Source organism: Mixophyes fleayi, chromosome 1 (assembly GCF_038048845.1).
Source record: "Mixophyes fleayi isolate aMixFle1 chromosome 1, aMixFle1.hap1, whole genome shotgun sequence".
NCBI lineage: Eukaryota > Metazoa > Chordata > Amphibia > Anura > Limnodynastidae > Mixophyes > Mixophyes fleayi.
Window position 1 is genome coordinate 83,167,629 of NC_134402.1, and position 144,179 is coordinate 83,311,807.

At 40.2% G+C, this 144,179-nt stretch overlaps 1 protein-coding gene and 1 long non-coding RNA gene across 2 annotated transcripts; one reads left to right on the top strand and one right to left on the bottom strand.

Annotated features, from left to right (window-relative positions):
- The first annotated feature begins 773 nt into the window (after window positions 1-773).
- Window positions 774-66,677, top strand: HPGD (15-hydroxyprostaglandin dehydrogenase). The gene is made up of 7 exons (XM_075197588.1): window positions 774-1,153; window positions 13,812-13,935; window positions 15,119-15,225; window positions 29,772-29,868; window positions 52,593-52,669; window positions 57,288-57,451; window positions 63,954-66,677. Exons 1-7 carry the CDS (start codon window positions 1,061-1,063, stop codon window positions 64,084-64,086), a joined length of 795 nt encoding a protein of 264 aa, XP_075053689.1. The 5' UTR covers window positions 774-1,060; the 3' UTR covers window positions 64,087-66,677.
- Window positions 55,637-62,122, bottom strand: LOC142139726 (uncharacterized). Its single transcript, XR_012688254.1, has 3 exons — window positions 61,132-62,122; window positions 59,263-59,346; window positions 55,637-56,328 (listed from the first exon to the last, which is right to left on the bottom strand). It is a non-coding gene; the product is annotated as an uncharacterized LOC142139726 (long non-coding RNA).
- Window positions 66,678-144,179: the final 77,502 nt, after the last annotated feature.

Genomic DNA, 144,179 nt, shown 5'->3' on the forward strand with positions numbered 1-144,179 from the left:
AAATAATTTATGACTAGGGCACTGCAGGAGATATCTCCGATATTTATGACAGATAAATTAGGATATTTATGACAGATAAATTAGGAAGTTCTTTGTTAATCTTCTACATGGAAACAAAACACCAGCTTTAGTATTGATAGCAGCAATGTCTCTCTTTTTTATCTGACAGAAAAACATGGGGGCAATGCTGGGGGGTTAGAGGAAACAGATACTGATTAGACAACAATACTAATGGTTAAAGACAGTGAATGCAAACAGACAAGTTTCGCTACCACTAGAGAAGTGCACGTACTGACAGATCTCTGGTACACATAGATGATCATAGTAAAGGTTCACAGAGTTCAGTAGACTACCAGGAGTCCAGGACAAAGCAAAGGATTTTGTATAAGAATATTAATAGATGTATTTTAGTTATTTTTGTTCACATTGACTTCACAAATGCTTGTTCTGAGAAAGAGCGAATGTGTGACTGTTGCTGGCTTTTTCTTTTAGCTGTAGCACTGATGTGGATAGAAAACTTGGCATAATTCAGGTCTTAGCTGTCATCAATAAGATAACAAAAGCCAGAGGAACATTGTGCAGTAGTTAAGGGGGGAATAAATAGGAGATAGGGGAAAAGTTTTAAAAAAAGAGAAGTGAATGTGTGCAAAAGAAAATAAAATGTATGTAAAGCAACGTGAGTGTGAGAGAAGGAGAGATTAACATTTAAACGCCTCCTGTCATGTGTCTTAATAGCCGACAGCTTGGTAAGGAAATCATTAGAGGGCAGGTAGTAAGATAGTGACAAGGGAAGCAAGTTACCTATAAACTGCATTCAGAAGTTATTCCCGCCCACTTCTAGGGAGATTGAAGGAAGGGAAAACAGAGAGATAACACACAGTAGATTCCGGAGAAGGGGAAGCACTTCAGCTCTGAGAAAAGCCTAATCACACACATCCAGACTGGGAGGTGGTGACAACAAAACGCAGAACTGCAGCTACCAACAGAGTGAGACTGGAAGTGTGACTGGGACAAGCAGCTGAACGCATCTGTAAGCATCAGAAGGCACAGGATACCCATCATGTATGCCAATGGAAAGGTGGCACTGATCACTGGGGCTGCACAGGGAATAGGAAGAGCTATGGTGGAAGAACTTCTGCACAATGGAGCTGCGGTAAGTTTGCGAATTGCTCTTACTGTATGTGCTTATGCTATTGCTATATAGACACCTATATAGATCCTACCTCTCAGTCTCCACGGACAGGGAGCTGTCATCGCTATAGTGATGAGCAGCACCATGGACTATTACTAAGGATTTTGGAACACTCACTGGATCCTATCTCTACAATGCGTACTTAAGTCCCATAATACAGTTATTTAATTCTGCATTGTTTATGGAGTATATATGTGAAAACATTTTTTTAAAATGTACATACAAAATACCATGCCCCAACAGTTTTAGGACCACAAATCCTAGGATGCCATTCAGGGTATGCTGAGACTTGTAGTTCCATGGCAGCTGGAGAGCCACCTACTTCCTAGCCGACTAGAACAACAAGATATCATCTGCAATGTAAAAAAATAGTGTTATATAACGTAGTGTTGTGTTCAGCATTATTTTGTTCTTTTTTGCTGTTTACAAATAGCTTACTAAAGAAATAACATTTTCTTAGTTTCAGAATATGCACAGTAACCAAGTAGACAATGTTTAGTCATAAACAGTGTAGCCCATACAATATAGTAAAATCATTACTTATTTTAAATTGACCTATTTTAGTCATACATACAGTATTGGTAGCTATGTATTAGATTTCAAAATGCATTAATTTAACTACATTTACTAAACTTAAATTTGCTGCTGTGTATTAAAGTTATCTATGTGACATACAACTTTGTGTAATAGTGGCAAAATAATATTATTTAAAGGGAAAGTTTCACTACACAAAAAAATATATATATTAAGGCATTTCCTTTAGTGACAGTTGACTTACTATAATAAGTCTTACTTAGAATAAGTCAACCAATCTATCAACATCTGTCTGTCTGTGGACTGCAGGATGTTATTGCCCCAAGTGAACACTTGATAAAGGGGTCAGGTCCCAAAACTTTGTGTTCCCAGTCAACATGGAAAAAACTGCTCCTTACTGGCAATGAGAGGCAACCAGTGTCCCTCTGAGACTGCATCTGCACCCCCTCCCTGCTTATCAAGACCCCTCCATTTAGAAGTTTTTCTTTCGCTGTTTATCACAGAGATAGAAAATTGTCTATGAGTCAGTTTATAAAACAGATATCACTGGGGCAGCTGAGTGATGCTTAGCTTCCCGGCGACACTGGCCAGCAGCGGTGAGAGGACTCTTACCGCTAGTAAGTCTGGTGTCAATCTGCACATACATGAGCCAAACTTGGGCTTCCAGTTTCAGATTTGGCAAAATAAGAAAGAATAAATAGTTAAATAAAAAAATGTGAAAAGGGAAAAAAAAAAAAAAACACCTTTTAAATTAAATAATAACAAAAATGCTTTATTGTAATAATAAAGCATTTTTTTCTGTCCCCTGACTATCAATGCCCAATAATGCCTAGTGATACTCAATATTTCAGCTAATTTGAATAATCTGGAATGAGAAGTACTGAAAAGATTATTCTGTTGAGAATTCTACCCTGTATGCTGCATGGAGAATCTGCTGTTCAGCACAACTCCGTATATTAGATTGTGACTTGTTTTACCAGTATAAATACCAGATTGCTCAACTTAAACAGTAATGGTTTTATGGACTAATAAAATCCTAAACGAACAAGTTAGTGCTGGATAACTGGTTCATGCATTTTGTAAACAAATGTTTTATTGATTTTGTATGTAGGATTGAATTGATTTAAAAAAATAAGAACATCACATACCCCAATATATTTGTTAAAGGTGATTTCTGACTAAAAACCTAAAGCTAAATGATAATCTATACATTTTGGCACTGAAAACTCAAATATCTCAAATGTCTTCAGTTCCAAATATGACTTCATATATAATGCTGGCCATACACCGTGCAACATAAGAGCTAATATTGGGCATTTGTTTGGATAAGGACTGAAAACGACTTAGATGCTTGATACAGTTAGGAACAAAGAGTTGTAATTAGACATGTGTGTGTGGTCATCTTGCTACTGCATAACAAGCCTCAATATTGCCATGCTGGATATTTATCGTGCTGTGTGGCCCGTGTGGTGGGCTTAATTGTGAATAGTATTAGGGGTCTACTTATGACCCATGGCAAGTTGCTCACGTTAATGAGCTTTTCTTATCGCTATGAATTCACTTGGCAATTTATCAGAATTGAGTAGCCAGGACAGTGGCTCTGATAGGAGCGTGTCCAAGCGAATAATCTATAGTAAAGTAGTCGCAACCGCAAACACTTTACTTTCAGGTTCTTATGGTATTACGATGCAGAGGAGCTCAAAGTCTGCCAGGGAAGGATCCGAAGATCCTCTCCTGCGATTATCTCTCCATCGAAGAGAACAGCTTACGCCATCTCCATGTGGCGTTAGGTGTCACGGTCAGGCTAAGAATTTCAGATTTCGACAAATAGAGCATTTTCACAATTTCCATAGATACCTAAGGGGACTCCATTTGCATTTGAAGAGGCTGGGACCACAGTAGATATCTCCGATCCTCTAACAATAAATAGCCTTATAAACTGCTGTTTTTGTTGAAGGATTTACCGTGACTAAAAGCTCTTCTGAGTAACTTATGTCCATTGTTACCGAGCAGTGTATCACCTTCCAAATCAATGATAATAATAATTATAATATGTATTTTAACATCTACTTTCCTTTTGAGAGGACACTTATTTCTAAAATGCAAGTTCTTTAATATAAAAGAACTACAAACACCATATGAAAGGTTCTCAAGCTTATCAGAAATGAACATATTTGATATAATAGTTCAAACATGTATAGATGTCTTGTTCCCTAAGCATAGTCTTATACTGGCCATAGTCTTCTACTGGGTAAATCTACTCCAGCTTCACTGGGGGCTGTACCTGATGACAGACGATGACTGCAGATAAATATCAGACACTGTTCCTATTTAGAGGCTCCTCCCACTGTTATATTGGATTATTAGATTATTAAAATTATTAAAATGTAATGCTAAGCATGTTAAGACACATAGGGGGGTATTCAATGCTCCGGACCGCAAAAAAATGAGCGCGTTAAAACTATTACCGTTTATATGGTAAACTTGCGCGTAAAAACCGTTAATACGGTAGTTTACTCGCTGAAATTCAGCGAGTAATTTACCGTATAAATGGTAATAGTTTTAACGCGCTCGTTCTTCCGGCGGCCGGAGCAACAATTGAATACTCACCATAACATTTTATATGGTTATTTAGCCACTAGGTGGCACTGGTGGGTTGTATGGGCAATTTTTACAGATTGGGAATGCAAAACGGGAAAACTACGGGGGGGATAGCAGGAGGGATAGCATAGGATGTTATTGTGGTAACATCTTATAGTCCATGTGCACAGCATATTCATGGAATAGAGAGCCACAAACCTTCACCCTCCTCCTTTTGTGAGTCAACATGAAATGTATAATGACTGGCAATTTCGCTCCTCCTTTTCATCATCAATATTTATTGGTAAAGTGACACAACACTCTGCAGTGCTGGACAACCAGTATAACATATTATACCTGTAACAGATCATACATATAAACAAGTCACACAAGGGAAACTGGACAAGTACATATGAGGTTGAAGTAGAAATGCAGATGTTAGACAGGTTAGATGGTACCCTGCTCATGTAGTGTGTAGTGACCTCAACAACTCTCTTTGCTACCTATTGTACTGTGTTATGAGTTCATCATTGTACTGTGACCTGTGCAAAGCTTCTGCCCTCAGGTATATGGTTTAATTACCTCAAGAACCATGTGTATTGTCTAACTCTGCCTCCTAACCTGTGTATTCATTTCCCTGGGCAAATATGAGTATAGCACATTGAAAATTGGATTTTGGTATTTGTGGGTCTATTTATCATGAGTCAGCTATAGAAGGAGTGAGTACATTATACAGGATGTGTCAGTTTACTCTGGACTGTAATACCTGCTCTGACATCCTGAGCCCATGAGCAGTGTCATCTTCACTCCTATCACTTCCATCCTGCCATACACTTCTCTGATGATAGCATTCATCTATTCATCAGTTCAACACACTTCCCAAACATCAGTCACCACAAGCACAGCAGGTATGTCAGGTCACTTGGAGCTGCTATGACATTCCCCGGCCAGCACAAGCACAGCAGGTATGTCAGGTCACTTGGAGCTGCTATGACATTCCCCGGCCAGCACAAGCACAGCAGGTATGTCAGGTCACTTGGAGCTGCTATGACATTCCCCGGCCAGCACAAGCACAGCAGGTATGTCAGGTCACTTGGAACTGCTATGACATTCCCCGGCCAGCACAAGCACAGCAGGTATGTCAGGTCACTTGGAGCTGCTATGACATTCCCCGGCCAGCACAAGCACAGCAGGTATGTCAGGTCACTTGGAGCTGCTATGACATTCCCCTGCCAGCACAAGCACAGCAGGTATGTCAGGTCACTTGGAGCTGCTATGACATTCCCCTGCCAGCACAAGCACAGCAGGTATGTCAGGTCACTTGGAGCTGCTATGACATTCCCCGGCCAGCGCAAGCACAGCAGGTATGTCAGGTCACTTGGAGCTGCTATGACATTCCCCGGCCAGCACAAGCACAGCAGGTATGTCAGGTCACTTGGAGCTGCTATGACATTCCCCTGCCAGCACAAGCTGTTAAGATCCTCAGCTATTGCCACCCATAGATGGTGGTAACAAAAGCAGCAGAGTAGCAGTACTGTCAGTAATGCCACTGTCCTTGTTTAATAGGCCGCTGGAGAAAAACCTTTTGAAGGATAGAGAGAAACCCTAACTCCAGCGAACACGTCTGTTTTCCCCGGAGAAAGGACTTTTCTCCCTTTTTTAAATAGGCCCTTTAGTGTTAATACATCTTTCTCCACAACCGAGCTCTGATTATTTACAATAAAAAAAAACTATAAAGAAACAAAATAAAAGGATGTTAATTATGCCTACGTCCGCCGTGTGTCTCTTCTAGTCATTGTATTCCTAGTTTCGTTCTCCTATCCTCTGTATGTCCTCAGCCAAAAATGTCCACATCATTATTGTCAGAATCTCTACTGTACCTGTGGGCTCAGTGAGATGTGCGTGCACCACATCGCCGGCAAGTGAATCTCACCCAAAGGATGCAAAAAAATGGCAAGTTGCTCAATAGACTTCTAGTGCACAACTAAGAGCAGGAGAAAATGGCTACAAGTAACCTGACAACCCCCCAACCCCACCCCCCATCTTCACCTTCCAGGCAGCGATAAAGATCTAACTTGTAACCTGCAATTAAGGAAGTAATAAAAGCAGATGTTACATGTATTGTATTAATTTCTTAGATGCAGTGATAATCACACAGTCATGGGTTGTCTGCACCTCTGAGCTTGTGTTCCCTGACCTAAGAGACTCCATATTTATGTTGTCCAATGCTGAGTATTTGAATTACAAGATTCAGTATAAAAGTAAGTTGCCTATTTTAACTTACTGAAAATAGATGTCATCTTGTTGTTGACACATCTGGAAAGATGAAAGAAGTAAAGTTTAGTGCTCAAGATAAGAATATTCTGCAGGATGGAAAGTGAGAGACTCTGATAGTTATGCGGAAACACAGAAACAAACCACAAGAAACTGGATAAAAAAACAACACAAATTACATCAACACAAGTAGAAAATACCACTAAACCATTTTACAGTCTAGCGTTAGACTAACATAACTTCCCAACAGTCTTGTCTCTATTGACGGGACCGTCCTGATTTGCGGACTCAGGGGAGTGACCTTTGAGAACGTGGATGTGATCGCTTCATTCTTGGTGTGGTTTTGCCAGATTTTGGCATGTTTTGGGCAGAAGGAGTGTGATTTGGGTGGATCAAAGGAGAGGTTGTTGTGTCCAGATTTTACATTTTAAAATGATAGGAGGAATAGATTCATCCTCTATCCCTTACTGTAGTTTCTACTGCAGGACATAATTATTGGTTATGCATACCAAACTTTTTGAGTTCACAACCTTTTTTTGTTTGTTTGTTTTTAAAAAAATCAAAATAAGATTACATTTATTTTAAGCAGTATACAGTGCATCCTCCATTTGACCAGTACACAGTGCTAGCCCCATTTGATTAGTATTTCTATTCCATGGAGCAATTCAGTGCATTTAATCAGCAATAATGTTCATCATTGCTGTTCAAATGCTAATGTATGTATTAGTATGCAGGACACTACCATATGAAGCAGAAAGAAAAACACACTTCACACAATTACATCTCCACCATGACTCTATATAGTTATATAAATATATATTCACACCCAACAGGGAAGATGCATGGACCTGGGTTTTGTTGTACGCACAAACATTAAATAATTAAATCAACATTTCAATAGGGCAAATTAAGATTGAATAAACTAACAAACGTCCTCAGCCTTTCCTGGTCAAAATTGGACAAATAAACATGAGATGCAGATTACTATACATATCTAAGAAACACAAGGAATCATCAAAATTGCACACAAACAAAATCCCAGAGTGGAAGTTGAAGTATGTTTTACCTTATCTGATAAAGCTTAAGTATTTATCAGACATGCCTGAACAATCCAAAGTCCCTGATGAAAAAACCTAAATACTTTTAGAACTAATCCTAAATTCCTTTTAGGGATCCAGCATGCCTGATGATTGATTCCCTTGTGTCTGAGAAGAAAAGTCAAAGTTTGCTCTTAAACCCGCTTAGTTAGCCAATAAAAGCTTTATGTATCACAATTAGTTTTCTGCTTTGTCAGTGTAACCTTTGCTTGCCGGGATGAAAGCTGGTAGTGTGTTGGTCCTTTCTTGCAAGTACCCTTAGGTCACACATTCAGCTGTATCCCAGTCTCTTGTATCTCAAGATCAGCAAATGGCAGGTTTGATAACAGTGATAAAGGTATTGCAGATGCAGCTGGTGGATGGTATGTGGTTATCTATAATGAAATGAATGGGCACTCAGTCATCTTATTAGGATAAGATAAATGAGCCAAAATTTATTTTATTTACAGTCACTTATTTATAGCTTTCCAACTCCCATCTCCAGAAGAAATCAATTAGTTGCAATAAGTTACAGTGGATAAATAAAGTCTACACACCGTTACTGAAATTGCACATGTTTGTGATGTAAAGTGCGAAATCAACATAAATTATGTCACACCTTTTCCCACCTTTGAAGTGAACGTACAACCAACATAATTCAGATAAAAAATAAATAGACAATATTTAGAGAAAAAATGTCTTAAGGTCTGATGAGACCAAGGTTGACATTTTTGGCCTTAATTCTAAAAAATTCATTTGGCGTAAAGACAACACTGCTCATCAAGCAAAGAACAATATTTCCACTGGGAAGCCTGATGAAATAGCTCAAATATCAAAATATTTTGGGCAGAAAACTTGCTGGCATCTTTCAGAAGTTGAAAATGAAAACCTGTGGAAATACCTAAAAAGGGTTGTTCAGACTAGATCCCCTAACAATTTTATGGGCCTTGAAATTTTTTGTAAAAGAGAGTGAGATAGGATTGCAAAGTCCAGGGGGTAAATGTATCATACTCCGGTTTCTTCAACTCGCGGGAGTTCGGCGAGATGACAGCTAAAATTTAAAGCGGCGCTGCCTTGTAAAGGCAAGTTTCCCTTTACAAGGCAGCGCCGCTTTAAATTTTAGCTGTCATCTCGCCGAACTCACGCGAGTTGAAGAAACCGGAGTATGATACATTTACCCCCTGGTGTGCAAAATCGATAGAGACTTATTCAAAAAGATTCACTGCTGTAATAACAGGAAAAGGTGCCTCCATATAGTATTAGTGCACACTTATTCAAATTGTAGCTTTGTTTTGATCACTTCTCTTTCCTAACAATTGTATATTTGGTTTGCACTTGAATTTTGCTGGTTGCAAGGTCACATTACAGATTGAAAAAGATCTGACATGATTTATCTTGATATCAGGATTTATATAACTAACACCTACAATTTCAATAAGGGTGTTTAGACTTTTTATATCCATTATATTTGACACTATGAGTTACATTACTCACCTCATTACATGGCAATAATAATCACATTATCCCATTAGTTGGTAAAACTTACTTGGCTAAAGAGCTGACATTCATTTGCTATGGAATGTCTCACTGTAACTCACTGTCCAGCTGCAGTCACATTAGCCTGCTGACACACTCCAGGTCTCGGGTCTCCTGATTTTTCTTGACTACCCTCAAGAAACCTCTCGTTGCCTCTCAAAGTGAGCAACCAATTCTTAACACTTAACTCACATGTGGGTCAGGCTCGTGACATCACGCTTCAACCTTACACTCTGACTTATCACCTTGGCATCTCGATCTTCGCAATTTCATTGACCTTCCTCTCTCTGTTCCGGAGCATCGCTTTTGGAATTTGGGAACACTTGAGTATTAGCAGTATAAGTTCATACAGTAACATGAACAGACCAGACTCTGACCCATAAGAACAGATGGGCTGCCTTAGATGTAAACTGGAGTGTCCCAGAAAGATTAGAAAGAGACTCTTGGGACCTAAAAGTATTTGTAAACATTCAGGCCCTGCAAATACTCTCATCACTGCTGTAAGGGTGTTACTATATATTCACGCTTCTGGGTGGTTATGGGCCCAAGTCATTAAGAAGAGCAAAACAGAAAAAAGGAGTAAATTTACACCTTGGCAAAACCACGTTGCATTGGAGGGGGAGGGACAGATTAAAATGTGGAGACAGATTTATAGTTGGTATAGGGCATGTCCTAGATCAACTTTAAATTTTAAAGCTATCAAGCAATTGTGCGCTACATGAAAAAACAGCCAATATTTAACTTATTTGCAAAATAATATCTAATTTGTACCCCTTACCATTGTAACATGGTTTGTCCAAGAGCAAACGTACTCCTTTTTTTTAAAGCTTTGCCTTCGTTAATGACTCAGGCCCTATATCTGTAACAAGCTTGGTAACATATTGCAATCCTTATTTTTTGCTATGATATCTTTCTGTTCATTTGTATAACAAATATCCTGTGTAAACAGTCGTATCAACATATTTTACTACACTATAAATAGACATGGTGTTGTGGCTCAGGAATCTTACTTGCACTGCCAGTTATCTTAATTAGAATTATGTACACTCGTCTGTACTAATAAATTCTTAGCATCAATATTTGTAAGGAGCTGCAGCTGTGGTAGTGGAGTTTTTCCAAGCATGAAACCCCCGTTTTCTATTGCTACAATTCCAAGAGAGTGCTGCAGACAGATGTGTCAGGAATAAACAATCTGTGTCTATGCAACACAATAAAAATAAAACAGCTTAAAATGAAGGAACATGTATTAATTTAAGTAGGAATTTAAACTGGTCAACATAAAGTGGTACCACACCAGCATTGCCAATCCTTGAAAACACTTTTGCTGTCAATTTTTTTTGTGTTTTACTGATAGCTAGTATGCTGATATAAAATTTGTGCAGGACTAAAAGTAAAAGCCTTATCTTAATTAAAATGGGCTAGGAGATTACAGATAGGACTTTACAGCTTCACTTTTTCGTTATCTTCCTGTAAGCTCTCACAAGGAGCGCCCACCCATCTTCTGTATCAGGTCTGCATCTGCTTCGTCAACCTCCGTCATCCAAGCTCTGATTTTATATTTGAGTTGTTTTTTTTATGCATGATTTGTTATAACCACTGTACAGCACTATAGAGGTGTGGCGTCTCACAAATACAACATTACTGCATTGTAGTGAAAATGGGTTGTTCATTTTATTGACCAGTCCCTATTTTCAACAAAATGAAAGGGGCATGATCTCCCCATAAATGAGCATGGCTTATGTGGATCTGGGTATAGTTTGGTAGTCGGCCTATTTTTCCCACATTTTGGGAAAGTTGCAAGTATGTGGTGTATCTAAATTAGACTTTAGTTTTACTGACCGTTGGTAAATTTAGCGACAGTTGGTGATCCTGTATTGAACTGAAATAGTTGTTTTGCATACAATAATGTTTAAGTCTTGGTACGGGCCACCTTTACTGATTGTTAATCATTTCATTATGGAATACTTTCAAAATCAGTCACTAGTAGCTCAAGTGGGTGAAGCATGCTTGTTGCGTACAGAAGAGAGGCAATGAAACAAAAGCGAGAGGTGTACAATAAATGCAAAAATGTAATGGCTGGAATGGTGTACTTATCTGGATGCTCAATATTGTGACCCATTCATGTTCTCTGATAGGTGCTTAATGTCTATTTAATAGGCCTTTTACAGTTACTCTTTGCCCTTTATAGGTTTAAGTTGTTGTTACCTCAGTGTTTGTATCCCCTTTAGTCATCTGTATACCAACCTTGGCTGATCTCTGAAAGCCCTGATCTTTGCATCTTCTGATCCTGCCTTTGCCTGCTGATTTTGTACCTTTATGTCTGATCTGATTCTGTACCCTGGTTTGTTAGGCCTTGTCTTCCTCCTCCATTTGTCATTTCTCTTAACCAGATTGGTAAACACCAATAACTCTATGCAGAAGTCCTAGGGCAAAAGAGGCATGGTGGTCATAAGAGGAAATGGGCTTTTGTAAATGAAGAGCATGTGTAACATGGTTATTAGTAGAGAAGCTCGAATCAACTACTGCGGCCAGCCTGTCCTGAATAGTTTGAGTTTGCAGCTAAAAGACATGAAAATAAACAATTTCTGTTGGAGCTTAAATGGTTACATGCGGCCCAGCACGCCTGTCAATGTGGCCCAGAAGGAGTTTTGGTTGTGGCAAGGGGGCAGCACTGCTAATGGAAAAAAAAAATCCTGCAAAAAAAAAAGAAAAGAAAATACTTACCTTGCTGTCACGCGGTCACGTCAGCTGGTACTCCGGCTCCCTCCCTTGTCTCCTCCTCCGTGCGGTGCTCGCAGTGAATGTTGGGGCGTGATGTCATCACGCCCAACATCCATTGCGGAGTGCAGCACAGAGGAGTCACCCACGCAAGAAGAACAATCAGCAGCACAGAATTAGAGAAAAAAAGAAAAGAGGACAGGAGAACAAGCCGATTAAAAGGTAAGTTAAGGGGGAATTTTTTTTATTATTTCAAGGGACGCTGACCAGTGAATAAAAGTCACCTGATCCTGGAGCATCATGGACCTTATCTCCCTGCTACATACTTCTACTTGTAATACTAATGGGGAATTATATATTATTCTCTTTGGCCCATTATAAGTTGTTATCCCTTACTTAACATAGTGGTGTATTTACCAAAACAGGTCACAATTTGGGGTCACAGTGGTGTATATGTCAGGTACCGCAGGCCTGGTCAGGACACCCTGATATACAATGCCTGGCTTAAATGATATTGCATCGAAACAATACAAAAAGTGATTGTAGTATAATAACTAGAGAGGATTTTTGAACAGGGCGATTGAAAGGTAAGTATAGGGGGATTTGAAAAAAAAATAAAAATATATATATATATATATATTTTTATATATATATATATATATATATATATATATATATATATATATATAAAATCACTTTTTTTTCTCATATATATATATATATATATATATATATATATGTCAACTTTGTTTTCTATGGTTTTTTGGATGATCAGCTATCGTTATTGTTAGTGTATCTTATGTGCGGCCCAAACAAACTCGTCGTCTTCCAATGTGGCCCAGGGAAGCTAAAAGGTTGGACTCCCCTGGTGTAAAGCATATGTGGTGGCATCATAATTCTCACTTTACCTTATTTTGCTTGACCTTTCATATCGTCTTTTCTTAAACCTAAATGTAAATAAGTTTGTCCTGCTGTCACTAAAGCTGGGTACATACTACAGGTATTTCACCCGACTATCGTGTCAATCACACGATAAATGACTGTTAGAATGCATCTGTTCACACCATGTCAACCTTTGTCCCCTTTCAGCTGAATTCTGAAGAATTGGGCCCACTTATTAACCCCTCTAAAATATAAGTATATTGTATTGCTTATTTGATCAAGTATTAACCAGAAACAGTCAATATTGTGTCAGTTAGGTTGGCTTCCACATCACACCTCAGATACAAAGGTTTATGGCAGTCTGTATTAGGAATGACAACGGTACAGACCTTTAGTAATGACAGATGTAATAAAATAACAAAGACTGTACTACCTACTTCCAAATCTATCTTCTTAACCACTAAAGAACACTTCCATAACAACATTTAGGCTTGTCTATCAAATAAATCTGTTTTTGCAAGACTAATTTATAAGGTATTGTAGTGTAAGGTATTTATAATTTATTGTATATAAAAATATGTTTAGCTAGCTGACTGTGTGTTGGAAATAGTAGCTCATTTTTGTAATCGATCTTTCCAAAGCTACAGTCATCTATTTTTAAACTAATGCAATGTCTAAGGAATCTGTTTCATGCATCAACTTTGTATACAAGCGACAAAGGGAAATAAGTCAGCAATATTAACTAATTAAAAGAAATGAACACATATAAAATACAAATCTGTATCTCCTATTTAATGAAAATAAGTTACATCATTGTGACTCTAAAACCATTCAACCTTTTACTGCCCTTTTGAAATAGTGTTTGCACAGCTCCAAGCCACATAGATGTATTTGGTATTTTAGTGTTTCCTTCAAGGGTAATTGAGACTGAAGAGACGTGTAAATGTTAGGGAGCAGCCTTTCACCATTGATGAGCTCCTATGTATTGTGTTTTGACCACATCTGTCAATCTTGTGCAGCTGGCAATGGTGGACCAAAACCGCATAGCAGGCGAGCAGTGCAAAGCCTCTTTGGATGAGCAATTTGGAAGCCACAGGACACTGTTCATCCAGTGTGACGTCACAGACCGGGAACAGTTGAAAGGTACATATACGTGAGTGGAGGGGTAATGACGCAAACATCAATTCTGTCATTTTGTTTCAAAAATAGCATTTCAAAGTTTAATAAGTAGCAAAATAACAACTCATAGTTAGAAATGATTAAGTTCAATAATTATTAAATGTAAACATGTAATGTAGCAATGGTAAACAGCTCAAATGTTTGCCATTGGAAAATGTACATTTGTATAGTATGTTGTGCATTTTACATAATTAGTGCACATAGATCTATATGTCAGATGCCACTTAGTTACTGGTGTTGAGAAAACGACTGGCACCGCAGTGAGGCCATGATTGGGCCATTATGGTGCAGCCCTGTTTCCAGGGCCGGTGTTAGGGTCCACGGCGCCCTAGGCATTTTTAAAAAAGAGGCCCCCTCCTCCCTCCTCCCTCCTCTCCTTACCTTGTCTCACCACCGCCGCCTCTCTGCTCCGTCTCCTCCCCTCCACTCACTGACACTAGTAAGTGGAGGGGAGGAGACGGAGCAGAGAGGCGGCGGTGGTGACAAAATAGCCTCTTCCCCCCCTCCCCGTCCATCTGAATGCTGTGCGGCGGCCGTGACAGGTATGGTCAGCGGTCGCCGCACAGTTTTAAAGTATTTTAGAATTCTGTGGCGCCCTCCAGGCGCCCTCCAGAGCCCGGCGCCCTAGGCAAGTGCCTAACCTTGCCTAATGGGAGCGCCGGGCCTGCCTGTTTCTTTTATTAACAGATGATTGAGGTAGTTTGAAAGGAGTTTAGATTCATGCATTCTCTACCCAAATGTCCTGTAACATTCATTATAGATTACATTACTGAAGCATCCTGTAAAGTATAGCACCCAATGAATGAATAAGTACTCCTTTTGTAAACTGTTTTTTCTCCAGATTAATTTGTTTCATAACCCAGCTGTCAAAAACTGGAAACAAAAACATTATTACTCCCTAGAACTGTCTCTGAAGTGGTTGAAAAAAATGAAATTCTTTTTCTTGATGGCGTTTTATTCAAAATGGACTTATGTCAAAATCATACATGATTTAATTATCACTACATGCAAATGCAGGCAGCATTTTGCCTGCATCCAGAAAAAAATAGCAGTTATATGTATATTTGTATGCAATTTAAACCATGTCCGAATTATTATATTTAAGCAAATCTAAGGGAACACCTTTTTGTGAACTTTTATATTTTAGATGCATTTCAAAAGACAGTGGTACATTTCGGAAGGTTGGACATACTGGTAAACAATGCTGGAGTAAATAATGAAAAAGACTGGGAGAAAACTATTGAAGTTAACTTGGTGAGTTGTTAATTTTGTGTTTATTTATTTAGTAGAGCAGAGCTATCTAGCTGCAGGATGCTTTTGTGCCCCCACTCTTTCCTTGACAATCTCAATGGACAATGGACTTTATATATTTACTTTTCTAACAAAATTCGGACCAAAAATAATTAACTAGAATCTAAGTGTTAATGAACATTCTTGGGTGACTCTACAATAACTATAAAGTCCAGCCTAATGATATTTTAATACATATATATATATATATATATATATATATATATATATATATATATATTTATATATATATATATATATGTATATATATCACAGATTTGATACAAAAGGCGCTAAGATACTACACCAGTATGTGAATATTATAGTCCAAAATCTTGTAATTGTTCCTTCTTATGTAACACTTCCCCCGTGCGGGCGGCTGCCAATCCTCCGTAGCAAGCGGTGTAGCAGGAAAAAATCTAAAAGTAAATGAGAGGAGGCGCACAATAGTGTAGTATGGCAAGTCAATGGAGCTAGGTCACCCAACCAGTAAAGGAACTAGACCACCAGAAATGAGTGAGCCAGAGCTTCCCACCAAGTGGGTATCACCAATATCTAAGATGGATAAATAAAGCTCATAGACTAGAAAGTCACACACAGCCAAATGGCATTCGTAAAGGTAGAAAAACAGGTCACACCAATAAAGATGTATGCGTACCAGAAGCCAATAGTTTAATGGCTTATCTGCAGGATGTCACGTAGGCTGTGAGGATGTATTCAATCTTCAGCCACCCTTGGCTATCCCATAGGTTACCTCAATATACAGAAGTACACAGATGTAGTATCCAAAAAAATTCAAGTTTATTAAAACAGTAGTAACTTACACATCCAGAAGCAGATGACAAGCCTATCTGATCAGAGATGGTAGTAGTAGCAGTAACTCAACGCGTTTCGTCTGTACAACAGACTTCATCAGGAGCAAACACAGTATATGTATGTATATATATATATATATATATATATATATATATATATATATATATATATATATTGTATATATTTATAAAAGTACATGTATTGCTACATTTACAAGAATATCCCATCCATGCAATTAGGTCTGCATACATGAAAAAGAATCACAACAACTTGAATAAAAGTTGAGATGCTTCAGGGTAAGGAAGGCAGGCCGTAACCAGCATGTAAACACTGGGGGGGGGAGAGGCAACCTATTTGAAGGTAAAAACCGTAAATAACCATGAGGCCCTTCATCTGAGGAAAAATTAGGTAACTACTTTCATACCCTCAACTTTAAAGGCAATGCGCAAAGAAGTTGGGTTGACAAAATTGGGAGCATGGTTCTACAATTAAGTGTATATTTTAGAGTTGGAGGATTTGATGCTCTCCACGGATGACCCTGCTACTGCAGTGGAGGTGGCTACATTTATTCTAAAAAAATAGGTGCCATAATCATCTGTGTTCAGCCCTATGATTTTAACACATTTCATAAAGATAAAACCAAATTGTTATTTGGTAAGAGGCGTAGAATCAAGGTGAAGTAGCCAAACATGCCGTTCAATAGGTCTAACTAACACATAAGCCCTAGCCCGTGCTACCAGGCAGATGGCGGGTTCAAGATGTGCCTCCATTGTGACCCAATGCCTCCTGCTAAATTGATCTGTTTTGATCTGCCTAATTGCAGAGGAAGAAGTGGCGCTTCGCTTATTGATGGATTGGACAACCTCTAAATTGTTATAACAGAAAATGATATCACAGACCCGTAAGCGAGGAGGCCAGAGCTCCATATCTATCACGATGGGGAAAAGCTCCAGCACTAACAATTTAGCAACTATGCCTGATGAAACCCACTTTGAGGCCCACGTTGGCGGAAACCATTGTCTGTCAAAGTAGGCCCCAAAATCCCTAGAACTCACTAAGTCCATGTACAGCTGGAGCTCACAGATGGACATGTCAGGTCTCGGCTATATGTGAACCCCGTTAAATTCATCAAGGAAAAGCATCCAAATCGACAATTCCTCCTTAATTTCTTGATAGCCGAATAAAAGCATGGGTTTTAGTTACAACCGCTGCAATTTGTGACAAAATACTTTACCCATAGCGATAATGCGGCAAGCTAAATTAAGTGACTATAAAACTGTTTGGATCTGCCTAAGGGATACTTTATCTGAATGCCTGACTGACAAAATCAGCTCCCTCAACTTTGCCACCATGTTCATAAGAAGGCTGCAACAACCTGCTATGGTGTCAGTTTTGAATCCCAGGAATGACAGACTTGTAGATGGGCCTTCAGTCTTATCATCTGCAATTGGCACGCCAAGGACCAAAAACAGGGCCTGGGAATCAGATTAAACTTTGCCACATTGCAGGGAGTCATGAGGACCAATGATAAGAATATATAAGCCACTCTCAGATTACCTGTGCCCGTTTTAATGCACCAGTGTTAAAATGTACTGAAATGCTCAATGTAGGCCCACGATATAGAGCACCACATGAGAAGGCAACTATCTATGAAAAACCCCTCCGAGGTTTGAAAACCCATGAATCCGAAAGATTCAGGGTGCAATGGGAGGAGGCGGAAAGCCAATTCAGTTTCGGCATTCAGCAATAATGCCCAAACTGAATTCCCTCACTAAACCCATGGCATCATTTTTGGTACAGCGTCAATGGGTGAAACAATCAGACCCTCTTAAGGGGAGGAATGGAACGGGCCACACATGAGTCCTAAATCAATCACTTTCCGTATTTTATCTGCTAGGATTTGGTGCTGAGCGTAAGTCGATTAAAGGGTCTAAGTAGCCACCGTACACAAATATCCTGCTATGGGCAACTTAAAAACCTCCTAAAAACCTTGCAACAGGAAAAATGCAAGTTCCTGATCAAGGTATAGCAGAAGCGAATAAGACATCTTCAACCAAGATAGGGGAAGAGTCTTTACCTAGGAGGAGCTCTCTTTGCACATCTACTGATGGTGGAGGGCCCCCTCCTTGGCAGTGTGTTGACCTCCGCAGCGGAAGCAAGCGTGTTTGTATTTGCAAATCTTGCCCTTATCACAATGGGAATTGTTAAAAGTGAAACATTTGTTTCTGTGAAGAAACGACAAGCCTGGTACAAAGGGTTATCTAGACACAGCCGATGCATGCTCCGACATGTTAGCTTGCTGCAATGGCCTCCAAATTTCAACTTCGTACCTGAACAGAGTGCTAGCCACCCCGCTCATTTTTCTACAAAAATCCTCATCGTAAATCCTCCATATTGTCACCAGTAGTGTACATGTCATGGATCATGTGCAAATATTTCATCACATCCTGGTACTCACTGGGCCTAGTCTCTAGTTAGGGCATTGCAGAGGTCAAAGGTTGATCTCTAGTTATTGTAGTGTCGTGAATCACCATACGACTTAAGTTACCAGAACCTGTTGTTGATGAAAGCTTCCCCTTTAGCAACCCCCTTCCGATAGAACTAATTATGTTTGCTGTTACTTGGTTGTCACCAGGACTTAATCTCGAGTAGTGGTAACTTAACTCAGTAGATGGGCACCACAGAGGACTAGGCAGTGGGACATTGAGCTGAGATCTCTATGACAACCAGGATACAGGATGCAGTACTAACCTCCACCAGTATAACAGATTGGCACTGAAGAGTAGAGGATGATGTAGCCTGTGTAGAGATGGTGCTAGAGAGCAGCACAGTGCAAGGAAAGTACCGAAGCAAGATCGAGCTGTAAATCTGTACTGTGAAACACTGCTGACACAGATGAGTCAGATGGAGCGGACAGCAGGCACCACGATCCTGCGGCTGGGAGGTGTTCTCACAGATGAGAAAGCAGAGTCATATAACAGGCAATTGATCGGTCCAGGCAGCATTATTCAAAGTCAGGGTCACAAGCAAAAGGTCTATACAGACAGCAGTCAGGAATGGTCATGTAACAAGCAGAGGTCAAAACCGAGTATCAAACAGGAGCAGACAATTCACAGAGACAAAAGCACGGAAAAGCAAGCGTGTGAACACTATAACTGGCAAAGGTTCAGTAAAACTGACAGGTATTTAAAGAAGGAGTAGCCAATCAGGGCAGGTGTCAGATTGAGCTGCAGGTGAGAGGAGTTCAAGTGATCACACCCAGAAACCTGAAAACAACACTGCAGCAGACAGAATGAAAACAGCAATTACCTTCTGTTCCTAACATGTAGGACCACACCACTTCCTCTCTAAAGCCATCTGTTGCCCTGGCCTGCGCTAACTTCTTCTTACCGACCTCAGCAAATGCAAACAAGTCCACATAGAGATCCCGGTCAATCTTTTGCTGAGAACTAGCCCGCATACCTCAGAGAATAGCCAGGTTTGAGCAGCACACCCTGTTGCCCCCTCGCTGTGGTATATTTACCATATAACCTAACCGTCTACTAGCCTTGCAGTTACCTCTTCTCATGCGAGACTGCAGCAACCGCATCAATTTATTGTGGCTCTGCTCCGAGTCAAAGTAACCGTCCCCGGTACTCAGAATATCTGGTTGCGCAACCAACCTCCAGTCCACAGCCCATACATGTCTCTCATTCTCATCAGAAACTAGCATGCCGGATACACCTACGCTGTGAGTGGGCACATGACCGCTGAGCGGCATTTGGGTTCTGAGATCCCTTCACCGCCGGTCTGCTTAAACCAGACTGGTGGGAGGGGGGTGATAGATGGGCTGCGGTTATGCAGGGGGGATGGCAACACATCGCTGACGAGTCATGATGGGAGGACTGGAAGGGAAATAGATTATGAAAGAAATATACAGAGGGGGTGAGCAATGCTACTGAAAGGGGGGAGAAAGAGGATAGCAGAGGAAGGAAAGAAAAGAGGTAAAAAGCAGACAAAAAAAGAATAAAAAGCACAGAACAAAGAGCGACAGAGGGTAAGAGAGGAATAAGGACAAGGTGATAGAAAGCTATGCCAGGAAAGAACAGCTGAAGGAAAACCATTATTAAATACAATAATTAGCACTGGACATATACTTATCCTGGGATTTCCTGAAGCAAAATAAAGGAGAACTTCCTGCTCTTGGATCTTGTAAGGGCTTGTTTTGTCTTGGAAATTGCTTGACACTGAGCTTGCTGTAAATCATGAATAGCAGCTTCAATCACAGCTGCTGCATGTTGAAGAAACACTCCTCATTTTTAGAGGGTATTGTAGCTTTAAGTAAACCACTAGAAACATGTGAACCACAATTAAATACAGTTATTGACAATTTAAGGGCTTTATATTCACCCGCATTTTACAGTGCAGTCAGGGATATTTTGTTTCATGTAGTCATTGTCCGTGTTCATACTATAGTGGATGCAAAAGACAACTGTGCTAGAAATATTTCAAAAAACATTCCCTGTGGTGTTGAGTGCAGTGTGAGCAGATAATGTGATCAGGCCAAGCAGGGCCGCCATCAGGGGGGTACGGGGGGGTACTGTTGTAACGGGCCCGGGCTCACCAGGGGGCCCGGTACAACAGCTCAGCAAAGACTTACCTGGGGCCCGCCGCTGGTCTCCGCTATTCTGTCTTCAGCCTGGCTGTCACCATGACAGCCAGGCACCAGGATCCGATCGCAGGGGTGGAGGAATCATTCCCCCTGCAATCATGTGATCTGTCACAGGCAGAGCACATGATCGCAGGGGGAATGGATCCTCCACCCCTGCGATCGGATCCTGGTGCCTGGCTGTCACGGTGACAGCCAGGCTGAACACAGAATAGCGGAGACCAGCGGCGGGCCCCAGGTAAGTATGTGTTGCTCATGGGGGGGCGCTCATGGGGGGGGGGGGGGGGCCGGGTGGCACGGGGGCCCGTACTGGGCCCGATTTTTTCTGAAGGCGGCCCTGAGGCCAAGAGACCAGTAATTCCTAATCACTATGTGGCAGATACGCAGTCATCATGTGCTACCTATTGCACAGGTAAAATCCTAGTGTGAATGAGTCAGAATAATTAATATATCGACCAGCAAAGTAGAAACAACAAATTGACACTACCATTTTTAAATTATTATTTATATGTTGCTGCTGCTAAATCCTACGCCTGGTACAACGGCCTCAGTTTGCCTAATTATGGTCCTACCACTATGTGTAACTAGCTTCCAGTCCTCTGATAGAAATAGTTTGAATTTAACATAAAGAGACGCGGAAATTCCAGATGGTTATTCGGGCATATTGCTCAGAAAATCCACCACATGCCACTCAGACCCCCCACTTGTTCCTAAATACCCCCCATGCCCTCAGACACTGTTATTCTCTGCTATATAAGAAAGCAGATATTAAGTCATCAGGAGCAGCTGGCTGGGGCCAGAGGTGAAGGCTGGTGGTAAATGTATTATGGTCCGATTTTTACAAGCCAGCGCCGCTTTAAATTTTAGCTGTAAACTCGCTGATTTCCGGCGAGTTGCAAAAATCGGACCATCTAACATCTAACCTCTGGTCTAAAGGGTTAGTTATAGAGAATACATTGCACGTATATGTATTCATATTTGCTTTCCTTGCTAACAATGTCGCCTACCGTAAACTTGTTCTGAACATAGTTTTTCTTGGTATGATTTATTTGATTATTGATAGCTTTTGTTAAATATATATATATATATATATATATATATATATATATATATATTGATTTTGCTTTACAATTCGTCACTACTTCATTTTCATTTACTTCATGTTAGGGAAAGAAAACATTTTCTTAGAATTTGCACTATGTATGCAGAGTATCTATCAATGTCTACCTGTCCATATTTTAGAGACTTTTAGCAGTGCGTCGTTACTGTAAATATTCCACTCTCTAAAAATAAACAGAATACATTCCTGCCTGTTCAGGTTCCTCCCTGTGGAACAGCAGTAATAAATCATATTTGTAGCTACTAATCCAAGGTATCATTGTTGTTTTAGTGTAAGACACTCCAAAATGGTTGCACTGTGTATGTCAATTAGTCAGGCTTAAAGCAGTGTTTAAATACTGAAATTTGCATTGTACAGACAGTTATACAGCAATTAGAAGGATTAGTCATACAGGATTATTTTAATAACACATTAAGTGTTCATAATTATGAATAATTATAATGAAATATATCTTACTATTCTCTACACATTTTCCATCCCTCATCAGAGGGTAGCAATGTATTGTACAATGGTACCATAGTTAGCATTGCTGCCTTACAATGTTGGGTTATGGGTTAAATTCTGACCATAACACTAACGGGGAGATTCAATTCCCTACGTTGTTCTTTAGAACAACACGGAGCACGCATCATTGCCGTTTATACGGTAATTGATGCGCTTTATTACCATTAGTACAGTAATTTCAACACTGATTTTTGCTCGCAGCTCCCTGAGCCACAAGCAAAATTCTGTGTTAAAATTACTGTACTAACAGTAATGATTGCGCGCACAACGTGGGGAATTGAATCTCCTAACTGTGTGATTTCTTCCTGTATATGCATGAGTTTCTCTGGCTGCTCTTGTTTCTACCCACAATCCAAACAACATCCTCGTATTATTTACTCACTGTCAAGGCACGTCTCAGCTAGGCATTTGAGTGTAAGGGGCATATTCAATTCTCTGCGTTTTCCGCCGCGGAAAAACTATTACCGTTATTACGGTAAATACAGCCGGATTTCAGCTTGCCACTTCCTGAGCCGCGAGATGAAGTCCAGCGAGAAAAGTACCGTAATAACGGTATTTATGCGCACTATTACCGTAATGACGGGGCGAGTTACTTTTGGCTGTAATGCCAACAATTGAATATGCCCCTAAAAGTGTTAATCCAACCACCCAGTTGTATAACTACTAAGATTTAGCTCAAGATCTGACCCTCTAAGGAAGTCTTCAGTTACTATCTCACCTATTCCAAAATATAATCAGAACTTATTTTAATCAGAGTTACTGTAAACCCAAACAATAACCTGCCTAAAAACAGTGGCATGGCTACCTGACACATCTGTTTGTTAAGAACACAGAGACAGAATGCTATTAAATTGAGGAGTCTAATATGTAATATGACAAAGAAAGTCACAATGCTTATTTTATAAAAAAAATATAACAAATTTACATACAGAAATTCTTTAAAATAAAATAGTAATAAAAACAAAAGCAGAAAACACTTTTTCATGGGGTAAGGCTAGAATGTGGACAGCTCCCAGTAGCAGACAGACCCACAAAAGCTGACAATTTCTCACAATTTTCATTACATTTCTTTCCATCTCCTCCCCTATTACTCACTAATTAACTCAATAAATCACTGAAAGAGGTGTGCTGGAATGCTGATCTGTTTTACAACATGTTTTATGGTTCTTTGGTCAAACACAAATCTAATAATAAATTATATACAGAGTTTTGCGCTCTTCTAACACACAAGAGAAATATGCATATTCAAACAAGTGTGATTTTCTGCACAGATACATAGGAGCCATGATTATATTAGGTGGATCCCTTGGGTTGTTATGTCATTTCTTTATCTTCCTTGTGATAATATTTATTGATGAGATGTTTTATGGAGCTTGTTAACCTGATTACAAATACACAGTGATTTTCTCCAATATATATAATGTTATTGTTTTGCTATATGTCATTTTCCTATATAAATATATAATGCCCTTTGAGTGACCCCTTCCTCAATTTGCCCTTCTTGTCAAATGAGTTTCAGCAAGTGGGGGTGCACCATATTTGACTAACTGGTCCTCTGGACACAGCCATTCATTCCAAGCTAGGTGACAAGAACCAGATCTCCGAAGTGCATATCAATATTGATTAACCTCTCATTTACTTACAATGACTTCACAATTACTCATATCTCATATTGTGTGTGTATTTTAGGCAATTTAGACTGTAAGCACCAATGGGACAGGGACTGACGTGAGTGAGTTCTCTGTACAGCGCTGCGGAATTAATGGCTCTATATAAATAGCTAATGATGATATCTTTGTGAGTAACTACATTATATATTATTTCCTGAACTCCTGATTATGCCATAAACATGACACTCACATTCAACAATATTAGAAGGCAGCCACTTGAAGAAGGAAAATAGGTCAATTGCCATGGCCCCAACCCCCTTGGGGGCTTCCAAGCGCTTTGTTGATTTTAAGAGGTGGAGCCTAGAGCTGCCATTAACAACTGGCACGAGTGCAACTTGTTAATAGAGCCAGGGAGGTCCTTATATGTTAGATTCTGGCACCCAGTCAGAGTCCACTGTACAAACAGCCTATCAACAATAACTAATTACTGTGCTTGGTGCTGTTTCTAGTAATTATGACAGCTTTGTATTGTATACTAGACACCAAAATGTAATATGCATTGTATACTGTATACTATTCAGAATGTGGCTCTATATTGTATTATTGCTAAAAGAATGGGTCCCAATTTGTATATTAGCCATCAGGGGCCTGATTCATTAAGGATCTTAACTTGAGAAAAATCCTATTTTAGTCTCCTGGACAAAACCATATTACAATGCAAGGGGTGCAAATTAGTATTCTGTTTTGCACATAAGTTAAATACTGACTGTTTTTTCATGTAGCACACAAATATCAACTTTAAATTTCAGTGTACAAATAAGCTATCAAGTATTTGTGTGCTACATGAAAGACATTAAAATGCTTAGAGGCTGATATCTCTTACTTCACTTAACATCTTATCAACCTTTAACCACTTAAATTAAACAACACAAGACGTAAGTGTGGCAAATCCAATAACTTTTATTTAAATAGGGGTGGAGAAAATAGCAGCGCACTACTTCCGCCTGGCAACCAGGAAGTCCACGCATCAACCAAGGAATAACCACAAAAAATGGGGACTCTAACCCCGGGCGCAGATATCTACCTCCAGGACACCCGTCTTGGGCAATACTGAACCGCAACCCTTCTGGGTTAAAGGAACGTACCCATAAGTCTGCCCATTGGGGCGGTAATTGGACTAAGACTATAAACAACTGAGAGAGCGGGATCAGTGTGCCCATTACCGTACTGTGCGCCCGACTACTGGGCATCGCTACCACTGCATTTTCCGACCACTCTCCATCCACTGTTTTCACTGGCACTGCCGTGAATGCCAGGCATAGTATATCGATCCTGGAACAGCTTGCCTCTGACTGCAGGCATCAGTGTAACAACCAGGGAGGGTGGGTGGGCAACACCAGAAACTCAAGAGACTGATTCTATCTCTGTCCATCCTATTTAAAGACTATCTCCCTACTCCTGTGACATCAGATGGGCGTACCCCTTTTGATCCCGAGGACTAACTAAAGCCTAGTGACACAGCCTCAGAATTTTATTATCCTTCGTGCTTAGTTCAGCCCTCAGTTCTTATTATGTATATTTTTTACCCTAAATACGTTAGCCCCAATATATCTAATTTTTGGCTTATTTTATCTTTTGAAAGAAAAACATTTGCAATACACTTTATCGTATGTTATTGTGCGATCTTCCTTTCTGCAGATTTGCCTCATCTACCTTATTTGTTATTTTAATAGTGACTCTATGTAGTGCTGCATCTGGAGTTGCTGGAATTATTTCATTATGTGGATTATGCATCAGTACATTCAAGGATTGAAGACTGACACTTATGATTGTTTTTTTGCAATGTGATTACATACAAAAAGTTCAGGGACCCCAGATGTTTGTACTTAGTATTCACTTCTCCAACCGTTTGGCTTTATCTGCCTTGTTTGCTTTATCCACATATTGTTTCAAGAAAGTTTCCTCTATTGACCTTTTCAGTGTTTAATTTTTTCCATGTTTTCGAAAGAAAGGAATTCAAAATACAGACTAAGCGTAAGATCAAGAGAAATAGATTATTAGTTATAGCTTTTACTATAGCTTTTGACGGTCCCACATGTTTCATGTTGGTCTGTCATTATCTCTTTAACTGGTAGCAAATTTATAAATCTAACAGTTGTTATTTGCTGTTATTGCTGAGGTTAGAAGCAGCAATGTGAGGACAGTGAGGCTGACTCTGAGCCGGACGTACACCCGTATACAAAGTGTAAATTAAGAAATTTTGCACTGCTTATGCCCACAATACCTATATGCACTAATGCAGAGCTGGGCACATTTCACACTTGCGCCTCTTTATGACTGAGAGGCTGGACCGGGGTTGGGAAGGGGTGGTTTAACGTAGTACAGTAAGGACATGTTCACACAAAGGTACATGCACCTTCTAGAAGGTAGGTGTAAATACCCACTGATGATGATGCCAGCACTAGTTAGCCGCTCCTGATTGGCTGATTGCGAATTCATCTCTGAAACTAATAGGTGCTTTCTGCATGGATCGTGCATATATTATAGGATTTTGTGTGCATAATTTTAAACATAATTTTTGAGTGTGTTAGTAGGAGCATGTTTTAGGCAGATTGTTGATGGAGCATAATTTGTCTTGATTTCAGGAATGATGGGAGGAATGTATAAATATTAGATATTAATGTATACTGCTTTTGGACATAATACATAGAGAAGTAGTTGTACTCGTCTCTGCTACCATGCAGCCTGGTGAAAAACTGGTGTCCTCTCCCAAAAGATATTCAAGGACTGAAAAAAGGGCTTAGTAATTGTATTGCTGGGACTTTGCAGATTTGACAAGCGGTTTGCTCAGCCACAAAACTCTGTTCTTGTGAAATGACTCCACAATTGCACTCATCAATGCTTCTCATGCTCCAACTAATATAAATGCAGGGAAGTACTTACTTTGGTTCCATACTTTGTTAGAACATGTATTAGAAGCCTTTTCTCCCCTGAACATGACTTGGATTGCATTATTCTGGACTGCAGGGGGTCAGTGGGGTGAGTATTACTTCTTCACTATGTGCTGCCCAGAAAAAGTACTTATTAATTTTAAGTCTAGGTGAAAAAACCCTTTGAGCTGATGACTATAAAAGTAGTAGATAGCACAAATGCTTTACTATGGTTACCCAACATATTGTTTTATTTTGTAATTGGTAATGTACAACATGGAATGCTTTTTTTAACGACTCCTCATGGATTATGTTAAAAGGATTAGTGGGAATAGATTTGTATATTTGGAGTTTGGAAAACAGAATTGTGTGTATATTTTAAACTGAGTACATGATAAAGAAGTGTCTCAGTTTTCCATATTAAAAATGTATGCCGTATCTTATCATATAGATATACCTTGGACAGCTCAAGCTTGCCTCCTATATATTCCTGAGAGGCCTGTTATACTTCCCTATTTCACATAACCATTTGACCCTTCTTCAGTCAGGCTTTCATTCCCTGCACTTCACAGAGACTGCACGGACTAAAGTGGTGAATGATTTCATAACTGAAAAATCCAAAGGCCACTACTCACTTCTAATACTCAGGGAGCTCTCTGCTGCATTTAATACCATTGACCACTCACTTCTAATACTCAGGGAGCTCTCTGCTGCATGTAATACCATTGACCACTCACTTCTAATACTCAGGGACCTCTCTGCTGCATTTAATATCATTGACCACTCACTGCTAATACTCATGGAGCTCTCTGCTGCATTTAATACCATTGACCACTCACTTCTAATACAAATACTGCATTCCCTAGATTTTTTTTAGGCAATGGTTATATCCTGGATTTCATCTTAATTATCAAAATGCTCCTTCAGTGTTCTTTTAATTTAATTCATACTTCCTCACATCCAATCTGTATCAAAAATCCTGTTATATACATCTAAGAAACATCTTCAGAATGTGGATTTTAATTCATGGAATTATAATCTCCCACATTGAGAGAATTGTAAATAAATAAATATTAATAATATTTTTTCTAACTCTAGAATAAGGATATTTTGGGGTGGACATCCTTTTTAAAAACACACAACGGGTGTTGTGGATAGCTCTTCTACTTGCGTGAGTGAAATATAAATGAAGATTACAAAAAAATGACAAACAAAAACATTACGTTATTCTGTGGTTGCAATACTTAAATCACTATATTAACAAAGATACTACACCAAAACACATTCTGTTCAGACTTGTAGGGAGTTACCAATTCTGGGCAAACTTTGACAGGCTCTGACAGACATTAATGATTTGCAATAACAAATGGTATGCAATATTGTTTTGGAGAAATAATACCGTATGTTCATAAGTCATTCACTCTAGACATAGCATTTAATCTGTGTTAGGCTGTTAGAAAATCAAGTTGGTGGTTGCATTTGGTATAGTGGGCTTTACAGGACAGTGTGCCAATTGTATTATTATAATGCATCTTTATTTATATATTGCCAACATACCTCACAGTTGTTTACTTTTGGAAATAAACACAATAACAAAATAACACTGGGTATTAGCAAACAGACAAAAGGGAAACAGGGCACTACTCACTAGCTTAAACATCTTTGGAATAATGCTATAAAATGACTTTATATAAAGCAATATGTATATATTTTTAACAATATTTTTTTTTTATTCTATCACACTAATTCCAACATCAAAAGTGGAAAATGTAAACAAACCATACATAGGACTAAATTCCTCTTAATTATTGCCAATATTCCTACTCTAATTAGCATTTTTTTAAATAGAGAGCACATGTCAGCTACACTGGAGGGCAGGGCCAGGGGCAGATCTAGGCAACTGCTCTACCCGGGGCGATTTTAGGGGGGGCGATTTAGGCCCCGCCCCCTATCTAATTTCTAAGGCTGCTGACGGCTGCACAGTATGTGCAGGTCCGTTCAGCATTGGCAGTGTGCTGTCCCGCTGCTCTGATTGTGTTTAAAACACAATCAGAGCAGCCGGGCAGCACACTGTCAATGCTGAACGGACCTGCACAGTGTGCAGCCGTCAGCAGCAAGCCCCTGCTAGGGGGGGCAGGGCTACACATTGCAAATAACACAAAGTACCAATATTAGTTTTTTCCCTGGTAAAAGATATATCCGCACGACTCTATAGCCAAAATGGCAACACTTTATTTATAAATTGGAATTGAGTGCAATTTTGTACATTTATTCTGACCACACAAGCTACAATTTCTCCAAAATGACTGCAAACATCAACAATGAGCCAATCAAAAATGATCGGATCATTGTTGGACTTATTAGTAAGTTTAACCTGAATATTTTTACTGTTGACCTCTGCTTGATCTTGTCCAGTTTGACCACTCACATTGGATATCGATCATGTTGGATGTGGCCAGTGTCACAGCAGCATCACAGTTCCCAATAAATACAATGTATTATACTCTTTTGTTCCACCATATCAGAGATGAATGCTCATGGGGGCTTAGTTTGAAGAGTAGCGGCCTCAAATAGTTTGTTTTGCTCTTCATTTTATTCCAATACTTCTACAAACATAATGCAATGATATTCTGCTGTCCAAGGAGGCTGGAACAAAACCTTTAGGTATGGTTTGTGTCCTATATTTTCATTTGCACATATTCTGCCTGTACAAGCATCTTATTTAAGTGTATTACATTTCATGGTGTTTTTATTATTTTAACCACAAGCCTTTATTTCATCTGTGGATGTTGGTTTCTGAAATGCAGAAGGTATTAAACTTGAAAACTAATCTGTGATGGATGTAATAGAAGCATTTCTTATCCCCATGCTTTCTATTTCAGAATTCAGTTATTAGAGGAACCTATATTGGCTTAGAACTTATGAGCAAAAAGAATGGAGGTCAAGGAGGTGTCATAATCAACATATCATCTCTGGCAGGTAAGATATTGCTTTTCTTAACTAGTATTGGGAGTTATCAGCATTTTCACTTGGCTTTGAGTGCTCACAAGGCAGGGGAGCTGTGACATATGGAGGAAGCCACCAGGGTAGCAATGTCAAGTTGCCTTCACCTAACATGCTCTCTCCCGCAGGTAAAGGACAGAGACACTTATTTGTTTTCTACTTACATAGTGCACAAGGCACTATGTAAAAAGGGCATATTCAAAAAGCAGACAGGTTCTCTTTAAAGGATAACAAGATAAAATTACAGCTAACACTTACCAATTACTGGATCCAATGGTCCCGTGCTGCACTCATCATCATCGTCATGGTTTATTTATAGGGATCCACATATTTCGTTGCACCGGCCGATCATCTTACAGATATGACATACATGAATATAATAAGCATGGTAGCAGATACATGTGAGTGAACAAACAGTGTAAGATTCAGCTAAAGACATTACACCAGTGCCATATGAGATAGACAGACATAGATATCATAGGGATGAGAGGCCCCTGCCTATAAGAGCTTACATTCTGGAGGGAGGGGGTAATGAGAGCTAGTGGGCATGATTCATGTTTAAACTTACATGTTGTGTATCTTGTGTGCAATAGTCTTGGGCATGTCCAGAAGCGAACATTCCACCAATGACCACTATTCCATGCATTTCATATGTGAACACAAATATCACATACAACTCCCTACGACTTAGAGGGATAATATTACTCGTTATCTAAACCAATTTTATTTCCATGTACACAACACCGTGTAGCTCCCTTTCAGGTCATCAAAGGAGCTCCATCCAATCAGAAAAGGAAATCATGTACAACTTATTTAATTTTATACAGAAATATACAACATTGGAAATGTATTATGTTTAGTAAAACATCAGAATTGCTTTTACTGTTGTGGAGCTGATGCTAGTTCCAATTTAATGGAACATAAAAATAATATAATGCCAAATGTATCCATGGTTTAGCTTTGAATTGCTAACATTTAATAAAGGAGATTTATAATGTGCACCTTTGCTTCCAATTCTGTTTATGATTGTGTTTAAAGGAATTGCAATGAGAATAGGCATGGATCTGTTCATCTGTTTTGTGTCTACTTTTTAATTGTGGCTAAATTTATTGCTTCACATAGTTGTATAAATAATTCCTCTTTTTTAGAAACATAGCATTCATTAATCTTTCAACCACAATTTATAGTCAGCTATTACTTATTCATGCCTATTCCTTTTTCCCTTACTCTGACATGCCTGTAAATATCACATACAGTATTTGTAAGTAACAGATATAAATATATACTTACAGATACTGTATATATATATATATAAAAAAACAAACAAACAGATATATAAAATGGCGCTCACAACCACAACGTAATCACAGTACGGTAATATAGTAAGCAGCAGAAAAGTTCCAGATGTAGAATAGCTCAAGTATGAGCGGCAGCCACGATATCCTGTAGCCAGATGGTTAATCCGGAATAAAGACACTGTAACAGAAGACAGGCAGGGCGCCTCAATGTGTATTACCACTTGTATAGTATAAATGGATGTAATATCATGCGTACCATTAGGTATTGATAGGTCGTCTAGTCAGATAAGGAGGATCCTCTTCATAAATTGTTCCTCCCAGTTGGTAAAATAGTGGACAATGCAAGAAACAGAATACAACATAGAGTAGTATTGTCAGGATGTGTAATCACACCACCTGTGAGATATATACCACCTATGGGACTTCCTTATCGTGCAAAAACACTTATGCCCAGAGATCAACAGTTATACTGTATAGGACACCCATGTGTACCAGCCCAAAAACAGGTATAGAAATATATAAACTGCGTACCAGATGGTCTCTTCAAGTTGGCATATAATCAATCCTTTGAAGGATCAGTTGTATAGTCCCCCTCTTCAAATCTCAGTCATTGGCAGCAATAATGACAAGAAAGGAGGTGTAAAAAGTACAATACCGCTTTATTAAAAAATAAATAAATATAAGCACTTACATCAAGGAGTGCAGATATATGTTAGGATAGTAGGCTCAACGCGTTTCGTCCCAGTAAAAACGGGACTTCATCAGGAGCAGGAGAACAGCAGATACCTATACCGCTACATTACCGGCTTTAAATAGAGCCCGGACGCCATCTTGGCGCATGCGCAGATGCCGCCACTAGCTGCGCATGCGTCAGAACAACTTTATTCATATTTACAAAAACGGAACAATAGTCCCTCATGTGCAGAGTAAACAGACAGAATATCGAGATATCTATTCTCATTAGTCATGCCATACAATAAAAGGATATGGTTACACATGTTCCATAATCCCCATAGCGCCAGCAATATCAATAATAAAACATCCAAATATGCATACTATGATGCACAATTATAAAACATATATAGAAAACACATATATATACATGCAAATACACAATCACATATAGCCTAATCAGATCTGTCAAACATTGGGTAATCAATATCCATATACCTAACCTCAAATTTGGTGACAATATATCGGATATAGATACCAATCTTTGTAACTTAGTGCATATCATCAGTCTGACCAAGTATTGATATTTTAATATTATGGGATACCACCCACTAATTATATCTCTATATCTTGACTATAGTGATCAATGAGAGCAATAAAATTGATAAAACCATCCAAAAATTACCATCCTGATAATAAACCCAATATCGTGGCTGTACCTTCTAAGATAATATATGTTTACCAATATGTAAACCATGATGCCTATGATAGGGGGGATGGGGGGGGGGGGGGGAGTAGGAAATAGAAACAGTGAAAACCCACTTATGTTGCCTATTGTATATTGTGGCTATATAGTGAAAAATAATTCCTAGGACTCATTATATTGCAATGTGTAACCCTGGAAAAAGTAGCGAACTGCACCACAATAAACATCGGTATGGAAAAATGTTTAGAACTACAGCAAATATCAAAGAACCCCAACTACCAGACTACAAGAAGGGGGCCAGCTCATAATTCTCATTGAGTCCAGCTGGAGTCATAGTGCCTAGTTGAAAAATCCAAAACATTTCTCGCTGAGAAAGTTTACGCTGTAGATCTCCTCCCCTTGGATTGAGAACTACTCTTTCCAGAGCCATAAATTTGAGGTATTTTGGATCCCTATTATGGTTTAATGCAAAATGTCTGGAAACTGAATGACTTTGAACTCCATTCTTGATGTTCCGGATGTGCTCCTGGATACGTAATTTTAGAAGTCGTTTGGTCTTACCAACATACTTCAATTTACAAGGACATTCCAACATATAAATAACGGAGGTTGTTAGACAATCCATCCGTTGTTTCACATTGAATTTTTTACTGTTGTCATAATTGTAAAAAAAGTTTACCGCTGGATTCATGTACTGACATACATTACAATGAGTGCATTTGACTGATCCTATCCTATCAGGTATAAAGGTAGAGGATCTCATAGTGGGTTTCTTATTAGAAAGTAAACTTGGAGCTACCAATTCCTTCAAACTACGATTTTTCCGAAATATTAAAAGTGGTTTGTCCGGAAGTATTGTGGAAAGAATAGGATCTCTTTGCAAGATACCCCAATGTTTATTTATAGTTGACCTAACCAGATGTTCTCCACTATTAAATTCCGTGATAAACGGTATGATTTCCTCTTTCTCTGATTTAGTAGTATATCTTAAAGTTTCAGTCCTATCCTTTTTATTAATTTTATCAGTAGCCTCATTGAGAACTTTTTGTGGGTATCCCCGTTCTTTAAAACGATCGACATAAATGCTGAGTTGTTGCTCAAAATCAGTATTGTGACTGCAATTCCTTTTTATTCTATTAAACTGGGAATACAGAATATTATCCTTCCATCGTCTCTGATGACAGCTATTATAGTGTAAATAGCTGTTTGTGTCAACAGGCTTGATATAATTTTTAGTAATCACTTGTGTATCGTTAGATGTTAACACAAGGTCAAGATATTCCACTTGTATATTACTTATGTTGGCTGTAAATTTAAGGTTATACTCATTCCTACCAATATACTCAAGGAATTCCTCAAATTCATCACAAGTACCATTCCAAATGAGTAAAATATCGTCTATATAGCGTTTGTATAGCTTAATTTTATCTGAAAAAGGATTGAGTTGATATATATACTTAGCTTCCCAGCTTCCCATATGGAGATTGGCGAAGCTGGGTGCAAAAGTGGTACCCATGGCTGTACCCCATGTTTGAAGATAGAACGTGTCCAGGAAATTAAAATAATTATGAGAAAGTATAAATTGAATAAGATCACATAGAAAATCTCTGTGTTCTACTGAAATAGAGCTGTCCTGACTTAAAAACTCTCTACAGGATTCAATACCCTTTTCATGTTCTATAGAAGTATAGAGAGATTGTACGTCAATCGTAACCCAATGGTAGCTATTGTCCCACATAAAGTCTTGTAGTATCTGTAAGATACTCGTCGTGTCCTTAAGATATGAATTCAGAGAAGTAACATATTTTCTGAGAAAAAAATCTATATATTTAGATGAATTGCAGGTAAGGGAATCAATACCCGAAATTATCGGTCTCCCTGGTGGCTTCAACAAATCCTTATGTATTTTAGGGAGGTAATAAAAAGTTGGAGTAACCGGACAAGATGTAAATAAGAACTGAAACTCCTCTTTGGTTAAGATGTTATCGTGGAGCCCTTTTGATAGTAGCTCCCTTATATCAGAGATATAATCAGTGGTTGGATCTCTATCTAATTTTTTATAAGACAGATGATCCCCCAATAATCTATTGGCCTCCGCCACATAGTCTGATTTATTTAAAATAACAGTGCCCCCTCCCTTATCGGCCTGCTTAATGACAATGTTACTGTTGGATTGTAGTTTTTCCAAAGCCTGTTTTTCATACTGGGTCAGATTCCCGTGTCTCTTTTTCTTATGATTAGTGCGACATAGATCTTGTATGACTAAATCCTGAAAAATATGTATATAGTTACTCTTAGATTCTAAGGGATAAAACTTAGAAGTCAATCTCATGCCTGATTTGGATGATGAGTTATGGTTTTCCTCATAGTTTTTGAGGCTAGTCATGTCCTTCCTTGCAAAGTGTCTTTTTAAAGTCAATTTACGAACAAATTTATGTACATCTATATATGCCTGGAACTTGTTAAGATGACTAGTAGGAGCAAAAGAGAGACCCTTATTTAATACAGATATTTCAGACTTCGACAATTGATGTTCAGATAAATTAAAAATACCTTTTTTCCTTAGCTCATTGTTGGAGGTTACAGGAATCTTTTTTTGTGAATTCTGGATTCCCCCTCTTCTACCTCGTCGTCTATGTACATAAGGATTTGTTGAAGCCACCAGGGAGACCGATAATTTCGGGTATTGATTCCCTTACCTGCAATTCATCTAAATATATAGATTTTTTTCTCAGAAAATATGTTACTTCTCTGAATTCATATCTTAAGGACACGACGAGTATCTTACAGATACTACAAGACTTTATGTGGGACAATAGCTACCATTGGGTTACGATTGACGTACAATCTCTCTATACTTCTATAGAACATGAAAAGGGTATTGAATCCTGTAGAGAGTTTTTAAGTCAGGACAGCTCTATTTCAGTAGAACACAGAGATTTTCTATGTGATCTTATTCAATTTATACTTTCTCATAATTATTTTAATTTCCTGGACACGTTCTATCTTCAAACATGGGGTACAGCCATGGGTACCACTTTTGCACCCAGCTTCGCCAATCTCCATATGGGAAGCTGGGAAGCTAAGTATATATATCAACTCAATCCTTTTTCAGATAAAATTAAGCTATACAAACGCTATATAGACGATATTTTACTCATTTGGAATGGTACTTGTGATGAATTTGAGGAATTCCTTGAGTATATTGGTAGGAATGAGTATAACCTTAAATTTACAGCCAACATAAGTAATATACAAGTGGAATATCTTGACCTTGTGTTAACATCTAACGATACACAAGTGATTACTAAAAATTATATCAAGCCTGTTGACACAAACAGCTATTTACACTATAATAGCTGTCATCAGAGACGATGGAAGGATAATATTCCGTATTCCCAGTTTAATAGAATAAAAAGGAATTGCAGTCACAATACTGATTTTGAGCAACAACTCAGCATTTATGTCGATCGTTTTAAAGAACGGGGATACCCACAAAAAGTTCTCAATGAGGCTACTGATAAAATTAATAAAAAGGATAGGACTGAAACTTTAAGATATACTACTAAATCAGAGAAAGAGGAAATCATACCGTTTATCACGGAATTTAATAGTGGAGAACATCTGGTTAGGTCAACTATAAATAAACATTGGGGTATCTTGCAAAGAGATCCTATTCTTTCCACAATACTTCCGGACAAACCACTTTTAATATTTCGGAAAAATCGTAGTTTGAAGGAATTGGTAGCTCCAAGTTTACTTTCTAATAAGAAACCCACTATGAGATCCTCTACCTTTATACCTGATAGGATAGGATCAGTCAAATGCACTCATTGTAATGTATGTCAGTACATGAATCCAGCGGTAAACTTTTTTTACAATTATGACAACAGTAAAAAATTCAATGTGAAACAACGGATGGATTGTCTAACAACCTCCGTTATTTATATGTTGGAATGTCCTTGTAAATTGAAGTATGTTGGTAAGACCAAACGACTTCTAAAATTACGTATCCAGGAGCACATCCGGAACATCAAGAATGGAGTTCAAAGTCATTCAGTTTCCAGACATTTTGCATTAAACCATAATAGGGATCCAAAATACCTCAAATTTATGGCTCTGGAAAGAGTAGTTCTCAATCCAAGGGGAGGAGATCTACAGCGTAAACTTTCTCAGCGAGAAATGTTTTGGATTTTTCAACTAGGCACTATGACTCCAGCTGGACTCAATGAGAATTATGAGCTGGCCCCCTTCTTGTAGTCTGGTAGTTGGGGTTCTTTGATATTTGCTGTAGTTCTAAACATTTTTCCATACCGATGTTTATTGTGGTGCAGTTCGCTACTTTTTCCAGGGTTACACATTGCAATATAATGAGTCCTAGGAATTATTTTTCACTATATAGCCACAATATACAACAGGCAACATAAGTGGGTTTTCACTGTTTCTATTTCCTACTCCCCCCCCCCCCCCCATCCCCCCTATCATAGGCATCATGGTTTACATATTGGTAAACATATATTATCTTAGAAGGTACAGCCACGATATTGGGTTTATTATCAGGATGGTAATTTTTGGATGGTTTTATCAATTTTATTGCTCTCATTGATCACTATAGTCAAGATATAGAGATATAATTAGTGGGTGGTATCCCATAATATTAAAATATCAATACTTGGTCAGACTGATGATATGCACTAAGTTACAAAGATTGGTATCTATATCCGATATATTGTCACCAAATTTGAGGTTAGGTATATGGATATTGATTACCCAATGTTTGACAGATCTGATTAGGCTATATGTGATTGTGTATTTGCATGTATATATATGTGTTTTCTATATATGTTTTATAATTGTGCATCATAGTATGCATATTTGGATGTTTTATTATTGATATTGCTGGCGCTATGGGGATTATGGAACATGTGTAACCATATCCTTTTATTGTATGGCATGACTAATGAGAATAGATATCTCGATATTCTGTCTGTTTACTCTGCACATGAGGGACTATTGTTCCGTTTTTGTAAATATGAATAAAGTTGTTCTGACGCATGCGCAGCTAGTGGCGGCATCTGCGCATGCGCCAAGATGGCGTCCGGGCTCTATTTAAAGCCGGTAATGTAGCGGTATAGGTATCTGCTGTTCTCCTGCTCCTGATGAAGTCCCGTTTTTACTGGGACGAAACGCGTTGAGCCTACTATCCTAACATATATCTGCACTCCTTGATGTAAGTGCTTATATTTATTTATTTTTTAATAAAGCGGTATTGTACTTTTTACACCTCCTTTCTTGTCATTATTGCTGCCAATGACTGAGATTTGAAGAGGGGGACTATACAACTGATCCTTCAAAGGATTGATTATATGCCAACTTGAAGAGACCATCTGGTACGCAGTTTATATATTTCTATACCTGTTTTTGGGCTGGTACACATGGGTGTCCTATACAGTATAACTGTTGATCTCTGGGCATAAGTGTTTTTGCACGATAAGGAAGTCCCATAGGTGGTATATATCTCACAGGTGGTGTGATTACACATCCTGACAATACTACTCTATGTTGTATTCTGTTTCTTGCATTGTCCACTATTTTACCAACTGGGAGGAACAATTTATGAAGAGGATCCTCCTTATCTGACTAGACGACCTATCAATACCTAATGGTACGCATGATATTACATCCATTTATACTATACAAGTGGTAATACACATTGAGGCGCCCTGCCTGTCTTCTGTTACAATATATATATATATATATATATATATATATATATATATATATATATATAGCAATACAACAAATACAGTGCGCTCAAACACAAATCTGTTAGATCACCTTAAACAAGGTATAAAATATTATATATATATATATATATATATATATATATATATATATATACAATGACGCTAGGTGACTAATACTATGTGATTAGTGAAATAAGAAATAACAAACCAGAAACAATTATAATATAATATACAGTAGGCTGCTTCTTTAGCAAATGCTAACCTAATACCCCATTCATACTGCACCAAATCCCGGGTTTTTGCCGGGGCGAGCTCAAACGACCCGGGTCTTGGTGCAGTATGAATGGTACAAGTCAAAAATCCCGGGTCTAAAAACCCTCTGGCGTCATGGGAACGTCCAGGCCAGCCGAAGAAAACATCTGTGAAACTGACATAAAAAAATACATATAGCAATGTTTTACAATACGCATTACACATGGCACAGTCACATAAAAAAACCCATAAAAAATGCTTACCAATAGTTGTGGTCAACCACAGCCTGCAGAATGATGGAATGCCAGCCTTTGCGGTTGTAGTAATCCGCATGGTTGTCTGTGGGGGCAATGATGGGGATGTGTGTCCCGTCTATGGCTCCAGCACACTGTGGAAACCCACGCTTCAGGAATCCTGCAATTGTATCATCCAGGCGCTGACCTTGCGGTAAGGAGATGAAGCGATGATACAGGGCTTCCAGCAATGCCGTGGATATCCCCACTCCAAACAAGCAGAAGATTGTCCGGTATTCTCCAGGGGTAGCATACCACCACAACACAATAGAAAGGCGCCTACATGGTGGAATAGGTTTCCCAAAGTTAGTGGCCTTCATTTGCTGCATAAAACAGCAAAAACACACTAGTAAACATGAACTCTGGGCTACACAAAAGTGAGTCGTCAACCATGATGAAAAGTAATGTGGTAAACAATAACCACCCACTTTTGCATCATCTTTATGCGTCAAAAAACCAGTCACCTTTCAATGACATCACCATTTTTCAGCCAATGAAAACTGCTCTGGTGATGACTCCCACAAATTGCCAGGGCACAGACTTGTGCAGTATGAATGGGGTCAACCCGGGAAATTCCCGGGTCCGAGGTGCAGTATGAATGGTGTTTCTGAGCTGGGACGCTCCGAGCCCCGGCAAAAACCCGACTTGAAAAACCTGGGATATTGCTGGGGTGGCAGTATGAAAGGGGTATCACATGCAAAACAAAAAACGAGAAGCCACGCATATTGTATTATAGCTTAATACCAATAATGATATATAAATGTGATAGATAACTGCGTACCAAAATACAAATTCTTAATGATGCATGAACAGAAAGACTCTGCCTCTTCAATTTTCCATGTCATGAGAATGAATGGATTCAAGTTAGGAATTAGAACTTAAAAAGGAAAAATATAGTGTAATACGTTCTTTTCTCTTTCATCCAGTCTGGGGGACACTGCTTACCATGGGGGTGTGAAGGGGAGCATGGGAGTTGGCACCTAGCTAGTTAATTTCTAGCACTGCTGACAGACCCCTACCCCCTATAACTCCCCCCCTGCCTCTTCCTCCTCAGTTTTTTCTAGGTGCCCATGGAGTTAGGCACTGTTTTAGTTGCTGCTAAATTTTATTTTATTTTCTTTTTTTTTAGGGAGAATATCTTGGGCAGACCTGGGAGTGTGTTCTATTATAGAGAGCACACTCCCAGAACAGCAGCGCAGGCACTGCTCTGTCAGCTGAGAGCCAGAGGCTCTCACTGGCAGAGCAAATTAGGGTGCTTGAATATAGAGGGACTAGCGGTCTCTCCGGATTGCTGTCACTCTTGGGGCCTCACCGATAACCGCGCTGCCATTGGGCATGGAGGGCCGGTTATCGGAATGAAAGAAAAATGCCGGCGGGCATTTTAAAATCCGCGGAAGAGAGGAAACGGAAGGGGGCCATACCAAGATCCCCCTCATACAAAGAAGGGGCATCGGGGTGAAAATTCGCTGCGGAGACCTCAATTGAGGTCTCCACTACTCTGCCATATATTATTTGTTTTCTTTCTCCTCCCCGCTAATGGTGGCAGGAAAAGCACTACAGAGAGACAGCATTATCAGAGGGGGGGGAGCTAAGATATAGAGCTCCCCTGCTCTCCAGGGAAAATTGGACTAGCCTGGCCTGTAGGCGCCAAATAGAAGCCCGGGAAAGGACGCAGAGCAGAGGGAGCAGGCACCAGGCACTGCTGTTGGACTTCTCCCCTGTTTGGCCTGTGGCTAAGTATCTGATTTATTTAAACATATATTATTGTATTGCTGACTGCAAAGTGGGCTAGTTGGAGTTATATTATAGTTCTCTCACTTGCCAAGTTATTTTATTTTGGTTTATTAATTTACAAGTATAACTTTTATGTTCGATTACTTGTTTCTTTTTTCTTTTTCATATTATTTTCTCTGCTGTCTCTCGCTCTCTAAAAGCTAAATTTAAGTCTGTATGTTTGGTGTGCCTTCCTTTGTAAAATGACAGATAAAGGAAAGGGCCCTAAAGTAAAGTGTTTCACATGTTCAAAATGTAATGCAAAATTACCTAGTGGGCAGAAGGACCCGTTGGCACTATGTTCTGTCTGCGATGCAGGGGGTCCCCCTACGCAATCCCAGCTTGTTACAGCCCCACTGATGGAGGAACCGGCCTGGGTGGCCTCCCTGACACAGTCGGTTTCCTCTTTAGCACAGATGGTGTCACAGTCCAATCAGCTGATGTCTACTGTGGCAGCCGCGGTGGCTAATAGTGCTAGTACGCCTTTGGGCCTCCCTGCTGCCACAGGTTCTTTTGAAGAGTCTATGCCAGGACCTTCCTCATTGCTTACAGACCAGGCCCCTGCTCCCACAGAACCGGCATGGTCCGCAACATTAATTAAGGGTTTGGATAAACTAAACCAGTTACTTGAATCCCCAAACATCCCGCCTGCTAAAAGGAAGAGGCCTAGATCCACTAATACCCTTATGGTCCTTTCAGACCCGGAGGGGGTTTCAGAGGAGGAGGGGGAATATATTCTGATCCTGACCAGGGGCAACCTTTGGAGCAGGAAGAAGACCCTAAAAGCCATTTTATTAATGATTTGGTTTTAGCAGTAAGAGAGGCGTTGGACCTCCCAGAATCGGAGGATCCTACTCCTAGAGACAGAAGTCTCTTTAAGAAGGCCAAAAGGAAGGCTATTCGTTTTCCCCCTTCGGTAGAACTCAGAGATATCGCAGAGGGAGCCTGGAAACAGCCTGATAAAAGGTTCTCTGTTCCCAGAAAGTTCCCTTCCCTGTATCCATTACAGGAGGAAGATGTGGCCCGATGGGAGAGTATTCCTAAGGTAGATATTCCAGTAGCCTGTTTGGCTAGACACACTTTACTACCAGTCCCAGGTTCAGCAACTTTGCAGGATGTCAATGATCGCAGGGTGGAATCCCAGCTAAAATCTATATTTGTAGCTGCGGGTTCTTCCTTTAGACCCACATTTGCTTCAGCTTGGGTTGCTAGAGCCATGGAAACATGGGCAGACCAACTGGCAGAGGCCTTACAGGACTCAGATTTACTTCCCCTGGCTTTGCATCTGAAAGAGGCATCAGGGTACCTTTATGAGGCGGCTCAGAACTCAGCGTCTGTGTCCTCCTCTATTCAGGCTGCATCCATTTCAGCAAGAAGAACGTTATGGCTGAAATCCTGGGAAGGAGATTCGGAATCAAAGAAGTCCGTTGAATCCATTCCTTTTTCAGCAGCAGGTTTGTTCGGGCCGGAATTGGATACTATGATTTCTCAGGCAACAGGGGGCAAAAGCACTTCTTTGCCGGTATTCTCAGGTAGGGGCAGGACTTCTCGGGTCAGCTCCTTTCGTCAGCCCTTTAGAGGGAAGTCCTGGCCTAGAGGACAGTCATTTAGAGGTAGACAACCAAATGATCGAGGCTCCTCCGTCAGGGGTAGATCCCCGTTTGCAGCTAGGCGCCAGGCCTCTAGTACACAGGAGAAGCCTGCACCCTGATGACCACTCTGCTCTGCCAGAGGTGGCGCCGTGGGGGGAGACGTCTGTCTCTGTTCGGGAACAGTGGGCAGCGTCATCCCAAGGCACTTGGATTCGGGGTATTATAGCAAGGGGGTACATGATAGACCTGCTGGGTCTGGTACCACATTGTTTTTTTGTAACACCTCTACCCCGAGAGCGATTAAGAAGTCAGGCAATACAAGTTTGTGTCGCCTCTGTTCTTTTTCAAAGAGTCATCTGCAGCCTAAGATTCACAGTGGGGTCCTCCCATTACCAGAGATGTTGGGGGCGGTAATCTTGCACCTCCGGCTCCATGGACCTTGGTCGGTTCAGGAATCAGCCTTACCAATAAATGTGTTACAGTTGTAGGCAATTCTTTTAGGCCTTTAGGGGGGTCCAGTCCCTCCTTTAGGGCCACCCTGTCAGAATTCAATCCGACAATGCCACGGCTGTGGCATATGTCAACGGGCAGGGAAGAACCAGGAGTGCAGCCGCAACGAAGATTGCAGCTCAGATTTTTTTGTTGGACAGAACAGTAGGTCCGGCAATTTCGGCAGTATTCATTCCAAGAATAAGGAATTAGGAGGCCGACTATCGAAGTCGAAATCAAATGATGCCGGGGGAGTGGTCACTCCCTCCGGATGTATTTCAGTCTCTAGTTCAGAGGTGGGGTCTTCCGGATATAGATATCATGGCCTCCAGACACAGCAAGAGGGTTCACAGGTTTTTCACAAGGGCAAGAGACCCCTTAGCGGTGGCAGTGGACGAAATGACGATGTCATGGGAACTCAGGTTGGGATACCTGGTTCCTTCGATTCCCATGGTTCCTCGTGTGCTCAGACGAGTAAGGCAAGGGAGTCTTCCGATAGTACTAATAGCTCACTCATGGCCACGCCGTGTGTGGTACGCAGACATAATCTTCATGGCGATAGGATAAGGATTTCGTCTTCCGCCACGAGACAACCTCCTTCTTCAAGGTCCCTTCCGTCACCAGAATTTTCCTCAGCTCAGTTTAACGGCATGGCTGTTGAAGCCAGCCTCTGGAGGGCTAGGGGTTTTTCCTCTAGTGTAGTTAACACTATGATGCAAGCTCGAAAACCAGTTTCGGCTTGCATCTATTAGCGGATTTGGAGAGCCTATATCAGATGGTGTGAAAATAGGTCATATCACACGTCTTCCTTCCGTCTCCCTCGCTTATTGGCTTTTCTTCAGCATGGGTTGGAAGCAGGTCTTCGTTTAGGTTCCCTAAAGGTTCAGGTATCGACACTGTCAGTCTTTTTTCATCTGAAATTAGCGGATTTGCCAGATATCAAGACTTTTCTTCAGGGAGTCTTACATATTCAACCTCCCTATGTTCCTCCTACAGCACCGTGGGATCTTAACCTGTTACTGGACATGCTTAAAGGGCCTCCCTTTGAACCTTTACCTGAGGCAGATTTTAGGTGTTTGACCTGGAAGGTTGTTTTTCTTTTAGCAATTGCATCGGCACGTAGGGTATCGGAACTGGGAGCCCTGTCTTGCCGGGAGCCATATCTGGTTTTTCATGAGGACAGAGCGGTTTTGAGAACACTCCCCTCTTTTGTTCCAAAAGTGGTGTCCGCCTTCCATTTGAACCAGGAGGTTCCCCCCCCCCCCGTGATCGGAGCTGCCCGCGCCCCCCCACCCCCGTGATCAGAGCTGCCCACGCCCCCCCGGCACTTACCTCCTTCTCTGGCGCGCTGTACTCTCTTTACTGAGAAGATCTCGTGAGAGTGAGACTCACGAGATCTCCTCAGTAAGGAGACTACAGAGCGCTGGAGAAGGACTGCAGTGAAAGTGCTCAGCAGCACTGATCGCGCCGGGGGCGCCCCCACCCCCGACCGATCAATACTGCTGCTGAGCACTTTCAAGGGCCCCCTGGATGCCATAGGCCCCTGGGCTGTAGCCCAGTTAGCCCTATGGTTAATCCGGCCCCTGGTGGTCAGGGCTCTCCGTATTTATGTCAAAAGAACATCTCAGATTAGACAAACCGATTCTCTGTTTGTCCTATATGATTCTAACAAAAGAGGATGGCCAGCCTCTAAACAGTCCATTGCAAGATGGATTACGGCAACTATTAGGCAGGCTTACACAACAGCTAACCGGCCTGTGCCAGAGAGACTTACGGCCCATTCCACCAGATCGGTAGGGGCGTCGTGGGCAGCGAGAAATGGGGCTTCTGCTGACCAGCTTTGCAGGGCAGCCACCTGGTCTTCTGTCCACACATTTACCAAATTCTATCAATTTAATGTATTCGCATCCGCAGATGCAGATTTCGCTCATAGTGCTCTGTGAGCGGGGTTTTCCGAGCGGTCCCACCCTTAGGGGGCTGCTTTAGAACGTCCCCATGGTAAGTAGTGTCCCCCAGACTGGATGAAAGAGAAAAGAGGATTTATATACCTACGTTAAATCCGTTTCTCTGATTCCGTCTGGGGGACACTGCGATCCCTCCCTTCTGTTTTTCCTGTGTGTACTCTTGTTTGATTGACCCTTCTCCTTAGGGCTTTTTAAATTAACTGAGGAGGAAGAGGCAGGGGGGGAGTTATAGAGGGGAGGGGTCTGTCAGCAGTGCTAGAAATTAACTAGCTAGGTGCCAACTCCCATGCTCCCCTTCACACCCCCATAGTAAGCAGTGTCCCCCAGACGGAATCAGAGAAACGGATTTAACGTAAGTATATAAATCCTCTTTTTTAAGATATCCAGATAAATAGAGACTTATAAGTGTATGCGTACCATATCAAACTTTCTTTGGAACATATAATCAAATCAATAAGGCTGCCAATAAAAATTACAAACGCTTTAATAAACATAAAAAATGCACAAAAGCAGAATTCCAAATGCCTGTACATAAAAACCATAAAAATGAAGGTCCTCTGCACTCCTCAAACAGCAACAATGTTAAAGTAATTCCGACGAATCGTAAAGGTTATACCTATTGGTCTTCATCTTCCTCACAGCTAAGATTAGGGTTTTCTTTCAGACCAAAAGTGTGTCCTATACCGGAACATTGTTCCTGGAGTTCTTTTTGGAGTTCTAGGGCCTGATTCATTAAGGAACTTAAATTAAGAAGTTTCTTATTTAAGTGTCCTGGACAAAACCATGTTACAATGCAAGGGGTGAAAATTAGTTTTCTGTTTTGCACATAAGTTAAAAACTGACTGATTTTTCATGTAGCACACAAATATCATCTTTAAATTTAAGTGTACAAATAAGCTATCAAGTATTTGTGTGATACATGAAAAAACAGTCAGTATTTAACTTATGTGCAAAACAGAAAACTCATTTTCACCCCTTGCATTGTAACATGGTTTTGTCCAGGAGACTTAAATAAGAAACTTCTTAATTTAAGTTCCTTAATGAATCAGGCCCCTAGTTCCTAACTTGATTGCATTCTCATGACATGGAAAATTGAAGAGGAAGAGTCTTTCTGTTCATGCATCAGTTAAGCCATTAAGAATTTGGGTTTTGGTACGCAGTTACCGATCACATTAATATATCACTACCTTTGAGAAGAGTCATGATTACGGTAAAAGGACTGATTTGCACGACAACTAAAACTAATACAATTAGCAATACATTTGTTTTTACTGCACTAGGTATAACTAATTTAATGTTTGGGTGATATGTTTTAGTTTAGATTTACACTGTTGGATGTATTTACTAATATTTGGATTAATTTATTGCTTTGCGAGGCCAGTCTGAGGGAATATGCACATGCGTGACCCAGCTAGCTGGTTGGCAGTGGTCCACTTTGTTGACAAAAAAGTTGCAAATAGATTAAGAATATTAAAAAAAAAAAAAAATATTTAAAAACCATTGAAGACGGAAGGAATGCTTTATTCAAAGAAGACTCCTCTTACTGAAGCCAGCCAGTATCACCGTGGGAGCTGAGCATCGTTAGTATTAATGATACTAATCACAGACCACAAGTTGATGAACCTGTTTTATTAATTATATAGTTGCATTCAAACATGAGTCACAGACTAATACTTTTAACATTTATTTAATAAACAGGATTCTACATTAAGTTATGACTTTATTGCATATAATGTTTCATATGCATATAATGTTTCCAGATCTATCCTCAGTTCACCTTTTAACTAGGAGCTACACTTGTAGTTAAGAAGTTAACATATTATTTACAGCTTTGGAACAATTTCAACTGCCATTTGTAAACACTAGATGTTCTTAGATTTCACCATTGTGCACATTTCAAAGGTCAGTCTAAGTCAAATATTATGGCAATGAGTTTACCAGTCAACCTAATAACTTGATTATGTGATTATATCAGATCCTATTAGAGTCAACACAAGAAAATAATATAGGGATACTGATGTTGGCCCTCAGAGAGTTGAAATCCATGTGCGTGTAACCTGTATTTCTATGTCTGGCTTACAAATTTGTATAGTTACAGGGGCACACTGAGGATTTTTAAGGGGGGGTTTTCCCCTCCACCCCGGAAAAAAAAAGCCAGAGAGTGCATGCGCAGCAGCTCCGTTTCGGCAGCACTGTACTATACAGCAGCTGCGGCGCTATCAAAGAAGCATCCACGGCGGTGCTGTATACAATACAGCACCGCTGCAGACGCTTCTTTGACAGTGCCGTGGCTGCTGTATAGTACAATTCCGCTATGTAGGGCACTTTTTTAGAATAGGGGAGGGGTTTCTGGAGACCCAGAAACCCCCCCTGCATGCACCCCTGAGTTACACCCAATGATAGTGCACAGATGCAGCTTAACAGTGTTATAAATAAATGTGAAAGTGGATTTTTCGATATAAAGTGAAATACCAACACCCCCACGTCTGTTGTGTAATGTTTTTTTTAATCCAGTGGGAATCTTCTTACCTGCAGTAGTCCAAATGGAATTGATAAATCAGGAAACCAAAATGACAGCTGGATTAGTCAAAACCTGCTGGTGTCATTATCATCGTCAACACATATCTCTACACCAGGCCTACTGTACCTGCAAAAGATACAACTCCTAAGAAGCATATCTGGGGATGTGTCCAAGGCTAGGTACACACTACAGGCTTTTCAGAATCACACAATACTTCACTGTTCGGCCCGATATTGCATTAGTGTGTACACTGCAACGATGAGCGATTATTAAGTGTGTACCCAGCCCAAGTCTTACTGTACTGAACTTATGTTTGCTAGTCTACTCTCAAATCTAAATGCAAAAGCATTTTGATATGCTTATATATATATATATACACTACAAATCAACATATGTTGAACCCTAAAGCTAGGTACACACTACAGGCTTTTCACCCGAGTATTGTGCCAATCACAAGAAAAACAACTGTTATGTCCGATACTGCATTAGTGTGTACTCTACCACGATCATATTTATCATACCAAATCCCATTGTATCGTTTCATTTGATTTGATAACTGGACGAAAAATTTCTATATATGATGGAACTATGTTGGGCAAATTCTCAGGTGTGTATGCACTCACGGCCAGCAGCGTAGGTAGATGTCCATAGAGTTTACAGAGTGACAATCTTTTCAGCAGATGGTTATGATAGATAAAAAGCACAGATCTGAAGGTAAATTGTGTAAAATTGTATAAGTGTGTACGCATGAATCGGCATGCTGATCGGGACTTTCATTCATTGGTAAAATCATTAAAGATGTTGCATTGGAAGAAATTTTCTGTTGTGTGTACCTAGCTTAAATGAGAACAATAGTGTGATCTGTCTCACCATCGGAGAGACCATCTTCAGCCACTTGGTTCAAATTGAGTTACAATGTGAAATAGTCATTGAATTAAATACCATTCGTGTACTATAATTGTTGATAATAGAGGTCACCTTGCTTCTCTTAAAAACGTCCATGAGGCCTCAGGCACCAAGCTTCCACCAGTTGCTATTACAGTTGTGTCCAAAACTATTGACACAATGGTATTTGGTCTAGACAATTTTTTCTCTGTTAACATACAGAACCTTTGTTTTTGATTCTGAATTGAATATTGTATATTGCTTAACAATCAGAAAATGAAAGATTGACAAAATTATTGTCACCTATTCCAATAGCCATGGATAAGCTTCCTACACCTCTCTACTGGCAGTTTGGTGCACTCTTCTTGTGGAAACTGCTACACTTCACTCAGATTTGAAGGTTCCTTCTTTCAACTGCAGTGTTCAGATGTCTCCACAGGTGTTCTACAGGTCTTAGATCTGGACTCATGGCTAGCCACTTCAGAACGGAAACCTTGTGTCTGAAGGACAGCTTAAATCTGTTTAGCAGGTGATCAAGGTGCTTTCTCCACCCTTCGAACAAACCTGTGCTGCAATCTTTAATCAAGGTTCCCATTTTCAGGGAGGTTTGTTACAGTGCCATTGGGCTTGAACTTCCTAATAACTTTATGTACAGTGGACACAGGAACATCAAGGTCTCTGAAGTTTGACTTGTTGCTTTGAGATTGTCCATGCTTGGCTATAATAATAAGTCTGACCTCCGCAGACAATTCTCTGTCTTTCTTTCTTTCTCCATGCTCAATGCAGAACACACATTGACACAAATCAGGAGAATGGGTCATTTTCTATATTCAAGCTTGTTTACTGAGTGTTTTTTTTATATTGCAGACAGCCTCTGCTTTCCACAGGTGAGTTCCATTCCAAAATAAGGAGACTCACCTGTTTGAAATCTAATTATTTCTAACTACTTTTAAAAGGTATCACATTTTTTGTCCAGCCCACTTAAGGATTTCTGTGTGGATCAAGAAACAATTTCTTTCTATTTTTGTATGTGTTCCACTGCAAGCAAAGAAATATGTTGATACTAACATGTTTTTTTTAGTTTTAACAATTTTCTGTAAGAAATGGTGCATTATTAGAAAACACTGCAAGGGTGCTAATATTTTTGGCCACAGCTGTATAAACAAACCTATTTTACTGTACAATGCAACATTTCCCGTGATAAATGGAGAAAAAAATTTGATTTAAAAAAAAAAAACCTCTTAAATCAAGGCAGTATATAACTGTCTAGCTTCAAGGTTTACAGTATAAAATCCAGTTCAGTACAAACATCCTCAAAGCCTTTTGAAAGTTAGTTAGTTTATAGATATCTTGTTTTATTCTTGGCTTTGTTTGTACTTAACTCTTTACACTGCTACATGTCCATGTTAAAATTGCACCTAAAGAGATGCGTCTTGTGTTCTCATCATAAAGTTGTTTTTTTCTACCCAAGTTAATTTTCAGGACAAATAGCACTTTATATTGACAGCAAAGTAACTATATTTAATAAAAAATATTTTTGATCATTCTATGTTAAGGAAAGGGGGAAAAAATATAATTTAATTTTGTGGGTCTGTGATGTCCTTCGTTTCATACAATTGTATCCAAAGCATAACTTTATGTTGTATATAGGACAATGAAAATAATCAGCTCTGCATAATGATATAAAAAAATGTACATGGTATAAATAAACAGAAGGACGCTATAAAGAAAAAACAGTGTATTTAGTAAAAGTTGCCAGAAGGCATGTACACATCAATAAATTAGGCATCTAAAAGGCGAAAGCCTAACTATCAAATTGAAATGTGAAATAGAATGCACTAATAAAAATGCCCCAATATATCAACAGCTGTCATCTCTTGGGATATTTATTTCTCAGTTGTGGTGACCCCACAGTGCATCCTCAGCGAAGGAATGCAGGACATAGCTAAACGAAAGCATTTGAACAATTTATAACACAAGAGATTCTGCAAAACTATTACTATCTTCATTGTAAGAACAGCTGGCTTGTGGAGCTCTCTCAGTAAATATACACTGTCATTTATTGTTGACTGTCACATAAGACATACATTCATGTTCAATGCCTGAATAAAACATACCCAGAGATTTAAATTTATATACAGATAGCAAATGTAAGGCTTGCTCACACCGTTAATTCTGTTTTCAGCTGCTAACCAACACTTTAAAAGTGTATTAAAAAGAGAGTGGTTTGTTATGGACTCGTTCCCACCATCGCATTCTAAAATCTTAAGATCGCATTTAACATTGTAGAATGTGCCACAACCTATTTCTCATGTGTCAATACATAGATTGTATTGGTGAAGGACAAAAGATCAAAAGAGCTTGGAAAGGACTTTTAAAATCAATAAAAACACATCTAAGGCGTACATTATCTTTCCAATTGACCAGTGCATATGTGTGAACAAGCCATTAAAAATACAGATGACTGCCAGCATATTCCTTCCTTCTTTGTTTGCAAATGTTGCCTCATGTTGTTGTAATTGTTATTTAGTCAACCTAAGGGCATGTATTCACAGGCAGTTTGATCATCTGCCGACTAATATATTGCCATATTCTATGTTTATCCGGAGGTTCCTGCAGTGTAGGCTGACTTCAAAATAATAATAACTTAATCACTATGAGGAAGATACACTAACTGCCCAGTTGAGATGAAATGAGGGGTCAAAACCTGCCCCTACCTTTGAAGTACCTCATTTCCCATAGTTTTTAAGACTGTGGTTGGAGTAATTTGTAACCTTTGTTCCCAGTTGTCCCTAAAGGTTAAAGGTTAAGCCCACCTGGAATCCCCTCTCTCAGCAGTAGCCTGAGATCTGATCTCCATAGTGTGTAAAATATAATTGTTAATTGTTTTACTATGTAAGTGTAAATGTGGGCAAAAAGAGATGCTGCCACTCTGGAGTAAACCTACTAGTGGTTCCCAAACTGTGCGCTGTGGCTACCTGGGGTGCCGCGGCGATCTCACAGGGGTGCCGCGGTCAAAACCAGTGGTAAGCAAGGCGGGGGACTACTGGGGAATTATTTTGGCTTAGGGGTGCCTTGAAAAATTTATGGAGACCCAAAGGGTGCCGTGAACCAAGAAAGTTTGGGATCCACTGCCCTATACAAAAACTGCCTCGAGTGCTTAACTTTTACCTGGTGTCCTATCACTTATCAATGTCTTATCACTACAGGCCCCGGGACTGTACCTTCAAATGGCTGGCTAGCATACACAGTCAGGTGGAACCAGGCTTCCCTCACTCTTACTACACAAAATCCTACACTTTCTCCTTCTGGGATACACTTTAGTATTTACCACCAGTTACTGCTGTGTTAAAATCAATCTCTATCTATTTAAAAAAGATTTATTTGACTGATTTAAAGTGAATCTCTCTCTTACAGATAAGTTATTTACCTTACTAGAAACAAACAGTAGTGATTACCTAAACTTTATTTTTCGTAATTTTTTGAGAGAGAGAGGAATATTAATTACACTGCCTGTTTGCATTATTATTATTATTATTGTTGTTTGATGATAATATATGTATACATTTCTGCATAAACAGTGAGTTCTGATATCATCACTTAAGTGCTTATTAGGAAAACATGTTTTATAAGTAATACTGCACCCGCTACTGTACATATTAGGGATATTAGAAGTCACCTTGGATATCCTTGACCCATATGAAAGTATTGTTCTGCAGCTTTCTGCTTTTACCTGGACAAATAACTCCTCAGTGATTTAAAAACCTATAATTTATAGTAGGAAGTACATTGCCCCATATATTATTTGTGTTTGTTACATTCTTATATACGGACAAAATAGTGTTGTACACATTGCTTCTATTATGTTATATTTATCACAAATTAATGGGTGTTGCTTAATAAGCACCACTATCAGCCTGGCACACCCTATGCAGACATATTGCTGATAAATGCATTTTAAATGACTGAAACAAATAGTGACTTCCCTGTTATTCTATTGACTTGTAATGTAACACGATACAAGTCTAAAGACTAAAGAGCAGCTTGTGAAAAGCTACAATTTTCAAACCTTGAATAAGTGGCTTATGTGTGTTATCAGCTGGAAACAACACTTCCTAAGCCAAGCCTTCAGTGCACGTTTAGAACGCAATAGCCTTTCCTTCCTCACAAATGTTGTAGTCTGGAAAATTACATCTTATCTTCACCCATTCCTAGAATGTATTTTAATGATACTATTACAGCATAAGCGCAAATGAAAGTTGTATGCATTATTTTTCAACACAATGCATTTAACCAAAACTATATTGAATTTCTATTCAATGAACATTATTTAAGATTGCCTTTTATGATCGTCTGTTATAATGGTGTACTCTAGAGTGGGCTGCAAAGATTCAAGGTTATCTACAACGATCAGCCCATGCCAGTAATGCAGTTGTATCACTGTGACCGAAAAGCATATCTTGGTAACATGTTATTGATCGAAATTATATTTATTATCTTTATCAAAGGGCTCACACCTGCTGCCTACCAACCTGTGTACTCTGCTTCAAAGCATGGGGTAATTGGATTCACAAGATCAATAGCTGTGAGTATAATGTGGTATATAAATTCATCATTCGTGACAGTGTGCTCTCACTTGAATCTGTTTTATTTACTAATGTTTTTCTGTATTTTATGTTAGTGTTTTGTAGTGTTTATGTTTATGGGTAAAGTTGGATACTGAGAACATCAGCTTTATCCAGAAAATCTCAGCCATGCATGTTGACAATGTCAATATGAATCCTAATAACATGGAATACAGTACTGGTGTCTTACACTGTAATTTGTTTCATTGTTTGCTTGCTGGTTTTACAAGTATATATGTATATGCTATAACTCACCTAGTAAGACAACCATATACATCCCCAAAGGTAGCTCCATAATATTAACATTATTCCATAGATGTATATGCAGCTCTACCATTTTTGTACAAAGAAAATGACCCCTTGTCATTTTTTTCACTCATTCTTTCTTCACTTTGGGTGGCAAGTGCAGTTGAAGGAATATCCCATCTTTATACCATGTTACTTTATCGGGTGGTACATGCCCTCATGTAACTTATTCTTAAAACATTGCTTGTTCTTTCGATAATTCCTTCCTTGTTTTGGGCATATATTTATATAATAAGACATAGTTGTTTTTATTGCCCTAAGATATGACACCTCTCCTTATATCAAATATATCTAAAGAGCAGTTTATGCAATATCCTATAACAGTGATAATGTGATACACTTCAGGGGCCACATGTCATGAATCATGCTACCAGTTAAGTTATCAGAACCTGTTGTAGAAGAGAGCTTCACCTTTAGCAGCCCCCTGTTCCCATGTTAACATAAATTTGCCGATACTTGGTTGCCCCGGGGACTTAATCTCGAATTATGTTAATTTAACTAAGGTAGGTGGTCACCAAAGAGGACTTAGTAGGGGGATGTAGAACAGAGATCTCTATGACAACAGGGATTCAGAATGCACCTGGACCAGATTAGGCGGATATACTGAGATGCAATAGGATGTAGTACCACCTTTCACGAGGATTAGATGTAATGTTAATTGTGGTCGGTGTGGAAATAGTGCTGGAGAGCAGCTTACAGTGCAATGGAAAGTGCAGAAACACAGGAAAGTTTGATGGAGCGGATAGCAGACACCACAATTCTGAGGCTGGGAAGTGGTATCAAAGGCAATAAGGTAGAGAGAGTCAAACACCAGACAAAGGGTCAGTCCAGGCTGCAAACAGAGTATCAGACAAGAGCAGAATAAGCACATAAGAGTAGCACAGAGAAGCCAGTGTGTGATCGCTATAACTGGCAACAGTTCAGTGATACTGACAAGTATTTAAAGCAGCAGTTACCAATCAGGGCAGGTGTCAGATTAAACTCCAGATGAGTGGTGATCAAGTGATCACACCCAGGCAGACATACAAAAAAATGCAACTCTGCAGCAGCCAAAACAAAAACAGCAATTACCTGCTGTTTCGAACGCCACATGGGTGAGCCACTAACCTTCAAAAGGGCCGCACATTATCCTTAAGCTCAGCAATTGGCTAAAGCAATGCATTTAATCAAATAAATAGGCATCTTTCTGTAAAAACACATTTACAGACATTTTAATGTAAGACAAACAAGTGTTACAAGCTATAACAAAGAAATCTGTCAATTCAGTGTTATGGAGCGTACAACTAAGAACATGACTGACAGGGCATAAAGAGGTTATGAGCTGGGGCCACAGGTGAAGGGTGGAGTGCTTCATGTGGTCCTAGGTCCACCTGTTGCCCATCTCTGACCTAAAACAATAAAACATAAACAACTCTTCTGGATGCAAAAAATGGCACATTAAAGGCATCTTGTGGTGGGAAAAACCTTTAAACAGAGGTGGCCAGTCCCACTAAACCTATTAATCCAGATTCATTTCAGTTTGTGTTAAATAAGCATTTTCAGTTATTAGAAGATATTTTCAATGATAAAACAGAGGTTGTCTTGGAATAACTGGGACACATATAAGTCCTGTGTTGTATTAGAGCATATGAGTAGGAGTCATGGTTGTTGTTTAGTAATCAGGAAAACCTTTATGACTCTGGTGTCATTGACTCAAATAGTCTCTACAGAATTTGGCAAATAATATTGATAATCTCCAGTTTTACCTTTTTTTATATGGATTATGCAATATTTGTCATTCAGTGAGCAAATAGAGTTGAACGTGGGAACAATTTGTTCTGTGTTTGATTGTTTTGTGCCAAGTAAAATGGGACTTTCAAAGTACACAGTACAAAGTACAAAGATTACATATTTTAAAACCAGAGAAAAGTTATTAGCTCTGAAAAGAAGGTACAGTTCAGAGGCAAGATCAATCCCTTACAAATTACTGCCTCAATTTGCATAATCCTATCCTGACTGAAAGAAAATAACAGCCTAACCAATGTTTATATTAAATCCTTGTTCTAAAAGCCATGTGTAAAATGTTATATTTCGTACAATTTCCTACAGAGTCAAGATGAGCAAAATTTTCAAAACTGTTCAGTGGTATATTCTCCTCATTCTGGATTTTGGTGCAAGATTTTGCACGAATGTGTCCTTAATTTTTCTGCTTAACCGATGACAATAAAAATTAACCTCGTCATCCTTCACTTCATGTTACTATGGGGATATGACTGATGACAAAGTTAATATTTATTGGTCATCAACAAGTCTATGGTATGTACAAATCTAAATACAGATGCATTTTGGTGTGTATGCGCAGTACAGAAATGATTATATTCCCGACATACAGCCAACGGACACATACCCTGGAATTTCAGGGGGAAATTATTCAATACGAAGATATAAATATGTTATTGTGCATTCTAATGTTAACCTTGCAGTCTATAATAACCAATCACATATTTCATTGTCTAAGCCACTGTACATTGATTAAAGCAAATGTTTCATTGGTGACTGCACTTGTACACCCTTGTTAGTAAATGACCACCACTTGTTATGATAACTAGTGAATTCAGGAAGAGGCAACAGAAGTATAAGAATCAAGTGTCTTTATTTAGGCAAAATATGTAAAGAAGGATTGAGTTTGTGGAATATTCAGATTTCAGGTAGCAGTATAAACAGGTATACTCCAATACACAAATATGAACAGGTGCGATGAATGGCAGGAATAGTCCACAGAAGCAACAGATCCCAAGCAATGACAAATACATTTTATATTCAGGAACAAGTGTATTGAATATGAACAGGTGTGATGAATGGCAGGAATAGTCCACATAAGCAACATGTCCCAAGCAATGACAAATACAGTTTAAATGCAGAAACAAGTATATTGAGTTAACCAATTGCCAGGAGGCATGAGGCTCCAAACTAAGAAGGTAGGGATCCGGATTCCAGATTGCCAGAGGCACAAGGCAGTCCAGGGAAGCAGACAGACTAGCTGAGTCCAGTCACCAGGCAGAGGTTTGGGCAACAAGAGTTCAAGCAGAGTCCAGTAGCCAGGCAGAGGTCAGGGTCACAAGCAAACAAGCATAATCCAGTAATCAGGCAGAGGCCAGGGCAAAAGGCTATCACGTAGGGTCCGGTAATCAAGCAGAGGGTCAATGAGAACAAACAGGCGTCCATCCATGACACCTAGGAGAAGTGCGGGGATGCCGCCTGACAGCATGCATGTTTGTGTGCATAAAGCCACCATTCTTGTGACAGTGCCAGTAGTAACTCAGTAGTCGATTTCCTGTGTTTTGGTTGTATCAAGCAAAAACAAATAAATATTACTTCAAATAACCTTTTCTCTATGATTGAATCATCACCTTGCTCCATTTAACATTGTAGCATTTGACCGTTACATAGAAATTCATGCAGAACTGAACCTTAATCCTAAGTCTAGCTTCTATGCCCATCAATCACTATACAGTGACATTAGAAAAGACCATTTAAAATGTGATGGCAGATTTATAGTTGGAATAGGGGATGTCCTAAATCAACTTTAAATGTCAGTGTATAAACAAGCTTTCAAGTATTTGTGTGCTACATGAAAAACAGTCAATATATTACTTATGTGCAAAGTAATAAACTAATATGCACCCCTTGCATTGTAACATGGTTTTGTCCAGAAAATTTGAGTAAGAAAACTTACTAAATTTTTTGCTTAACTTTCCTTAATGAATCAGGCCCAGTGTGCAGAATGGGATATATAATCATGAAATATGAACTGCTGAAATGCAATAATTTTAAATATCAGGGCAAAATAGACAGTTTATGGTATTGAAATCAAATAGTATAATCATGCACGTTAGTGCATTCTACAAACATTGTTAAACGTATATTGATTATGCATCTTGTTACATTTCCATTTATTTCATGGATCTATAAAGGCATCCCCAAGTAGCAGAACTGTCAGGGTCCCATGCCTAGAACTCCCATACTTTGGAAAATACTAAACCATGTTGGGTAGGTGATAGTTGGAGGAATAAAGTTAATTTCTTAATAAAATATCTTGTACTTTATCTTTTAGTGTCCCTCTTTGGCCCTTTCAAACATCAGGAGGTTTACAGATCTGTTTTATATTATAAAATGCATTGCTTAAGAAATTGTATGTAATATTTTTATTTTAGTGCAACAGAAGTCTACTTATATGTACAGTGCTCAAGATTAGTTTTAAATATTTTATATTTATGTTTTGTTTTTCTGCAGGCTCTTGCATCGATTGGAAATTATGGGGTGAGGATAAATACAGTGTGCCCAGCATTTGTAGACACACCCCTTCTGGAATCCATTGACAAAGAAGAAAATATGGGAGTATTTTATAAGTACAAGGATAACATAAAGGATATGATGAAATTATTTGGAGTACTAGAGTAAGTATTGACATTTGCATTCCAAAAACAAAAGAACCACTGATTTATCAGAAAATACGTATGGTTCAAGAATTACATTCTAACTTGTTGCATCAGAGCAGTGGTTCCCAACCTTTTTTATACTGGGAACCCCTACGGATTTAGTTTTTTACCTGTTTTTTAACCCCCACATATTTCTAATGTAACCATTGTCATATTTATTTTCTTTCATTTTGAGAGATCATCTTTTTATTGATCATAAAGATGTTTTGGAGAGGAAGTTGGCAAATCAAAGTCAGTTAATGCTGCTGCTGTATTTTGTCTGTGTGTTTCAAGGCCAACATTTTTACTTTCTTTGTTTAACCAATGATCTATTGTCGATTCTAGCCAGAAAGAGGTGATAAGTTCTCTTTGGTTATATTTATTAACTAGGTAGAAAACATGGCTATAATGTTATTGCAAAGTGTGTCCTTTCTCTGGTTAGTGAAAGCTTACACTTCCATAGGCAAACCGAGGGGGGGTTTCCTAGTGTCTGGAAACCCTTCCCCCTCAAGTCTGTGGTACTGTATAATTGAGGTGGCTGGACCCTGCCCCCGCTTCACACTGCTCTGCTTGAAAAGGGAGAGTTGTGTGCACCTAGCAGTAGTGCACGCAGCATTGCCCTTATATATTGTGGGGATAGGAAGAGTAGGAGAGCAACCAAGCACTGTCTAAAATTATAGCCACACCCCCCATGCATGCTGGTCATGCCCACTGGTGGTGTGGTGTGGAAACCCCCCTCTACAAATCCTGCGTTTGCCCCTGACTTCAGGGGGAGGCAGTTGTCTGCAGCCCTCCAGCCAGGAACGCTTTAACAAAAAAGTAGGCATATGTGCAACATTAGTCCTTGGGTCCCCCACCCCAGAATAAAATGCAAATAAAGGTGCACACAGATTCAAGCTAAGCAAAAAGCTGTCTAGCGCACTGACATTGCTGCAAAGAAGAATAGTAAAGTAAAGTTTTATATCTTAAGATACTGTAGAACTACAAGTACCTTGCTAGCTACAGAAAATATGTGGCAAGCTCTCCAGATGGTGACAAACCATTCTGATAATTCTAACTCCTCCCTTCCCGCCTCCCTGGCTGGACTTGATATGTCACCTGACTGGAGGCACATCACAAATAGATCCATCCACTTGACTATAAGGACAATAGTTGCAGCCATTACTGATTTTTTTCTTCAAGTACCCCTAGGGGACCCCGAACCCCTGGTTGGGAATCATTGCATTAGAGAAAACTAGGTTGATACAGTATTGTCAAATTTATGCTCACAGAGCTCCCAGAGTTTAAAAACATATTACAGATTAAACAAAGGAATTTTTCTATAAAATTTTAGCAATTATTAAATCTGGAAATGGCCTCATGTGGGCGGGACCAAATCAAGTGTAGGCAGAGAAAACACAAAAAGAGGCAAAGGAGGCGGGATTATTACAAAGTTGATTATGCCATCAGAGGCTGAATATTGCTAGACTGCCCATTACATACCCCTGTTGTCCCAACATTCCCACTCATGGGACAGAGTCCTAAATTAGGACTGTCCCGCTGAAATTGGGACACAGTTGGGAGGCTTATTTATTGGTTCCCCCACATAATGGCTGCCTCCTCTGTGTACAAGTGATGAGTACATTAATACATGGAAAGTAGGACAAATTGAGCAACTAAATTTAGCAGTAGCAACCCAGTAACAGAAAATGTCATCACAATATACATATTCATGTTTATTTAATAACATGCTGCAGAGGAACTACCAATATAGAAAAATACAGTTGGCAGACTGTCCTGCTCTCTCCTACCTGTTTTTGTTGCTTCCCCTACATGTGGCTGCTGGTGTCTCTTGATCAGTTGCTGCTTGTCTGGATCCTGGAATGCTGGGGGTCCTATTTGGAAAAAAAACGAGTGCATGAAATTTAAAAACTCTAACAAGCTCCGGTGTTAAATCAAATGCACCCACATTTAATAAATAGGCTTCCCTCCAGCCCCAACATTAAAATGCTAGAAATCACATTTAATAAATAAACCTATTTCCCTCCCTCCAAACAGCCCCAGCAATAAGTAACAGCTTTTACATTTAATAAATATAACCATTTCCCACAACCATGCCAGAATTAAATAATTCATATTCATATTTAATAAATAGCCCTCTTCCCAAACTCAGCCCCACATTCAATTAATAGCCCCAAACCACCCCACCATTAAATTACAGGTCCCGTCACCTCACCTTAAATCAATAGGCTCCACTATTAAATTAAATAGCACCATCATAACCCCACAAATAAATTAATAGCACCCACCATTAAATAATTAGCTTCAACCTGCAGTCCACAATTAAATTGCTAGCCTACCTCCCACCCAAATTAAAGTAGAGAACGTCCACAGCCCCAGCAATAAATGAATAGCATTTACGTTTAATAAATATACCTATTTCCCGCAACCATCAATGGCATTAAATAATTCAAATTCTTATTCTTATTCTTCCCAAACTCACCCCCACATTCAATTAATAGCCCCCAAACCACCCCATCTTATATAGGCCCACTATTAAATTAAATTGCCCCACTATCACTCCACAAGCAAAATCACACCCATTAATTAGCCACCACCGACCTCACACCCATATTACAATGCCACAAGCCCCTTTGCCAACACAAACACTACATTTCCACAAGCCCCCCTTGCCAACTCACACCATGGCCACAAGCCCCCTTTGCCAACACACACCATTGCCACAAGCCCCCTTTGCCAACACACACCATTGCCACAAGCCCCCTTTGCCAACACACACCATTACCACAAGCCCCCTTTTCCAACACACACCATTGCCATCACCCCTTTCCTACTGCCTTCACACACACACATTGCCATCAACCCCCCTGCTGCCTTCACACACACACATTGCCATCAACCCCCCTGCTGCCTTCACACACACACATTGCCATCAGCCCCCCCGCTGACTTCACACACACACACACATTGCCATTAGCGCCCCTGTTGCCTTTACACACACACACACACACACACACACACACACATTGCTATCAGCCCCCTTGCTGTCTTCACACACATTTCCATCAGCCCCCCTGCTGCCTTCAAACACACAGATTGCCATCAGCCCCCACTGCTGCCTTCACTCTCACACATTGTCACCAGCCCCCTCCTGCTGCCTACACACACTCACACACACACACAATGCCATCAGCCCCCCCTGCTTCCTTCACACACCCCATTGTCATCAGCCTTCCCCTATGGCCTTCACACACACATTGCCATCAGCCCTCCTGATGCCTTCACACACACACACATTGCCATCAGCTCCCCCCTGCTGCCTTCACACACACATTGCCATCAGCTCCCCCTCTGCTCACATACACACACTGGAATCAGCCTCCCTTCCGCTCACACACTGCTATCAGCCCCCGGCCGCTGCACACACACACACTGGAATCAGCCCCTCCCCCTCTGCTCACACACACACACTGGAATCAGCCCCCCTCTGCACACACACACACACACTGGAATCAGGCCCCCCTCCGCTCTCACACACTGTTATCAGCCCCCCGCCGCTGCGTGCATACAAACACTCACAGGAATCAGCCCCCACTCCGTGTACACACACAGACACTGCCATAAGCCCCCCGCCACCACGACGCTGCACTCACATTTACCTTTCAGCCGCTTCCAGCTACGCTTCTTTTCTCAAATGGGATGGCACCTGTCACATGGTGTGTGTCCCATGTGATATCCAGTTCTTGTGGGATAGGCCGCTCACAGGGGGGAGGGACAGGAGATCTGCGGCCACTTGAAGGAAGGCCTTGTTCAAAATAAAAAAATAAAAATTCAATGGAAAAACAAAACCAGACAGGTGGCCTCATTAGGTCATCGCCCTACCGGGAAAGTTCCCGGTAAGGCCTATGACCATTCCGCCCCTGTCCACAGAGATAGTGTTAATAGTAGTTTAGAAATACATGTGGGTAAAATATAATACACTAGCGGGAGAGAACATATCCTGCATTTTACCTAGAAATTTATCAAGAAAATGTTTTCTGTCTAAAAATCAAAAGTCCTAACCATTCAATCTTTCTGTTTATTTATAGTAACCGCTTAGTGTTAGCTCTAGGTTATATAAATCATTGTTTATTGTACGCTTAGCAAGCTTACTGCTGTAATAGTGCAAATTGTTTTACTTTATTTGGCAATAGAACGGTTGGTGTTTCCTCCCATGGGCCTCTTTTGTACTTGATTGGTAGTTGGCTGCAAACTTGCGAGTCAGTTAATTTTAGAACCCAGAGAGTTAGCATAGTTTTGTCTTGTAAAAATAAGTGCACATTTCAATGAATAAGAAAATGTTAAAAATTCTAGTTTTCTGTTTGTTTTAAGATTATATTTTGTAACAAGGGAAATGTGTGTAATATTCATGAATACCGTGTAGGGTTTGGACATGATAACTTTATCTCATCCTTCCCTCAATTATGTACACTGGAGGGAATATTATCTTGACCCTTTGTGCCTGTGGAATAATATCCTGTGGGATATATACACAGAGCAATGACTTTCTACATAGTGTTTTGTCACTTTCTATAGTCCATGACAAGTATTTGTCTACATCTAAAGGGTGTTCCTAGACAGATATATTGTAAGGAGAAATGACATCATAGCTAACTAAAGCAAATAAAACATCAAAGCTAACTAAAGAAAATACTAACATCATAGCTAACTAAAGCAAAAAAAAAAAAACAGCAGGATTTTCTAATTAAATAACCTGCACATTGGGTAATGTTTTATGCTTAACATTAAAATGTATCCTGCTCATTTTTGTTTTGCTGTTTTTTTTAACTTGGTGAAATATATATTCCTTAGGAGTGGCTGTTTGAGATCTACTGTTGGCTCAGGAAACAATGTCATTTGGTTTCCGCCCCCCTATTCTCTGCAAATAGCCTTGATAGTAAGTGATGTGCGCTGAATGCAGAATCGTTTGGGCCCCTGAGCTTACTTTAAATGGAACCTCCAATAGGGGAAAAGCCACGTCTTCCCTGGTAGGCAGTACTGCTGAAATCAGACCTAATCCAGTGCTGCCCTTTATATTACCACACTACTCTATAACACCACCCTCGCTTACCACCAGATATCTTTGTGGCATAAAAATGCATTAAAAAGTATTAATCCCATTGTTTGTTGCCCACTTGGTAATGCCACAGCACCCTAATATAACCCTTGAGCTGTGTTTTAAACTGATGTTATAAAGAGGGATCACTGTAGCAGCTTGCATGCTAGTGACTATTAGACCCCAATGATATAACTTAAAGCACAAGAATAAAAAATTAAGAGAATGTGCTATAATGTATATCACATAAAAATGTTCCAGGCCCCAAATTTCCTTTGAAGCCTAAGGGTCTTCAGTAACATCACTGTAAGGACCTGGACAAAGCTGACAGAACTAGATATTGAAGGTGTACACAGCAGACAAATTAATAATTGGAACAGACTCCAAACTAGTGTAATGCATTGTGCCCTCATACCTTTTATCTCTGTGTAAAGTGACTTTTACAAACCACTCTGTTGGGAGTAAGGAAACTTCCATTTCAATCTTTGGACAAAAATTAACTTTAGTAATTTGTTTCCTTTATGAATGTTAAATTATAATGATGAAGAATACAGAATATTTGTAATTCCTACAATAGCCATTTAATATACGGTATATTCAAATAAGTAATTGTTTGACTGTTTATGGATAACTAAGGCTTAGCTACAGATCAAAATTAGGCTGTCCTTCTATTCCTTATCAGAGTTGGTTGGCCTGGATTTACTGAATGATCTTGGCTGGCTGGTTTTGTAGTGCAAAACATAAGTTGGACACACAAGTCCCCAGTATTAATGATCATCGTGGTATGATTTAATCAAATTGGGAAGTACATGTTGATTTTGACCATCATCCTGCTTTGGTTCAAAGGGCAGGATCAACCCACGTGTGGTTAGCAAGCATTAGTGTTTCTTACATCTTCCAAGCAAAATTAAGTTACCTACATTATCTAGACAATGTTGATAATCTGTATCAACCCAATACACTACAGCACCTATTAAGAGTCATTGAAAAAATTGCAAAACTCTGTGTTGCCACTTTTGTGACATCCTGCACCTTTTTTATGTCATAATGGCCAATCTTTTTGCATGACTAGGCTTATCCAGAGTTTGGTAACTGTGGTGAAGCCGACTTTTCTATGATAGTAATTTCTGGGAATTTGCTTGTGCATATAAAAAAAGGTCTACTACGCAGAAATATCAAGAATTTTCAAGCAAAACCAATACGCGATGATTGTGTGTTTTGCTATTTTTAGAGATACATTGCTACTGTAATATGTGCATCTATAGTATATTTTATAAAAAACTTTTCAGCCTACCTGTGAAATACCATATAGCAATAGAAATAAAGCAAATGAGTTTATAGAGCACCTAATATTTATTAACTGTCAGCGTCTTTTTTTTATGACAGCCCATCGCTAATAGCCAAAGGGTTGATAAGACTCATAGAAGATGACACCGCTAATGGGGCGGTAATGAAAATCACAACTTCCCAGGGAATTCACTTTGAAGAATTTGGAGCACATCAGAAGACAAAAGTGTGAAACTGTAATGAAATAAATGAATAATTTTTTTTGTAAAGCTATAGCTAAAGCACATGTTGGTCTTATATTGAAAAAAAAAATGAAACAAAAAAAAATCGCAATATGCACAAATGTGAATCGAATTACATTACAAGCTAGATTTGCTTATGCACCTCCTAGCAAGGTCTTTACAGAAGTGTCTATTTGAGCAAATAAGCATTTACTGTAGGGAAGATGTAAAGGCTATTAGTGTAACGTCCAATAGTCCCAGTTTTCGCCGGACAGTTGTAATTTTCAGCAGCCAAGGGGAGTGGTTTTCAAGGAAAGGGTATGTTAGGGCAGCATTGGGTATGGTAGGGAAGTATGGAACATGGCCGTGGTGGATCAGAGCTTTGGCCTAGTTTATTCCAATTTTCCATTGGGATATCACTTTATATCTGGCATAGAATTTTCAGATCCAGAGAAAACCTTCACAATAAATTAAAAGCCCCCGACTGCATTCCACATCTTGAGCTGGGCATTGATGACAAATTCAGTTGTGGGTCTATTCATCAAAAAAAAAAAGTCACAGCAGAGAATATGAAGCTTCTGGTGGCATGAATAAAATAATCAAAAATACACCTTCTAGTAGCACAAGCTATCACTACCACCAGAAAAATGGTGTGTGTAGCCTTATTTCAGCTTATGTATTTCAGCTTACACTATATGTTTCTTTATACCGTGATGATATGTATTTTAGCTATATTTTTGTATCAATATTTCAAATTCTATGAAAGCATGAGCTGTTGATATGTGTGTTAATATGTACAGTAGAGTGTGATCTGTTTAATGAGTAATGCATTATTTTGTGATATATGTTTCACTGTACACCAGGAAAACATTATTTGGACCAAATATCTGCAATTAATACCTCCCTGTTTTCTGACCAAAATAACATTCCAAAAATCTTTTAGAATTTTTTTTCTCTTCTTTACCACTCTCAATCACACAAAATATAATATTAAATGTATGGGATGGAATTTAGGAATCACTGAACCGGTATGTACTGGATACACCATAAATTATTTGCTATACAAGTGAAGTAACATTTTTAGTCTATCTAACATAACACTCTGCCACCAATATTATGGGTCTTTACCGTTTTCGCATTTGGTCAAATGGAATGGCATATAGAACGAGTAACCCTCCCACATCCCAGAAGTCTTAGCCTAGAAAATATTATTCTGTGATACAAGTACCGCTGCTGTCCTCTGATTGCTAAAGCCAACTCAGGATGATGTTAGCAGGCGTTGCCCAAACTTTACTATTAAAATAAAGCAATTTTTCATTTTTTTATTTTTATTTTATTAGTTATTTTTATTTTTTTTTCTATTTTTTTTATAGTGGCAGAAGCATGCACACATGGCCCTGGGACTGGCTTGTCAAGCAATAATACTCCTTTAACTGCTACCAGCCAGTATTACCGGCGAGCTGAACATCGCTCAGCTGCTCCAATTACATTCTTTTTAAAGAATTGCACCTAAAAAGATTTGAAATCTAGTCATCAGGGGAGTCTTAATAAATAACCCCCTAAGTTCCCCAGCACTGTGGATTAGTTCATTTCACAATTAACAGAAGTGATGGCACACTATCATAGATACTCTATTATGTCCATAAATAATACATGACAACATTAGCACATATGGGTATTTAGCTTATTGAATTTCAGCTGTTATCCCATAGGCTAGGCAAATATAGGATTTTACATAAACTGTGAAAATAAATGACTGAAAACCACATGTATGCAGGTCAAAGAAAAATATTAAGATATGGGGTAATATTTACTAAACTGTGGGTCGTAAAAAGTGTAAATGTTGCCTATAGCAACCAATCAGATTCTAGCTGTCATTTTGTAGAATGTACTAAATAAATGATAACTAGAATCTGATTGGTTGCTAAAGACAACATCTTCATATTTTCAAACCCACAGATTAGTAAATCTAGCCCATGGTGTTAAATCAGTTGGCGTGGCACTAAATAGTATTCCATTCATGATTAGCAAATTATAGATATATTCATTGTTGAATATTGTATCAAATGTACATAGTTAAATTATATTCATTATAAATACAAGGGTGGTGTCACACAAGATCCTTTCACGCTGGACCTTTCCCAGCTACCACACCACTCATGCCTAATTTGTATAGCATTTTGTATAACGTTTTAAATGCAGCTGAAAAGTGCAGCACTTTAAATCTCACAACTTATAATGGGCGCTTTAAACGTTCTGTACTTTTAACATGGAGTGAATAGCTCTTGTGGGACACCACCCTTAAAATATGTTGTGATCGATGTGACTTACTTTTTTGTGTGTGTTTTATTAATAAGTGTTTCTAAACTGTATTTTTTGTTGACCAAATGTAACTGTGTTGCCCTGGCTGCAAAATATCTGAAATATGTGATATTATTTAAACCAAATATGACAAAAATGTAATACTGTCAAATAATTCATATAGCAGTGTAAAATATTATGCCATAAAAGCTGTTGATACAGATGAATGCAACTGACTATATAATCCAAGTTGGGAAATGGTTCATTTTGCTGAAATAAAATAAATCTGTATGTAAAATGATCCGAGAAATCAGTGATGTAATAAGCATTTTAAAGCAAAATAATTAGAAATTCAGAAATTGCATATGTACTGTATTCCTCAGGCTATATATACAGTTTAAAGAAAAAAGAACACTTACATGAATGGGGGTCAGCTGTTCACTCAGAGAGCGAGAGATGAAAATAACACCTCTGGGACTGATAGTAGAAAGGGTTTATCGGAATAAATATATATATATATATATATATATATATATATATATATATATATATATATGAACTAGTTACCTGGACAGATATCACCATCAGTTTAATTCTACCTTGCAAGGGATTTTTGTCCAAATAGAATTATCATAACTACAGTTTATATAGCACCAACAGCGCAGTAGAGGTTAAAACTATGATCTCTTATACCTTTGAGTGTAAACAATTGCTATCATATCATCATTGTTTATGTATAGGGCGCCATAAATTCCGCAGCACCGGACAGACAGCATACAAATCACACAAATGCAAATTAAACATATTAACAAATCATACTAGAACAGATGACAAGTATCAACTATATAATATCAGTTATAAGTAACAAATATACAAGTGTATATTCTATAAGTACAAAACAAAATGACAGCACTTATTGTCAGCACTTATCCTTAACACTGCATATCTCTGTGTATCTATGTATTTATATATTTGTGTATGTAACATGGGGTATTAGTTCATATTTTAATCAAAATATATAAGCCTGCATCCCAGCGTCAAGGGCACCTCATTATATGCAGGTCCTACACTGACCTATATGCTTCAAACAAATGCAGTTAAAATCAGATGCACTCATCTCCCAGGTATAAGGCTTTCATCTAGTAAGGGCTGTCTTGTAAGTCACACGAAAATGAGCCTTAAATAGGCTTAATGGACAGTTGCTATGGCAACATAAGGCAATATTTTAAGACAAAAACAGAAAAAAATAAACCTGTGCTTGGTATATCCCATATTATATATAGGTAACAGCTGTATGGCAATATAAATGCCCATATATGTATACAAAACAAAAAAAACAGTAGTTGTCAGTGCTTATTTTATTGATCAAGTCTGTTCATTGTCCTTCACAGGCTCTGGTGGATTTAAATTTAGCAGGTACCCCTAAGTCAGGGCTTTCAGTTCCAGTCTGTATATGAAAGTGGGCCAGCCAGCTCTCGCAAGCGCAGATTGACACCAGATTGACATATTAAGCTGAGCATTATGACATTTTTTTGATAAATTGCCTGATAGAAGATTCTCTATTACTGCAATAAGCAGCGATAGAAAATCTTCTTAACTGAAGGTCCTTGATAAATAGACCCCTTAGTGTAAGTGAGCAGGTCTTGTTTTGACAGACAGATGGATCAGACAAATTCCACAGGACTTTGATTGACATTCGAATCGCACCAAATGTATATGGTTGCCACAAATTTCTTACAATAATCTAGTTATAAATTATAACCCCCTGTTTGCCTGGTGTGTGGTATAGGTGTATTTCTCCATTACACCGACATCTAATGCTCTTGAGTCAGCCAAATGGCTCAATCTCTCATATCAGCAAGCAGTTGTTCCTGTAAGTTTAATAACAACAAAGCACATACAGCAGGTATAGCCCTATACAATTACCATTGTTGAAATAAATGAGCACCAGACTATTTCATTTGATGAACAAACAATTAAAGAAGTTTATTTGAATACAGTTATTTACCTTACACCTTTCCAGCATATAATTGCAGGACTATAATGATATACAACAGCAGCAACAAAGTGTTTGTTTCATAGGATGGGCACGAGCTGACTCTCTGGTGTGGTCTTTTCTCCACGCCAGCCTCCTCTTTTGTGGACCCATGCTCATAGTACATCGCATCTGTCTGGTGATTGTGCATCCACTTGCCTGTATTACCATCTACGAAAAATACTTCATTTTGAACTATGTGATTTCCAAGAACCCACTAGGACGTGCAACCAGGGGCTTGCTGGCAAACTTTAGCCCGATGGCAAGCACACAGCACTGGCCCATAAGTAGCAGCCCATCCTTAAAGGGTGGTTTTTGGTGCAATATATATATCCATTTCCCACAAAAATCACAGGCATTAAGTAATACATAATCACGTAACAAATAGACCTCATTTTCCACCAACAGCCCACAATCAATAAATAGCTCCCAACCCCCCCCCCCCACCATTAAATTAAATTAAAGGTCCAATTACCCCATTATAAATTCATAGGCTCCACTTTTAAATTAAATTACCCTACCATCACCCCACAAATAAAATAGCACTCATTAAATAATTATCCCGTGCCTGCACACACATACACAATATATACTACCTACATACAATATATACTGCCCACACACACAATATATACTGCCCACACACACACAATATATACTGCCCACACACACACACACACAATATATACTGCCCACACAATATATACTCACCACACACACACACACACACACAATATATACTGCCCACACACACAATATATACTGCCCACACACACACAATATATACTGCCCACACACACACAATATATACTGCACACACACACACACACACACAATATATACTGCACACACAATATATACTACACACACACAAAAATCAACACCCCCACTTACCTTATTCCACCCGCACATCTGCTGCACTTCGCAGTTCACACATGGGATGACACCTGTCACGTGGTGCACGTCCCATGTGACAAGGAGGAGGAGGGGGCCCGGCCAATGATGAAAGGTGGCTGGTCCCAGAAGAAGCGCCAGCCACCAAATAATAGAGACTTGGGCTGGTTCATGCACCGGCCCAAAATAGTAATTTTCTGTCCGGCCCGGGGGGGCGTGTGCCCCCTTGCCCAACCCACCCCTGTGTGAGTCCCTCACACTCATTATTTTCCACTGTCACTACTCTCTTTGCCTTATCACTTAACCTTATGGTGTTGGGTGTCACTCACCGGACCGTGAGTGCCTCTTCCCGGACATTTAGGAACCGTGGCCGTCCACCATCCTGAGGGTCTGCGCATGCGCAGCCCTTTTCTATACTTCAGTGTATACCCCTTTAACTCAATTGGCAGATCAGGCAACACTCCCTATATTAAGCACCTGTGGTCAACACCACGTTGCCTGATCTTGGAGTCTCATTCCTCATGAGTCTCTGAAGGTGTTCCTGTATTACTTGTGTATTCAGTGCTGCTGATTCCTGTGGTTTCCAAACCACTTCTACTACTGTGGTTCCATACCACTTCTACCATCAACTGTATCATCATGACTGTTTGCTGATTCCTATCCGCTGCCTCCGTGCACTACAGTCTTCTACACCACTTCAACGTTATTTTATATCAATGTGACTGTTTGCTCGTTGCTATCCGCTGCCTCCGTGCACTCCAGCTTTTACTTCACTCACCTGCTTCTCATCAAGTCTGTTTGCTGATTTCTATCCACTGCCTCCGTGCACTACAGTCTCCTGCTGGCAACTCGCCTGTGTTCAACATCGTGACTGCCAGCTGATTACTATCCGCTGCCTCCGTGCACTACATTCTCATCTCATCTTTGCTGTGGCTTCCTCGAGACTGCCGCTTTTCATTACCATCTGCTACACTTCGTGATCTACAGCTCCTGCCCTGCGCTGCACTCCTGTTTCCCATCGCTGTTGGTTCCTGTGGTTGCTACTGGTTACCTCCGTGTGCCGCTGAGTCCTGCCGCTGTGGTCAGCGCTATCGTCCATCTCCTGCTGATCCACGCTCCATGCCTTCACGTGTTCCACTGGCCTCTATCCTCCTGTCAGCATTGGATTTGTATCTCTTCTACTGCCCTCTGCTGGATCATCTCCATTCTCCTGGGTTTCCTATGAGTCCAGTTCCACGTGTTGCTGGCTCCTGTGGATTCGTGTCCCTGTCGGTCTACTCACCTGTGCGCTGCACCTGCTAGACAGCTGCTTCTCCTATCCAGGGACTTCCTATCCAGTCGGCCTCCAGCCGCTCAGGTACCGCTGCAGTCCCATCTGACTGCTGCTGCTGAACCACGGTATGCATACTTCTCATTGACTGTGCTGTGTATTGCATATCTTGCTGGACTGTGTTTGGTTCTCTCTGGAGTCTGCTATCCGCTGAGTCTATTGCCATCATTGACTGTGTTATCATTGTGCTGGACTACTTCAAGAGACTTTCTAGATTGCAGACCTGATCAGTCATTTACATATATATATACCTATATTGTGCATATTACTGTGGATCGTGTATAAGGTGCCTGTGTATATCCTGTGTTGCAGTCTTCCCCCGTGCACCTCCTCACATATATATAGCAGTGGTACAACTTGCTACCGCAGACCACTGACTACCTGGATACCTCCACTTGGATTCCATTCCTTCACTCAGACAGCGGTACAACTTGCTACCCGCAGACCGCTGACTCTCATCACCTCCTTGTTTCTGTTGGACATTCCTCCTTACTATAGCAGTGGTACAACTTGCTATCGCAGACCACTGACTACCTTCACGTGTCCTTGTCCATACAGTTCCTTGTGTATCATTACCTCATTATTACCAGTGTTGCTAGTCATAGACTTTCCTGAGCATCTCATCGGTCATCATTTCATGTTCCGTGATCACCCAGCTACCAGAGTACCCTATTACCATCTACATTGCTCTGGTAAGCCTACCATCTGGTGATCCCTGGGTAAAGACTCCTAGTGCCCGTGACAGTAAGATCAGGCCATGACAGACCCAGTTGTGGAACCTACCGCCAAAGAGATGCTGCAATATCTGGTTACCCGTATGGAACAACAAGATGTTCGTCAACAACAGTTGCTGCAATGTTATCAGACTTTAGTCGCCCAAGTAACTTCTGTGCCTAAGGTAGCAGCCACTGTTGATCCTTCCGTGTCGTCATCTTCTTCCCCTGTGCCATCCCAGGTGTCTACTGCTTCCACGCTACACCTGCCTACTCCGTCAAAATATGATGGAGACCCCAAAACCTGTAGGGGTTTTCTTACTCAATGCTCAGTTCATTTTGAGCTCCAACCTCAAAATTTTTCTACCCATCGTTCCAGAGTGGCCTATCTTATTTCATTGTTTTCAGGACAAGCCCTGGCTTGGGCTTCCCCTCTGTGGGAAAGAAACGATCCATTGTTACAGGATAGTGCCGAATTTATTTCCACGTTCCGAAGTGTATTCGATGAACCAGGTCGTGTTATTTCCGCTGCATCCAGCATTCTCCGTCTTCGCCAAGGATCTCGCACTGTGGCTCAGTACGTCATTCAATTTAGGATCTTAGCCTCTGAACTTCAGTGGAACACTGAAGCATTAATTGCCGCCTTCTGGCAGGGGCTTTCCGATAAAATTAAAAACGCACTGACTTCACAAGAACTACCCTCCTCTTTAGAAGATTTGATCTCTCTTTGCCATCGTGTAGACATGAGGTTTCGTGAAAGAGAATCTGAGAAAACAACTTCGGTTAAAACACCTCTTCTCTCAAATCCTCAATTTCACCCAGTTTCATCTCCGGTGATACCCATGGAGATAGGTCGCTCCAAATTAACTTTAGAGGAGAGGGACCGAAGAATAAAGAATAGACTTTGTATCTATTGTGCTGATTCTACGCATATGCTCAATTCTTGTCCCAGGAAATGCCGGGCTCTAACCAATACTGGGGAGATAAGGTTAGGGTTCCTGGAGTCCTCTCCACCTTCTACGAAATTAAAAGTCTGCGCTTTTGATGTGACGATTTCCTTTGCTACCAAATCCTTTGAGTCTCAAGCACTGATTGATTCTGGAGCAGCAGGAAATTTCATTTCTAAATCCCTAGTGAATCAATGGTCCCTACCAGTGATTACTTTGAAAACACCGATTACTGTGACTGCTATAGATGGATCACGTCTCATCAATGGTCTCATCACCCAGAGTACGTCTCCAGTAACGCTTCAGATTGGTGTGCTACACCATGAAGAGATTTCGTTTTTAATTCTTCCTGTTACGACAAGTCCGATTGTCTTAGGCCTTCCGTGGCTTCAATGTCATTCTCCCCAGATTGACTGGCGCACTTCTCAAGTTACGTCTTGGGGAGCTGAATGTCATCATCGTTGTCTCTCTCAAGTGGTTTCATTCAAAAGACAGCATTCGTCTATTCCACCAGGGCCTCCTCCACAGGATCCTTCATCTACGGATCTGTGTGATAAGGTTCAGTCTGAACGCCGTCCTCCTCATCGGGCGTTCGTGACGTCATCGGACGTTGAAGATGGATCTCAGGAGTCATCTTCAAAAAGTCAAGGGCTGGTGGTTCACGGTCACCATCCGTCTTTTCCGGAATTTCCTGCCCTCCCGTCCACCCAAGTTCCTGCTGTGGAGACTGCTTGTCAGACCTTCAAAAATATCTGGTCTCAGGCCAAAACCTGTTTAAAGAAGACATCTAACAAATATAAGTCTTTCGCAGATAAGAAGAGGCGGGCTATTCCACCACTAAAAATTGGAGATCGTGTCTGGTTATCTACCAAAAATATTCGTTTGAAGGTTCCATCTTTGAAATTCGCCCCTCGTTTTATTGGTCCATATAGGATCATTCAAGTTATCAATCCAGTATGTGTGAAACTCCTTCTTCCTAAGAGTCTTCGGATTTCTAATGCCTTCCATGTATCTTTGCTCAAACCTCTTATTATCAACCGTTTTTCAACTCCTCCCTCAGCTCCGCAGCCAGTTCAAGTTCATCAGGAGGAGGATTTTGAGATTACCGAGGTACTAGATGCAAAAATTTCGCGAGGAGTCCTCCACTTCCTCGTTCATTGGAAGGGCTTTGGTCCTGAGGAGCGCTCTTGGATCAAAGCTGAAGATCTTAATGCTCCTGCCCTTTTGAAGAAGTTTTACTCCAAAAATCCGGACAAGCCCGGTTCCAGGCGTTCTGTGCCCACCTTTAAAAGGGGGGGTACTGTCACTCACCGGACCGTGAGTGCCTCTTCCCGGACATTTAGGAACCGTGGCCGTCCACCATCCTGAGGGTCTGCGCATGCGCAGCCCTTTTCTATACTTCAGTGTATACCCCTTTAACTCAATTGGCAGATCAGGCAACACTCCCTATATTAAGCACCTGTGGTCAACACCACGTTGCCTGATCTTGGAGTCTCATTCCTCATGAGTCTCTGAAGGTGTTCCTGTATTACTTGTGTATTCAGTGCTGCTGATTCCTGTGGTTTCCAAACCACTTCTACTACTGTGGTTCCATACCACTTCTACCATCAACTGTATCATCATGACTGTTTGCTGATTCCTATCCGCTGCCTCCGTGCACTACAGTCTTCTACACCACTTCAACGTTATTTTATATCAATGTGACTGTTTGCTCGTTGCTATCCGCTGCCTCCGTGCACTCCAGCTTTTACTTCACTCACCTGCTTCTCATCAAGTCTGTTTGCTGATTTCTATCCACTGCCTCCGTGCACTACAGTCTCCTGCTGGCAACTCGCCTGTGTTCAACATCGTGACTGCCAGCTGATTACTATCCGCTGCCTCCGTGCACTACATTCTCATCTCATCTTTGCTGTGGCTTCCTCGAGACTGCCGCTTTTCATTACCATCTGCTACACTTCGTGATCTACAGCTCCTGCCCTGCGCTGCACTCCTGTTTCCCATCGCTGTTGGTTCCTGTGGTTGCTACTGGTTACCTCCGTGTGCCGCTGAGTCCTGCCGCTGTGGTCAGCGCTATCGTCCATCTCCTGCTGATCCACGCTCCATGCCTTCACGTGTTCCACTGGCCTCTATCCTCCTGTCAGCATTGGATTTGTATCTCTTCTACTGCCCTCTGCTGGATCATCTCCATTCTCCTGGGTTTCCTATGAGTCCAGTTCCACGTGTTGCTGGCTCCTGTGGATTCGTGTCCCTGTCGGTCTACTCACCTGTGCGCTGCACCTGCTAGACAGCTGCTTCTCCTATCCAGGGACTTCCTATCCAGTCGGCCTCCAGCCGCTCAGGTACCGCTGCAGTCCCATCTGACTGCTGCTGCTGAACCACGGTATGCATACTTCTCATTGACTGTGCTGTGTATTGCATATCTTGCTGGACTGTGTTTGGTTCTCTCTGGAGTCTGCTATCCGCTGAGTCTATTGCCATCATTGACTGTGTTATCATTGTGCTGGACTACTTCAAGAGACTTTCTAGATTGCAGACCTGATCAGTCATTTACATATATATATACCTATATTGTGCATATTACTGTGGATCGTGTATAAGGTGCCTGTGTATATCCTGTGTTGCAGTCTTCCCCCGTGCACCTCCTCACATATATATAGCAGTGGTACAACTTGCTACCGCAGACCACTGACTACCTGGATACCTCCACTTGGATTCCATTCCTTCACTCAGACAGCGGTACAACTTGCTACCCGCAGACCGCTGACTCTCATCACCTCCTTGTTTCTGTTGGACATTCCTCCTCACTATAGCAGTGGTACAACTTGCTATCGCAGACCACTGACTACCTTCACGTGTCCTTGTCCATACAGTTCCTTGTGTATCATTACCTCATTATTACCAGTGTTGCTAGTCATAGACTTTCCTGAGCATCTCATCGGTCATCATTTCATGTTCCGTGATCACCCAGCTACCAGAGTACCCTATTACCATCTACATTGCTCTGGTAAGCCTACCATCTGGTGATCCCTGGGTAAAGACTCCTAGTGCCCGTGACATTGGGGCAGGCATAACATGTTGCCTATCACTTGGGTTTGCCGCCTATACCCCTTGCAAGAAACTCTGACTCCCGCTTAAGCACTCTGGTCAAGCTATTTCTTGCAAACCCTGAGGTGTTTTACCAACCTCCTCTTCACAGGGGACTTGCCAAACATATTTGTTACAAAGGAGTGTGTCTTCATGTGTTCAAACAGCAGGTGGTGTTACAAAACACTAGGAATAGATGTTGTTTACATGCGCCAGAGTGAATGATTATAATAATGTTAATTTTGCAGTTATCCCTATGTGTCGTCAGACTCTTCATGAGCCAGACAAGTGCAAGCCAGACACAGCTGAAAAATAATTCATATGTTCTTTTCCTCTATTTTGTTCCATTCCACCTCAAAAGAGAACTTAACTTTATGTCTGCAAAATAAATTGATATTGTAGGAAATAGGTGTTAATCAGGAAACCAAACATTGTCTTTGCTGATTGAGTTATTGCAGCTACAAAAAAGGAAATACAACCTCTCTCACCTGTTATAGATGTGACAAGCATAATCGCATAAAATACATTTTTGAGCAATTACATGAATAGTTTGCTCACTGATTTTTTAAAGCAGAGAAAGAAATATATGCAGACTGATTATTTTAATTGTTATTGGAAAACGGATATTTGTTTCTATTACAACCTTGTTAAATAAATAAGTGCCAGAATTGTGTAAGGGAGGAATCTAATTGGCAGCCTAGTGCTTTACAGTGCTAAGCAGACCTCTGGTGGCGTGGCCATGCCCTGTAGCAACGTGGCCATGCCCCTTTGTGATGTGCCCACACCTTCTGTCCCATGCCAGGGACAGACATGGTGGGTGGTATGCACACTGGTAAGCGCGATTGCAGCAATGGCAAATGGAGTCTGTCACAGTTGGTGTAACTAACATACAAGTAAGTGAACCATAGCTTTGCAAGCAGAGTAAACACAAGAAAGAGTCTTATGAATGCACCATGGAAAATGTATTATAAGGCAAAGCAATTATTATACTGTGTAATAATTTGGCCAGTGCTATTGATATACACTATATGGACAAATGTATTTTGGCACACATGTTAATTATTGAATTAAGGTGTTTCAATCAGACCCATTGCCAGAGGGGAATAAAATCAAGCACCTAGCCATACAGTCTCCATTTGCAAACATTTTAGATACAAAATGGGTCATTCTGAAGAGCTCAGTGACTTCAAGCATGGCACTGTGATAGGATGCCACCTTTGCAATAAGACGGTTCGTGAAATTACATCCCTGCTGGATATTCCACGGTCAACTGTAAGTGATATTACTAGAAAGTGGAAGCGTTTAGGAACAACAGCAACTCAGCCATGAAGCGGAAGACCACGTAAAATCACAGAGCGGGGTCAATGACTGCTAAGGAGCATGGTGCGTAAAAGTCGCCAATGCTCTGCTGATTCCATAGCTGGATAGTTCCGAACGTCCACTGGCATTGATGTAAGCACAAAAACTGCGACGGGAGCTTAATGGAATTGGTTTCCATGGCCAAGCAGCTGCATACAAGCCTTACATCACCAAGACCAATGCCAAGCGTCAGATGGGGTGGTGTAAAGAACACTGACACTGGACCTTTGGGGATGGTCCTTTTCCATTCCAACATGACTAGTGCACAAAGCAAGGACTACAAAGAGATTATTTGATGAGTTCGGTGTGGAAGAACTTGACTGGCCCGCACAGAGCCCTGACCTCAACCCAATCGAACACCTTTGGGATGAACTGGAATGGAGATTGTGAGCCAGACCTTCTCATCCAACATCAGTGCCTGACCTCATAAACAGTCCCTGATGGTGTAATGGTCAAGCGAATACATTTGCTCATATTGTGTATATACAATACAGAGAGCAACCTGGTGACTGCTATAAAATAAAGAGTGCATCGAAGTGAGCACCAAACACAGAACATCCCAGTTACAGGTGTACATTACAGAGAGCATCCTAATAATAGACATACAATATAGAAAATATCCTAGCAATAGATATAGAAAACAGAAAGCATCCTAGTGACCTCAGTGGCAGAACTACTATTGGTGCAGCAGGTGGGATGCACCGAGGCCCATGGAGATATTGGGCCCACTGCACTCGGAACTAGCAAGCTGTGAGCCCCAGTTCCTTGCACCAGGGCCCACAGCTTACTCCTCTTACGCCTCTGACCTCCATACAATACATAAAACATCCTAGCGACCACAATGTAATACAGAGAGCATCCTAGTGCCTACCATTCAATACAGAGAACATTCTAGTGACCTATATACAATGCAGAGAGCCTGAACCCTCACTTTGTCAGACATTGTGACACATCTGTGCCATATCAGCCCCCCCATATTGATTCTCTCCCCAGTCATGGCCGCCACATTGATTCACTTCACTTTTCCCCAACGCTGCTGTGTGTTGTTTCTCACAAAATATGTACTTTAGTCCAGGCTACTTTTTACTGCTTCTGTTCCCCAGAGGGCAGGTTACAGCAGAGAGGTGAGTAATGGCATATTCAAATAAAGGTTATCCCCACAGGAGCCACTCTCCAAGTACTGTGCCCATATTATATATTATGAAAAGAGTATAAATGGAAGGGAATTATCTGGGTGGCGTCCTGGAGTCATTGTCTCTTGGGGTGAGGGTCATCTTTCCACATGTGGCCAGGTGTATATATTTAGGCTCCCACCCATAGACCTGTACAGACTGGATTCTTTAAGGCATACATGGAATAACAATTTGATGTAGGAAATCTAATATTCACTATACCAGGCGATTGCAGTGTGTGCGATTGCTACATAAATACAACCGGAAACATTCTTATATATAACTCAGTATGATTAACACGTTGGAAACATTAAATACTTTTTATTACATTGAATTTCTGAGATCAACAGAGGGTAATAATTATTAATTTTTATGTTGTCAGCTATAATAATTATCACCCGATAGTGTGCACAATCACAAACAATAATTATTGTACCGATATTGCATTTGTATCATTAAACTGTTATGGCCACCAGTGCGGCATAAACTCATAGAACAGGTAGAAGATGTCTTCACCTTTAGCAGCCGCCTTTCCCGTAGAGACTAGTTATGCTCACAGGTACTCGGATGCCCCCAGGTCTTATGCTCAGAGTAGTATGAGTTTATGCTAACACGGCAGCGCACAGGTACAGGAGGTAACACACGGTGTAGCGGCAGGCCAGAGATCAGCAGACCGGACAGAGCACCAGAGAGGATGTCAGGTACAGGCAAAAAGGTAAAGGTCACAGGCAGTGGTTCAGAGTCTGGGTACAGGCAAAAGATCAGGGTCACAGGCAGTGGTTCAGAGTCCGGGTGCAGGCAAAAGGTCATACACAGGTAATCCATCCAAGTTTTCAACACCAAACGCTAAACAAGAACAGGAGCAGGCAGCAGTACTGGAACAGAACGCTATAACCGGCAGTGAGGCTCAGGCCTCACTGCCTTAAATAGCACTAAGGGCCAATCAGAACAGGGCTAACACTCAGCCTCAGGAGGCTACTAATTAATTACTAGCTAGAACTGGCATAGGAAATAACATAAACCAGGAAGCATGTATAAAAATATAAATTAACCAGTTTAAATCATATGAGAGCTCCCCCTGGAGTTGGAGGATGTCCCTACACTCTCCTACAGCTATGCCACTACTACCTTCTCCTTTTTTGCAATTAAAGAGGCATTATGGGTTCTGCAAAACATTTCAACTGTAGAATCTCCTCCATTTTATGGTCTATTATTTCCTTAGGGTCATCAGTATTTTTTGTGATATAGGTACAACATTTAACCCCAAACCAAGTTGCTAACATCACACAATATACACCAGTAATTGCAATAAGATAATTTAGTACAATCCTCTGTTATACCAATTCCTTGTTGTAAGCTTGTAGCTCGTTACCTGTATACCTGAATGTGTCATCATGCATCTCAGTAATATTATGAATTTATTTAGCCAGGGCCTGTATGTATTTATAATTTAGGCTTCCACAAGTAGTCTTGGTGAGATCCAATACAACCAAGAACTGAAACCCTGTGGATTCTGTAATTAAATTTGCATCTAAAAGTTCTTCCTCAGCCATTATACTTATTTTGACTTTGTGTTCACACTGTGTAAGGAGGTGGAACCGATTTATGAATATCAGTCATTTTATCACGTGAAACAGTCATCATTTCAGGGATTACTCTTTCTATAAAATATATTTCTTTACAGTTCGGAGTTAACCATTTGCAAGCCGTTCACCCACAAATATAATATGCATCATCTGGAATCTTATCAGATAGAAAACGACCCATTATAATGCTACATGACATCCTAGTAAAGTTACCCATGCCAAGCATTTTCATCTGTTCAAAGCAAGTCTCAGCTTGCATAATATTTAAGCCAATGCTTAAACCCAGAAGAACTCTTCCAAACAATACCTTAGGTCTGTTCACATATCCTCATTTCTGACACCCCTCAGTCTTTTTGGTTATATGTACTTTAACAATGTCAGCAGGTCTTTCATCAGACCTTTTGGAGCAGGCTATTGTCTGACACTTCCATTCAGTTTCCCAATACTCAAATTTCTTAATGTGAGTAAAATTTAGGCACAGTAGAGGCCTGTCTACTGCGTAATGGCGAAGTTTTAAAGTAGGGGATCTTGTAATATTATACTTTACATCTATTGGTCTCCCCCTCTGTAATTTGAGAACCTCAAAAATATTTAATGGAAAAGGTACTAATCCTACATTATTTTGACCCTGAGGCATGTAAGAACATACCCAGCATTACCCACCTTACCCACCAGTGAATGATAATTGTCTAATGGATGTCTGTCTAGGTTCAAATTCCTGTTAGACTGACATTGCTGGAAGCACTTTTCTTCGATCACAGTACTTATAAATACAATAATTCTCGGACAATAGCCACATTGTCTCTGAACTCCAAGGCTAGGAGATCTTTTCACTACACCTGAAATGAATAAAACATTAGATTGAGCTGAATGTGCTAACACGTCCACCTCCATCTCCACAACATTAGCACAATTATCCAAACAAATCTCTATCATCTAGTCACCACCGCAAAAATAGGTCATCCTGAAATAAAATAATTTGGAAAAAGCGAGAAAAAGAAAAATAGAAAAGTGTCACTCCATGCTGGTAGATATTGCGGGATCCCTGGCTCAGGTATTATTGAGTGATAGTTTTGTAGCTTTATCCTCTGTCTTGTCTCGGACTTTCTACAGATTGCTGACTTTCTGCAGTGAGTGGAATGGATCCAAGTATCTCTTTCTGCTACTTTCAAGGATGTGCAATTGGTCATTAACACTTGGTTTGGGCCTTCCCACCCCTCTTTTAAACAACCTGAGCGTATAAAATTGCAGATCACAGCATATTCCCCTGGTTCAACATCATGACAGTTATTGTTTAGCATATCAGGAGAAAGTATTTTGAGACTTTTTTATTGCTGTCTCAAGTGTTTGCTCATCTTTATAAGATATTGAACAGTCACTTCATTGTTGCACTTTAAATCATCTTGGAGATCTACTATCAAGTGAGGTTGTCCGCCAAAAAGGTGACAGGTTAAGAAGTGGTCTTGGAGTGGTTCTAATGCTGTGCAGTATAAGCAAACTTACAAACAAATTCTTGAATAATTATCTTAGCAGTGAAAACAGCAGAATTAGAGGCAGCTGGTTAAGCCTCTACCCAGTTAGAGAAAGCCTCAATAAACACTAATACATACTTGAAATTCCAGGGTGGGTAATTGAAAGAAGTCGATTTGTATGACCTGGAAAAGTCCATCCGTAGGAGGAATGCGGGATGGTACTGTTGAGATTACTTTTCCCATATTCTTTATTAGACAAGTAAGACAGGGCATTGCTTTTTTACTAGCCTGTGAAGAGAAGCCTGGTGCACACCAATATGATCTTACCAATTTGCACATACCCGTTTTACCTAGATGAGTCAGACCATGTGCCACCTTTACTAAGCTTGGAAGATATGCCCTGGGAAACACTGGCATAGTTTGTCCATCTTCCGAGAGTCCAGAGGATTTTTGAGCATATCTCTTTGACTTCCAGACAGCCTTCTCCTGTAGGGGACACAAATCCTGCATTTCTATTAATTTCTGTACACTGAGAGCTTCAAAGATCATTAATTTTGGTTACATTTATTTGTATTGGTGAGCCTGCTGCTCTCTTTGCCTCATCTGCTCTATTGTTATCAAGTGATATGGGGTCCTTGTCGTATGTGTGTTTTTTACACTTGATAACGGCTACTTCCTTAGGTAGTTGTATAGGTGTCAAAAGTAATTTTATGTGCTGTGAGTGTACTACTGGTGTGCCTGTCATAAAATTCCTAAGACGCCTTTGAGCCCCAAATTGCTATACTACTCCAAAGGTGTACCAAGAGTCGGTGTATATATTAGCTGACTTACCTTCTGCCAACTCCCATGCCCTTCTTAATGCCACAAGCTAAAACTACTTGTGCTGAGTGAGTTGAGCCAATGGGTTCTGCTTCTATAATACCTTCATCGTCTACAACAGCATAACCAGTACATAAATTTCCTGAGTTTGTCTGCCTATGACAACTCCCATCCCTTAAAACATAGAATCTACATTTTCTAAAGGGGTTTCATGTATGTCTTAATTGTGATGTTTGCAGGTGCCATTAGCACCAATTCCCATTTTATAGCTCTTGCTGATGAGACATGCCTAGTTTGGGCAGAATTTAGGAGACCATATACCACATGTGGTACATAGACCGGCAAATTATGTCCCAGTAGTACAGCCTCGCTCTTACTTACCAGAAGAGCAGTTTCTTCTACACTTGCTCACAACATTTTTTCTACCTGTGATGGACTTGTTTCTATAACAGAGGAGTGCAACATTAACCTTTGTGGGATGTTCAGTATATCCTGTACTTCCTGTGCGCGTTTTCCTGGAATATCCAAAAAACACACCACTAGAGGTACAATAATTTGCACGTCCCATTTTACATAACAAATCACGGCCAAGTAAGTTAATAGGAGCCTCTACAGCTAGGTGAAAAGAATCTTTAGTATGCAATGTCCCAATAGTAATTTCTGCTACTGGTGTAGTCATAGGATAATGATGCACTTCTACTGTTACTCCAACAGCTGGAATGATTTACCTGGTGACTGACAAATTTAGAGGTGAATTGAATACAGATCTGCAGCTGAAATTTAAAGCGGCGATGGCTTGTAAAGGCAAACTTTAAATTTTAGCTGCAGATCTGTATTCAATTCACCTCTAAATTCGGACTTTCATACATTTACCCCCTGGACTCCACTGTATCTCCAAAAAAAGTTTGATCAGTATCAGATGCATTTAGGTTTCTTATTCTGATCATTAGTTAATTTAACCGTCTGTAGAATACAGGTGTGGCCTGGACTTCAGGAATTATTAGCTGTACACATGGCATTTGCTGCTATCAAATGAGTATGTCCATGATGCTGCTTTTCCTCTAATCTATGATCCATTATTTTCCAATTTTTGTCTCCCCTTACCTGGATGAGAATGGAAGGGTTTCCGATGCTTTACTACTCTACAATGTTTAGAAACATGCCCTGTTTTCCCACAATGATAACATGTTATTGTGTTCTCCTGCATTCACCGTAGCAAATGCTGTTCCTGTAAAGCTTGTATACCGACTGTCATTAGTTTATTCTCTGCATTTCCTACTTTCTAGCAATATTTTTATCATGACTAATAGTAGACTCCCAGAGGGCCGGCACTGTTATACCTCTCCAAATTGGTATTGCTATCTGAACCCTAATTTTCAAATTTTCTCTAAGCCCATTCATTAAAACTGACACAACTACTTCCCTATGGTGAACATTATCTTTAATATCTTGGATTCCAGTATAATTGTCCATGTCTGACTTTGCCCTTTTAAAGTATTGCACTTTCACTTTCTTTTTGTTTAATGGTAAACATTTTGTGTCAATTAATTACCACAGGAAGGCACATGCTTATGTGGACTATAATGTTCTTTATATTTGTTTGATTATCTGCATCAGTTCTATCCTCCACAAATTGGCTATTTTTAATAGAACTTTTAATTTCAGTGTTAGGAGGGAGCAAGCGCTCAACAATACCCGCCAATCTTTATTAGTTATCTCATGGGCATTCCTCAGATCCCTAATACATGTTTGGCATTTGGCTAGATCTTTTCTAGAATCAGGGACATCACAGATGATAGAATGCATTCAGATCTACTCCAAGTATAATGCATGACCACATGTCTAACTGGAACTATTCCATCTTTATCTGCCTTACCATGCAGTTGGTGCAGATGAATACTCCTCTGCTTATTAGCATTTGTAAGGGTTTTATTAGTGTCTGTAACAGGTAATGGGGGTGGAACAGTATCCCCCTCTCTTGTCTCTGAGGACCTTCTTGCAATTGTTTTGTATGAGCTTATGCAGAGATTAAAGTATGCGCATCGTCTTCCCCTTCACGTAGATTATTACATTTAACATTATCCAAAACTGGATATAATTTACAGGGTTTACTGTTCTCATTGGCAGTACTTTGCCATCATCAGCATATGGCGGAGGTGTTGTGGTTGTGTGTGCAACTTTTAAACAATTTCCATTACCCTTCTATGTGTGTGTTAATTTTTCACACCAAACTGTGCCCTCACACTGCCACAAATTTAAACATGCAACAAGTCACAATTTTCACGAACTTAAAGTACAAATTTTATCTTTAACTGTACTCAATATCTGTAATGATACTGGTGGTATTATCTGAAGCCCAATAGCTGAGTAGATATCCAGCGAGTAGTCAGACGTTAGCCTGTTCGTTATATAAGAGGGTAGTCAGACGTTTGCCGGGTTGGTACACAAGAGGGTAGTCAGATGTTTGCCGGATCGATACACAAGCAGGTAGTCATAAATGCAAGGAAATGTAGCAAGTAGCAGGAGCTGGGTAAGCAGAATACTCAAGCACATGTCTGATCCAGGAAGTGCCCAAACAGGAAACAGGATCCAAAATGGTTTATCCTTGATGCCATTCTGGCCATCTTGGATAAGGGCAAATCTAAGGGCAAGCTACAAATACAGAGACCTCTAGTGGTCGGAAGTGCAAATATCAGAGTAATTTCTTACAATATCTCAGGATCAAAGCTGCCAACACTAGAAAAAGGTTGCACACATTCAGCAGATATTTTTGTCCACTTCTTACAATACATAGTTGCTTTTGTACCATATTTTCTATTCATAATATATATTGCAGACCCTAGTGGTTCTACCATATAGTTATCCTTTGACTGCTTGGCTCCCATGGCTTGCAATTAAGCCCCTTTTTTATGCTTTTAATGTCTCAGGACACTAGGTTAGGTCAAGAGAATAACAAGTCCTATTTCTAGGATCCCCAGACGTTATCTCCTTTGGTATAATCAATACAGGCACTTGCCCACAATTGCACGTCCGTGGGGCTAGGCAAATCTAAAGCAGCATCAACTCCCCTCTTCTCGACCGGAAACCTTTTCCAACGAGGATCCTATAGAACGACTAAGATTGTAATTTCCATGGTTTAATCGCTTTCGCTAAACAGTACTATTAACCTTCCACTTTGAGATTACAATACAAACCTCAAACTCCTGTGCTTCTTTTTTTATGCTTCGTTAAGTATTTCCATTGATTCACATCATGCATACACAATCACATATATACTTTGTTAGTAACAGAAAATTTTGACCCTAGTCTGTCTGTCTGTCTCTGTCTGTGTGTGTGTGTGTGTGTGTGTGTGTGTGTGTGTGTGTGTTAAGGAATTTAGACTGTAAGCCCCAATGGAGAAGGGACTGATGTGAGTGAGTTACAGCGCTACGGAATTAGTGGCGCAATATAAATAAATGGTGATGATGATGATGACAATGATATGTCAAATTAAGAATTCTGTCACACAGAGAAGTGGAGGAAATGAGTATAAGCTCAAACTGACACTGTGTACCTAGGCTTGTTGGTATCAATAGATGGGTAAATTCATAGGGAATCTATTAATAAAAAAATTGGGTCTGTGTGATGCTCCACAGAAAAGGTAGGTCACATAGTAGAATTGGGTAGTAAAGCAGGCAACATGCAAATGGTGATTGAAAAAGTGCCTCAGATCACAACCACCACGGGAGGTGGGGAAAGGTGTAAAGGTGTCTTTAAAATCTGAGACCAGAGACAACAAATTGTCAGTCTTTTGGGAAAATCAATCCACATTGATAAGCTGTCCATTTTTCTAACTAATTTCCCATGGCACAGATTATACAACTCATGTAATTTATACTCTGGATGTAACCATTTTTATTTTAAACTGTTTTTGCTTGTACATGTTATATCAATTGTTTATTAATTGTTTTCTTTATATTTGAATGCCCTGTACCTTTGTATATTAAATCTATAAATTTAGTAAGTGGCGTCCTTGATACTCTAACGAAGCCATTAGCCCGTTAAGAAGAATATAGCTCAACCAAGTTAACCCTTTGAATGCCGTTGTGTGATTTGTTGATACATTTGACTAGCAAGCCTAGTGTGTGCTTGCATTTACATTTGTGTAACAGTCTTGAGGTGTGAAGAGTTAACCCTTTGTTTGCTGGTGTGGGCTTTGCTAGCCTGTGGGTAGCCAGAAGCCTTGTGTGCCAGTGTGGGAGAGTATATTGGGGTCCAATTGCCCGAATTCAATAGGTGGTGGCAAACCTGACGTGTGTGGGGGTGTGAGAGTGCTGTGTGGGGGGAGATTCAGTAGGTCTATAACCTGTGTGATAGGTAGAGAGAGACTGGGGGCTGGAATCGTGTGTAACCTCATACAGTAAACACCCCAAAGTCACAGAAGCTGGGAGTGTGTTCGTAATAATTACATATACTGTATATTGGTGCCGTTAACTTAGGAAATCCAAGAAACTGCTTTTCCATGTTAACTTTGGTTCAAAGACATACAACTACCCGTGTAATATAGACTGAATATTGGATATCTTCATGTGCACAAACGATCCCTCGGTTGCACCAATTGTGTGATATACAAATGGCATATGTTTTTCTTATGAATTTATACATTCATGGAGTGATATGATTCACATTGTATTTCTGCATTCTATTGCTTACTGTGCTTTAATATTTATTTAGTTTACAAAATCCAAGAATTGTATTCCGGTCCTGAATTATCCTACTCATCTCGTTATAAATACTTACCATACTTGCCTAAAGATTATCCTAAGTGTTTCGAGATCAGGTATAAAAAGGTAATCAGGATAAAGCCTAGGGTCAGGCAGAGGTTTCATGGTTCAACCTCTGTTGTTTCAGCTCTAGAACATTTACCTGTATAGAATGAAGTTCCATGTGGAGGCACCAGTGCCAATCAACTGGAGTGAGTATGACATTCAATTAAGCAACACCTTAGTTTTGCTTAGCTTAGTATTAGGATACAGCCAAATATGTATTACATATATATTCTTGTTTTTAGACAGATTATTAATTGCATAGGGGTTTCTGTTGCGGTATAGTCCATTTGCCTTAAATGGCTGCAGATATTGCAGCATGTGTGGACATTACAATATTTATAAATATATTTGTGGCCTTAAGTACCACTCACCATTGTGTTTCAAGTTTTCAATTCCTTCACTTGGTACAATCATGGCCTCACAGAAGGTAATGAGTGACTACAGACACCACCAGCAAATAAAAAGGGTAAAACAATGGTACATTAACTGGGGTTCATTTAAGTAGAGATACATGTATGAATGCAGGAATAAAGATTTTTCAGTACAAGAGGATGAAGCAATAAATGTTTACTTCAAATAATAAAACAAAAATGAATATCACAGCAAAATAATAGCGATCTTACAAACAACAGGATACATCTCTGCTGGCTTCAGTCCAAAACCTGAACACTCCACACTTGATATTTATAGACTACAAATTGCATAACTAATAACATATTCATGATATTCTAACACGTACATCCCTATTTCTTGGAAAACATAAGACATAATCTCTTAAAAGTTAATGCCTCGATTCTCATAGTCCAGAGACATCTGTTACACAGCAAAGTTCGATCTTCATTTGGTTGATCCCTGTTCAAATTCCAGGAATGGGATGTCTTACTTGATTAGGTCATTAACATAATGAAAGTTCTTTTCTCTCATGTCTGCCTTTGTCTACATCATAATGTCCATATAGATCAGATCAGTTAAAGATGTCATTCTTGTTACTGTAAGATTACAACTCAGATAAAGGGTTAGAACATACAATCTTGATAATGTGTTGCTATTGAAGCCTAAGGGCTAGATTTACTAAACTGCGGGTTTGAAGAAGTGGAGATGTTGCCTATAGCAACCAATCAGATTCTAGCTGTCATTTTGTAGAATGTACTAAATAAATGATAGCTAGAATATGATTGGTTGCTGTAGGCAACATCTCCACTTTTTCAAACCCGCCGTTTAGCAAATATACCCCTAAATGTTAGTTAATTTGTATGCATATATCATTCTTAATTCTAATACAAGCTGATACATATTTATTTATATTGATTTTTTATAGAAATGCCTTTTATGATAATACATTTTAACTACTTTAATAGCTATGCAATAACACATAATATATTTTTAATTATTAGCTGCATATGTAAATATCCTCATACCTTATAATTGCTTTAACACAAGTAATTATGAAAAGCAGTATAATAGGTATGGAAATGAGTGAGTTAGAGAAAATGATACATTTTCTAAAAATATCACAATGTAAATCATAGATTATACTTCTGAATAACATGAAAGGATAATCTAATCAGCTTTTTAGTATAATAATTAGATACTATCTACTATTGGAAATGTTTATTACAGTGAAATAGTAAGATCACAAATTCACTCTCCCAACATATTGGAATTAGCTCAAAGATGGCAGCATTTTGGTCAGTGACCTGATCTGATCACTGCTAAGACTGAACGCCATTACTCTCTCCTAATTCTCCTTGATCTCTCGGCTGCATTTGACACCGTTGACCACTCTCTTCTCATACAAACGCTGCAATCCCTAGGTCTTCAAGACACAGTTCTATCCTGGTTCTCATCTTACCTCTCTAATCGCTCTTTCACTGTTAATTTCTCTGGAGCCACATCTGCTCCGCTTCCCCTATCAGTTGGAGTACCACAAGGCTCGGTGCTAGGTCCTCTGCTGTTCTCTATCTATACCGCTTCTCTTGGAAATCTAATAAGTTCCTTTGGCTTTCAGTATCATCTCTATGCGGATGATACCCAAATCTATCTATCCTCTCCTGATATCTCGACATCTGTGTTGTCCCGTGTAACTGACTGTCTTTTTGCCATTTCATCTTGGATGTCCTCTCGTCAACTCAAACTTAATCTTTCTAAAACAGAGTTAATAATATTCCCACCCGCCAACAAGAGCATACCTGACATTTCTATCTCTGTTGATAACATGACCATAAATCCCACCCCACAAGCTCGCTGCCTAGGTGTAATCCTTGATTCACGCCTATCCTTTGTTCCCCACATTGACTCTATATCTAAATCATGTTACATACATCTAAAGAACATTTCCAGAATCCGCACATATCTCACACAAGACACTGCTAAAACCTTAATTCATGCACTAATCATCTCCCGCATTGACTATTGCAATTCCCTCCTTACTGGTCTTCCCAAAAACAGACTCAAACCCCTAAAATCTATTTTGCATGCTTCGGCAAGACTGATTTTCCTTGCAAATAGCTATTCCTCTGTTGAATCACTCTGTATGTCTCTACACTGGCTGCCTGTCTTCTACCGAATCCAATATAAAATACTTTTACTAACCTACAAGGCCATCAACAAAGCTGCACCAACATACATCTCCTCTCTTGTCTCAAAATATCTCCCAACTCGGCAACTCCGTTCTGCAAAAGATCTGCGTCTCTCATCCACCCTCATTACATCCTCCCATTCCCGGTTACAGGACTTTTTTCGGGCTGCACCCACTCTATGGAACTCTCTCCCTCGCACAATAAGACTCTCCTCTGTTCTACAAACTTTCAAGCGTTCTCTGAAAACCTACCTATTCAGACAAGCTTATAATATTCCTCAACCACCATCTTAACCTCACTACCTTTAGCCTGTTACACAATTTCACACAAGACAACTACCCCCGGACCAACATTGTTGTGTGACGGGATCATTTAGCTTATGAGTCACTTTTACCTTTGCAGTCTGGCTGGGCCAAGATGCAAAATGTATACTTAACCTCATGTGTCAATCTCCCATTGTCCCATAGATTGTAAGCTTGCGAGCAGGGCCTTCTCACCTCTTTGTCTGTTTTACCCAGTTTGTTTATTAGTTTATTACGTTTGTCCCCAATTGTAAAGCGCTACGGAATATGTTGGCGCTATATAAATAAATGATGATGATGATGATGATGATGACTAATGTTTTGGGGCATAAAAGGGTTTCCAGACTTTGAACATAAATGAGCTTTAACTGTTAGCAGCTTGGCAGTAAAATACCGCACTTAGGACCTCATTTAGAGTCAGACGCAAAGTCTGTTTTAGGCGCAAGTGTCCAAGATGCAGGAAGATTTGGTGCTTTCTGCACATGCATGATATTGTTTTTTGTTGGATGCGCCTAAAACGGACTTTGTGTCCGACTCTAAATGAGGTCCTTAATGAACACAATAAACCTCTAGCCCCCATTCAGGCTGCACACATGAATCACACAGTCCTTGTATTGTTGAGGTTCATTCCACAATCAGTCACTGTAGTGAGTCACTGTAGTCACTTTCTTTCTCTTTAATGACAGGATGTCCTCCTGTATTCACCTGGTCCTCAGACCTTCTTGCATCTTACTACAGGACACATGTGAAGACACGTGTCTGGAGTGTTCCCACATGGTACAAATCGCTCAGGCAACAGATGTGAGGTTTATTTGTGTAAATACTTACAAAACAACATAAAAATAATAGCACAACAATAATATTAGCAAATTAGGGCCATATGATTATTTACTAGCGAAGCTCTGGTTGGTAGTTACATTGTGTGGGTCTTAGGGGCACATTTATCATTAAACGGCAAAAGTGAGAAATAGTTATCAATCCTTATCGCAAGGATAAGGATTGAACTATTTCTCAAATTTATTAAAAAGGGAACACAGAAACAGCAGTTCCGAAAAACTGCTGTTTCTGTGATAGAAAAAATCACACTTACCCCCCTCTTCGGATGCGCTGTCTCGGGATCTCCTCTTCGTTCCTCTTCTTCCTTCAATTGCGCATGTGCACTGCACATGCGCACAAAGTCCCCACTCTGTCTCTGCAACGATAGTTGCAGAGAGAGCGCGCTGAGTGACAGGGAGGGATCATGTGATCCCTCCACACATGCGCTGTCCAGCTCTGCTCTTCGGAGAATTTTTTTCGGGACTTGTTAGATTGCGGCCAGGAGCAGTCACCATTCTGTTGAATGGTGACTGCTCGCAAAAACGATCAGGAGTGCAAAGCAGCAGATATCCATGATATCTGCTGCGATGCACCTTTAATAAATTTGCGGAGGGCACATCGGGACTTTAATTCCATGGTAAGTGCACAATAGTGCACTACCGTGATTTGTTAGATATGCCCCTTAGTCTCCAGTCTGAGACTCTCCACTGATTGTGAAGGTACGTAGTCCTTTTGTAAGCGAATGCCAGCAGCAGTCTTTTGTCTGGGATGCCGACTGACTCAGCCTTTGTGCCAAAGACGCTAAATCTGCAGATCCTGTTCAGCGCGTGCATCCAGATATACCAATCTCTCTCAGCATTCCTCCACCATGTAGTGCAGTGCAGCACTTAGACCCCTCCTCCACGGACACCACAGTGCTACTGGCAAGGGCAGATTTGGAGAACATTAAATTATTTGACAAACATTCTATAGGAGAGTATAACAATTTATCTGTACCCTTAATAACGGAAGCACACCAGATTGGGGCTAACAACATTATCCGGCTGTTGGAATTTTACAGGGGGAAGCACCTTCCCAAAAACAGCCTGGACGTCACCCGTTTCACAGTAGTAAGACTACAAGCACAAAGGTTACACTGTGTCCATATAGTATTTCATCGATTGTAGGGAAGTCCCGTTTCTGGATGTGAGATTAGCACCATTATCGGGTGCAATATGTTTGGGTGAGACTGTTCTATTTACTGTATCTGCCACATGATGGTCTAGTATTCTCGATACCTATCATTTTTGTTGCCCACGCATGCCCAGGATTCTAGACTCATTTACAAAGTGTACTGGCCACACACTTTGTTTATCTACTTTGTATCAATCTTTAGAGTGAGGATTCTACTATTCAAGGTTGATTATACGATAAATATTTGGTGTTATCTCTGCAAATTCAGACTTACATTATTTATACATTAATGTCCTTTTTTAGAGGTATTTTTCATGTATTTGTATTTTTCACGTGTATGAAATATATTTTCAGATTATTTTAATTATATTGGATATAATAAATTATTTATTTTAGACCCAGCCCACCATCTTACATTTATATTTTTCAGTTATTTTATACATATTAGGGTTGTTTCCCTTGGCGTACCCAGTTTGTTTTATTTGGTTTCTGTTTATAAGGATTATTACCCTTTATTGGGGTTGCGACAGGGAACAGTTCCTGGCCATTTAAAAATCTATATTTTTTTGGACTTGGAGCGCTCAGGATTCCCTTTTGTGTGCTTCAATACATGTGCAGACAGAAAGTCTGATGTGCATTAAAAAATACATGTTTGATCCTTCCATAAATCAGAGCTTTGTGTAAAAAATGTTACTAACATTCTACACATTTGTTACTGAATATCACTAATAACTGTATAACTGTAAAGAAAGCAACATGCACTGTTGGTTAAGTAATCCTTGCAGCACGGTGGCTAGTGGTTAGCACTTCTGCCTCACAGCACTGGGGTCATGAGTTTGATTCCTAACCATGGCCTTGTCTTTGTGGAGTTTGTATGTTCTTCTCGTGTTTCCATGGGTTTCCTCCAAGTGCTCTGGTTTCCTGCCACACACCAAAGACATACTAGTAGGTTAATTGACTGCTATTAAAAATTGCCCTTAGTCTCTCTCAGTCTGTGTGTGTGTGTACATTAAGGAATTTAAACTGTAAGCTCCAATGGGGCAGGGACTGATGTGAGTAAGTTCTCTGCAGAGTTAGTGGTACTATACAAATAGCTGCTCCTGAAGATTATCCTTTAATTGATTTAGCTAAAACAAACTAAACTGATAATTCAGCAAAATAATTTGTTTTCATAGACAGATACACACATGGTGTTATTGTTCACTTACTGAGTGATCTCTGTTATCGGAACGTAGCCAGAGATTGTGAACCCACCCGTTATATGTATAACCTTGCTATTTGAGTCACTATAACAATACTAATATTACTTACATAAACGCCTGGTTTGATTCTGTGCCATCTCTTTTGGCAGCTTTCTATGTTGCTTGCATTCATCTGGTTCTAATAAAATGTACAAAATCTGACTTCCAAGCTGAGATAGTTTAGTCAACTAAACAAGTTAACAGCTTAAAACAGTTTTGAAATGTAAAGAAAATGTAAATTCATACTTACCAACTTTAGAAAGTTGGTTTCCAGGAGCCTGCCGGGGAATGTGGGTGTGATGGTGGGCGGGTCTCCAAAATGCGCGTCATTTTGGACCCGCCCCGTGACGTAATGACGCAAATGCATCATTTGACAGCGGGGGGTGGGGCCAAATGCTGCGATTCCCCGGGAATCGCGGCGCTTAGGACCTAATTCCGCCCACTTCACTAGGAAGTGGGCACTTCCTAGTAAAGTGGGCAGATCCGGGAGATTGCCACACTCTCCCGGAGTCTGTGAGACTCTCGCAAAATGCGGGAGTCTCCTGGACATTCCTGGAGAGTTGGCAAGTATGCTCTATTGTGTGTCACCTCTTGACACCTCATTACGTTACTATAGTGTGTACAAATAGGGTAATGCGACTTTAGCATTTACTGCTAACACTGCTGTGTCACATCTCTATGCTATCTATACACTATGGCTGAACATAAATACACACACTTGACACTTCGCGTCATTACATCACAGGGGTGGGTGAGTCCCGCCCCCTCCCCCTCCATCACGAGCACCTCCCCCACAGGCTCCCGGAAACCAACTTATTAAAGTTGGTAAATATGCAATAGAGTATATTCCTGACTGATTTAAATAAATGTGAAAGTTGCATTTTGACAAAACGTCATTAAATAAAAAACACAAATACAAAATACAAAGTCAATTAAATACATATATCTGTTGTTGTACCTTTAAGAATCATATGGGCCCTGCAGCCCCGTCCTTTCTCTCCCTCCGCCACATACTCACTTTATCATCATGAATGAATGAATTTGTTTATTTGTTTATATAGTGTCACCAATTACGCAGCGCTGTACAGAGAATATTTGACATACACATCAGTCCCTGCCCCTATGGAGCTTACACATGCACACATATAATTTTTTTAAACAGCAATTTTATTAAAGACACCACCCATCGGGTTTTCGGAATTGTCGCTTGATAAATATAACCCATAGACCCAGACACACACACTAGGGTTACTTTTATCAGCAGGCAATTAACCTGCCAGTATGTGTTTGGAGTGTGGGAAGAAACCTCACTAAAACATGGTGAGAACATACACTCCACATATCATGGATGTCTATGTTATTGTTCTTATTTAATATGTTTAAAAAAAATGCGGCTATGTTATTTCTATGTCCAGTATTTTGCTATGCATCTGCTACGTTACAGCTGTCCTTGAAAATAAAAAGTAAAAAATAGAAGATAATGGGAATAATCTTTTCTGCAACAGTCTAAATGGAAATGTCAATTAAGTAATGCGAATAGACAGTTGTAATGTCAGTTAATGTAGCCGCCATGCTAATGTTAAAAGTGCTGTTGGCTGGAGGGGTCAATATGCAATCAGACAGTCAGAAATAGCTAGAAAGTGCTCCTAATAGTAATTATCATTATTACATATCTTTGCACCTGACCTTTAGCACCTGCAAGAGATATGCCACCTAAAAGACACATCTGTGGAAGTATCCATGTCTAATTGCGTTGCAGTTACATGAACAAACCCTTACTTTACTTGGCCTGTGCATGACAGCCATGCCAAGAATGTAAGAAGATTCATGTGCAAGCTAAAAATAGAAATGTTGGTAAAGGGACTTGTTTATCTTTATGCTTTAGGAGAACCTTGTTAATGCACTATATTACCATGAAATGGATTTATTTATACAAACACTTTTTTATTGACAAGCCTTCAAGCGCTCCCTGAAAACTCATCTCTTTAGGCAAGTTTACCAAACTCCTGATCCACCTCCTTAACCTCCCTAGCCTAGACTATTCTATCCCATGTTATGTCCGTTTCTATTGTCACCAATAAGGATTGTCCTTTGTGATCAGTTCTAATGCACAAAAGAGATTTAATAGTAATAAACAGCAAAATACAATAAGAATGTTACAAAGTATGACCGAAACATACGCAGCGCACCCTTTGTGTTGGTAAAGAGGCTGTTCCAGTACAAGTGGCCAGTTTATATACAATTTGGTTTGAAGAAAACAGGGATGATGTCACATTTATATGCAGATAACACTAAGAAAGTTCTTCATTGGTTCAGGGATTATGATGTTACAGTAGAATGCTGGTCATAGCTCAGTTCAATCGATGCTTTTTCCTAATGTAGGGGCAACTCAATTCAACAGCTGCATACGTGCATTCCCGTTGAAAAACTGTGTCAAACTGACCCATTAACATAGTGCTTTTGAGAATTAATCTTATACTATTCATAACTAGCACATAGCGATCGCTCCTCCGATCATACCGAATTCCTGCTGGTAAAGTGTGGATTAATATGAGACCAAACTCCATACATTTCTTAGGACCTGAACCATAAATACCTTTTATGTAGTTTTATCTTTGTATAAATAATCTTTAAATTATTAATAACAAATGAATGTGAGTTGAAACTTTATAAAATGTGACCTATTTACAAATGTAGGTGTGAATGTAGGTGTAGGCGCTATTTACTTGTGCGATTGCATAATTAATCCCGGTATTACAGCATACTTATCCCAATCACGCGGTAAACTAAAATTAATTAATTTAGAGCAACTTCATCCAATTATTCGACTTTGACACCCATTAGCACCACATTGCAGAGCTCACACAAGTCTTATTTTATTACTGTGTTTGTCCCGAATTGTAAAGTGCTATGGAGTATGCCTGTGCTACAAAAATAAATGATAATAATAATAATAATAATAATAATAATAATAATAATAAGGTTAATAACAATGTTGAGTCACACGTACAGTATATCTTTTTTTTAATGCATTTTACTTACCACGTTTTTGTTATAAAATGCATCCAAGTCTTTATGAGGCCCTCAAATTGTTGCCTTGTTCGCTTCCCCTTTTTCCTCATAATTTGCAAGGATATTAATTATTATACCCATATATTATAATTTTAATTTGAAAAAACATATCTTCTTATTGAATGTAACTAAAACTCCTGTGGGTGTCATTTGGCAGAGCTCTTGCAGCAGGATACATTATGTCTTCCAATTTCTCTTGAATTTCACTGGAACTCACTGAGTCATTGGGTAATATGTTACAAAAAAATACATCTAATGCCAAGTGTTGTCATTTTCATTTAATTTGTTGCTCAAAATTCCATTTTACTATAAAAAGTATAATTATTTACTGGTTTCAGCACTATATTTGGAATAAGATGCATAGAAAGTTAAAAAGTGAAGTTATATTATTGTGAATACAAAGTATTTTTTCTAAAAAAGTATTGCTTAAACTTGTTCTAAAGAGGAAGGGGTCACTTATCTTGTAGCATGTTTATACTACAATTATTATTTTAATACATTTAATTTATATGTTCTTCTGCAGACAGAGGTCATGAGTCATTACGGCACTTATCTGCCGATTTTGACCGTATTGTACGTAAAATCCATCTGTGCATGCCCACAACCAGCCCATACGCCAGAAAGCACAGTCCTGTTTGCTCCGTTTTCGTATACAAGGGACACTTACTATAGCCTACGATTTTGTGGAAGGAATAGGTCTAGAGATGGGTGTAGTCAATTTACAGTGAGGGAGTGCTAAGCTCGACCGCACGCAGCCACATCTGAATCATACTCTGGGGGTATCAAAACTACTTATTATTCTGCCATATATCTTGTACCAGATATAGGACTAGTCTGAGTCCTGAGTCATGTTATGTCAATATCGTATGTATGCTATAACATGTCTGCAAGCAGGAGCAACTGTAAAAATGTCTGTACAGTAGACATTAAAGACATTAAGGACAGTCTAATAAATGTTTTTTTCAAGGGAGTAAAAAATATTTAAAAAAAACTATATATTATTATTAATATTATGTTAATATTATTGACAGGTAACATTAATTGCTTAAATTTTTTTCTGTCCGTTCTTTTGAGATTTTATATTCCACATAGGTATTCCACGTATCCTGCGGTGTCTGGTCTAGTAGAGCAGAGTAAACCGACACCAATAGTCAACAAAACACGTATCTTTTGATCCATTCCATGTTGACTTCGGCAGTGCGCAGAGCCGATTTACGTGCAGTTTAAAGCAAACGCATGATACACTCAGTACGTGTGCCTTAATGACTAGAGAGAGCAATAATTATGTCTCTTGAATATAGGAATACAGCTTAGCAAATGGTTACAAAGATAAGTATTTATGATAACCTGGGATATCTTATGGTGATAACTAGTGCTTTATCAGCACCTAAGATTACTGCCAAGATCTGTTCCAGTGCTGATCCACGGACTACACTGAAATAGAAAGTATTTCTCAAAAGCTCAATTCCTGATGCTTCAGGGATAAACATTGCTCTCAATCTAGAGTGGCCCATAGTGTCATAATGATAATTTATTTATATAGCGCCACTAATTCCGTAGCACAGTGTGATACAGAAAGGGCATAGTGTGATGGAGAAGGGGCACAGTGTGATTCAGAACGGACACATTGTGATGGAGAAGGTGCACAAGGTGATACAGAAGGGGCACAGTGTGATACAGAAGGGGGTCCAGAGCACTCTGTGATACAGAAGGGGCACATGTTATATGTTTATATTTCTTATACTTCAAATTTGAAGTAAACAAAACAATAGGATACTATACATATTTTGTTTTGTGTGTGTGTGGGGGGACGTAGAGGGATTATTATCATCATGACTGGTACCAGCAGCTGCTTGGTGCTCCTGGTCTTCGGTGTATTGCTGTGAATCCATTTTGATACCATACACTTTGACTGCAAATTCAGAAGGCCAAGCCTGCCAGCCCTAGTATTTGTATTTCAGCAATGACAATTAGCAATGGAGCAATGGACCTCTCCTCTTTGTGTGTAACCTATATAACACCATACAATTTGACTGCAAATTCAGAAGACGAAGCCTGCCAGCCCTAGTGTTTCTATGTCAGCAATGACAATTAGCAATGGAGCTCTCCTCTTTGTGTGTAACCTATATAAAACCGTACAATGTGACTGCAGATTTACACCAAGCCTGACAGCCTTAGTATTTGTATTTCAGCAATAACAATTCGCAATGGAGCAATGGAGCTCTCCTCTTTGTGTGTTACCTATATAACACAGTACAATGTGACTGCAGATTTACACCAAGCCTGACAGCCTTAGTATTTGTATTTCAGCAATGACAATTTGCAATGGAGCAATGGAGCTCTTCTCTTTGTGTGTTACCTATATAACACTGTACATTATCGGACTGCAGATTTAGAAGACCAGACCTATTAATTCTTTCTATTTCAGCAATGACACTTAGCAATTGAGAAATGGAGCTCTCCTGAATTTCACTGTAGACTTTGTAGACTGCCACCCCCTCCTCTTTCTATTTTACCTATGACGCTGCACAACTGCTCTACAGACTACCAAGAACTGTTCTACCCCTTCTGTGTTCCTCTGTGAAATGGCGCTGGATCGCCTTGGAGGGCGGTACTTATAGAATTCAAAACTCCCGAGATCCGAGATCCGACGACGTAACAATGACGTTTTGCCTCGTTTTCAATTCCAAGTGCGCGTGAAAGTACAGAATCGGCTCGGCTCGGTACTCGAATCTGCTAAGTTCAGGTGTGTTCGGTTCTCGGGGAACTGAGCCTGAGCATCTCTAATCTGAAGATGTCTAAGCTTTATGTAAATACTGGAATCCTGTTTAATACTACAAATGGTGCCCCAACCAAACTACTCCAATCATATTTGGAGTTGAAATAAAAAAACTAATACTTCACTTTACACAAGCACACTAGTCCACTTCCCATTCCCAGCTCAATATCACTATGAAGCTACATTATATTGTACTGAGCATTAACACTTGTGAACATTGAATCTGGCACAAAGCTAACACCTGCCAGAAATTGTGTGTGTACTTGTCCATTCACTTATTTTTTGACCAATGTGCATTGAAGTATGTTAAACTGTGTGTACATGCCTGCGGTTATACAACTTCTGAACTTCATTTTTCTGTTGTTTTTTTTTTTTTTTTTTAAAAATAAGAATATATATCATGAATAAATGCTACGTCGTCCCTTATGAAGGTGCATGTGCAGCATTACTTAAAATAAACAAATTGACCATAATTGCAATGTTGCCCTTGTTTTTCAAATATTCATGAACATGTCAAATCTGTGTGCAATAAATGTGTTGCTTGTACCTAATTTATTGTAATACTAAACTACTGTTTCTGCATCTTTTAGGTATGTTTGCTATGCACTACATGCCTAACGGAAAAGGTTTCACAGAAATCTCCTCCGTTCAAGTAAATATTGTGCAGCATCACAGCCCCATAGATTACTATGGGGCCTGCGATGTTCAGCAATGCATCAAACTTTGATAAGCTTTGCATTGCGCAGACAGGTAACGCCATCTCAGGATGGCGTTACCTGTCATTTCCTATGGGATTCTGCTGAAGCCTCTTCGGCTTCGCAGAATCCGGTACAGTAGAAGTGCTGCGTGCAACGCTAAGCTGCCGGTAAATAGGAAAATTGGATCGCAGGACAGGGGTCTCTTCTCCGGGGCTCCTAGAGGAGCCCCAGCATAGTGCATCACTGCGATGTGCAGCGATGCATATTTAGGGCCACCACATCTTATTGATGCATAGATCCCAGAATATATTTCATTATTGAGTTAGGCAGTTTGAGCCGCAACCCAGCCCCAAATTGCAACCATCAAGTCATACTAACTGAGTTCCAGCCATGGTACAATATGATGCTGTAGTGAGGAAGCTCGATCAAACATTTAAAGTGGACATATGTGTTCAAAGATCCCTCCTGGTCCAAGTGTTGGTATCTCAGTCTCATATTTAAGGTTTGTGGTATACAGCACTTTGGTCAATGAATGTTTCATGGATTTCTGCAATTGTGCTACAAGCAAGAATCCCTTGCTAACTAAAGAATTTTAACAGCTGCTGGCAGGTACAAATAAAAAACCCTTCAGTGTGTTTCATAAAGCACTGAACGCAATCATTTATTTTACCCCCTGCAAATTTTCAGAGGAGCGTCTTGGTCCAGAATAAGACTTTCCCAGGCTCCACTTTAAACTTTTAATGTTTTACGTTTTGAGTTTTGTTGCCATTTGAAATCGCCAGACATTGGGTGTAGACTTAATAAATAAATCACTGATTGTATTAAGCAGTAATTTGTTTAACATCTCATATGAGGATTTCATTGTTGAGAATGTAGTCACAGGAGTTTTTAATTGCAGACTATGAAAAGCTTCATTCATTCTTGTGAGATGTGTTTTGAAAATGTGACATGAGAGTTGATACATACGGGGTGATTTACAGCTGAACGTAAAACATGTCTTTTTACATATGTGCAAATGTGTGTCTGTACACTTACATTTACACACCTGTCTTGGGATGTGTGCAAAACTAAGTCTAGTATATAGATGCGCGCAGAGCAAATATGTGGAACATATTTCAAAGATATGTGTAACGCAAAAAGAGACATATAGCAGGGGGATATGCTTCACATGCATCTGTACGCCCTTACTGTACTGCACTCACACATGAATGCACTGATCACAGGGCTCTCAAGTGTCAGGTACAAGGAGCTCAAAAAACTAATTAAAATGTATACTGAAGAAGCGTGATTTTTTTTTAACCAACATAAATTTAAATAGAAAGTTAAAAGGCTTTTAATTATTTCCTGAAAACGTGTCAAAAGACAAGAAAATATTACAGCCTTAAACGAAGAGCTGAACTGTGATTGGTAACCGTGTACCTCTTGCTGTCAACTCCAGTGAATAATTGAGCCTCCCTTGACAGGAAAAAGAAGAAACATGTTTAATGCTTCTCTGAGCTCATTACATATTGGCGTACTTGAGCAGTGGATTCCCATAGTGTGACCCCCTAATTCATCTGTTAGCTAGACTAGAGTAGCTGTTAAAACTCACCTATCAAAATTTAATGGCAATAATATGTGATAGGAGTTATAGAATAGAAAGTACTGTTAGAATGTTCCAGACCTCTAGAGTCTTAATAATTCAGGCCCCGAATGTCAGAAATGTACATAATTGGAGGATACAGTCTACTTAGCACATATTATTGATTTGCAAGGACCCCCAATATAAATTAAATCCATTAGGATAATATATTTTTTGTGACTGCAATTGTCCTTCAGCCCAAAATATTTTAAATGGTTTTAGAGAATATTTAGTTTTTTTAATGATAGGTGTTTTAAATTAATTAATAAAATGTACGTTCTATAGTGTTTATTTCTGAAGTGGTCCCAAAAAACATGAATAGATATATTACTGATTTGTAGACATCATAATGCTTGATTCTTTATCTACAATAATTTATACCCTAGGAGTGCTTCAAATATATGAGATTATATCTATTGATATATTGTAAAAAGAATACCTTGGAACCCATTGGTGGCTGTAAAATGTTACAGTATTAATTAAATTTGTGCATTTGAACTGGATGGGTGATGAAGTAATTTTAGCTTGAAGTCTTGAGAAGGGGACAAAGTCCTGCTCAGACTAGCCAATCTGTCCACACACAGATACCTCAAAATAGCTTGGTGACCAAAATAGAGTGTCCTGGGAAAGCTGGGTCATCATACCTGTAGAGAATGTAACTTGGTGAGAGCTGGGAATAATCTGTCTATGTCCTGACCATTGAATCCTTTGTTCAATTACTTATCTACAGAGGAAATAAACAGGGATACAACATATGCATTTGGCATTAAAGACCATTTTACTAAATTCGCTATAGTGGTGCAGCTTAAGGTTAGATGGGGGTCGGGTGGGAAGTCTGATACCCCCGGCGAGTGACAGTACCCCCCCCTTTAAAGACGGGCACTGCACCTCTACTGCGGGGTTTTGTAGGAAACTTTTTATGAAATTTCTCCAACAGACGAGGGGCGTGAACATCGGAAGCACAAACCCAGGAGCGTTCCTCAGGACCGAAGCCCTTCCAGTCTACCAGGTATTTCAGGCCACCTTTACAATATTTGGAATCTAGAATTTGATTAAGTTCAAACTCCTCTTCTTGATGTGCTGTAGGGACGATAGAAGAGGACGTTGAAGAGAATTGATTGATCTTCAGTGGTTTCACATGGAACATGGAAAGCATTGACAATACGGAGAGAAGTTGGTAAGCGTAACCTGAAGCAAACTGGATTGATGATTTGCGAGATGGTATATGGACCAATAAACCGCGGAGCCAGCTTCATACAAGGGACTTTGAGGTGTATATTTTTGGTGGAGAGCCACACCCGATCTCCAACTTTAAAGATGGGAAGTACCCAACGTCTCTTATCAGCAGCCAATTTATATCGTCTAGAGGATTTTTTGAGACATTACTTGAGTCTATATAGAGAGAAAGTTGCGGTATAGTAGGTTTGCAGCAGGCACCTGGGTGGGTGGGATAGGTGTGAATTTAGGGAGAGAAGGGTGGTGCCCATAGACCACCAGAAAGGGAGACTTAGAGGTGGATTCATGGAAGGCATTGTTGTGAGAGAATTCAGCCCACGGTAGGAGATCTACCCAATTGTCCTGGTTAGCAGAGGAGAACATTCTGAGATAAGTCTCTAGATCCTGGTTTACCCATTCAGTCTGCCCGTTGGATTGTGGGTTGTAGGCCGACGATAGGTTCAACTTGATTCCCAATAGTGTGCAGAGGGACCTCCAGAATCTGGAAACAAATTGAACGCCTCGGTCCGAAACTATTTTGAGAGGGCAGCCGTGCAGACGGAATATCTCCATAACAACGTGAGATGCCAGGATGGGAGAGGAGGGAAGACCAGGAAGTGGGATGAAGTGGGCCATTTTAGAAAAGCGATCGACCACGACCCATATGACTGTACAATTCTTGCATGGTGGAAGATCGGTTATGAAGTCCATACTGATATAGGTCCAGGGTTCCTGAGGAAGCGGCAGAGGGAGCAGTTGGCCGGCAGGAAGTTGATGTGAAGACTTGCTTTGTGTAGAGGTACTACAGGAAGAGACGAAGTCCTTGATATCAGAGTGTAGACTGGGCCACCAATAATTTCTGGACACTAATTCTGTGGTTTTGCGGATGCCTGAGTGACCAGAGAAAATGGTGGAATGGATGTGTTTCAAGAGCTTATGGCGGAGTTTAGGAGGTACAAAGGTTTTCCCAGCAGGAAGAACGGGAGACTTGAGCTGCGTAGCAGACACCAGACATTTAGGGTCCAGGATAGGATAAGACGGTTTGTCCTCAGAGAGTATGTGCGCAGGAAACGCACGGGAGAGAGCGTCAGCCCTTTTATTCCTATTCCCAGGCTTGAAGGTAATCCGGAGCTCAAAGCGGGAAAAGAACAAGGACCAGCGTGTCTGTCTGGGGTTTAAGCATTGTGCGATTTGGAGGTATAGAAGATTTTTATGGTCGGTGAAGATTGTAACCGGGTGTCTTGCCCCTTCAAGAAGATACCGCCATTCCGTCAGACCACTTTGATTGCCAGCAACACCTTATCCCCGATGGCGTAATTCTTCTCCGCTGGAAGGAACTTCCTTGAATAGAAGGCAATAGGGTGGAATTGACCTTGGGGAGATTTTTGCGAGAGCACTGCTCCAATGCCCACATTAGACGCATCGACCTCTAGAAAGAATGGGGAGGAGGAGTCGGGTTGCCTGAGAATAGGTGCTGAGTCAAAGGCTTTTTTGAGGAAGTCGAAGGCCTCTACAGTGGTTGATGGCCAGGATTTAGGGTTGGAACCCTTCCGTGTAAGAGCCACAATGGGTGCCACAATGGTGGAATAGCTCAGGATGAAGCGCCTGTAATAATTGGCGAAGCCAAGGAATCGCTGGATCGGTTTCAAGTCCAATGGAAGGGGCCATTCCAAGATTGCCTTGACCTTGTCTAGGTCCATTTGTAGTTTAGATCCGGATACGATGTAACCTAAGAATGGTATTTGGTCGAGTTCGAAGGAACACTTCTCCAGTTTACAGAACAAATGGTTTTGGCGCAGCCTGGAGAGGACTTCTGCCACATGGAGACGATGAGATGTGAGGTTAGGAGAAAAGATTAGAATATTGTCTAAGTATACAATGACACAAACATAGAGCAGATCTCTGAAAATTTCATTAACGAAACTTTGGAATACAGCAGGTGCTTTGCACAGACCAAATGGCATTACTAGATATTCGTAATGACCATCACGTATATTGAATGCCATCTTCCACTCGTCTCCGGCTCTGATCCGAATAAGATTATAGGTGCCTCTCAGGTCTAGTTTGGTGAAGACACGAGCCCCCTTGATCCGATCGAAGAGCTCAGTGATGAGTGGGATGGGATAACGGTTCTTTATTGTTATAGCATTCAATCCACGATAGTCAATGCATGGCCTCAAAGATCCGTCTTTTTTTTTTTTACAAAGAAAAAGCCTGCTCCGGCAGGGGATGAAGAAGGTCTGAAAAAGCCACATAGAAGGTTCTCCTTAATATACTCTGACATAGAGGAGGTCTCAGGTAATGATAATGGGTATACTCGACCTCGAGGAGGAATCTTCCCGGGCAGGAGATCAATGGGACAATCCCATGAGCGATGGATTGGCAGATGTTCAGAGCGAACTCTATCAAACACATCCAGGAAGGAATGATAGTGCTCGGGTAGAGTTGTGGATTGAGTTGAAGTAGAAACGGCTCGCATAGGTCGCACTCGACTAAGACACTTCTGGAAGCACTCATGACCCCACGAGTGAAGTTGAGAAGTGGACCAATTTATCTGGGGGGAGTGCTGCTGGAACAAGATGATGGGAGTTGTGGTAGAAGGAAGCACATGGAAAGTGATTTCTTCACGATGAAGTGCTCCAGCTTTCAAGATGATTGGTTTGGTACGAAGTTCCACAGTACCATTAGCAATTCGGGAGCCGTCTATGGCTGTGATGGAAACAGGAATCTCCAAAGGCACCATTGGTATGGAAGCCTGTAAAACCAAAGAAAAGGAAATCAAATTCCCAGCTGCTCCTGAGTCTAGGAGGGCAGAGGTAAGAATGGGACCTGAGGGCCCGTAGAGAGTAACAGGGAAGGTAAAGATATTGGGAGTTCTACTGGAGGGAGAGGTTTTGGAAAGCCCTAATCTGACCTCTCCGGAGCAGGTTAGGGTCTGGCATTTCCCGGCCTCTAGGAGCAGGAGTTCAAGAGATGTCCTGGATCTGCGCAGTATAGGCACAGCTTGTTCTTGAGCCTCCTGTCACGTTCTTCTGGGGTCAGACGAGAGCGCCCAATTTGCATGGGCTCATCCACCGGCACCGGATGGGAAAAGTGGGGTGCAAGTCTAGTCGGAGTACGCCAGGAAGCATCTTTCTCAGAGGACCTCTCGCGGAAATGAAGTGTTGCAAAGCAAAATCATAGCCTCAAGTGTGGAGGGTAATTCCTGTGAAGCTAAGGCATCTTTGATTTTATCGGATAGACCATGCCAGAAGGTAGCCACTAAAGCATCATTGTTCCAGCGCAGTTCAAACGACAGTGTTTCAAATTGGATGACGTATTGAGCCACCGAGCGGGAACCTTGACGAAGGCGGAGCTGGCTAGATGCTGCTGAGGTGACTCTTCCTGGTTCGTCGAATATTCTACGAAACGTTGCTATGAACGCAGAACTATCCGCCAGGAGAGGATCATCACGTTCCCAAAGAGGTGAAGCCCAGGCTAAAGCCTGGCCTGATAGGAGTGATATGAGATAAGCCACCTTGGACCGCTGAGTGGGAAAGTTCTGTGGCTGTATTGAACATTGATTCAAACCCCGGCATAATTTGGGGTCCCCGTCAAACTTAGCGGGAGTCGGAAGGCGCAAAGTAGAATTGAAGGGAAGAGGAGCGACCGGTCCCGGAGGATTTGCCGCCTGGACAACTGGAGGCACTTGGAAAGAATCAAGGCGAGCAGCGAGGCTTTGGAATCCTTGTAGAAGCTGCCGCTGAATCGAATCCTGTTGTTCCACTTGGCTAAGCAAATGCTGTAACATGTCTTTCGCCGAGGGTTCCACGTTGGGATCCGTCATGTAAAGAAATGTTTTGGCCTGTTCCTACTGTCACGGTCTCAGGCGATAGCAGGTCTTTACGATGCGAATCCTAGGGTCTGCACAGTTTAGCGCTACACCAACAGGGTGTGGAGTCTAACGAATAGACGGTGTTCACCAGGAACTTGCGCAAAGCAGTATGGTCTTAGCTGCGTCTGCTCGCAGGTTGCGGCCCCTGCCAGAGTACTGAGCGAGGCCCTCTTGGGAAGTCAGGAAACCAGCAGGTAGGATAGCAGGTATTTGAATAGAATGTCAGCCTTGCAGACGAGTAGAGTAGCAGGTACTAGAATAGAGTGTCAGCTTGCAGACGAGTAGAGTAGCAGGTACTAGAATAGAGTGTCAGCTTTGCAGACGAGTTGAATAGATAGTCGGTACCTGAGTGGAGGGTGCAGACCCAAATCCAAGATGGCGGCGCCCTGGGACCAAGTGGAGCGCCGGAGCAAGGTAAGATTGCCGGGGGTCGGGTGGGCAGCCCGATACCCCGACGAGTGACACTTATCAATCATGCAATACCATCATGGAGGCACCTGATTGGCTCCAACTTTATTCTGCCAATGTCTTTAGGAATTATCTTCAGCATAAAGAAGAACAAGGAGTCCTGGATGTGATGATACGGCCCCCACATAGCCCTGATCGAAACATCAGCGAGTCTGTCTGGGGTTACATGAAGAGGCAGAACGATTAGAGCAAGCCTACATCCACAGAAAATCTGTGGTTAGTTCTCCAAGATGTTTGGAACAACCTCCCTGTCGAGTTCCTTCAAAAACTGTGTGCAAGTGTACCTAGAAGAAATGATGCTGTTTTGAAGGCAACGGGTGGTCACACAAAATATTGATTTTATTTAGATTTCTCTTCTGTTTATTCACTTTACATTTTGTTAATTGATAAAAATAAACAAGTAACACTTCTATTTTTGTAAGCATTTTTACTTTGCAGCATTTTTCAACACATGCCTAAAACTTGTACAGTATTGTATGTATGAACTATATATTTGCTACATACATTATAGAGCAGATTTCAACCATATCTGTGTAATTCCAGGCTGCAGACTTCAACAGAAACAGAATAGAAAGTACACAACAATCACACTTGTCTCAATGGGGATTTTCCTTTAATAAACATAGTGCAGTTGCTTTGCTGAGTTTTCCACCCGGGAGAGTTTCATAAATAACAGAATATATAAATTGTATTGCTCCCTGAGCTTTGTGTGCATTCATCATTTATCACAGAATGCTTTCCCACTTTCTTACATTATTAAACTGGCTTTGAAAAACACAACTCCTTGTTATTAAAATTAAAATGCAGGCGAAAAATAAATCTATTATTTATTAATCAGAATTATATAAGCCTATAGGCAGGACTCATTTTTGCATCATATTATTTCAGACCTACTGACTTGAATTTATTTTAAAGTGAAATTGTCAATACCAACTATGCGGCTGATGCAGTTTAACCCTTGAAGCTTGACACAAAACAACTACTAAATAGCACATCATGGAATCACAGCAAGAATATATACTGAAGACATAACACGTGCTCTTGTAAAAATGATATATAGTTTAGAACAACAACAATCTTGGTCACAAAATGGGAGTATATTTCTCTTAAAAAAAAAAGAGCATGGAAAAATAGTATTTTCCGCCCATATGTTGAACTATACACATGGCGAAATTCGCCTGCCTCTGCCCCAGCAGCACATGCGCCTGGTGTACAACAAGTCATCACCATCAGCGAGTGTTTACACCTGCCATATAGCAGGAGCAAAAGATACGCCTCCTAACAGGAGTATATGTATGAGCTGCATTTGCGTAAACACGCCTTTACTGTACTCAGCAAACACTAGAACGCCCCTTCCCTTACCCACTCCAGATGCAGGTGGGGGTAAGTGTCAGAATCAAGCAAACCTGCATAGACACATATGTCTTCACCTGTATAGACACTTATATCTCTGGGTGAAGACACTCAAAGGGGGGGATTCAATTGGTCGTATTACTCTTGAAAGTAACGTGGCCTGCAAACTATTACTGTTACTATGGTAATAGTCTACATTATTATCGTTAGTATGGTAATTTGTAATGCTGATTTTTGCTCAGGAAACCGCAAGCAGAAATCCGTGTTAAAATTACTGTATGATTGGTAATAGTGTACAGGCCACGTTCAGGGTCGGACTGGCCTGCCAGGTAGCCGCGGTATTCCCCAGTAGGCCCCGACGTCTAACAGTTCCACCCCCTTAGTTGGTGGGGGGGAGCAGGAACTTTAAAAAAAAAATACTTACCTCATCGCGGCGTCGGCGCCCCTCCTCCCTCCTCCCTCCTCCGTCCACATTGAATGTTGGGCATGACGTCATCACGTCACACCAAAATTTCTGTGAGGAACGGCGCAGAGAGAAGCCAGCAAGAACAAAGATGACAGAAAACAAGAAGAGAAGAAAAGACATGAAAGAAGCCAATCAGAAGGAAAGTAAAGGAACGGAGGCAAGGGGAGGAAATAAGAAAGGGACAGAGTGATGAAGAAAGGGGGGGGGGCGGAAAAGCACATCATGATGAAGAGGGGAGGAGAGCAGCATGGCACATAGTGATGAAGAAGTGGGGGAAGAAAGGCACAGAGTAATGAAGAGGGGAGGAAATCAGCATGCACATAGTGATAAAGAGGAGGGGGGAGGGGGCAGAAAGGCCCATAGTGCTGAAGAAGAGGGAGCAGAAAGCGACAGAGTGATGAAGAAGGGGGGGAGCAGAAAGGCACAGAGTGACGAAGAAGAGGGGGAGCAGAAAGGCACAGAGTGACGAAGAAGGGGGGAGCAGAAAGGCACAGAGTGACGATGAAGGGGGGAGCAGAAAGGCACAGAGTGACGATGAAGGGGGGAGTAGAAAGGCACAGAGTGATGAAGAAGGGGGGGCAGAAAGGCACAGAATGATGAAGAAGGGGGGAGCAGAAAGGCACAGAGTGATGAAGAAGGGGGGGGCAGAAAGGCACAGAGTGATGAAGAAGGTGGGGAGCAGAAAGGGACAGAGTGATGAAGAAGGGAGACAGAAAGGCACAGAGTGATGAAGAAGGGGGGTCAGAAAGGCACAGAATGATGAAGAGGGGAGGAAAGCAGCATGGTACATAGTGATGAAGAGCGGGTGCAGAAAGGCGCAGAGTGATGAAGAAGGGGGAGCAGAAAGGCACAGAGTGATGAAGAAGGGGGGACAGAAAGGCACAGAGTGATGAAGAGTGGAGGAAAGCAGTATGGCACATAGCGATGAAGAGGGGGGGCAGAAAGGCATAGAGTGATGAAGGGGGGGAAGCAGCATGACACAGAGTGATGACGGGCGGGAGAGCAGGATTGCACAGTGTGATGAATGGGGGCCAGGTGAAGGGGGGAAAAGCAGCATGGAGGGCACAATGTGCTCATAAGGGGGCACAGCAGGGTGATCATAAGGAGACACAGCATGGTGATGATGAAAGGGCACAGTAATGTGTGTGTGATGTCACATGGGGCTTGTGGCAATGTAGTGTGTGTGATGGTACAGGGGGCTTGTGGCAATGTAGTGTGTGTGTGGTAAGTGGTGGCTAATTAATTGGTGCTCTTTTTTTGTGGGGTGTTGGTGGTACAATTTAATTTTATAGTGGGGACTATTAATTTAAGATGGGGTGGTTTGGGGGCTATTAATTGAATGTGGGGGTGAGTTTGGGGAAAATGAGGTCTATTTATTAAATGTAAATACTAATAATTTGTTGCTGGGGCTGTTTGGAGGGAGCGAAATAGGTTTATTTATTAGATGGGAATACTATTAATTTAATGTTGGGACTAGAGAGAGGCCTAATTATTAATTGTGGGTGCTATTGATTTAACACCGGGGTTGTTTGGCATTTTCTAAATGTGCCCATTTTTTCCCCCAAATAGGGCCCCCAACATTCCAGGATCCAGACAAGCCGCAACTAAAGAAACCAACAGCCACAGGTGGTGAAAGTGACAAGAACAAGAACAGGTAGGTGAGAGCAGGACAGTCTGCCAACTGTTCTGATTCTAGTGGGAAAATCCGATTTTTGGTGACTGCTCTGCCCTAAGGGGCAGGCCAAGACCATGTACTCTTTATATACACACTGCATTCTTTATAAACTACACTACGGTGCTAGCTGTCCTTCATCGGCTTGCCACACACCCTCTAGTAGTTTGATTACGCCTCTCTAGTGGCTGTCCACAACTGGTCTGATGAGCCCCTATTATTGTATCCCCCAGTGGGCCCTTCATGTCCCGGTCCGACACTGGACACATTACTTTCAAGAGTAACGCAGCCAATTGAATTCATCAGAAAATACTGTACGCAAACTAGCTGTCACATATTGCACCAGCTAAACCTGCATTATGGTCACTGTTCTCGCCTGTTTCCCTCTTTCTACATTCACTTGCTGGGCTGAACTGAGCAGGCACACACCATGGGGTAAATGTATCAAGGTCCAATTTTTTCAGTGTTAAAATTACGGCAAATCGCATTTGATAACCCACGATTTTAGTCCAAAATTTCTCAAATTATATCAAGCTGTGATTTTTACTCTGATCTTCAAAATCGCTGGTCATCTCTGGCGATTTGCAGCTTTTAATCCAAAAATGGCTGTCAACTAAGTCCCCAATAAATTGTATCCAAAATCCGGCTTGTAAAAGTCCAAAATAAATTTGTAATTTACTAAGTCCGGCTTGAAATGTCCAAAAAGTATTTGTAGATCCAAAGTGCCTGCTTGAAATGTCCCAAAAGTATTTGTATCCAAAGTTCCTGATTGTAATGTCTTCTGTTCTTCTAAAAGCTGCTGACGACAGATGAAAACATCTGTGGTAAGTATAGGGTATTTATTATTTTTAATCGTTTTTTTCGGCGGACCCCACTCCCTAGGGAATCCAGCCCAGTGCTGAACAGCCTGGGGTTGGTTGTCATTATGGCAGGGGGACCCCTGCCGTGTGTCCCCCTGCTATAGTGCCACCAACCCCGACTGGTTTGCCTAGTGCTGGTTAGGTAAAAATCGGGGGGACCCCACGCAAATTTTTTCCCCGATTTTTTTTTCCCCTCAGGTGACCATATCTTAGGGTTATTAGCAGTCTTCAGATTCAAAGCGGTAATGGGTGCTACTACAGAGGAATACCCTTTAAAAAATGTACCATATTAGTTGGCAAACCCTAAGAAGCATTGTATTACCTTAAGACCTGTTGGTTGTGACCACTTCTGGATAGCCTCTACCTTTGGGGGATCCATCTAAAGACTAGACCCAGAAACAATGTACCCTAAGAAAAATAGTTGTTGTTGTTCAAACAAACATTTCTCTAATTTACAATAAAGATGATGATCGCGAAGTCGGGTCAATACTTCTGCCACATATCTCCTGTGAGTCTTAATATGTATAGCTGGAGTGGCAAACAGTCGGGCGTTTGATCTCTATCAATTTTTGGAAATAGCGATTTTAACAGAAGCACAACTCTGGCGATTTTACATGAAATCTCAGCTTAATACATCTGCGAGTTTCAACTCTCCCGAGAAAAATCGCTGGATTTGCAAAATCGGACCTTGATACATTTACCCCCTGGTCTGCTCATTACTTCCTGCATTCTCTTGATTGGCTAATTGCCTGTCAGCTCTGTCTATTTAAAGCACCTGCTTCTCTACCAAGTTGCCAGATCTTCAGGTCTACTCTCCTGTTCAGATGTCCTGTTCCCTGGTTCCTGTTTGCTGCCTGTTCTCTGAAGTCTCGAGCACATCTATCCGCAGATCATCACAGGCATTGGGACTACTCCACTACCCTGTGGTAACGCTCTGAAGATTATTGCTGCCTGTTCTCTGAAGTCTCCAGCACATCTATCCGCAGATCATCACAGCCACTGTGTCTACTCCACTATCCTGTGGTAATGCTCTGCAGATTATTGCGACCATCGCTACCAGCCTCCTGTGTTAATCAGCACACTGCTCTACTGTCTCCTAATCTCTCAGCCATCCTTGTAATCCTCACCCAAAGCATCTTCATTTGTAGTCCTGGTTCTCTTTAGTTTCGCTCATCACCTCCTAGGAGAACCGCGACCTGCGGTCAGGGAGCTGCGAAGACCAAGCAGGAGCCTCTGGCACAAACCTCCCACTCCGTTAAACTCTGCATCTTCTAGGAGGTAGTGCCAACGTGAGCAGGATATACAGGTACTCCTCTGACACTACTGGTTTTGACACTAGCATATGTCTCACTCTGCATCATCCCCATAATGAGAAAGATAAGGTATAAGAAATACCATGTACATCAAACCTAAGTATCTTCCATATACCGTAGACCACCATAGAGCCAATATGCTAACATATAGCAAACATACTTCCATATATCCTCAAATGCCATTATATACCTTATGTGCAACTAGATAGCCAACATTTCCATAGAACCTCATATGTCACCAGGTCACCAATGTGCCAACCATGTCGCCAATTTTCTCACGTAATTTCATGTGGCCCAGTATATTTTGAAGACACATATGAGATCATATGATAGAGCCACTTCACGCCTCTCCTCATAGCCCAGTGCCACAGCAGCATCCTGCTCCTACATTATCCATGTTTCTCCATGCTTCCTGCTCTACATATATAAAGGAGAATCTGTCCCCTATGACATGGTATCAAATTGCTTGTACTTCATACTTGCCAACTCTCCCGGAATGTCCGGGAGACTCCCGCATTTTGCGAGAGTCTCACGGACTCCCGGTAGAGTGTGGCAATTTCCCGGATCTGCCCACTTCACTAGGAAGTGGGCAGAATTAGGTCCCAAACGCTGCGATCCCCGGTGAATCGCTGCATTTGGCCCCGCTGTCAAATGACGCGTTTGAGGGTCCAAAATAACGAGCATTTTGGAGCCCCACCCCCCATCACGCCCACCTCTCCCGGAAACCAACTTTCTAAAGTTGGTATGTATGTTGTACATCAGTGGGGGCTGCTTAACTTGGTAAAACTTCTTAATTTTTATGCAGCTCATAGATAAAAAGCAATAAAAAAAAAAATGAATTCCTTATTAAAATATCTTTCACAACAATTTTTCTGCCCTGCCAACAACAGTGCTGCATATTTGTTGTTACAATGAAAATAATAAACTATGTTTTTCTGAATTATTCATCCTGAACATTTGTTTTATTATGAAAGTCTGCTTTCAAAAAGTCAAAAAAAGGTATTTGCATAGAAGCCAGTTTCTATGGTAATTAATCTACTCATGTTGATTGTAGTTTCATTTTTTACTCACAGCCGCATTACTGAGTGCTGAGTATTCTTTCCTTAATGAGCGACCTAAGGCATGAGCAGAAGAGCATTGCATGTATATTGCTTATAATGTCTTTGCTGTTTATGCCTGGAATTTAAAAGCTGTCACAGGGCAACTACACCCACACAAAAAGTAGAAATGAAATTTAAAGCAAAAACACAGGAAAGAAATTTAATCCAGTGTGAAAGAATGAAATCTCAAAATATCACTAGAGCCTGTTCCACGCCCTCCAAAATTTTTGAATAAAGGAATGTGAACCACATATAATTAGTAATAGACACTTGTTTGATCAACAATAACTTTAAACATGTCTTATAAATGTTGTTTCATTTTATTATAATTAAAGCACTACTCCTTAAACTTTGACATTGGATATTTGCTTTGTATGAACAGATTACATGAGGTCATGAATTCTCAATAGGGCTTAGACTGGAACTGGAAGAAAATTGAAAACTGTAAGGGAGTATTCAGAAATACACAAGTGGTTTTCCTATTGTTGCTCCATATAAAATATGGTTTTCCAGTATTTCCCTGAGGCCAGAGAGGGGTGGGTAAAAAGTACCCAGTCCAGAGTCGACTCATTCCCCTAACTGCGGATACTTATTGGTGGGCAAAAGTGATACTTTCCTATTGGTCCATGCAGTCCCATCCATACTAGTATTCATGCGCGGCCCTAGCTTTTACCCAAAATTGTGCTCGCAGCTTTGGGAGAGGGGGAGTCTATGCAGTCATATCACTCTCAGCTGCATCCCCTAAGCTTGGAGAGGCAGAAGTGGTTGATTGGGGGCTGGAAAGAGTAGGCAGTTCATGTAATTCACGTAAATTTGACACAATTAGATGAGGATGCACCTGCAGGTACGCATTTTAGGAGTCATATGTATAGGGGGTGATGGACGACTAGTGCAACAATACAAACATCATTATGATCACTTTCAACTGCGCAATCTAGCTGCTGCTAATTGGCTGATTGCATTTTGACCCCCTTTCCAGCTGACAGTATTTCAATCAATAGAATTGTGGCTATATTATATGAAATCACAGCCATTTATTTACATTACATAATTGACAATTCCATTTTGGACTACAGTAGAAAAGGAGATTTCCATTTGATATTTAAAGGGGAAATTAACATATTGTTATACATAATTTATTTTAATTTTATGTAATTTGAATTTAATTTGTATTTGTGTTTGCATTTATTTTGAAAATGCATCTTTTGCATTTATTAATAATTCAAGACAATATTCTCTCTTATGTATAAGATAATTTATTGTAAATTTTATATTGTGTACTAACATATAACCAACAAGGAATAGATAGACAAATAAACACTGATTACTAAAACAGCGACATCCTTTAAATCTCCACTTACATTAACATAGACAGATGAGAGTTCCGAAGAAACTTCTGTGCAGACTGCTATGAATTCCAAACATCCAGTATGCAGGCACGTTAGTTTCACGTCACAAACCAAAGCCACGTTAACATTTCTAATTTAAAAGCGGCAATGCAAAATACACTATCTCATCTCAGGGTTAGGGTGTCACAGTTCTAGCAGAAGTGCATTCACTTTCGCCAACCTGGATTAGCGCTGGCAGTAACAGAGGCATGGAGTCTAACGAACCACTGATTTTCACCATGGACCCCCGCAAGGAGGTTTGGGCTTGGCCTCCAGGCGAAATCAAGTGCAAGAGATTAGTCAACCACTCTGGTACAGGACTGGTACACTACGGATTGCAGAATGCCAAATCAGGAAACCGAAGAAATGTCAGAACAAGCCGGGTCAACAACAATCAGGAATACACAGTACCAAACGACAGGCAGAAGAACAGTCAGGAACAGGATCAGGATACACAGGTATGGAGCCTAATTCTCTGGCACAGGCCTGTGCACTGAGCAGGTTTACATAGCTGAGCTGAAGAACAGGGCGGGTCACAGGACAGAACACATGATCAGTGGTTCAGAGCTCTTAAAGGGCCGTGCGCCTTCTATTGTGCAATGTATTATTATTATAGCACAAGGTTCTATGTATGGAGCGGAGGGATGAAAAGAGTGAGCATGCCAGACAGTGAGTTTGAGAAGCAATTGCCGGACTTCAATGTGTGACATAGGGTAAGGGTTACGATTAGGTTTAGGGTTACCATTACAGTTATGGTTAGCCTTAGGGTTAGGGGTAGGGTTAGGGCTAGAATTAGAAGCTGGGTTCATCCATTGGCGCTTTAAATTATCTAGTTTAAATGTCGGTGTGTTTTCTGATGTAAAACTAACGTGCCTTCATACTGAATGTTCGGGATTTAGCAGTCTACATAGCAGTCTCTTCGGAACTCTCATCTGTCTGTGTTAATGTAATTGGAGATTTAAAGCATGTTGCCGTTTTAGTAATAGGTGTTTCTTTGTCTATCTACTCCTTGTTGGTTATATGTTAGACGGTGTAATGTACCCAACCCATATGCTTTCTCTACATTTTGTCTATGCTATCATGTGGCGTAAGGATGCTTACTTGTGCTTCTTATGTGCATCTGGTGTAAATACTCTTGTTTTTCAGCTGGACACATTTTGAGATGCTATTGACTGAATGAATATATGTCTGATTTTTATGTGTTCATCTTTTTCCTGCGTATGTTCTGAAGGCATTTGTATCCACCTCTAAATGAACCCTTTGTCTTCCAACCTTATTATTCACTGTAAATTAAATTTATTGGCCAAATTTTACTGTTGCAGTAAAATCACATCTTTATCTTTGTCGTCTCTTTTCCACCTTTAACTTAATTTTCTACTCACTCCCACCTATTTCAAAGGCAAAATTAAGAAATCTCCTCTTGACAGATCTAAAGCTCCACAGCCAGCATATCTTCAACCAACTATTGACCCTCAGTTCTTTCACTCCCATTTCTGGTATACAATTCTCTCCCTTGACTTTTGCAACACTGATCTCTCCTGGTTCACCTCTTACATTTCTAAATGCTACACTTTCACTCTCTATCTTCTATCTCTCTATGTTTTAGGGTCCAGTAAAGGTGTGTTCTCAGTACTCTGATTTTCTCTTTTTATACCTTATATTTGTTTAATGTTCTGTACTGTTTTATCCTGTATTGTCCAATATCTGTTTTCTGTACGGCGCTGATGAAATTTTGTAGTGGCCTATAAATAAAGGATAATAATAATAGTAATAAATAAATAAATAAATAAATTAGAAATAGTGCTTAAAACCAATGCCATAGTGGACAATATTGGGTTCCACCTCAAATGTTTCATCTAGCACCAGGCTGGGCTGTTCACGCTATAACCGTGAGACCCTTGTTGTGGTTGTCCCCATGTCATAGTGGGAACTAGCTGCAGCCTGGTCAACATATTTGCCAAGGTGCAAGTGTACAGATATTCATGCAACTCTAAATAACTGCTTTGTGTCAATTATATATATTTAACCCTTTAAAAAAGTCTTTATTACTCACAGACTAGACATTTAAAATAATAATAATAAAGTAGTGTGTGGGTGGTGTACTTCAATGATGAGATTTGTTCAATGAAAAGCATTTTCTAGATATTACACATATTTCACATTAAAAGACCTAGTTACCACTTCTGAATCTCAGCCTGTGTCATTGTGACATTGTTCTTCTCTGCACTGCATGACACATGAATTTGCAAATTGTATAAAGCATTGACTTGCTACATTTATATGAGAGATAAAGCCTAGTAAAAATAAAACTGATGAATATTTGTATGTTTGCCAGAGAAGTGACACAGTTTTGCTGATTCACACAGGTTCACTAATAAAGCAGAAAGTTTTTTGTATCTATAAATGCATTTTAAATTTTCATATGAGATGCTTCTATGTAACAAGTAGAAAATCTTGCAATAATTTCATATTCAGTTAGCTATCAAAGGAATCACTTTTAAATAAAGTGTGTTAATTTTATTTGAAAGCAGGGGCAGGCTGGGCCGGACAGTTAAATTGTATTCTGGGTCGCCTGGTGGTCTAGTGGTAATGCGATGGAGACAGCCTTTGAGGTCTGCGCAGGGGCTGTCACATCTCATACTACTCACTGCAGCAGCATCATTCATTCATAGAATATTGTACTACAAGCTGTAGTACAATATTCTGTGAATGGATGATGCCCCCACAGTGAGTACTATGCGATGTGACAGCCCCTGTACAGACCGCAAAGGCTGCCTCCATCGCATCTCACTTGTAAGGCAGTACCTAGATCCCCTTTACCCTGTGGCATCAGCAGGTCATGTGACTGCTGCAGTCACATGGTGCACAATGCAAGAGCTGCTGCTGGAAATCTTCATGTTCCTTTGTACTATCAGTGATGGAGAAAAAGCATACTTACCTACTTTCTTCAGCTCCCTTCCGGGAGCCAGCCAGTGGAGGGGGGCGTGAAGGGGCGGGGTGGCCGAAATCGCGTCATTTCGGCCCCGCCCCCTGTGACGTCATGACGCAAATTGCGTCATTTGACAGCGGGGGCGGGGCCAAACGCCGCGATTCACCGGGAATCGCGGCGTTTGGGATCTAATTCTGCCCACTTCACTAGGAAGTGGGGCACTTCCTAGTGAAGTGGGCAGAATTCGGGAGATTGCCACACTCGCCCGGGAGTCCGGGAGACTCTCACAAAATGCGGGAGTCTCCCGGACATTCCGGGAGAGTTGGCAAGTATGAGAAAAAGGTAGGAAGAAGGGGTAGTGATGGGGAGGGGACATGTGTGTGTGTAAAGCATGTGGCAGAGGGGGCGTGTGTGTGTGTGTGTGTGTGTGTGTGTGTGTGTGTGTGTGTGTGTGTGTGTGTGAAGCATGTGGCAGAGGGGGCATGTGTGTGTGTAAAGCATGTGGCAGAGGGGGCATGTGTGTGTGTAAAGCATGTGGCAGATGGGGGATATGTGTGTAAAACATGTGGGCACAGGGGGTATGTGTGTGTAAAGTATTATGAATATTGTTTTATGAATAATTTTAACATGGTGTTTTGAAATGTTAATGTAGTTTTATTTGAATAAATAAAAGTATTTTCACACCACTGCCTCTATTATATCTAAATATAACAAACTTATAACATCTGCACCTGGTACTATTCCTTGGTAATCTACCCAATCATAATAGACTTAATATAACATTTCATTATACAAGAACTAATGTTGACCATCACAATATAATTAGTTAATAGCACCTTACCCCGGCTGGGTTATATCATAAGCAGCATCCCCTATACATGTTGTAAAGTACACAGGAGTTTTATATACTGTCCAATAGGCACCTGACAACCTTAATACAATTTGTATTACATGTAGCACCCCTTTCCCTAGCACCCCGAAAGGGGTGGTGAAATGTTCTCTCTCTCTTCAGTGCCTCCACCCGAGTCTTCTGCACAATATGGTGGGATGCAGACTGTGACTGAATCCACCAGGGGTTGCCCTGGGAAGCCCCTTGTACCCGACCACACCAACCCTCTAAATAATAATAAACACACTGTGTTTGCAAACAATCAACTGGGTGTTTATTTTGGGGAAAATAAATGGGAGAGGTGGATTTAAATGGCCTAGACTGTACAGAGTCCTGGACGGTCATATGGTACAGATGCCAAGATGGTGTTCGGTAGAGGTAGTGCAAAAGGCTGGATGGTGCAGAGGCCTAGATATTGCAGATGGCCAGATGGCACAGGGGCCTAGAGGTGCTTTTGGGTGGAAGTAAAGATGGATGTTTGATACTCATATTTTCTGGATGGATCGGTTGTAGATTGAAGAACAGACACCAGCAGGGTGAACAGCAGGAAAGTAGATGCATGAATGCAGTTATGGTTTAGGAGAGTTGAATAAAGAGTAGTAAGGTGCAGGAAAAGAAAATGAGAATTGAAGTGGAACCGCAGAATTTCATAAGAGGGACATCCTAGTGTAGTACAGCCCTGCAGACACAAGTGAAGCATGCCGCTTAGAGTTACATGGATCTAGAAATAGGTTGGCTAAGAAGCTTACATTTTGCATCTACAAATGCAAGTTTTGGAGCTGATGATGATTGTTGCATCTTTGCTCCAGACGCATCTATATGCTAGATTTAAGTTCACACATACTATATATGCATGCATGCAACTCAAAATACAGACATCGACATTAAAAGTTTTGAAATTCCAAAGTTACAAAATAATGGGCAGGTTACAACAAGATTACATTTAAACACCAGTTTGGTTGATTGAAAAATATGCAGAATGGAAAACAGAAAATGAGCCCTATGGCAAATCTTACAGTCATACATATAAAGAACTACAGATTGTGTGTCATATTTGCAGACTATTCTTTTTTTTGTGACTTGATGTTACTCTTGTCTAATATTCATAAGTGTAAAACTAGAGTTATAACAAGTTGGCTTTACAGTACTTACAACATATTAAAGGTAATTACAATATTTTGTTCAAAATCCAGACATGTAACCAGATCTTTTGAAGAATAATGTCCACAAGTAACATTCCTGCAAAATTAACCCAGTGTGCCTCATTTACTAACAGTGTTTTTAGGTAAAAAAATTGCAACAAACCATAGCAAGCAATCAGAAACTTTATTTGATTGTCTTAGAGAAACTAATTGTGTAGTTCAGTAAAATGTTTAACTTAAATATAATCTTAGTAAATGAACCCTTGTGTCCAGTCAAACTAGCATAATGTGCAGCAAAACTAGCCAAACTAGCATATTGTGCAGCAAAACTAGCCAAACTAGCATAATGTGCAGCAAAACTAGCCAAACTAGCATAATGTGCAGCAAAACTAGCCAAACTAGAATAATGTGCAGCAAAACTAGCCAAACTAGCATAATATGCAGCAAAACTATTCAAACTAGCATAATGTGCCCACCCACTATACAACGTTTACACATCTCACCAGTAGTTGATCAGAGGCTGCTATCTTAATATTTATCATGACTTGTCATTAAAAAACACCTATGTTATTCTACTTTCAATAACTCGTACAAATGTTTAGATTGTGGCATAAAATGAAGCGAATCAACAGTCAACTGCTAAATATATCTCTGCATTTTGAAACTGATGTGTATGTAAACTGCCAACCAATCATAGATTACTTACATGACTGTGATAGAAGAACAATCTGTGGACATATGAAATAACAGCTGCACTTTTTAGTAATTATTAGAGAGCGAAACAAGATAAGGACCTTAGGCAAGATCAAGATCTGGAGCACAATAGTGGTGTTAAATTACAAATATCAACATAACATATCCTGTTTTATGAACTGTAGCTTAGCCTGGATGAATTCACTATTTTGCTGTTGAAGATCTGGCTTCAGCATTGCATAGCAGAAATTTGAGAAACTAGTTGTAGCTCTTGAGGACTGGGTTTGAGCACTTCTGGATTAGAGGAATGGCCAAGAGGGTGGCAATTGCAATTCAATGTCGAACAATGTCACAAATATAGCAACTACTGTCGAGTAAAGGGATCTACTATTCCTAATGCTATTGTTATTTTAACACTACATTCACTTATTACTTTAGCCATTTGCCAGCATTGGCAACTATTTACCCGTTTATAACTATCGCGCTCATATATTTAAAACTATTTTTTATTATCTATTTCTATTGGTATTCTTTTATTATATTTACAGAGTTTTAATTTATCTAGTTTTTATTTTTTTAAATTATTTATATTCACCATTAGTTCATTTTTATTTCTACCTTTATATTATTATTTATTATTATTTCTTTATATTATTCTACTATAATCTACTATATATCACTCTATTTTGCCCCACTATTTCAACATCTCTGACAAAATATACCATCCTATCCATATAGTCCCATAGATCTTTTATCCACTACCCCAGGGGTGGCCAACCAGTCAGAGACTAAGAAGAAAAAAATATCGATAGAGTCTGCGAAGAGCCAACTTTACCCTTTACATGTTTGTTATACATATACACTTTTAAACACACACATACATTGAAAACATAACATCATTTATCATATCTTGCTAAGGTTAAAAGAAAATATTGGAGCCAAAATGAGCACAATAACTGTCAAATTAGCACAGCACTTACCTCACTGCTGTGTCAGATGGAAGAGAGTTCAAAGGGCTACTATTAGTCTGACTCTTCATAGTAGCTCATGCTGCTACTACATCTGCAGTCGCTGTAGAGAGAACTGTTGAAGAGACAAAAATTTAATAAATAGCCAACATGCTCCTCAGATCTCTTTACATGCAGCTCACATGCCCATCAATTGTCCCCACATGCCCCTTACATACTATCAGATCTCCCCACATGTCATCAGACCTCACCACATGCCCCTTACATGCCTGACACACCTCCCTGCATGCCATCAGAAATCCCTACATGTCTCTTACAGGTTAATTAGCCACCCCACATTTCATTAGATCTTCCCATATGTCCCTTATATGCCTATCAGAGACCTCCCTATATGCCCCTTACATGTCATCAGTCTCTCCACATGCCTTCAATCTCCCACATGCCCTCAGTCTCCCCACTTGCCCTCAATCTCCCCACAAGCCATCAGTCTCTACACATGCCCTCAGTCTACCCACATGCCCTCAGTCTCTGTACATACCGTCAGTCTCCATACATGCCCTCAGTCTCCATACATGCACTCAGTCTCCATACATGCACTCAGTCTCCCCATATGCCCACAGTCTCCTCATATGCCCTCAGTCTCTCCACATACAATCAGATATTACCTCATGCTCCTCACAGACATCTCACACCTTCCCCACTTACCTTTACTGCTGGAGCCCATACAGAGGAAGGAGGAAGCAGAGAGATCATACTACACACTATCCTCCCCCTCCTTCGCTGATTGGTTAAGTTGTTATTGCATGACCTCCTTGCGTTGTGCAGAGGAGGTCACGTGATGTGGACTCCCGGCTGTTCCCATTCAATCTCCACTTTGTCAAATTGGTTGCAGCCAACAGGGCTCCGCTGCTGCTATCTCCTTGTGGCCAGGAGCCACATTTAAATGTGCAAAGAGCCACATGCAGCTTGAGAGCCGCAGGTTGGCCACCCCTGCACTACTCCATCTATATATTACCATCCTAACTAGCCAATCATATATATATAGCCTCTTGTCACGCAGTGCAGCTCCCTCTATGGGGATGCTGCTTTGCCTTCTGCAGCTCCTGCCTGCAAGGGACTATATTTAGACTGCTATTATATGAACCTGACACCTGCAAAACCTGTGTACCACCAAATGGGCTGCTGTTATACTTGAACTACTCTCCTATCTGCAGGAGTTGAGCTCATTACACCTGGAAGCTTTTTACCTGTCTCTGGCCTTTAAAGACTGCCTCTCCCAGCAGTCTTGGCCAGTTCCTCCTGTGTATTGATCCTGACTGACTTCCTGGTATAGACTCCTGCTTGCCCATCTGCTTGCATCTCAGCTTATGACCCAGACACTGGCTTTGCATTGACTTCGTTCCTGCTTTTTCATTGGCATCGTTGTGGACCCCCTGGCTTCTGACCCCTGGCTTGTTTGACCCTCTTCTTGTCTGGTCCTCCCGTGAGTCTTTCCTATGTGTGTGGATGTGAATTTTCCTCGCTCCAGTTATACATACCATGTATTCCTGCTGCAGACCGTTAAACCTCTGCTGTTCCTGTCACCTTGCTTCCAAGCATACCTGGACCTCCATGTACTTCTGTCTGCAGACCGTTACAAAAGATGCAATTACATGTATATTCTGAGTTGTACGTGTGTTAAGATAAGTGCATATCAGCATAGTAAAATAAATGTGTCTGATTGAACATGTGACATGCTTTAAGTGCATCACGATGCTGTTGACACGCCAGTCTGGACTGCAAAAAGACCTAGCTTAAACCTGCGAATATGCAAATTCCTGTGTATGCCATCTACTTGTGATTGCAATAATCATATGGCCCTAATCAATAAGAGTACCAACGTTGGGTCACATATTTCAATTTAATATCCTTAATTGAAACAGGAACTCACCAGGAGGTACCCTAGTGCTCCACACAAGCAAAATAATTCTACATGATTATCCAAGTGCTTAAATGTTTAAAAACTTTCATAGCATGTTACGCTAGTTTTAATTTAAAATAGGGATAGGGATAGGGATAAAATAGGGATGTGTGGTTGTGGTCCTAATGGGGATGGAAAACCCAAACAAGTTGCAATGTTTATCACATTTGGCTAGGAGGTTCAGCAGCAGTTGGGCTATACCTGGTGTATGGGTAGGATCTGACAATCACATATTGCTCACACCCATTCCTGGCACACCCTCTATGGTCGCATATGCCCTGATACAGTAGATAAATAATGGGATTCAGCAAGGGTTTCTATACCCTTTAAGAAAAAGTAGCAACTGTATCCCAGTATTCTCTGTCAGCTAAAAGCTGCTATTTAACAATAGCTGTAAAGCTAAATATCACCTATTCCTTCTTTACAGAATCAAGTATCTTCATTTTTCATTGCATCAACTGAAAGTCAATATTGCATGCAGGCCCAGAGTTATGTAACTTCCTTTGTTGAAATGATAACATATCATAAAAGTTCTACTGTATCTAAACTACTAGACTGAACTTGTCTGAGACAGATCATTTATCAGAAAATTAACACAGTGCTGAAAACAGCAGTTTAATGCTCAGAGCACTTAATGTTCTCTTTTGTACTTGAGTAATTTTGCCTATTGGTTTACTACCACTCCTATATCAAAAGACTTCCTCTCTGGCAAATAAATAAATACACCAATCAAATGTGTACAGTACATTTCCTAAGCTTACAATTAAATATACTGTTATTTTGTGCCTTTTGATGCATGCACATTGTTTATGGGAAATTATATATTTTGTCTCACTGAAACAATGTGAAGGGTTAGGCTATGTTTACGTATGTGCTTTTACCTATTGTACTCTCACTGTGGGCAAAGTCCATCTGAATTGTACCACAACGTTGTTCTCTATGACAAATTATCCTCTCATTCACATATTAGTACATACTAAAGTGCACCATGCTAAATATGAACCTTGTTATACTTATACATGTAGGGCCTGAGTCATTAAGGAGAGCAAAGCATAAAAAAGGAATAACTTTGCACCTGGGCAAAACCATGTTGCATTGGAATGGGGAGGTAAATTTAAAATGCGTGGGACAGATTTGTTGTTTGGATAGGGCATGTCCTAGATCAAGTTTAAATTTCATACTAAAAATAAAGCTATTGAGTATTTGTGTGCTACATGAAAAAACAGCTATTATTTAACTGAAGTGCAAAATAATAAACTGATTTTCACCACTTGCATTGCAACATGGTTTGTCATTCCTATAGTATGTATTTACACCGATCAGCCTCAACATTAAAACCACTGATAAGTGAAGTAAATAACATTAATTATCTCATTAAAATAGCACTTCTCAAGGGATGGGATATATTAGGCAGCAAGTGAACAGTCAGTTCTTGAGGTTGATGTGATGAAAACAGGAAAAATGGGCAGGTGTAAGGATCTGAGTGACTTTAACAAGGGCCAGATTGTGATGGTTAAACGAGTGGGTCAAAGCATCTCCAAAACAGCAGGTCTTGTGGAGTGTTCCCGATATACAGTGGTTGGTTAGATAGAACAGTAAATACCCCTTGGCGCAGAGATATGCAATGAAGTGTGATAGGAGTTGTTGTAAAGTGTATTTATTACAAGCATCTATTTCAATAAACATAGGTCAAATGGTAGTAAAAGGTTGCAACCTGTAGTTCAAGTCATATGTGTATGTATCAAATAATTGGTATACTTCAAACAGTAATATATATTGTTCCCAAGATCAATCCTGGCACCAAGATATGGATAAAAGATGTAGCCCTTTGGAGAGCAAGAGTTAGTGAAGTCTCTAAACGTAAGAAGTATTGTCGTGATTTGAGAGAACTCTTGAGTAGTGGTTAATGGTTAGTAATAGAAATCCAAATGGTCCAAAACCGGGTAACGAATTTAGTGTGACACTTGTTATGATTTGAATGTGAGAAATGCAATATTCAGCAATATAGGGTGCCGTGACAGATTCCATATATCAAAGTTCTTAGGAAAATACTGTATATCCAAAGTGGCCATAGTTTGTACCAGATTGTAAACAAGTTTTGATACAGATGATATGGCTCACAGAAGCAAGTAAGGTAATGTTCCAGCTGTACTGGGCTGTATTGCTGCTCGTATGGGTACCCAAAGCACATTTGTGCGCGTGGGAAGCAAAGGCTAGCCCATCTGGTCCAATCCCACAGAAGAGATATTGCAGCACAGATTGCTGAAAAGTTAATGCTGATGAGAAAAAGGTGTCAGAACACACAGTCAGAGTGCCCATGCTGACCCCAGTCCACTGCCGAATGGGCCTTCAAAGGGCGCATGAGCATCAGAACTGGACCATGGAGCAATGGAAGAAGGTGGCATGATCTGATGAGCTGCATGTGCGCCGTTTACCTGGTAAAGAGATGACTGCAGGATGCACTTTAGAAAGAAGGCAAGCCGACGGAGGCAGTGTAATGCTCTGGGCAGTGTTCTGCTGGAAAACCTTGGGTCCTGGCATTCATGTGGATGGTAGTTTGAAATGTACCACCTACCTAAACTTTGGGGACCTACACAATATTAGGCAGATGGTTTTAATGTCGTGGCTGATCGGTGTATAGGTCCTTAAACAACTTTTTTGGGGTTAGGGGTGATTATATTTGATGTATACAATGTCATTGTGAATCAATTGACAACTCCATTACAGAAAGTATTAAACAAAATCCTTTTCTTTTGTCGCCCCAAATCACCTGTCTCTTCTTATAGCATATTAACACATATTAAACCATATTAAAACACTGTTATGGAAGGCCATGCTGCTGTAGGCACAGTTTCTGGTCTTGTTACCACAATTGTCTGCATCACCCATAGTTCCCACTGTATCACAAGACAATATGGGCATCCCATTTAAAAACCAAAAATCTCAAATCAAAAATTACCTAGTTTAATGTAGGCAAAAGCAGGGAAAATCAGTGGAGTTTTAGAAGATTTATTTGAAATAAGTTCAACTTTTCAATAGGGAGGATGAGGGTGGGATTCCCAACTGGAAAACCTGAATTGTATCCATGACAAAATAAAATAAAGAAATGTTTTCAGATAAGTGGAAGACGGTGATTCCAGAAAGTGTAGTCTTTGGGCCTGAGTCATTAAGGCAAAAAAGGAATAAATGTTCTCTGGGACAAACCATGTTACAATACAAGGGGTGCAAATAAGTTTATTATTTTGCACTTAAGTTAAATACTGGCTGTTTTTTCATCTAACACACAGACACATAATAGCTTTATTATTACACTGAAATTTAAAGTTGATCTAGGACATGTCCTACCCCAACTATAAATATGTCCCCACATTTGAAATTTACCTCCCCCTCCAATGCAACATGGTTTTGCCCAGGTGCAAATGTTACTCCTTTTTTATGCTTTGCTCTCCTTAATGACTCAGGCCCTTTGACTGTAAATCATTTTTCAGCTCCAGTACCCTTTGCACTCCCAAATAAGTCACTCATGCCAATCCCGCAGACCTAGCCTTAGCTATATTAATTTTCACATGTTTGTCTTGTTAGGCGTGGTCAAAACAAAAGTCTGTCCTTTTCTGCAGTAGTGACATTTGAGGCATATTACAAAGTGAAATGCCAGTGGTGGGCATTAAGTCAGGTTAGTATTTCGCACTGCCATCTCTTAATAGACCTCAGTTTAAATTGGGCTAATTCAGGAGCATAGCAATGTGTCCATGGTGAAATGAGTTATGTTGGTTGGTCTTTATGGGGCAGATTCAATTCCAAAGAACAACGCAGGAATTTAATCTGCCCCTATGGGTCTCTTAAGTCTTAGAATTGTGCTGCTAAAACTGAGACAAAAACAAATTTCACTTACCAAAAGATATGGACATCAATGTTGGCAAAAATCAAGTTAATTCACACAGATCTGACCGCAAAAGGACAATATAGGTCAGAGCATTGGGTGGCAGATTTGGAGAGCAGCATTTTTTATGTATGCCAGCCGGTATAAACAATCACTGGTCACTTTACTGTGGACAAGCATCGTTTTGTTACCATTTTTATCATTAGCTCCATGTGTGCCCAATTTGTAAGCCAGTGGGCAGGGGTTGGCCATTCTGTAGTCGAACAGCAGCACAGTCACAGGAGGTGTGTGAGCTGGTCAACTTGGAGCTATAATGTGGACCATTCATGTCATTGTATAAGTGAGGTGAGGACTGCAAGTGAAAGAAAAATATTCATGATGTGAAGAGGAGAATGGAGGAAAATAGGAAACCAAAGACTAACTGTTAAATAGGGGAAAGAGCAATGACTCCCAAAAACACAGAATATAGATGTGAGTCTCCTGTGACACTGATGTAAAAGGATTGTAGTTTCTAATAGACATCTACATGAAACTTGCTAATTACTTGTAGGAGTTCAGGGACTGGCTTACATTTTTTTAAAGTGTAATTTTTAATAAATTAATATGGTTGTGTCATTAATCGTCAGTTTATTGTATTTTACTATTAGACTATAAATGTCTTTAATAAGTGTGTGCATCGTTGTGCAGCAGGGGAACCTGTGTTTTGATTCTCATAGAGAAGTCCAGTAGGACGGCAGCATTCCGGATGCTAACTGTTTATATATCTGGACGCTTTTTTTACCTTTATCATCTGGTACGAGTTTATCATTTCATCATCATCATCATCATCATCAACATTTATTTATATAGCGCCAGCAAATTCCGTAGCGCTTTACAATTGGGAACAAACATTGATAAGACAATACTGGGTAATACATACAGACAGAGAGCTAAGAGAACCCTGCTCGAAAGCTTACAATCTATGGGACAATGGGAGTTAGAAACACAAGGGCATGTGCTACATCATATTGGACAATGTACCAGCTAGACTGCAAAGGTAAAAATATTGAGTGTGCTGTGTGTGTGGCAATGTTGGTCAGAGGGTTGTTGTCTTGCGTTAACAGTGTAGAGGATGGTAATAGGGTAATCTAGGGAAATTAAGATGATGGTTGAGGAATATCATATGCTTGTCTGAAGAGGTGGGTTTTCAGTGAACGCTTGAAGGTTTGAAGACTAGAGGAGAGTCTTACTGTGCGAGGGAGGGAATTCCACAAAGTGGGTGCAGCCCGGAAAAAATCCTGTAACCGAGAATGGGAGGATGTGATGAGAGTGGAGGAGAGACGTAGATCTTGTGCAGAACGGAGGTGTCGAGTAGGCAGATATTTCGGGACAAGTGAGGAAATGTATGTCGGTGCAATTTTTTTGATGGCCTTGTATGTTAGTAGAAGAATTTTATATTGGATTCGTTGAAATACAGGCAGCCAATGTAGAGACTGACAGAGTGGCTCAGCAGAGGAATAACAGTTTGTAAGGAAAATCAATCTAGCCGCTGTGTGCAAAATAGATTGTAGGGGTTCAAGTCTGACTTTGGGAAGACCAGTAAGGAGGGAATTGCAATAGTCGATGCGGGAGATGATGAGTGCATGAATTAATGTTTTTGCGGTGTCTTGTGTCAGATATGTGCGTATTCTGGAAATGTTCTTTAGGTGTATGTAACATGATTTAGATATAGAGTTGATGTGGGGAATAAACGACAGTTGTGAATCAAGGATTACACCTAGGCAACGAGCTTGCGGGGTGGGATTTATGGTCATGTTATCAACAGAAATAGAAGTGTCAGGCAGGAAGCTTCTGTTTTTAGGTGGGAATATTATTAATTCAGTTTTTGAGAGATTGAGTTTGAGTTGGCGAGAAGACATCCAAGATGAAATGGCAGAAAGACAGTCAGTAACGCGAGACAACACAGATGGTGAAAGATCAGGAGAGGATAGATAAATTTGTGTATCATCCGCATAGAGATGATACTGAAATCCAAAGGAGCTTATTAGTTTTCCAAGAGAAGTGGTGTAGATAGAGAATAGCAGAGGACCTAGGACTGAGCCTTGTGGTACTCCAACTGATAAAGAAAGCGGAGCAGAGGTGGATCCAGAGAAATTAACACTGAAAGAGCGATTAGATAGGTAGGATGAGAACCAGGATAGGACAGTGCCTTCAAGACCTAGGGATTGTAGCGTTTGTATGAGGAGAGAGTGGTCAACAGTGTCAAATGCAGCAGAGAGATCCAGGAGAATTAGAAGAGAGTAATGGTTATTATTTTTTGCTGTGATCAAATCATTGACAACTTTGGTCAGCGCAGTCTCTGTGGAGTGTTGAGAGCGAAAGCCTGACTGAAGCGGATTCAATAGGTTGTTTGCTGTAAGAAAGTGTGTGAGGCGAGTGTAGGCAATTCTCTCGAGAAGCTTGGAGGGGCATGGGAGCTGGGAGATGGGGCAGGAATTTACTAGAGAGTTAGGGTCAGAATTCTGTTTTTTTAAAATGGGAGTAATCACTGCATGCTTGAATAGTGATGGAAAAATACCAGTAGAAAGAGATAGATTACAAATTTTAGTTAGAGGGGGAATGAGCACAGGAGACAGGGACATACCAATTTGTGAGGGAATGGGATCAAGAGGACAGGAGGTAGAGTAGGAAGATGAGAAGAGAGTAGAAACTTCCTCTTTATTTGTGGGATCAAATGAAGAGAGAGTGTCAGAGGGTGCTACAAAGGAATTGAGCCGATTGCTTGTCAAGGGAGATGATACCATTTCAAGCCTGATCTTATCAATTTTGTCCTTGAAATAGGAAGCAAGATCCTGTGCACTGATGTTAGTTGGAGGATTTGGAGCAGGAGGATTCAGAAGAGAGTTAAATGTGTTAAAGAGTTTTGTTTTACCATTCGCATATGTATTAATAAAATGTGAGTATATTTTTAAAAATAGTGCATTATACAGTTATCAAGACGGAATTACACTATGTTTTATCTCTCTCTCTTTGCATGCTTATATACGTATACTGATTGGAATTCAAAGCTGCTTTGAAAGAGGAGAGAAGAGAAAAAATTCCTAATAATCAAGAGTTTTACATAATTGAGATCAGGTGATTACTCTACTAACACATAAAGGCTCCTGGAGGTTAGATCGGAAGGAAGATTATACTCCTTGTACAACTTACAGAACATTTTATGAGGAGATCATCTTACAGTTCAGTGACTACTTTGTTCTTTTTATGGTTTTATATATGTACTGATAATTGCAACTAGCAAAGCTCATTTGCAGATTGTCTTTTGACATTAGTGATTAGTGACATATCCCTATGCATTTTTAAAGGAAGTGCCAGAACTCATCCTCTCGTTTATTTTTCAGAATAGAATCAATGTTCAATAACTTAATAATACAATAAGTGTTAAGTAATAATTTTAGAATCTTGGAAAATGTCACTATCATATCTGTTGTAAAATTCTTATTAATTTAAGACTAAGGGGTATATTTACTAAACTGCAGGTTTGAAAAAGTGGACATGTTGTCTATAGCAACCAATCAGATTCTAGTTATCATTTATTGAGTACATTCTACAACATGACAGCTAGAATCTGATTGGTTATTATAGTCAACATTTCCACTTTTTCAAACCTGCAGTTTTGTAAAAAAATACCCCTAAAAATGAATTCACTAATTGTGATATTTCTATTTAAGAGTTACCATGTTTTCAGTGACCAAAAAGCCAGACGTCAATAACATTTTCATCTGCCCAGATAGAGAGAGCTTATTGCATATTGTAATGTACTTCTTTTTGGCACATTATATAACACTGTGAACCTTTATGTACATTTGTGAACTATTTCCATTGTTCAAATGGTATAACACCTTCCTTTTGTTCACTTTCAGTGGAGGGTTTACTAATGAAACTCCAAAGCTAACATGTTGGCTGCGCTGTGTAATACAATTTTAAACTAATGTTTTATTAACTGGATCGGACAATCAATTATTTTTTCACTGTAAGAAATGGGGGTAAGTCTGGTTTCCTATCGCCACTACCAAATCACTGACTTCAGTCTGGTAAGAGGATGGATTATCTTATTGGTAAAAGGTAAGAACTGTTATATTATTCCTGTAATATTAGCAAATTGATTTCTTTGAATGTTGATAGGTAAGGAAAATCTGATCATATGTTTATATTTGCTTTTTCTTGCTATCCAATCTGCCATAGGCCTAAGGGGTATATTTACTAAACTGCGGGTTTGAAAAAGTGGAGATGATGCCTATAGCAACCAATCAGATTCTAGTTATCATTTATTTAGTACATTCTACAAAATGACAGCTAGAATCTGATTGGTTGCTATAGCCAACATCTTCGCTTTTTCAAACCCGCAGTTTAGTAAATATACCCCTAAGGGTTATTACTATAGATTTTGAAATTTGATAGAACAAAGTGATACATTTTGGGATATTGGCAGCGGAAGGTGATAAAATGATAAAATGGGAAATGTGAATGAACAGGATTTTTAAAACATTAGTTGAAAAATGTAATATTTGACTTAGATGGGTCCTGAATTATTATTGTAAACTTTATATTCATGGAATAATCTGTGTTTATCCTTTTTATTTTTATGGATGCATTATAATATATCTATGTTTGAATATACAGATGAGTATTTTTTAGTCATGGTAAAATGCATGAGACAGCATATTGTAAGTTCAACTGTCATAGTTTTGGGAGCAAAATACTAATCGTTTCATTAGTTCAAACCACAGCAAAAATGTGTATGTAAATATATGACAAGAAAAGAATGAAGGGATAACTACAAATTTATATCTATATATTAAGTGGTAAAAAACAGATGTAAAAAGGACTTTTTATTGATACGTGCTTTGTTTCTGTGACACTAAAAATGTATTTTTGTTAATATAGTTGTTTCCAGCATGCTTTCACAGTGGTATGGTCAAAAGGCTTTTCTTTATTTTTGTAACCCCTAGATGAGAATTAATTTTGTTCGTTGTTTTATTCTCTATAGCTATTTATAATAAAAGTGTTAATTAAAATTTAGATAGAGTAACAAAATCTTACATCCTACAAAAAAATAGAATGAAGAAATTGTTTAGAGAGAAAAGTTTAAAATTAAATAATGTAAGACTATCCCATTAAAGATACAGAGAGTAGATATATAAAATTATTTCTTACAGTGCTAAAAGAAATTACAATTACAATAGGCAAAGTAGTATCTGTTTGGCCTTATTAACCACACAAAGACATCGCTCCTCTTACAGACTTTTTACTTAAAACTGGTCTGAAAGTAGCAAGGACTTCTCTCTTTGTAATAATAATGAAACTCACATAAAATACAAAATCAGCCATTCAAGAGTATAACAAGGTGTGCGGCTTAAACAAACAAAAACAAACTGATAAGTACCTTGTAACTATACATTGAGCCAGACCATCTGTCTTATGTAAACATGTGTGGTCAGCTACATTTTCTGTAAATTCAGTTAGGAGGTGCAATACATAAATCCTGCCATATTTCTATTATATTTTCATCATGAATGTGCATGAATATGGGGTATAGAAAGAATTCAATGTGTGCACAGGATAAAAAAAAAAGATTGCTTAAAATTTAATTTCTTTTTTGTTTGTAGTAACTTCATGGTTTATTGTATATCTCTAGTATTTTTAATATTTAGTGATAGCTACAAATCAATGTACTGTACTATTGATGGGTGTTTTTTTCTTCTGTGAATATTTCTGTTCAATGAACTGACTGGTTCAAGGGTAAATTGCCACTGTCTAGCTGTTTATGGTGTGATGTACGTCTACATATTTAAATGTACAGAGACCATTGCTGTTAGTAATTTCAGGGTGAAATACCGTCACCCCTAAACACCAACGAATTCTTGTTAAAATACAGTACTTAAAATTTCATGTACAAACTTATTTACATACATGCAGTGCCGTAACTAGACATTTCAGTGCCCTGGGCGAGACAGGGCACCGGCGCCCCCCATCGAAGTGGGAGTGACATTTGCCAAGTGGGTGTGGCCAACCTAATGTGGAGGTGTGGCTAGCACTTTACTGAAAGAATTGTGCTACACATATTTGCAAATGCATGATATATATATCTATATACATATAGCTTTCTCTCATATATATATATATACACCCACAGTGGGGGGATGCAAATAAATTAATGGTGGTTAATTTAACAGCTGCTAAGACAACATAAGACAATATTTTGAGGGAAAAACAGAGTAGAATTATGCCTGCGCTCAGTATATCCCATATTATCAAATGAAATACAAACAACTGTCAGAAATCACTATTTTTAAACTACTTACTACCTAGTTCTTGCTCTAACGCACCTCTCCTATGTCAATTCTTCTCTAACCCCTGTCAACGATATTGAAAAAGTACCAAGTATTTACAGATGCTCTTAAGGCACAATCTCGCTTTTTAATGAGCCAATTGAAATGCGCATTGCTCTAAACAGCATGTGTTTTGGGTCTTTCAAAACCACCAATCATTGTATGCTATACAATACAAACCACAGGTTTACCTCTCTGTCTGCCTGTGTTACACACACACCCACAATACAAATACGCTGGCCCCTCACACACACAATACAAATACAATGCCTGCGCCCACACACACACACACAACACAAATACAATGCCTGCGCCCACACACACGCACACAACACAAATACAATGCCTGCGCCCACACACAATACAAATACAATGCCTGCGCCCACACACACAACACAAATACAATGCCTGCTCCCGCACACACACACAATACAAATACAATGCCTGCGCCCACACACACACAATCCAAATACAATGCCTGCGCCCCCACACACACACACTACACAAATACAATGCCTGCGCCCACACACACACTACAAATACATAGCTTGCCCACACACACTAAAAATACATAGCTTGCCCACACACACTACAAATACATAGTTTGCCCACACACACTACAAATACATAGCTTGCCCACACACACTACAAATACATAGCTTGCCCACACACACTACAAATACATAGCTTGCCCACACACACTACAAATATATAGCTTGCCCACACACACTACAAATACATAGCTTGCCCACACACACTACACATACATAGCTTGCCCACACACACTACAAATACATAGCTTGCCCACACACACTACACATACATAGCTTGCCGGGACCGGCGGTTGTATAGACAGGGCAGTGTAACAGTGATGTGTTTACTAATCAGGCAGTTAGGATGCAGCGTGTTGTCTATGGCATTTTTAACCTAAATACGGGATAGGTAACTAAACCCGGGAGAGTTGGCTAAACACGGGCGTGTTTGAAATCCCAGCAAATCACAAGAGATGAATAGCGATATTTAAGGTCAGAGTAAAAAACGTAGCTTAATACATTTCGCGACTTGGGATCTAAAATTGCGGCCTATCATCCGCGATTTGCATTGATTTTAAATCGCTCAAAAAATCTGAGCTTGATGCATTTACCCCCTGGTGTCTAGTGAAAACAAGGCACTCTGTTGAAATGGGGCACATTTGGTCTTGTGACGAATACGTCAGCCTGCATAGTTGAGGCTAGTATTGGTCTTTGAGGATAATTAACAACAACATTATCTGAGAAATACCTCCTGGTGAAGGCCCTGTTTCGGAGGGAACCCTACAGGCAAAGTTTTAACAGTGTGACTGCATAAGTCCTTTGGTGAAGGCCCTATATCAGAGGGAGTACTGTGTCTGTAAGGTTACGGAGACCTATCTATGTTATTATTTTGACTGAAGATTTTCTAGAAACTGGTGGTGTAACATGGGAGCTGGGCAGACAAGGCAAGAGAAGATGTTGCATTGGACAGGCCAACGCTGTATATTGAGACATTGTGTTTAGTCTAGGAGGTTTTGTAATAAATGGTCCCGAATGACAAAGCATTGTGTTAAACATTTCCCAGGAGTCGGTACATTTGATAAGACTACCTTAGTTGATATTGGTTGTGAGATTGACAAGTTACGTTCAGAGTTGTAGCAACAGGAGAGCAATGATTGTACGGTAGAAGTAGATAAGAAAAATGTAAGGCAAGTACTCCACCTCCACTCTATATTAATCCCATCTAGAAATGATCCTAGGTGATTAAGAAACAAGTGTGACCTTTTCCAGCTTTTCAGCTCATTTGATATTTCATTAGGTACAAAACATTAAAGTATTAAAACATTACAATGAATTAGCTAATAGGATTATGAAAATTAGCAAAACAGGCAATGATAGAATTAATAATTAACTATTATTTTATGTGTTTATGCATGTGTGTCTGTGTATATATATATATATATATATATATATATATATATATATATATATATTTATAAGGAAACTAATATTCTTAAGTATTATATAGAGCAAATTAAACTAGATGAAGGGGAGACTTAATAAAGCATTCCATTCAAGATATTGAATATTGAGTGAGATAAGAATGAGGTTTTATACAAAGAATGAACGACTTAAAATATATTGAATTATTTGTTGCATTATAGTTTATGAGAATTAATATTCTCAGAGGGTGGACTGTTAAAATGTAATTTTTAATAAATCGATATGATTGTGTCATTAATAATCAGTTCATTGTATTTTACTATTAGGTTATATCTTTCTTTTATAAGTAAGTTAAAAAAGCTTAGATTCCTATATTGAATAAAATACCTTTAATTCACTAGATACTTTGGGGGGTATTCAATTGTTCGGCTTGACGGCCGAAAAACTCGCGCTCTAAAACTATTCCCGTTAATACGGTAATCACTCGCTGAAATTCAGCGAGTAAATTACCGTATGAACGGTTTTTAAGCACAATTTTACCGTATTAACGGTAATAGTTTTAGAGCGCGAGTTTTGAATGTTATTTAGAGTCTCATGTGAATCCTAATCTATATGTAAAACCTAGATTTGCATATATATTTAGCATAAACACAGCCTTTAGTTGTGTTCACAAAGTTTTCATATATAAAACACTGTACAGCAAACAATCTGTATGAGAAACAAATGCTGATTAACAATCTTAGATATACTGGAATCAATGTTCAATAACTTAATAAACGATAAGTATTAAGTAATAGTGTTAGAATCTTGGAAAATCTCACTATAATATCTGTTGTGAAATTCTTATTAAGTTAAGACTAAGGGGTATATTTGCTAAACTGCGGATTTGAAAATGTGGAGATGTTGCCTATAGCAACCAATCAGCTTCTAGTTATCATTTTGTAGAATGCACTAAATAAATGAAAGCTAGAATCTGATTCACTGCTATTGGCAACATCTCCACTTTTTCAATCCCACAGTTTAGTAAATATACCCCTAAATGTGACTTCAATAATTGTAATATTTCTATTTAAGAGTTACTTGTTTTAAGTGCTCAAAAAGCCAGACATTGCATGAAAGACCGAAAACAACAGACGGCATTTTTCATCCACCCAGATAGACAGAGCTTATTGCACATTGTAATGAACTTCTTTTTGGAACATTGTATAACACTGTGAACCTTTATGTACATTTGCAAACTATTTACATTGTTCAAATGGTATAAAAATTTCCCTTTGCTATCAGCAGTGGAGGGTTCACTAATAAAACGCCAAAACTAACATGTTGGCTGTGCTGCGTAATACAATTTTAAACTAATTTTTTAATAAATAAATATATTCATTTTCCCTTTATGAAACTGTATCGGACAATCAATTATATTTCCACTTTAAGAATTTGCATTGGTAAAACTTGACATTTAGTGTATTTCTTTTCCTTACTGACAGGAAAGTAGTTAAGTTAGAAGTATAGTACTGGTTATCTTACAGTGTGTTGTTCACTTACAAGGACTTTTTTTTTTTAGCTCTAAGGAACCAATTCTCAAAGCTGTCCTCAAGAGATCTTTTCAGGGATTGGGTTGAGAAATTTGTTGTATGAGAATATATGCAATAATTGCAGACCAAGTCAATTAGATTATTTCTCAAACCTTGGCTTTTCACGGATACTGGAGTACAGGTTTGAAAACAACTGTTTTGAGCTACTATCTCCATATTGTAAGTCTGCCTCTGAATTATTGCATATGTGATAATCAAAAGTGGCTCCAGATGGTATAAAAATGCTATTGTTAATTTTTCATACTCCCATAGTGTAGATTCATATTTTTAAGAATATTGAATGACAACATTGTAAAAATTATTTAAACACAGTGTAGAAGATATATACATGGTCTTAGTTCACATTCCTAAGAATTTTCCATTTTGAAAAAATCTTGATTAAAGCTTAAATTGCTAGCAGATGCTGCCATCATTCCTGCTGAAATTAGATCCATTGTGGTTATGAATCATGCTTGTTTGAGTTTGTGAAGTTGTACTTTTATTTCATGTTATCCTACCTTCCAACATGACTCGCTTCCCTCCTTTATTTCCCTTAAATATATGAGAGCGGAACATCATGTACCATGTGAAGTAGGTCATGTTTGAGAGTAAGGGCTAGATTTACTAAGCTGCGGGTTTGAAAAAGTGGGGATGTTGCCTATAGCAACCAATCAGATTCTAGCTATCATTTATTTAGTGCTGTCTACAAAATGACAGCTAGAATCTGATTGGTTGCTATAGGCAACTTCCCCACTTTTTCAAACCCGCAGCTTAGTAAATCTAGCCCTAAGTGTTATTGCTTACAAGTAGTTGTTTTTTTATATATTATTATATTTATTATTATTATATATATGTTTAAGGAAAATAAAAAGAGCTGTAAAAAACAAAATCAATTATTACTTCTATCTGTTCATCTAAATAGTGTTGTGCCTAGTTTTCCTGCATGGAAAATGACTTAAGCAGGGCCTGAGTGATTAAGGAGAGCAAAGCAAAAAAAAGGAGTAACTTTACACCTTGGCAAAATCATGTTGCATTGGAGGGGGAGGTAAATTTAAAATGTGGGGACAGATTTATGGTTGGGGTAGAGCATGTCCTAGATAAACTTAAAATTTCAGTGTAAAAATAAAGCTATGAAGTATTTGTGTGCTGCATGAAAAAACAGCCAGTATTTTCCTTAAGTGCAAAATAATAAACCAATTTGCACCCCTTGCATTGTAACAGGGTTTGTCCAGAAACAAATTTACTATTTTTCTGCCTTACTCTCCTTAATGACTTAAACACTACAGGTTTTTCAACCAGTTATCATGCCAATCACACTATAAATGACTGTTAGGTCTGATATTGCATTCGTTTGCACACTCCCACGATCATGTTTTATCGTACCAAAGCACATTGTATGATTTAATTTGATTTTGTAACCAGACTAAAAATCTCTATAAATGATGGAACGATTTCGGGCAAATTCTGAAGTGTGTATGCACTCACAATCAGCAATGTAGACAGATCTCCATAGATCTTTTCAGCAGATGGTTCTGACAGATGAAGAGCACAGATCTGAAGGTAAATCGTGTAAAATCATGTAAGTGTATACTCGAAAAGAAACGTAGTCCCTGCTTTACACTTTGTTTCTGCTCCTTTCAACACACAATGAATGAAGCATAACTTGGGTGGGTGTATCCACAATACTAAGCGCCAATTGGTCCCACTGTACTAAACAGTGCCAAAGAAGGTGAGAGATTTTCAAGCAGTTGGGACTAGACGGGAATTTACAATGGCTCTTGAATGGATTGGCGGTATCTCGTGTTCAATCATTAGCCTTAAATAACTAATACATACAGTTTTTTAACCTCTGTTTAGCTTGCAGTTCCAGTGAGCTGCTAAATCCATGTAACAGATATTGGATTACTATTACTAATCTAAGTTAGCGCTGGTTTACCTGAGGTGCGGAGTCTAACGATCTCCCCGATGTTCACCAAGAACCGCCGCAAGGCGGGATGGGCTTTGCTGCCAGGAGTCGCAGGTCGCGGTCCTCAGGCTCACCCTTAGATGTAGTGCAGCGTAGCAGGAGCAGGAATAGCGTGGTCGGACAGGCCGGGTCGGTACACAGACGGGTAATGAAGACAGAATCAGAAGACAAGCTCAGAGTCAAACAGGCCGTGTCGGTAAACGGGTCACCAGAACAGAAGAGTAGTCAGCAACCCGGGTTGGTACACAGGGACTGGAGATGGAGGATGGTCAAACAGGCAGAGGTCAATACACAGCAATCAGCAGGGGTCTAGGAAACAGGAAGTCCACAGGGAACTGAAGCCAGAAACAGGATATGTTGCTCTGACACTCAGCGAGTGTCAGAGAGGAGTTTAAATAGTATAGGAGATTCAAAATCCCCGCCTAGATGCAATTACGTGACCGCCTCCGGGTAGTGGTCACGTTTTTCGTGAAACCAGAAGTGCGGCTTCGGAACGGCGGCGGGGATCGGGTAAGTTCCGTAACAATCCAAAACTCATTGCCCTCAACAGTCTATTCCAGAGAAATTTGGGAACTAGAATCCATCTAGTATATTAAAAATCCGAGCTGTTTGTGAGGGTTCCCAGTATGAATACCACAGAGTGTAGTTGTCCTTGAAAACAGAGTGTCTTTATTGTATACAAGAATCACACAGGTATTAAGTAGGTGCAGTCAATGATGAAAATGCATACACAGTTGTCAGGATAATCAGGTCAGCTGTCCGGGTATAACAGCAGCACCTCTGGTAGCACAGAGGTACTGCAGGCCAAATTCAGAATAAGAACAGAGTCCTAACATAGTCCCCCCCCCCCTTTAAGGAGTAGATTTCAGACACTCCACAGACTCAAAATTCAGGGTATTTGAAGCTTTGTTTTACATTAGGCAAAGTGCAAACTCTTCCCAAATCTCTTCTAATCTGGAATGTTGGTGTGGAATGTATGGGAAAAGAAACACAGTTGGACCAATCAGTGAGCTGGTCACCAAATAAGATCCACTTGAGCTACTAATACCCCTTTCACAAAGATGCATGGACATGGGAATAACCCAGATTGTGTGTCTGTGTGAATATGATGACCTGGGTCCATGACCCTGGTCATGACCAGGGTTATCCCTCGGTTGGAGCTGGACACACTGAGGTCTGAAAGGTGTTCCCGGGATCACTTAAAATCACCTCATTGGAAGGACAGAAACGCTCTCTGATAACATCTTTCACATGCTGTAGAACAGCAGAGAGGAAGAGATGGCAAATTGGCAGGACGCAGAAATGAGAGCTACTTGCTGTAAGAGGGGTGAACAGTAAGTTAACTACCTTTGGAGCCTATGTATTAATAATTGCTTCTCTGCTGCAGTTTTTTTGTGATACGTGTTGCAATTGATATTTTCAATCATAATGAAAATATTCACGTTATATAGTAACTGGTAATTATCAGCAATAGCAGCTGTCCCTGCAAGTTACTTCTCCCGCATTTTGAATGGCTGGAATCTGACTCTGCGCATTCCTCTCTATACTTACTGTGGATTTTTATGTGTTGTTGTTATTATGATTATTCATTTTAATTTTTGTTTCATTTTTTATAGTCTATACTGTTCCATCAAGAAAAAAGAAGAACACAAAGATGAAACTAGTCACTAAAGCAATTGCTACCATATTGGTGGAGCAACTGAGGGAGATGGATTCGGCTATGCAGGCATAAGAAGACGCCCGTCTGCAGATGTTCTTGGAGCATGAACGGGAGCAGTAAAACAATTTTATGGCTCAACTAATCACCATGCATGAGCATATCAGCAGAGAAAATAGAGTCAGATGTCTTTCCTAGATCATTTGATTACTAGAGTGCAAGGGCCCACACCACATCCCCACCCTTCCCAACACTATTCTACGGGAAATAGTGGTGGAGGTCCAAATTATTTTGAATCCAGCATAATGGACACTACTCCCAAGTCTGATGTAAAGATGTACAGGCAATATTTTTATCGATTTTCCCGTTATAATTGTTTTTCACAAAAATATTTTTGATTTGTGATTGTGTAAATCATGACAAATGTTTTGTTGTTGAACAACGTTTCTATATTTAACACAAGGTATACATGCTATTGTGTATGCAACCATATTTACAATAAAACACATTACTGTTCATGTATTTCAAGTAAAATTTGTTAATATAAATAGTCTATACCGATGTGAAGAGTAATTTTGCACAGGTGTGACTCGATAGCAATACAAATAAGTTTGAAAATACTAATCAATGTGTCTTAACAATCATTCCTAATGCCGTCTATGTGTCTAGCATTTCTGTGATGTTGGCAGTAATGATGTGCCGGATGACTTCAGCACTGTTGGGTCCCTCTCCCTCATAGGTTACTGCATCTAACTGACTGTCAGGCAGTTTAGGCTCTTTTATATTCCACTCTGGAAGAAACTGCTGGGATCTCCACTCGCTGGAACATCTTGAATTTCTGAAAAACAATTAAACAGTGTTAATAAAACAGTAGAGCAGGTTCACACTAGGGGTGAGCGGGTTCGGATTCTTGAAATCCGAACACCCCCGAACAGTGCCGATCCGAGCCCGGATCCGAGCACTGTTTGGGAATTCCCGCTCGACGCAAAACTCAGAATGAGGCAAAACGTCATCATCCCGCCGTCGGATCTCGCGAGATCCGGATTCATATTATTCCCCACTTCCTGCCGCCATCTTCACTCGGGCATTGGAGAGGGAAGAGGGAGGGTGTGTGGTGGTGTCCTCTGTCCTGCTCAGTCCAGTGGTGCTGTCCTGTGCTCTGTCCTGCTCAGTCCAGTGGTGCTGTCCTGCTCAGTCCAGTGGTGCTGTCCTGTGCTCTGTCCTGCTCAGTCCAGTGGTGGTGCTGCCATAATTCCAGTGGTGCTCTCCTGTGTTGTCCTGTGCTGCTTAAGTCCAGTCCAGTGGCACTGCCATATAAGTCCAGTCCAGTGGTGCTGTCCTGTGTCCAGTCCAGTGGTACACCCATTTAAATCCAGTGGTGCTGTCCTGCTCAGTCCAGTGGTGCTGTCCTGCTCAGTCCAGTGGTGCTGTCCTGCTCAGTCCAGTGGTGCTGTCCTGTGCTCTGTCCTTCTCAGTCCAGTGGTGGTGCTGCCATAATTCCAGTGGTGCTGTTCTGTGTTGTCCTGTGCTGCCTTAGTCCAGTCTAGTGGCACTGCCATATAAGTCCAGTCCAGTGGTGCTGTCCTGTGTCCAGTCCAGTGGTACAGCCATTTAAATACAGTGGTGCTGTCCAGTGCTCTGTCCTGCTCAGTCCAGTGGTGCTGTCCTGCTCAGTCCAGTGGTGCTGTCCTGCTCAGTCCAGTGGTGCTGTCCTGTGCTCTGTCCTTCTCAGTCCAGTGGTGGTGCTGCCATAATTCCAGTGGTGCTGTCCTGTGTGGTCCTGTGCTGCTTAAGTCCAGTCCAGTGGCACTGCCATATAAGTCCAGTCCAGTGGTGCTGTCCTGTGTCCAGTCCAGTGGTACAGCCATTTAAATCTAGTGGTGCTGTCCTGCGTTCTGTCCTGCTCAGTCCATTGGTGCTGTCCTGCTCAGTCCAGTGGTGCTGTCCTGCTCAGTCCAGTGGTGCTGTTCTGTGCTCTGTCCTGATCAGTCCAGTGGTGGTGCTGCCATAATTTCAGTGGTGCTGTCCTGTGTTGTCCTGTGCTGCTTAAGTCCAGTCCAGTGGCACTGCCATATAAGTCCAGTCCAGTGGTGCTGTCCTGTGTCCAGTCCAGTGGTACAGCCATTTAAATCCAGTGGTGCTGTCCTGTGCCCAGTCCTGCTCAGTCCAGTGGATGCTGTCCTGCTCAGTCCAGTGGTGCTGTCCTGCTCAGTCCAGTGGTGCTGTCCTGCTCAGTCCAGTGGTACTCTCCTGTGCCGCATATAATTTTTAAAGGCTTTGCCAAGTGTGTGTGGTTTAGGGGTACGCTCTCTTGTGCTGCATGTAATGGAGAACAAAAATTTGGAGGATAAAGTAGGGAAAGATCAAGAACCACTTCCTCCTAATGCTGAAGCTGCTGCCACTAGTCATGACATAGACGATGAAATGCCATCAACGTCGTCTGCCAAGGCCGATGCCCAATGTCATAGTAGAGGGCATGTAAAATCCAAAAAGCCAAAGTTCACTAAAATGTTCCAAAAAAAGAAATGAAAATCATCTGAGGAGAAACGTAAACTTGCCAATATGCCATTTACGACACGGAGTGGCAAGGAACGGCTTAGGCCCTGGCCTGTGTTCATGACTAGTGGTTCAGCTTCACACAACGATCTAAGCCCTCCTCCTCCCCTCCCTCTAGAAAATTTAAGAGAGAGTTCAGCTGTCATCAAAAACACAGCAAACAATTCTGCCTTCTAAAGACATGGCATCACAAATCCCCAAGGAGAGTCCAAGGGTGTTGGTGGTTGCGATGCCTGACCTTCCCAGCACTGTACGGGAAGAGGTGGCTCCTTCCACCATTTACAGCACGCCCTCTACATATGCTGGAAAGATCACCCACAGTGCAGTTCCAGATTTGGATAATGAAGGTGTCAATGTTGTACACCAGGAGGAGGATATTGATGTAGCTGGCGCCGAGGAGGAAGTTGACGAGGAGGATGCTGATGTGGTTTGCTTAAATGAAGCACCAGGGGGGGAAACAGTTGTTGTCCATGGGATGAAAAAGCCCATCGTCATGCCTGGGCAGAAGATCAATAAATCCACCTCTTAGGTCTGGAATTATTTCTATCCCAATCCAGACAACAAATGTATTGCCATATGTAGCTTATGTAAAGCTGCAATAAGCAGGGGTAAGGATCTTGGCCACCTAGGGACATCCTCCTTTATACGTCACCTAAAGACCCTTCATAATTCTGTGTTTAGTTCAGGAACTGTGGCTAGGACCGTCAGCAGTCCAGGGACACCTAAATCCCTTGGTCCTGTTGTATCCACACCAGTAACACCTTCTTGGTCAATTTCCTCCTCGATCCGGATCAGAGGTAGTCCTGCAGGCTATGTCACCGGCATGACTGAGTCCTCTTCAATCGGGGATTCTTCCGGAGGATCCTGCAGCGCTACGCCTACTACTGCCGCTGCTGTTTTTTGCTGCTGGGAGTCGGTCATCTTCCCAGAGGGGAAGTCGTAAGACCGCTACGTCTTTCACTAAGCAATTGACCGTACAACAGTCGTTTGCCATGAGGACGAAGTACGACAGCAGTCATCCTATGGCAAAGCGGATAATTGCGGCCTTGACAGCTAT

Bases quoted from the DNA above. Each gene is read 5' to 3' on its own strand.
- HPGD (XM_075197588.1), top strand. From the start codon at position 1,061: ATGTATGCCAATGGAAAGGTGGCACTGATCACTGGGGCTGCACAGGGA. The intron at 13,936-15,118 runs GTACATATACGT...TTTATATTTTAG, and splicing joins AGACCGGGAACAGTTGAAAG to ATGCATTTCAAAAGACAGTG. The intron at 52,670-57,287 runs GTGAGTATAATG...GTTTTTCTGCAG, and splicing joins GATTCACAAGATCAATAGCT to GCTCTTGCATCGATTGGAAA.